This window comes from Pinus tabuliformis, chromosome 4_2 (assembly GCF_031772625.1).
Source record: "Pinus tabuliformis cultivar Carrire ecotype Pingquan chromosome 4_2, CPIR1, whole genome shotgun sequence".
Classification (NCBI taxonomy): Eukaryota; Viridiplantae; Streptophyta; class Pinopsida; order Pinales; family Pinaceae; genus Pinus; species Pinus tabuliformis.
In genome coordinates this window covers 439,737,377-439,881,555 of record NC_142304.1, presented here as the reverse complement: position 1 = coordinate 439,881,555, position 144,179 = coordinate 439,737,377, and the positions used below count along the sequence as shown (strand labels likewise).

At 39.3% G+C, this 144,179-nt stretch overlaps 1 protein-coding gene across 2 annotated transcripts; it reads right to left on the bottom strand.

The window, feature by feature from the left end:
• Positions 1-38,569: 38,569 nt before the first annotated feature.
• IREG3 (iron-regulated protein 3) lies at positions 38,570-110,140 on the bottom strand. 2 transcript variants are annotated; one of them, XM_089428830.1, is made up of 13 exons: positions 109,728-110,140; positions 43,357-43,543; positions 43,073-43,136; positions 42,760-42,884; positions 42,561-42,650; positions 42,234-42,425; positions 42,060-42,134; positions 41,860-41,961; positions 41,650-41,767; positions 41,403-41,549; positions 41,151-41,257; positions 40,901-41,014; positions 38,570-39,521 (listed from the first exon to the last, which is right to left on the bottom strand). In XM_089428830.1, the coding sequence occupies exons 1-13, from the start codon at positions 109,874-109,876 to the stop codon at positions 39,156-39,158; spliced, it is 1,836 nt and encodes a 611-aa protein (XP_089284956.1). In that variant the 5' UTR covers positions 109,877-110,140; the 3' UTR covers positions 38,570-39,155. The 2 variants fall into 2 exon arrangements, with proteins under 2 accessions (XP_089284956.1, XP_089284957.1); XM_089428831.1 differs by lacking the exon at positions 109,728-110,140 and having other exon boundaries at positions 42,760-42,894; positions 43,357-43,494.
• Between the last annotated feature and the right edge of the window lie 34,039 nt (positions 110,141-144,179).

The following is a 144,179-nucleotide window of genomic DNA, read 5'->3' as shown; positions in this document are numbered from 1 at the left end:
GGAATGAAAAGCTGAAATCAAACACATATGCCAAGTACCTAAAGATGACACCACCAAACCAGAACATATTGATGTCATCCTTTGACATCAGAGAAGGAAAAATGCAGGTGTCATTCCTACAGCCCACTGTATAGCAGCCCAAAACCTCAGCAGACTACAAGAAGACCAATTTTGAGGTCTTGGCCAAGGATGTTCATCCCATAGATCAGATCGAATTCCATAAACAGGCTAGAGAAATGATCTACTCCACCCTCACAGCAAAGGCCATGGCAACATTCAAACTGAAAGATTCATTGGACAATGTAACAGCCCAATACAAACTGGAAAATGCCTCCTCCAACGCCAAAGACACAGGATTAACTCCTTGGAGGACCTGGTTATTGAAATGGGCCATGACCCAAAGGGCATCAAGGCTGTTGAACATTTAATTAAGAAGAAGAATGAGGATATTTTAGCCCTCAACAAACAGCTCAAGTTTCCTCAGTTACAGCACCCACAAACAAAAGAAGTCCTGGAAAGCCAGACAAATCATTAAGAGATGATGGACATGGTGTTGCAACTCAATGATCAGTTGAAGGAGATGGAAAAGGAACTAGAAATCTTGATTCATCTCAAACAATCTAGTGTTGAAAGTGCTCCTCCAACTGTCATTCCAACAGTGACCACAGTTGTACCTTCCACTCTGGTAGCAGTATTAGCTCCCACTGGTCCAATGGCCACTGCATTGCCAGCATCAACTTCAACTACATTAGCAACAACATCAACAACAACAGGTACCATAGGTGAAGAAGAAAACAGGCTAGTCAAAGCAATGGAAGAAATCCATTCAGACAAATGAGATGAAAAAATTGAAAGAGAAAGTCAGCAGCCTTGAGACAGACTACAAACTTGCCCAGATTATGCATAAGGAAGAACAGCTAAAGGCTACAAGGATGAATGAAAGAATAAAACGCCTGGAAAAAGAACTGACCTTGACTAAGCCAATAGGAAAGGCTAAAGAGTAACTATGGGCCAATATCATTGACTTTGTCAATGATATTTTGCCATCTATCCAGGTCATTTTCGAGCAGATTTATTTGATTAAGCAGACAACAAAATCCATTGAAAGGGTGAAAACAGAACTTGGTGATATGCCAGAGGAAGCAGCAAGAATCATCCACTTCCTCAACTCCAAGAATAAATATGAATTTCAAGAGCTTGAGATACCTGATAGGATAGGTACAATTTTGGAAGTCAAGAGAGTCCTCACCAAGAGGAATTTAATGTTGAATCTAGAAGACAAGTGTCAGAACATGCAGCTAGCTGTTGACAGGTTCATGGCTAAGTTTGAACTATTGAAAGAAAAGGGATTACCTAATCCCTTAGTTATAAATGACAAGTTAATGACACAGACATATAACAACAAGAAGATCAGGGAAGTAGCCAAAGAACAGGTGATGACTGCATCTATGAAGGGCATGCTAACAGGCAAGGTCTTGTACCGAACTTTTGAAAACTTTTTTACCTCCAACATGAGGTAAAACACCTGTTTATTAATAAGCCCACTTTTTCCAAATACATAGAGGTGGATGAGATATACAGAAAAATGATCAATATCCAATTACCAGATTAAGAAAGATGGGAAAAACTGAATGATTTACTGTAGTAAGAACATTGCAAAATATAAATTATAAATTATAAATGTATAGTAAAAAGTGAAACAACAGGGTAAAAGGATATTGACAGGTCAGCAGGGTCAAAGTGTATCAAATGAAAGAGTATCAGGTCAAAGGTCAAAGTAAAATAGGGCATCCAGCGTGAAAGCCAAACATCCTAGCAGCATAAAGGACTAAAAATAAAAGTCTACAGCCAGCAGAACCAAAATAAAAAGGACAGCATGAAATAGTTCAATAGTTGTCTCTATCTTCTTGCAAGAAGATATTTCTTTTTTCCTAGATTAGTTCTGAATACAGTTTCAGATATTTTGTAATTCCTTTTGTATAAATACTTCAAAATTCGAAATATTAGAGGTGTGGATTATTTTACATTTGTAGAGTTATTGTGATCTTGAACCTAAGGGTGATTGTACTATTTCCAAGTCAACAAAATGGAGCAAGTAATAAAATCATTTCGCTACAGGATTCATGAGATGAGCCATTTGCAGTGAAGTACTTTCTTTGTGTGATTGTGTTACCTTTCTTTTGTGTTTTCATAATCTTAAATGTGTTCTAAAATCTAAATGAATTAACTGGAAATATCACTCAGAATTTGTTTAATTACACTCTATTTTGCACAGTTATTTATTTACATGTTTTCTTCTGATACCCGGATTTGAGAACCCTTAATTTCTCTCCCATCCTGGCTGACTTATTTCATTCCTTCCAAAGTCTGGTCTAGGGAACCCTTAATTGTGCCCTTGATCTAATTTGAAGCCATTCACCATTTACCCTCTAAGATCTGCAATAGCTCATCTATCTTGCCCTGTAGACCCTGTTTTTAGAACTGAATCCAGTCTTGTTTGTCAGACATCCAACTCCATAGCCCAATGGTAGAATCCAAACCTCTTTCCATTTAAGTAAAGTGATCCCATCACCAAATTTTCAAAACAAAATCCAAGTGCAAGCAATAACTAGCCTAAAATCATCTTAACTAAAACAAAGTTAAATCTTAAAGAGAGAGCTCTCTCTAAGCATCAGGAAGGCTAGGTCCTGATCTCCAAAAGTGGTTTGTGGTTACCTCTATTATTTCCTTCTTTTGCTAAATTTTCAAAGGAAATTTTGGACTGATAACAGCAAGCACTCTCTATTTATCCTCTACCCTCCACCTCTAAGCAAGCCACTTCTCTGAGCTACCATAGCTCAAAAAGATGTTATTCATACTACTACTTACTAGCTCTACTTTTTTTAGTATACCAAATAGGAAATTGAGGACATAGATAAAACAAGGAAATGGAAAGAATATCAACTCTCCAAGGAGAAACTAGAGGCTATATATAAAAACTAGATCTATGACCTTGGTTTCTCTCAAACAAGGGACATTAAAACTACTAAATTTTCTAAGCTATATTGGCCTAATAATTTGTTCATCCAAATAATTTAGGAGCATTGTTATGAAACCAGCTCACAAAAAGATAGAAAATATAGATCAACGACTTAGAAATCAGCCTCTTCGAGGGGGCAACCTCCTTTACATTACACAAATGAACAATTCTTTGATGATAAAAATGACAAGACTCCTTTCTATATATAGGAGTCTAAGGGGTCATAATATAATCAAAGCCGACATAACAATAATAATGTAAGGGCACAATAATAACAATAGTGGGCTTCTATGGGGCACATTAATAACAATATGAGGACTACATGGGCACAACAATATAATAAGGGGGTTGGACTAATAACAATAAGGGGTTACACTAGTATTATAGGGACCTAACATGCCCCTCTCCTTTAAAAAGTGTTGTCCTCAATGCTTGAGTAGTTTTGGATGCTTTTGTATAAATTTCTTGTCCTCCCATGTGGAATCTTCAGTGGGTAAGTTCTTCCACTTGATGAGATACTTTGAAATTAATCGATTTTGTAGCTCTTGGGTTCTTTTTTCTGTGACTGCTCCAGGTTCCAATATGATTTTTCTTTCCTAGTCAAGTTCTAGTAATATTGTTTGAATTGGGATCCTCTCATTATGTAAGGTCACCATTTCTTAAGTGCATGTATTCCTTCCAACATTTCCTTCTCATAAATTGCTTTGTGTAAATAATTTCCTTTGATTGGACGACTTTCGAAAGCAATGGGTCTTTCTTCTTGCGTTAAAACATCATCAATTCCATTTCCTGATGCATCATATTCCACAATAAAGGTTTTTGTGAAGTCTAGCATAGCTAAGACCGATGCTTGGCACATTGCATCTTTAAGATGTTCAAAGGCCTTCGTTGCTTCTGGAGTCCATGAAAATGCATATTTCTTCAATAATGTTGTTTTTAAAATGTCTTTAGTCTTCATTCTTATTTGATGATATCCTGAACGAAGATCCAACTTGGTGAAGTAAATTAATCCATGCAATTCATCCAATAATTCATCAATGACAGGAATGGAAAATTTATCTTTAATAGTGAGTTTGTTGAGCTCTCTCTAATCCAGACACATGCGCCATGACCCATCCTTCTTGTGCATCAATACTACTAGAGCAGAGAAATAACTTTGACTAGGTTGAATTGTACCAGCCTCTAGCATTTCTGCAACCATATGTTTAGTTTCACTCTTTTGGGCATAGGGATATCTGTAAGCCCTGATGTTTGGAGGAACACTTCCTGGAATCAAATGAATAGAATTATTATGATCACGAATAGGTGGGAGGCCTTTGGGAGTCTCAAATTCCTTGGAATGATTGTCCAATACTTTTTGGAGATCTAGAGAAATAGATGATTTCGATGTGGGAAGCTCTAGCGAACATAATTGTGCAATTACGCCTCATTTTTCTTTCTTTAAAAGATTTTCCATTCCGTTAGAGTTGGTTATCTTTCTCGGTTTCCATGTGATACCCCTTAATTCAACTTCCTTTCCTTTCAAGAAAATTTCATGAAAAAATCTTGAAAATTAAAAGCTATTGTACCCAAGGATTATAGCCATTGGACTCCTAGTACAACATCAGCACCACCCATTGGAATGGAAAGCATTAGGCTATTTAATACATATTCTCCCATGGATAGCTTGATATTATGGCACTTTCCAGAGAAATTTATGATTCCTTCACTTGCAACTATCACTTGACACTTTGGTGCTGGGTATAGCAAGCAATTCAATTCCTTGACTATCTTACCATGAATAAAATTATGGGTACTGCCCGAATCAATCAATACAATTACCTTTTTCTTCTTGATATGTCCTTCTGTATTGATGGTCTGAGGAGCGGTGATACTGGCCAATGCATTACAAGATATGGTCAGATTCATTTCTTCTTTCTCGATGTCATCTTTCACTTCTTGAACCTTATTCTTATTGATATGTCCTTCTATCTTGAGAGTTTGAGTGGTAATACTTGCCAATGCATTTCAAGATATGGTCGGATTCATTTCTTCTTTCTTTGGGGTTGGTTCCTGGTGTATATCCTCTTCTTTTTATGTTTCTTGATCCTTTTCTTCCTCCTCTTCATAATCTATGTAAAATAATTTCTTCTCAGCACACTTATGACCTTTAGTGTATTTGCTATCACAAATGTAACAAAGCCCTTTTTCTCTTTTTTCTTCCAATTGTTGTGGTGTAAACCTTGTAGATTGTGGAAGGCTAGGAGAAAAAACATTTCCATATTTATATTTGTCAGTGGTGGGATTCCTTGTTTCCATAATTCCGCTTTCAATTTTTCTTGCCAACCTAAATGCCTTCTCCAATGAATCAGGTTCCCAAAGACGAACCTCATGTTGAATGTTATCCTTTAAAGTCCCTATGAAGACATCAATCCTTTGCTTCTCTGGAATATCATTTACCCTTATATTCAATTTTTGAAATTCCTCAATGTGCTCTGCCATTGAATCCTTTTGTTTGATATTTATCAATTGGCTAGAGAGGGTGATTCTCTTTGTATCCTCATAATGTGCTATCATTTCCTCCATGAAAATTGACCACGTGACAAGTGGTTTACGAGAACAAAGCCATTCATACCATAAAAATTGATTCGGTTCTAAATATAAATATGCAATACGTACCTTTGTAGCAGTTGCACCTCACGTATATCAAAATATTTCTGCATCTGTAGTATCCAATTTACCAGATCCTTGTCATCAAACTTCCTCATATAGCCTTTTCTTGATTTTAGGAGCTCGATCTTGAAATGACTTTAAATTTGTAATTTCGGATCTTCCATTTCTAAAATTACGACCTGCAGTATCCCTCTATGTCCTCTTTCCAATGCCACCAATCTGATCAAAATTGGATTCTGCAAGAAACATTTATGCACAATCTCCCGAGATGACCTGATTATATACATTTTCAGAAGAGCGAACTTGTACAAACTGCCACATGTCACGGTTTCAACCTTCGAACCTGAACCTGATATACAGCAATTTACAAGTTGTCCGCTTTTTGTAACTTCTTACGAAACTTCAATCTGATGCTCAGAAGGAAAGTTATGACGATTTTCCCAAGGTCACCTGTTTGGAATGTAATTCAGGGGCCTACAGAAACCCTAAATTTCTTGGACCGTATCTCCGAAAATATAGCGAAGAAAAATCTGAATTTCAAGCTCGTGCTTCACCACGATTGCGGCACAAATGGGTTTTAATTTCAGAATCTAAAACTTCGTAGAAAACAAATTATAGCGAAAATGTCATGATAACTTGTTTGAGATGGAATTTTGGAGCTTGTAAAAATCCTAACTTCCTCAGATCATATCTCTGAACATATAGCGATACAATATCTGAAATGCAAACCCGAGGTTCATTGAGATCGCGACTCAAATTGGTTTTTTTTAGCTTCTGAAACGTCGCAGAAAAAAAGTTATAGCGAAAATGCCACAATGACCTGTTTGGAGCAGCGAAACCCTAGAATCCAAACTCTGATACCAAATGTTATGAAACCAGATCACAAAAAGATAGAGAAGATAGAACAACGACTTAGAAATTAGCCTCTTCGAGGGGGAAACCTCCTTTACATTACACAAATGAACAATTCTTGGATGATAAAAATGCCAAGACCTCCTTTCTATATATAGGAGTCTAAGGGATCATAATATAATCAAAGCCGACATAACAATAATAATGTAAGGGCACAATAATAACAATATTGGGCTTCTATGGGGCACAATAATAACAATATGCGGATTACATGGGCACAACGATATAATAAGGGGGTTGTACTAATAACAATAAGGGGTTACACTAGTAGTATAGGGACCTAATAAGCATGATGACCTTCATTCTTCCATCTAAGACAAGGTTCACTACTTGGAGAAAAAATTTAATCTATGTGTAAGGAATTTTTCCACACATAATCTTCTTAGGTTGCTCCAATCGAACCCCAGTGTCCCCTATACAACATTTCAAACCAAAATTCATATATGGAGCTTATCCATCCAATCCCACTCTAGTTAATGATGAACCTAAGCATCAAAAAAATAGGAAAGAAAAGCTAAAGCAATATTATGATCCTCATCCTTAGCCTCTTCAATCTCTACACTATTATTTCAGAGAAAAAGGCATCACCCCCCTACTCAAACTTTGTTAATTTGTTGTTTTCTCATAGATTCTAATAGAATAGATAGAAAATTATTTCAATTATTTTTCCTTATGAACCATGTTAATCTGAATGATAAAACATATGTTTTGATATGTTATTATTCCCATATGCCTAGTTTCCCTTGTTGAAAAATGTGCAACAAGAAATGATAAATTTAGAAAGTGCTAAAAATATATCTGCTAAAAATATCATGTCTAAAAATAGCAGTTTGGCTAATGAGCATGTTGGCCACCTTGGGTGAGAGGTGAAACTACTAAAAATATAAACTTCTAAAAATAGCATTTTTGGGTCCCTTCCAATTTTTAGCAGTCCCTGGTCTAACTATAGGAAGTAAAAATGAATTTGGTCTTACCAGCAGTTTAAAATATTAATTAATTAATCTCCATGAGTTAATTAGTTATGGAAAATTAAACTTGAAGTCTTTGTGAGATCATGCAATTATTTTCTCTCTTGATTTAGGAATTTATCCCTTCATTAAAGGAGATAAGGTGCAGTTCTATATTGAGAGGATCAGTTAACTTAGTTTAACTTAGTCAAGTCCAATTAGATTATTTACACAAGTTGTTAAAATAATGAGTGATAGTTTGTTGATGCTTGACTGCATGTGACAATTATTATTTTCAAATAACTGAGTATTCTCTCATGAATAACTGATGCATGGCAGTTCAGACAAAGACCCAGTTGAGATCAGATGAGGGACAGTATACTATCAGATGCTAGGATATTTCTAGTAAGTATTCCTTGCATGAGGAAGGAATCTATTTTCTTCTATGACTACGTAGTTGGACCTGAGGTGACAGCAGGTATGATTAGGCCAACTTACAGCCTATATATTGAGGCCTAGGTAGTCCATGATTTTCATCTTCTTATTACAGAGAGAGCAGGATAGCCATTGAGCTTATTCTTTTTGTATGTTTTTGAGGATCTCCACTTGATTGATAATATAGTGTTGGGGTTTTATGCTGGTGCTTTCCCCAGTGATATATTATGTGTTATGTGTGATTGATTCCTTCTTATCAGTTATATTTCTCATGGTTGATTAGCTTCCGCAAAGTTTCTGGTAGATGTAGATCTAGTATTATGCTTTAGTACATTGCATATATCAGTTTGATCTGCAGGTGAAATTTCTACGTGATATCAGTGAGCTAGCTAATTTGTAGAGAAAATTCTACATGGTATCGGAGCACAAGTGATCAAGGAAGAACAATATACAAGCAAGAGAAATTTGAAGTTTATTATTCGGGATATATATCTGTTATAGACATTTTTGGGCACTACAACCCCAAGCATAAAATGTCCATAAACCAAGGGCTCCTAAGTCCCTAAAAGTGTTGTTCCAACCCCTAAAGGAACAAGGTCAATTGATTACAGCTTCTCCCAGAAGTTCTCCATGAAAAACTACTCAGAACTGGTCAAAACAGGATCATTTCACCTGCTCCATAGGCAAAGTGCGTTGCATCTCACCTAAGTACACTCTATGGGTGCATTGCATTTCAAAAAGCCCTTCTATGGGGTGCAATGGGCGAGAAGAGACAAATGGCAGTGTCAATCCGCGAGGTGGAGAGGCATGGAATCTTCCAGAAACTTCTCCTGTGACACTTGCCTCTCTGAATTCGACCAAGGATGAGTAAGAGATCATCAATCTCCAAGTGGAAGCAAGAACTATTAGAGGAAAGACACTAATCAAATCACAAGCTGACTCATCTCCCTTACAGATATCTATATGGATCCCTCATCCCAGAGATCCAGGAGGCTGGAATTTGGCATCTTGTAAGGAATTGTTGTTGGTTTCTTGAGGTAACATCATAGTGTTGGGTGATCTAAGCTTTGCATGAGGTGAAGAAGGGCTTACTTGCTGAGAGGATGATGTTGGGTCAGAACAACTAGTTGTAACTCTCTTGGCTCTTTCTTGATTATCAATAAAGCTATTCAAGTTTTCTTCCATACTCTTGTGTAATCTATGTTTTGTGCATTTGTATGGTCAATTTATATCTGATCCTAGATTGTTTATGTTAATAGGTCCATGTTCTTGTATAGTGTTATGCTGCTTTGATTCTATAGGTACTCTTTGAAGCTGGGTATACAAGGAAGCGAGTAGTAAAGGACTTTCAGAAGAGAGAGGAATCGAGCAAGGAACCAAGCGCAAGACAGAGGTTGGTCTTCTTTATTCTTCTCTCATCTATCTTTCATAAAGGAAAAACAAAAGTAGTTTTAATTTGTTTGTTTCTAAGGTAGCTACCACACCTTAATGGGATTAGAAGTTTTGCATAGACACTTTTCCCTATAAGAAAATGGCGACTCCGCTGGGGAACGACTAGGTTGTTTGTTTATCTACATTTTTTTACTTTATAAACTTACAGACGGAGCCTGAAGTTGAGCTAGGTAGCTTTCGAACTGCATTCGCTATGCAAATGCAAAGTAGATAAATGCTGCTTCAGTCAATCTCCGGGTTTTGTTTATGAATTAAACAACTGATTTAAAAACTCTCTGATTGCCCTTGTGGTGGCTCTAGTAACCTCCTTAGATCTACCCCTGTTGTTGATTTACTGATTACCACTTGCTCGGCCAAAATCCTTGAACTGAACTGCAAACTATGACCCGGAACCCAAGCAAAGTCTCGTCCCTGGCCCAGCGCACTCTCTGTTCTGTGAATCTGAAATTCAGCGCACTTCCCGAGTGTAGTAGGTGCGCTGCATTTCAAATTCACTGTGTTACAGGTGCGCTGATCAGACTAGGCATTGTTCCTGAATGTTGGTTTCTGTTCACTCTTTTCAGATCTATTCAAGAATTTTGCTGCCTGTAGTCAGTATACCTCTGTTTGAAACCCCTTTCCTCGCTGTTATTCTGCCTCCATTGTGCAAAGAACTATAAATGTTTTTGTGTATTTGTTGAGTCATTTTCAGTTCTCCTTTGCAAAAAAGTAACGTAATTGTACTGTCGTTTCTTGATTTGAAAGTGTCGCAAGTGTCGTTTTCAGTCATAGAAGAGAGTCTGATTGCTCTTGATAGTCGATTACCCTGTTACTGTTGTATTTGATCTGAATTAGTAGTTTTTCTAGTGTCAAAAGCAAGTCTTCATTTCCAAATCGCAAAGTGTTATCATTGTCCTCATTTTTTATTTTGAAAAGGAACTTGTTAGTAATTGTCGCTTGAAAAGTAATTCAGATTTGCGCATTAGCTTTCTTTTTATCATTCACATATTAAGAAGGCTGAAAACAAATACAGGCATGTGCATTTGCATTTAGACTGTTTGATTGGCTTGATTTAGGACAGTGCATATAGTGTGTGCTCTTTGCTCTTTGTTGAAAGAATTATGTCTCTCTTTCCTTAGTAGCTAGGATTTTCATTGCACAAAGAAGATAAAAGACTGTTTATCATCTTAGATTGCATTTTAGGAATTGTACATCTACATCACGCGGTGAACCTGAAAGGCAAATTTCTTAAGCAAGATCAACTATAAAATAAATTTAATGAATCTAACAACGCTTTGGAACCTAACGCACAACATCTAGAAGTCTAGGCTAGAGACGTATTCCGGCGTCGAAAAGCCTAGTAACTGTTGTTCTCACTGTCGGTTGGGTGATTCCTCCACTTTGAGACGATAAGTGCCAGTATGGACTTGTGCTCCCACGTACCATCGAGTATATTTTGGGAGACCACAATAAGCTTAATCCTTTATCCTTAGGAAGCCGTGTCTGCCGCCCTATCGATCGCAATGCACTGAACACAGCATTCGGGAAGATTGACTGCCGTACCGTAAAAGTATTATGCAGTTTTTCGATTGGTTTGGTAATCCCTCTACCTAGATTTCTAGAGCAGTCCCTTTCGTTCCTTTTCATACTCCTTAACGGAAAAGGTCCATCTGAGCACTTGTCACTTCAGGCTCATTAAAAATCGAAGGCGACTAGAGTCATCTTTTGTTTTTTCTCGACTCTTTAAAATTGAAAAAACAAGTTGTGTCAAAGCGTCTAAAATTTATTTTAAACGGAATAATCATCACCTTTCCTACGTTGGTCTTGGGTTGAGAGAATGGAGTCCACCAACCAAGGAGTTCCCCTTGGAGGAAATCCTAGTCCCTTCTCCTCTTGGGGAGATGTTGGTGCACCCCACATGGCCACATTGTCACTTCCAGGATTGACGATTGGCTTGCCCGTATGGCTTTTCTCAACCTCCGTCGTTCAGAACACCGCGATTCCTGAACAATCAAGTCAGCAACTAGACAATTCCAGAGTTACCCCCCAACCCTCTACTTCGTCCAATTCTTCCTCTCCTCCTTCCTCTTCACTTGATAGGACTGATAAAGCCAAAAATAAAGTATCTGAGAAGAAGAAGGAAAAGAAGAAGAAAGAGAAGAAGAAGAAGGAGCCAAAGGCGAAAGGGGGCAACCAAACGTCGTCTAGCGAAAATCCACACACTGCACCGACCAGGCCTAAATCGCCATGTGTCATTTTCAAAGGAGACCACTATCATAGAGATTGTCCCTGCATCCCTCGGATCTTAAGGGACTGGTCTCCTCGTTTGCATAACCCGGTGTCGTCAACCTCTGATGATCATGTTGAAAACGCACCGTTGACTAGCGAAAGTGAAGCCCCTAGACAAAAAGGAAAGTGCAAATTTCCTTGTAAACTGTGTGAAGGTGATCATGCCGTCCACCGTTGTCCCTTCTTAGACGAGGCTAAAAGAGTTTTGGACGATCGTTTGGTTTCACCGTTACAACTTCCTCCTGGATATAAGAAACTCTTGTCGAGTCCGTCGCTAGTTGAAAATTCGGCTGACCCACCCAGGTGGTCGGCCGAAGCATATACCATTGAAGATAAACCTTCTGAACCCATACCAGATGAAAGTCAAAAGGTCGAGGTGGCAGTTGACCTGGTCTTGCCTTCAGAGGTTCCATCTTCAGATGATACAGTCACCGAAGAGAACAAGGATGACACCGTCCAAATTCTTTTCGTAAACACAGACTCCGATGAACATGGGGGCAATTTACCCATTCCTTTACTGCAGGAAGGAAGTTCATCAGAGTCGTACCCGACCGTCTATTCGGTCCCACCTCCAAGCAACCTAGTTGTTTCCTTTGACTGGAATCAGCTAGGCAGACCCCGTTTACCGGCTAGTGTACCATTCCGAATCATTGTTCAAATATATAGAATGGTTATGGCCAGTACCATCATAGATGAAGGGGCTTCTGTGAGTATCATTTCCTCAACTGCTTGGAAAGCACTTGGTTCGCCATCGCTTTTGCCTGAGATGAGAAATCTAACAGGCTTTGACAAGGGAACCAGTCGACCGTTAGGGATCCTTCCCAATGTGCCCATAACATTGAGATGGAAAACCGTTCAAATGAACGTAATGGTAGTCCAAGGACCCCTGGATTATAATCTACTCCTTGGACGAGAATATATTTATTGCATGGGAGCCATTGTCTTATCACTCTTTAGAGTAATGTGTTTTCCGCACGAAGGAAGAGTGGTCAAGCTCGTAGACCAGCTTTCATTTCCCGATTCACACATAGCAAATAGTCATATACCATCCCTGAATGGTCTTTTCACACAAGGAATGTCTCATCAATCCCCAGTCCATCCTCTTGATGAATGTGAGTGATTCGGACGACATGACTGAAACCCAGGGGGCATGCACCTTGGTCTGCTTCGGCAGGAAAACTTCAAGTATAGGGTAGGTTTCCGTGAGGGATATATGACTAGTCTGATACTCTCGTCTGTGATTGGAAAAGGGGGTTAGACTGGAATAATATTCCCTTGTCAAAGTTATGTGGGTGGAGGCGTCTGCGCCACTCGCCTTTGTCTATTTCGGTAGGCATCGCCGAAGAAGTGTTTTGTTTGAAGTCCAGATAAAACAATCTTTGGTAACCTGAAAGAGGTAAACCTTTCCTGATAAAACGAATGTCTTGTCGGTAGAATAGAAGGTGACCTTGAAACTCTATTTTATACCTGGGGGCATGCAAACCTTTTGGCATGCAAGCGAAGAGCGACCATTTATTTTTTAAATTTGTAGGTCCTCTAACCCTTTAAACTCGTAGGATTGGTCGTTTCCTAACTTGCATAAAGAAAGGATGTGGGGCAAAGATTTGAAAAATTGTCGTTTTTATATATGAGACATCCTTATTATACGACTAGATTAATCGAGCAGTTTTAACGCGGACTTCATGCTCGTTAAAAAATAAACATAAGCAATGAGCAAATGTTTCCCCCAGCGTTTAAGCTCAATAAAAAATGAACCAATTCCCGGTAAATAATCATCGTGAATGTAGTACTTCAGCCTTTAAAGCCTTGGTCGTGTTCCCATCATCACCTCCACTCTGTATTGGCCGATCATTCACCTCCATTTGATTGTTTACCCCTTTTCAGGAATAGCTGCGAAGAGTGATCCCGCTAGCCATCCTTGTAACACTGCCGTGATTGGAAAATTCCAAACCTTAACTAGAATCAGCTGCTACCCAATTTTATCACTCTTTCCTCAAAGACGAGTCTCCTTTAAGCTCTTTTCAACTGACTCGTAAAATATGAAAAGATTGTCAAGCCATTGGCCTCTCCAGCTCATTAAAAGGACCGGAAGTGCTATCCCTCCTTTATATTTTAATCTTTTTGGACCTAAGGGATTATTACACAAAAAGATCGAACGCTTGTTTTGTTCGGCTCGTTAAAAGTATCGAGAATTCATCCCTTCTGTATTGTTTTATAATTTTTCGGACTTAAGGGATTAGATGACGAAAAAGGATTTTTGGAGTTTCCTTTACATCCTTTTTCAGACTCTCTAAAAATGAAAAGGACCGAGTTATCTTTGTCATTAAACTCGTTAAAACCTAATAGCGACAAACTTGTCCATAGCAGACAAGAACGAGTTTCACTATCGCTAGGCTCGTTAAAACATAGCGATGGGTTTGCCCGAAGGGAAAATTATAGAACAAGCATATGTTATCCTCCTCAAGCTTGACAAAAATAAAGAGGTACTGGTCAGCAATGACTGGGGAAAAATTGGGAAGAAAACTTGAAGAAACTTTGTTGGTAGTAAGTCGCTCTTGAACATGACACTTTCACTCTGCATCCGAGTCGGGTTGGGTTGTTTCATTCACCGGTCACATCACCATGGTCACATCATGCCCTCCACATTTGGGGCTAATGCTACCAATCCATCATGTCAGTGTCGCCGATATGTTCAAGAGAAGTCACTCAGAGAATTCACCTATGTCTCACCCGCTGCAATACATTTAAGCTCCATTCTTTCCTGACCGCCACCCTGAACCTTATATCACCAGATCATTTTCGCCTCCGTTAAAATCATTTGCTCCATTCCGTGTCATTGATGTGGGATTAATTAAGGCCCTCCTATGACAGATCACTTCTTGTCGACATCAACTCATTATCCAAGAAGCCGATCTAGGGACACCCCTTTCAGTACTTTGAAGCTTGCATGCCTCAATGGCAAGTTTCTCACTTCCGGCGACAGGTTTACATCAATGGCCTTCGACCGAAAGATTTTGCGTGGTGTTCGATGCCAAGTCCTTTATTCACACCACGTGAATTGTACTGTAGTACCTTGAGGGTCATTATCATTATCGGTGATTCCTCTCGCGCCTGTTAACAGCTTACATATTTGGCTGGTAATCAGGCGATGTCTTTCCATGTTCGACTCCAGAACATCTCTCACATGGATCGACTTGTACTTTGAGTGAAGATAGAACGAGATTGAAGACCCCGGATCTAGTTTCATCCATCCGCGCTGCGATATTATTCAGGAAAATAAAGACATCAAATGTACATCATTGTTGCACAGATAATCATCCAATCAAAGGGATGATGGCTCTACCAGAATCATCAGTCTACACTCAGACGATTGTCTGTCCTATGTACATGAAAATGAATTTATAAAGCTGAGCATGGGAATGTCTGCCTCAGCTAGATCATGAAAAATATTATGAAGATAATGTATTGTATTGTATCTTATTACAGGTCTCCTCCTAGCTTGAAAGAACTTCGGATCCTCATGATAAAGCATTTCACCCGACATCAAAAAAGATTAACGACCTCATGCTTTAGGGGGCAATTGTTATAGACATTTTTGGGCACTGCAACCCCAAGCATAAAATGTCCATAAACCAAGGGCTCCTAAGTCCCTAAAAGTGTTGTTCCAACCCATAAAGGAACAAGGTCAACTGATTACAGCTTCTCCCAGAAGTTCTCAATGAAAAACTACTCAGAACTGGTCAAAACAGGATCATTTCACCTGCTCCATAGGCAAAGTGTGTTGCATCTCACCTAAGTACACTGTGTGGGTGCGTTGCATTTCAAAAAGCCCTTCTATGGGGTGCGATGGGCGAGAAGAGACAAATGGCAGTGTCAATCCACGAGGTGGAGAGGCATGGAATCTTCCAGAAACTTATCCTGTGACACTTGCCTCTCTGAATTCGACCAAGGATGAGTAAGAGATCATCAATCTCCAAGTGGAAGCAAGAAATATCAGAGTGAAGACATTAATCAAATCACAAGCTGACTCATCTCCCTTACAGATATCTATATATGGATCCCTCATCCCAGAGATCCAGGAGGCTGGAATTTGGCATCTTGTAAGGAATTGATGTTGGTTTCTTGAGGCAACATCATAGTGTTGGGTGATCTAAGCTTTGCATGAGGTGAAGAAGGGCTTACTTGCTGAGAGGACGATGTTGGGTCAGAACAACTGGTTGTAACTCTCTTGGCTCTTTCTTGATTATCAATAAATCTATTCAAGTTTTCCTCCATACTCTTGTGTAATCTATGTTTTGTGCATTTGTATGGTCAATTTATATCTGATCCTAGATTGTTTATGTCAATAGATCCATGTTCTCGTATAGTGTTATGCTGCTTTGATTCTACAGGTACTCTGTGAAGCTGGGTATACAAGGAATCGAGTAGCAAAGGACTATCAGAAGAGAGAGGAATCGAGCAAGGAACCAAGCGCAAGATAGAGGTTGGTCTCCTTTATTCTTCTCTCATCTATCTTTCATAAAGGAAAAATGAAAGTAGTTTTACTTTGTTTGTTTCTAAGGTAGCTACCACACCTTAGTGGGATTAGCAGTTCTACTTAGACACTTTTCCCTGTAACAATATCTCAAGTTCTTATCATCTATTTCACCAATGGCGTTCTATGGTTTGAGGCTTGAGTATGCTCTTGATCGCAGCTCAAACTACATAGCTTGGAAGGATCGCATGGAGGCAGTATTGGAAGATAATGGCCTTAAGGACTTCATTGATCAAGAAGTCCAGAAGCCTATTGATGCTATTCAACTGGCGGAATGGAAGAAGTGTGTGGCTAGAGCTAGGAGAATCCTCTTGGAGGGAGTTCGAGATCACATTGTCTCGAGCCTCCATGGAAAGGAGACTCTGTTTGCAATGTGGAAAACATTGAAAGATTTATATCAGAATAGCAGTGATCAAAGGAAGTTGGCACTGAAGGACAAACTTCTAAAGATCAAGTGTGAAAAGGATGAGATGATCTCTATATATCTGACCAAGCTCATCACATGCAGGGATGAGCTTGCAAGTGTAGGGGTCGTGACAGCTGATGATGATATGGTGATTCTAGCACTCCCTGGCCTTCCTAAGAGCTAGCATAACTACCAAGACTCGGTTAATGGAAGGGAGAAACTGCCAGATTGGGAACGACTATGGTCGGATTTGATGCAGGAGGAGATCAGACGGAGAACCAGAGATCGTTCTTCATCCATGGAGGATGAGGAGAACTGTGCCTTAGCGAGTAAGGCAAAGAAGGGGAAGGAGAAGGTTTCTCTTTCTGAATCCAGTTCTTCCAATGGTGGGAAGAAGGTTGACAAATCGAAAGTGCGATGCTTTCGTTGTCATGAGGTGGGCCATTATGCTGCAAATTGTCCATAGAGGAAATCCAAGAAGGGATCCGGGGAAGGATCTGAAGGTGAGGTACTTGCTTCACAGTTTGAGTTGGATTTCACACTCTTTGCATGCATGGTTTCATCCATGGTGGGAAGTGGTTGGTTTCTTGACAGTGGAGATTCTTTCCACATGACTGGTGACAAGAGTTTGTTCAGTACTTTGGAGGAGAAAGATCTCCAGATACTCATAGCAATGGGTAATGATGAAAATTATAGTGTCTCAGGTGTAAGCACGGTTATGTTTCAGAGGGAGCATGGAGCTTGCCTTACCTTGACCGATGTCAAGTATGTACCAGGACTGAAGAGAAACTTGGTGTCCATCGCAATGTTGGAAGACAAAGGCTATGATGTAGTCTTCAATAAGGGAAAGGTTTTCCTTAGAAACATCATCACTAGACAGGTGAAGCAGATTGGTTCACGGGTCAAGAACCTATATGCTCTTGAGGTTCAAGATGCATTCAAAGCCTTGAGCAACAAGGAAACTGATGGAGACTTGGTGGTTGAGAGGGATGGTATGTTACCTCTCAACATGCAGTGCCAAAAGAAGTCTCAGACGATTGTGGAGGAGCCACGATTAGTGCAGCAGCTTCAGGAGGTTGTGGAGCAACCACAACAGGGGAAGCTGAGTGGAGATCGAGTAGAGACACCTACTCATGCAAAGACCTCCAGTAGGGGGAAACTTCGAGCCAGGTGGGCAGAGGGATCACATGCAGCCATACCTCCAGGTAGGAGGTGTGGCGATATAGAGTGATCGTCCTAAGGAGGAGGGGCAGGATCCTTGAGATACCCAACCTCTTGGATGAGACCTTGCTACGGGAGCCCTGATGTGGAGTAGCAGGAACTGACTGATTAGGTAGAGACAGATGCGGATGGAGCGACAGAGAGAGCTACAATGCAGGGAATCCCAGGACAGCGCTAAGAATGCAGGTTGCAGCAATGCGAGAGGCACAAGTGTGTTGAACAGTGCAAGGTAGCACAAAGAAGGGTGCAACGGTGCAAGATTCATGGAGATGTTGCAGTAGCGCAGAGGTCAGCGAGGGAGCACTTGTCAGCAGCAGGTAGAGCTTCAGCATCAGAGTATGTTTCTAGCCCAACAAAGAGGCCAATTGGGAGTGTTTTTGTTCCGAGAGTTTTAGGAGCAATCGGACCAGGTAGATGTGTTGCATGCAGAACATTCCAGAGGTACAGGATCAGGTTCGAGATGAAGCCTTTCTTGTTGAGAGGGAGTGTTGAAAATTTTGCAACAAGAAATGATAAATTTAGAAAGTGCTAAAAATAGATCTGCTAAAAATAGCATGTCTAAAATAGCAGTTTGGCCAATGAGCATTTTGGCCACCTTGGGTGAGAGGTGAAACTACTAAAAATAGCATTTCTGGGTCCCTTCCACTTTTTAGTAGTCCCTGGTCTAACTATAGGAAGTAAAAACGAATTTGATCTTACCAGCAGTTTAAAATATTAATTAATTAATCTCCATGAGTTAATTAGTTATGGAAAATTAAACTTGAAGTCTTTGTGAGATCATGCAATTATTTTCTCTCTTGATTTAGGAATTTATCCCTTGATTAAAGGAGATAAGGTTCAGTTCTATATTGGGAGGATCAGTTGACTTAGTTTAACTTAGTCAAGTCCAATTAGATTATTTTAACAAGTTGTTAAAATAATGAGTGATAGTTTGTTGATGCTTTACTGCATGTGACAACTATTATTTTCAGATAACTGATTATTCTCTCATGAATAAGTGATGCATGGCAGTTTCCCGGATGTGGGTGTCGTCGTTGGAAATAGGGCAGTGCCACATGCAGAGCACGGGAGGCCACGTGAATATGAAGGGGCCTTTAATGCCCCAAGCCGTCGATACACCGGCACAGAGAATGTCTCAAGGCATCCTTAATGGAGCCGCTGGAGGGGATGGCGCGCCTGCGGATTGCATTCAATGCAGGTCATTTCAACAGTTTTGGGAATGAGCATAAGAATGAATGTTGGCTGGTGTTGGGGGCAGTATGCGTGGAGAGGAATCCATTGCGAGCTCAGAATTCATGTCGTGAGGTGGTGGTGGAGAGCTGGGGGGAGGCTAGCTTCATACCAGCGCCTCTCAGCCTGTGTTTATACTCTTTTGAGCACTGTTTGGTTGCATTTTGGGAGCGGCAGGCTGTGGGAAGGTTCAGCACAAGCTTTAGGCCCTCTTGTGAACAGCACGAGGAAGGGGGAGTTATCATGGTTCGCGAGCGAATGCCTTGCAGGAGAGGTCCTGGGCGTGGAGAACCCTCCCGCCCCCCTGCAGCGGACATTCATCACCATTGTTGCTGTTGTTATTGCTACCGAAGAATGGGAGCCAACCCAATTCCAGCAAGCCAAGTCATGGAAGTGGGCAGCTCTGCTGAGGGAGAGCCAATGCTCCCAGCATTTGGCTCGGTTATCTTCACACTGGGTAGCTCCAGGGAGAATGCAGGAATCAATGCACATATCTCTGTGCTTTTCACCAAAATTCCAGAGGAACACGAGGAGGAGTCATCACTGGTTATGGCGGAGGACAATTCAGGGCGCGGCAAAGGGAAGCTCCCAATGGGGGAAACGTCTAAAGCAGCGGACAACGCTGAGAGTGGCAAAGGAAAGTTCCCAATCGGGGAGTCTTCTACGGCGGTGGGCACTTACGGTAGAGATCAGCCTCAGCCCCTCTCCCAATTTCGTAGCCCTGTGCAGCCTTCCACCTCGCAGAATCCCATGGCTAGGGGGGAAGGCGTGGCAGAAGGAGAGGGCTGGCGCAGAATTGAGGAAGAGGAGCCAGAAGACTAGCTCCCATCGTCACTTTCGTGCTTCGGCTTTCTTTTTTCAGGTTGGGTCTTCTCAAGTCGCATCCTGGTTTCTGGTCTGTGTCAATTTCTTGTTATATGTCATGGTTTGTGTTCTGTATGTAGCTAAGACCCGCTTGCGGACACCACAGTCGCAGTGGGCGCGAAGTCGTCTGGTTGGTACTGGGTTTATGGCGTTAAACGTTTCCTGTCGGCTCAGAGTTTTGCTTTCAAGTTTTACAGTTTGGTCCGTCCACAAGTCCTTTTTGAGGAACCCCTGCGTGGGCTGTCATGTTGCTACTCTGGAATCTCTCAGTCATGTTGTCAAGTTTTTTGATCTTTATGCAAGAATCGCCCTGCGAGGCAATCACATGAGTCAGTCTCTGCCGCCCATGGAGCCATTCATGGCTCTGGGCAGCCAGCTTCTTTGGATGTAAAGTTTCACTGTATATATCAATATAATAGTAGTTAGTATTGCCGAGAAAAAAAAAAAAAAAAAAGTGATGCATGGCAGTTCATACAAAGACCCAGTTGAGATCAAATGAGGGACAGTGTACTATCAGATGCTAGGATATTTCTAGTAAGTATTCCTTGCATGAGGAAGGAATATATTTTCTTCTATGACTACGTAGTTGGACCTGAGGTGACAGCAGGTATGATTAGGCCAACTTACAGCCTATATATTGAGGCCTAGGTAGTCCGTGATTTTCATCTTCTGATTACAGAGAGAGCAGGATAGCTATTGAGCTGATTATTTTTTTATGTTGTTGAGGATCTCCACTTGATTGATAATACAGTGTTGGGGTTTTATGCTGGTGCTTTCCCCAGTGATACATTCTATGTAATGTGTGATTGATTCCTTCTTATCAGTTCTATGTGTTCATGCTTGATGTTACTCATGGTTGATTAGCTTCCGCAAAGTTTATGGTAGATGTAGATCTAGTATTATGCTTTAGTACATTGCATATATCAGTTTGATCTGCAGGTGAAATTTCTACATGATATCAGTGAGCTAGCTAATTTGTAGAGAAAATTCTACATCCTTAATGTCAAACTACAGGTGCTATTGAATGTACATTGTTGTACCATATTAAAAATAAAGTTAGCTACCTTTCCAAAAGAAAAAATAAGAAGTATATTATATCACATAATGAATATAACTAACTTTTTTTCCATGTAGCCAATCATTGCACCCTCTAGTTCATAACCAAGGGTAAGATATTCCTCAAGGTCGTTCAACAACAAGGCTTGAAGCCATTACAACAATGTACTCGATATGACATCAACATGTCACTTGTGGGAATTGAACTTCGGTGGGGAGGATAAAAATCATTCCTCCCAACCACCCAAGATAAATACAATAGATAATGAATATAAGTAACTTATATGGTATGTCAAATGAGTTTAGCTTTAGTGGTTGGGATAAATATTGTTTTCCCCCCACCCGATTTCAATTCATGCATGTGACATGTTGAGTTCATAATGGGTATTCCTTGTAATGTCTAATGTCTTTGAGCCTTCTTGTCTGAGCAGTATCATGTCAGTTGGGTTTATCTCAGGTGGGTGGAAGAAATTATTGTCATCCTCCCCCCTAGGTTCAATTCCCACAAGTGACATGTTGAGCTCATAATGAGTATATTGTTGTAATGGCTTTGATCATGTTGACTGTAACATGTATAATAATCACAAATGTAATATTATTATGTAATTAACTTAAAATAATAAAGAATATAATAATATTATAACTAACTCTTAGACCCTTTTTATAAGAAAGAAAGAAAGAAAAAAAGAAAAAAAAAAAAATATATATATATATATATATATATCAGTTATGGCCAAAGGAGTTCAATCCAATGAAAAGTGAGGACTTTTCACCATTAGGGAAGGTTCAATTCTCTTGAGGGTTTCTTATCCTAAAATCCATGGGAACGCCTTGAGGTAGTAGTCAAACGTGCAGTTGTAGCCATAGATTATATTATTGGTCTTGTAACAAGTGTAAACATAAACGGATCAAAGACTACCCTCATGTCCTTTCAAATAAAAGTCAAATCATGCTAGCGTGATTGGATTTTGAGGGCTTCATTTTGTTCTAGCATGATTAGATTTTGAGAGTTTCATTTTGTGCTAGTGCAATTGGATTTAGAGGGTTTTATTTTGTAAGGTGGACAACGTTTTTGAGGAATCCATTTTTTAAGGTGGCCAAGGTTTTCAAAGTTTTTCATTTTGTAAGGAAGCCAAGTTTCAAAATTCACGGTAGTCGAGAGGAGAGACCAAAAAAAATCCAACCATGTTAAGGGTTAGTGTGGCTCACGCCAAGTGCGATCCCTAGATGGATTTGATGTCCTGTATGCCCCTGAGTTATGGTTTTTTAGACCTCAAGATAATTTTGCAAGTCACAAACATGCTAGTAAAGAAAACATAGATAGATAGATAGATATAGAAAACTAATATTTCTAATTAATTAATACACGCACACACACATAAGCTAATATTATAATAATGTTATATCATTTGTTATTTGAATATGAAAATATACAACTTCAATCAAAATAATGCTTAAGAGCACATGTTTCCTCTGAAGATGTCACAGGTTCAAATCTAGAGTAGGGTAGATTATGTATGCCTTCATAGACTTTAGTGCTCAAATTGTTGCATAGTGGTGGGTCCCTTGTCCCACAAACAAAGAGGTCTCATACACCAATTTGGTGTTTAGCTTAGTCGTGACCTTAAAATCATATTATTATTATTATACTATATAACAATGAATATAACTAATATATATAATATAATGTAATAAATATATATAGACAAATCATATCAAAATAAAAATTCTAAATTTTATATATAAAACAACCAACTAATGTTATATTATAAAACAATTAAGTAATATTATATATTATATCAATTATTGTGTGTGAATATATTATATAACAATGGTCCACGAGGTCTTCGATAGACGGTGATCGGGTGCTCTGTTAAGACACTCGTTGATGTGAAGTTATTGGTTCGATTCCCCGCCCATATTGGGGTGATATATTGGACATGATGAAGATGTAGTCCTATCAAGCTTACAAAAAAAATATTATATAACAATGAATATAATTTGTATATTACGAATAACGACAAATATGATAATACTATAATAATATATATTATATAATAATAAAAATTATAATATCAATTGGGTATAGTTTGGGTGATTGATGTTAAAAATGTATCTAGTGTCGGTCTTCATAATGTAATGTAATATCTAGCATCAAAAATATTTATTGTATTGATTATTATTATTATTTTATTTTGGTCAAAGCATGTTCTTCATGCTTATAGAATCAAAAAGAAATTATTTTGAGTCAAAAGAAATGTATTTGAATCAAGTCCCATTTGGAATTTTGTAATGTATGTATATATATATATATATATATATATATATATATATATATATATATATATATATATATATATATATATTGAGTCAAAGTCCACCAAAATTGTCAAGTTGACCCTCCTTGAGAACTAGTCGGTTTGGGCCTTCTAAAGCCACCCATTAGACCTCCTGGAAAGATATATATAGAGGACAATTCAATCACTTTGGAGAATAATCAATCATCATCTTACATACCTTCTACACCTAATTAATGGAGAAAAGGACGAAGAAGAAGGAGAAGAACTGATTTTTTTGTGACTATTGCAGACCTGAAATTTCAGGAAAGTGATCGTTTGACTTATGTTGACTTTGCATGTGGAGGTGACTTGGAGGAGGGTTGGATTTTGGAAATTTGATGGAAGTTCCGGTCTTGGTCTTGGTCTTGGTCTTGGATATCTCATTTTGATCTAATTCTATAAGAGAAGAATTGTTGTTGGGTTTTTCCCCCTTGTGGGGTTTTTCCCTGGCTTAGAACCTAATTTCTAGTGTCTCTTGTCTTTTGTGCATTATGATTTTGAATGGTAATTTCTTAATGAATAAGAAAGGACAAACAAAAGAAAAACACTAAATAACTTCACAAGTATTTATCATGTTAATAAATTCCCCCTTGCATTGGAACTTCAACATGGTATCAAAGCTAAGGAAGATTGAAGAAGAAAGATAGCTCTCTCTCTCTCACTGAAGACTACTCCATCTTGAGACACCTATAGCAGTAATCTAAGAAGTTTGATTTGAATTTTGTAGCATCTATCCAAACTTTGTTCTAAGGTACAAATATGAATATGTGGCTTATACACTAAATGAAGACAATGTTCTGAGATCTGTAGCATATGTCCAAGAGATCTGAAAAAACAAATTCTTTTAAGGCTGAAGTTAAGTATACTTTAGAAAACACTATGTTTTGGGAAATGCATATCTGTGAAAAATGCACACTACTGGAAGGATATGGACTATGAGGCATGCGAGTTCTAAGAGGACAATTAACTCTGAGAAAAAAAAGCTTTCTGAAGCATCCAAACTTACTATGGTAACATCCATACTTACCTATAAGGTATCCAAGTGGACTATGATGAATTAAGAGCTACATAAGACATACTATAGACATGAATTATTAGTACAGAATCAAGGCATCTATGATGACACCAATACTTTTCCTAGATCTAAATTATCTAAGACCTTCAAAATTTTCTGAAGTTTAAAGAATTTTGTCTCATTATCTATGTGGCAAGCACTTTAAGGCACTAAAAAAAAACAACAATTATATGTACAGTAGATTCCAAGAACGCTAAGAGTAGTGAAGTGTTTACAAGAATAAAATCAAGTATCTGACCCTGTGACAACTCTAAACCTTCTATGGTGGCAATATGAACCACCTATGGCACTGTGACATGCAAATTGTTTGATGCATTGTGAAAACCAGACCAACTGAAGGTTGAGACTCCTCAAGGCTCAATGCAAATATCGATAAAGTGAATACATTGTTCTATAACTGCAAGGATGCAAGTGTTTAAGGTGGCCACAAGGACTGAGGTAATGCTAGCCATAATAAATTATGAACTAAATCGAATACTTCAAAATTATAAGAGCTTATACAATAGAATTGTGTTTAATATGGGCAAGGATCAAGCATCAAGCCTCGAGCCTATAATATTACAAAAATGTTGTTGATAAAATATAAAGACAAAAATATATGAAATATGAAGGAGGAATAAGACAATGAAATTTGAAGCAATATCTATGGAAGCGTGATACAGTGCAAGTTCGAGATAATACTTTCTTCCATGGCACTAATTCATGAAGATTACACTATACATGAGAGAAGAACACAATACATATTAAATGGTGACCAAGTCCATAAAGGCAATAGACTCTACATCAAGCCTTATCCATCCAAATATATGGAAAAGAAACTACATTGACCATGACAAAAGAATCAGAGTTCTATGGAAATCCATGCAAAGCCCTAAAGAACAGAGTTTATATGTAAAGGAATCTATATGCAAGTTTGTGATGAACTCATCATCTCAGTGACATGTGCGAAGGACTAAAGTTTATGGAAATACTATAGTATATATACATACAAATTATGTGAACCAAATCAATCGACATTACCACCCGATCAAAGAAATATCTATGGATAGTATCCTAGTTTGATGATAAAAAGGTCTAAATGTGCCTTTGTTGAAGGAAGTATGCCAACCAAATAAAAAGGGTCACACCTCTAAAAAGGTAAGTTTGGAATACGTACGTATAAAATTCTGATCATTTCAAAGTTTTCTTGCTATATTGCATAAAATGTTAAAGTCTTATAGGTCATGGTGATGAACTTTTGAAAGATAGTAAAATGGTTCTGCATAAGTATATTAGAGATCATGACTTAACTGATATGTTAGCATTTGAAGTCCTTCCTTGCGTACAAAAACTAGGTTTTTGAATTCAAAGAATGCAATGAATTCCACCTCACATATAGAGAGCTTGCTAATAACATTTCTAGAGTTTGTAGCTAACCCATTAGTATGCTTGTAGAATTTGAAATTCTTGAATGATGGGCCTTCAAGACTTTGGAATTGAAGTGTCTATGGTTTCAAATCCCTAGAAAAGGTTTGAAAACCCTAGGAACAAAAACCCTAACTAATTGTTTCCGTTGTAAAAAGAAAAATCTAGCTCTTGAGAATGACAAGAATGATATCATGATGAAGTAAGGACAAGGTTGATGAAAAGGTCCAACATTAAGAGGGAGTTGAATCTCCTCTACGAGATATGTATTCTACACCTCCTTCTTTAGTTATTATTGTTGTTATTTTTTCTATGCACTTTGCCTTTTGTTCCTTCATAGTCTTGTAATAAAGGTTGCATGTCAAGGCAAGATCTATCTAAGCTTGATTAATAGATGGAAGATTTATAAGAACGTAGCAAAGCACAAAGACAAGAAGAAAGTAGTTTGAAGTGTGCACCAAAGAAGACAATTAGATGGCAGTGTGAAAAACAAGGCTTAATAAAAGAAGTTCACCTACCTTAGCTAAAAATAGGAAGCTCTGATTGGTTCGATTTAGGAACAAATTAATTAGGTTGATAGTACTGATGATGATAAAGATATTAATGATGATTGGGTGATGATATGATTTCTTGGAAGAGAGTGAAGAAAAATTATGTTGCAATATGAAGAAAGAAGATATGAAGGCTTGTTTAATCAGCTATGAAGAAGTTTGGATCCATAAATTGTTTGATGAACTACTTGATGACATTTTGGATTCATGAATATTGTCAAAAAAAATAGGAAGGCTGAAGTGCTTTATGATTCGAGAGTATGATGAAGATAGGATATGAGAAGCTATAACAGATCTCCACAAAAGAACAGGTAGTTGATGCATTAATGATTATTCCTAAGAAAACGTTTGGCTTGTGGATGTCTCCTCCCTGGTTGAGAGGGAGCAAGGATCTCATCCCTAGTTGAGAGGGAGTGAGGTTGGACACCGTATTCTCCATGTGTCGTGTACTATGGTCAGGACTAATAGTCATGAACCTCATAAAGGCTCTGGTAGGGAGAATGGTGGATTGGATAAGAATTTGGGATTGATATTCTTCGAGGATTTGTACTTTGACCAAAACTAATTGTCGTAAGTCAAGTACATAAATCAAAGATAAGAATAGTCATGAGGACCGATATTTCCTAGCATCAAATATTGTGACAATGGATTAGGAAATAGTCCTATGAGGACATACCTAGTGAACACCAGGGTGGGGTATGTGCTTGAGAGGTGGTGGTGTCCAAATTTATGCCTCCTGGCATTTTTCTCTGATATAATGAAGAGATAGATCTTATTAGTCAAGGCCTTGATATTTTGACAATGTTGGCTATGATGATGTAAATCATCATTGATGCTTATCGATCTAGATCCTTTCTTATTTGAATATTTCAACTTGAGAATATCTTATTGTGTCATTATGAATACCTCTCTAGTTAAGAGGGAATGTTGAAAATTTAGCTAGTGTCATTCTTCACCATGTAATGTAATTTCATCATCAAAAATATTTATTATATTCATTATTATTCTTTTATTTTGGTCAAAGCATGTTCCTCATGCTTATAGAGTCAAAAATAAATTATTATGAGTCAAAAAAAATGTATTTGAGTCGTGTCCCCTTTGGAATTTTGTAAAGAAAATGAAAAATAAAATTATATATTGAGTCAAAGTCCACAAAAATTGTCAAGTCAGCCCTCCTTGGGAACAAGTTGGCCTAGGCCTCCTAGAGCCACTCATCCGACCTCTTGCACAGATATATATAGAGGACAGTTTGATGACTTTGGAGGACAATTGATCATATACCTTCTACACTTAATTAGTGGCGAAAATGACAAAGAAGAAGGAGATTGTGCAAGATGAAGGAGGAGAAGAACAGAATTTTTTGAAGAACCGGATTTTTTATGACTATTGCAGGCCCGAAATTTCAGGAAAGTGACAATTTGACTTATGTTGAATTTGCATGTGGAGTTGACTAGTGTTAAAATTTCTTAGGGATATATTGTTCTTTTCTTTCATAATTGCATTTCATTATTTCCATATTAAATTCACCCCGCAACATCATAGCATTATTTAGATTTACACCATTATTCAGCAACATATGCCACTATATATAAAGAACAATATCATCATCAATGCAGCGGAACATAAAGGAACAATAGAAGAAAAGAATTCACACATAGAGACACCAAGATTGGTCAAAGATGAGGGCAAAACCCACTATGTGGAAAACCATTTCAAATTCTTCTTTTCATTAGATTGCCATTGAATGATTCAGAAAAAAGAGAGTACAATGATCCATATCTTCAACCATAAAATAATCCAGCAAAAATCAACTAAACAATATCCATGAGATGAACCCAACCATGCCAATAATCAAAGCCTCGATTCAAGAGCTTGTAATCAACTGTCATTGTGTGCAGTCAACTGCCGAACGGTTAATGTGCGAAAACTTTTGCCAACAAAAAAAATCAATCTTTAGATTGCAGTCGCATGGAGGAAGAGACATGCATGTGACTGAGAGCTTTCAGTTGCTACCTTGAGCTTGAAAGCATGTGACTACGGTCAAAATTTTCCTTTGACAAGCCTGTGATTGTGACCTAAAACCCTAGAAATACGCGTGATCTTCACACCTTATAACTCTCAGACTTGTGCCAAACAATCTCCGTGAACTTGCCTAAGACTTATGCGAACCAAACCAAAGAAAAGAATAGAAGAATGTCTCGTGATGATGTCGAAATGAGGTTGAGGTGAACTGTATTTATAGCCTTCCAAGGGTGTCCAATTTTCTTTAGGGCCGACCTGATCAAATATGCACATGTGGGATTTTAATTCAAAAACACACTTTCCCTTATCCAAATTGAGTGCTTCAATAGTCAAAATTAGTCCTCTCGAGAAGAGGAATCTAGTCACTGAGCTGCCAAATTAACAACTAGGAGGGTTTGACTTTGGAATTTTGATGGAAGTTCTAGTCTTGGTATTGGTCTTGGTCTAATTCTATAAGAGAATGATTGTTGTTATATTTTCCCCTTGTGGAGTTTTTCCCTCGCTTGGACCCTAATTTTTGGTGTCTCTTGTCTTGTGTGCATTATGATCTCTATTTTCTTGTTTTGAATGGTAATTACTTGATGAATAAGAAAGGAAAAACAAAAGAAGAACACTAAATAACTTCACAAGTCATTATCATGTTAAGAAATCCCCCCTTGCATTAGAATTTCAACAGAGGAATAATTATTGTCCTTTCCACTTGTGTTCAATTTCCACAAATGATATGTTGAGCTCTTAACAACTATATCATTGTAATGGCTTCAAGTCTTATTGTCAATTGACCTTGTAATAATAACTTTATACTAACGCAACTTACATAGCAACTATTAATAATGAGATTAGATTAACCTTCACTAGATAATACATTTAACTTAATATCACATGACATATTTAGTGTTTTTCTTTCCTTGACTCTCAATTAGCATTAGGGTTTCGAACCCTTTATAATCTTCTTAAAAGTACACATGGGCCCCACATGAGTGAGTAATGGGGTTGAGTTGGTATCCACTTAGTACCATGGTAGTCAACAAGGTAGGTCAACTTGCAGGCGGCATAACTTTCGATTGAGTTGATTTTCTCACCATTGGAAATATTTTGATGCATATAACAACATTGAGTTAGGAGTTAAGAGCATAAAATTTTGAGTCCAAAAAGTGTCGTTTTATGCCTCAAAATGGCTCTAGAGAGTGTTGGACACCAAATCACCAAATTGAGAATTGCCCGTAAGATAGGACTTGCAAGCCAATTCCTCCAAATTTCCACCTAGAAGCATTGAAAAATCATGTAATGATCCATTTCATATCATATATATTAAATGTCATTTTTTAAAACCAAATGTAAACACTTTCCCCTTCTTTTTTTTAGGCAATAATTAAAGTTATAACTTATGTTGTAGCTTTCCCTCTGAGTTATTTTTTGTCCATAGATAATATTTTTTTAAACTATTGGAAGTCCTTGTAATGATGGGATAGAAGTTTTGGTTCACTCATAAGGCCTTAAGTATATTATTGTTGGCCCTAAAAGGTAATTGATTAGAGGGAGGTGGTTTTTTAATACCATCTATCCAACTAATGTTTATATCCATTCAACAACAAGTACATTGAATTTGTTCATTATAACATTGGTCAAGTGGCTCTTTTATTATTATGTGTTGTTTTGCGTTTCTAGGTACTTTCATATTTGCTATGTCTCTTTTAGGTGGTTTTTTTATTTGATGTGTTTTTCTCTAAATTTGTTTAAGTGTGCCTTGTGCCACAACCATTCCACTATGAATTACTTTCATAGTGTCCAAAATTTTGAGTCCAGAAAGTGTCATTTTGTGCCTTAAAATAGCTCTAGAAAGTGTTGGACCCCAAATCACCAAATTGGGCATTGCCCCTTACAATGGGACTTTCAAGTCAATTCCTCCAAATTTTCCACCTAGAAGTAATGAAAAATCATGTAATGATCCATTCCATATCATATATATTAAATGTTATTTTTTAAACCAAATGTAAATACTTTCCCCTTCTATTTTTTGAGACGATAATTAAAGCTATAGCTTAAGTTGTAGCTTTCACAATACAAAACGTCTCTTGTCCATAAATAATATATATATTTTTAGCTATTGAAAATCTCTTTGATGATGGGATAGAGGTTTTGGTTCACTCATAAGGCCTTAAGGATATTATTGTTGGGCCCTAAAAGATCACTGATCAAAGGGAGGTGGTTTCTTCACACCATCTATCCAACTGATGTTTATAATTGTTCAACAACAAGTACGTTGAATTTGTTCATTACAACATTCATCAAGTGGCTCTTTTATTATTATTATGTGTTTTTTTTCCCTTCTAGGTACTTTCAGATTTGACATGTTTCTTTTAGGTGGTTTTTTTATTCCATTTATTTCTCTCTAAATTTGTTCAATTGTGCCTTGTGCCACAACCATTCCTTTATGAATTACTTTCATCTATTTATTTTTCTATATGAATCAATTCAATTCTATCATTTGTAGTAGTCATCATGTCATCAATGAGTTCTTTTTCCTTTATTTCTATTTTGGGATTTGATATGTTTATTTTGCTCCATAAATATTTTAAATCTTTTCTCATAGCATCCATTATTGTTTTGGAATGTTTTTCAACATCTTCCACCCAATGGATATTACCACCCTGAACTACAATTCATATATTCCTCCTACAAATGCTCACGATAAAATTGTTAAAATGTATATGTTGTTTAAATAACCTAGCTATATCTAGATGTCCATATCATGATATTTTCTAAAGTCTACTTTACTTGTGGAATTTGTTTACTTCATTCTTTATCAAAAAAAAAAAAATTCTTCTTAGCAATTTTATTTGGCATTCTCATTTCAACACATTCTCACATACTTTTACACCTCCTAAATCAAATGTTAGTCCTATTATTAAGCATTTTACATAAACTATCAGTGTCTATTATATTAGGATATTGGTTTTAATATTGGTTTGATTAGGTCAAAAAAATCATAGTTTCATGGAATTCTTTGAATTTTGTATCCCATATATTTACCACTTATTACTTAAATACCTCAAGTCCCATATTATTTGGATTATTAATTTGGGCCATGTTTTAGGGGGTCTCTTCTTGTATTTTATTTTGTTGAGAAACTATATTTTTGCCTTGTCAAAGTATTTTTAATTTATAAACTTACTAAAAATAGAATGCATAGTTATCTTGTTAATCGGAAGTATATTTGAACCATTGCACAATAAGTGATTCTACCCATGTTTAAGGGGAGAGAATAACAACCCAAGGAATTATGTAAACAAAGTTCATTTTCTGAATATGACATGAACAAGATCATCCATAAATTAAATATCCAAAATAATTTGGACAACATAAAAGAATTAAGATAGAATAAAATATGCAAGATGATGATTTACAAAAATAATTGGCCTTGATATTTATAAGCCTCAAGGTGATCTTTAACACAAGGAATCTTTATCTAATACACCTAATAATCAGTACCCTAAGTTCTCTAGTTTATGTGTGTATGTGCATGTGTGTGCAAATAATATTTATTTTTATATATGTAACAGTGTTTTCCCCTTTAGAAATATTTTGCCTTCAAAGCGTATTAATGGAAATGCTTTATCATTTATTTTGACTTATAATGGATTCTTATAATTATCTAATCTTTGAAGCTAAGATGGTTGATGATAAAAGATAACATGATCTTCTAAGTGTTGAGAAAATTGTCGAATTGTGAAAAGGTCTAACTACGATGAAATTTTATATGAAACTATGTATTTATGGAGTTCTTGTAAAGGACCTATTGTATCACGATTCCCAATATTACTTCTAGTTTGAGACAAAAATTGTATTGAAATTAATATTATTTGGTGTATGGTTTGAACATAATCTTTGTTCAAAGCAAGGTTGACAAACAGAGCAATTGAAGTATTGACATTTGTGATTTGGATGTAATAAGGTATCCTTAAAGCATGATTTCTACTTATCATACTAGTATTGTTTTTCTCATTCACATTTGGTATTACTTCTTCTTTGAGTCTCATGTTGATGATTGAATATTTATTAGCAACAATATCTACATTTTTTAATGTTTGTACTTCAACATTTTGAAAATGTCCTTATTTCAACCAAATTTGTCTCTTTTTAAGTTGTACTTTTAACTAGCTTTGTATTGATTTCTTTTTACACAACTTGGATTTTTATATCTAACAGCTTCTCTAGTTTCATAGGTTTAATCGTTGTTTCTGATTTATCGAATTCATTTTTAATATTTTGATTCTTTAAGTTTTCATCTTTTAACTTAATTGTTCAAGAAAATTTTGGTTAGGGCTCTTTAATCTGAAACTTGCTGTGTCTTTTTCTAATAATTCCTTCTCAAGATCTTGATTCCACTGTTCTAACTTCTGATTATCATGTTCTAACCTCTGATTGCACTACATCTTATGCTTTGACTTGTAATTTGTGCAAGCAATTTTTTACTATAATTTTTTAGGTGAGAAAATTCTTCTTCTTTCCTAGTAAGTTTTCATTGAATTATTCCCAAGATCTTCAATTCAAGAAATTTGATCGTTGATATTTTGCTAATTCATCCTCTAATTTTTTAATTTACAAGGCAAGTCTCTACATATTTTCATCGTCGCAATATTTATTTGTAGTAAATACTCCAATAATTTGAATAAATGATATTTAAAAAATATATTCAAATAGTTTTATACAAATAAAACATTTAGTCTATAATATTAAATTGCAAATAAAATTCATAATGTAATTTTTTTAATAAAATTCAATCATTGTTAAAAGCTAGTGCACACTAAAACAATAATTGTGTACAATGACTTTATTTCACATTTATAAACTTCTTTTATATACTTTTGACTCTTCACTTAATACTTTCATACTTTATTTAAATCCTACCCTTTTTCCTTTTTAACTTGAATTAGACAATAACTCTCGCTTATCTCGCATTATTTTGGTATTTATATTACTCTCACTGGATATCTAAGGATTATTGATCAATTTTTCATTTCACATTTATAAACTTCTTTTATATACTTTTGACTCTTCACTTAATACTTTCATACTTTATTTAAATCCTACCATTTTTCCTTTTTAACTTGAATTAGACAATAACTCTCACTTATCTCAGATTATTTTGGTATTTATATTACTCTCACTAGATATCTAAGGATTATTGATCAATTCTTCATTTCATAATTCAATTTTAAATAGAAGTCTTTTATTACTTTATAACAAAAATATTATAGTTGATTGTACTAACAAAAAAATTAGACTTTGTTTGGTGTTTATCAAACCAAATAATTGGAAACTTTGGGATTTGACAACTGATTTGATTATCATTTTGTTTGAGTGCTTAATTAGATATTGTCATTTTGTTTGAGTGCTTAATTAGATATTCAGTTATGTGTGCCCTTTAGTATCATGGACAATCGCATGGGTAAATATGGCAGCTACAGACCCATGACGTGTAAACCAGATGGTTTGTGCGGGGTTTAGTCTTTATTAGGGCATGGGTTCAAATCTCATAAGGAGCAGTTGACAGTGGGAACCACCTGTGGGATAAAAATTGCTCCATTCGCACAATCCCGGTGACAGCATCCCACATGTAGGTAGATCATTCTTCCATCCAACATTAAGGCTAATGTCAGCATAGCAAAGCCTAGCTTGAAAATATATACAAACGTATGGCAGTGATATCACTTTGAATAACCGCAAGATCCTCAACGACTTCCTATGAATCTACGTGATCCAATGAAACATTGTTGGTGACAAATGGTAGGGAGCTAAACCAACAATGTCTTCAACATCTATTGAACAATTCCCCTTGCATTAGATGGCACCTCAAACAAATGATTTATCCACAGCTGAGCTTCAATGGCTGTGTTTCTCTTTTCTTGGTATTCAAGAAATCAATTGTTTCGTGATTTTGGCAACAATGAATCTTTGTTTCCCGTTAGCAACCGATATATTTGACAATGCCACCAACTCCATACCGATGATTGTTTTCATGGGGACTGTAATCAAATGTAATAGTAATGAGCAATGGACAATGGCCTGCTAATTGAAAATTTTGAATATTTTCTACAAAAACTTGTATTTGGCACCTCCTATAAGTCAACCCTAGGTTATCTTTATGACATTAATTTCATCGATGATGAAACCAGAATTGGGTGTCTGGTAACTTTAAACTTTTATTTTCCTTTTTCAATTTGCAGCAGAGTAGTCTTTCTTCACTGGAATTCTGAACCATAAATGACCAAGGGTTGGGTTTTTATTTTATTTCTTCTTTTTTATGGTCAAAGACCTAGCAATTTAGAGAAACTCTGAAAAAAATGGTGTGGTTACAACTCAGGTTAGACAGTCAAAAGCCAGATTAGAAAAGTAACTATAATACATGTATAACATGAACAGCTTGGTTCATAAGCTGAATATCCAAAATAAATAAGACAAAATAAAAAAAATATCCATACAGATTAAAATATTATATTGAATAAAATATGAGAAATGATGAATGAAGGTCTCAGCGAGCTTTAACATAAAACCAGATCTTTATCTGGTACACCTTTTAATAATTAATATTCTAAGTTTTCTAGTTTAGGTATATATATTTATGAATAATATTTTTTTTAAAACATAGCAGGGAATTGCAAGAATAACATGAATAGCTGAATGTTTGTCAGATTGATAGGTGGAATTATGGAAAGAAAAGTTAGTAAAAGGATAAAGGGTGAGAGCAAAAAAATGCTAGAAGTCAAACAAGTTTTCATCCAGAGCACTATGCTATAGACCACTACATCACACTTAAACATACAATAGAAACAACCTGAGACAACAAAGGAAACAATTTATGGTGTTTCACCGATTTCAAGAAATCCTTTGACATCATCCTAAGAAAGAAACCATGAGAGGGGTTGATAGAAGGAGTAAAACAAGGCTTCCCTCTCTCCCAATTAAAACACTGGATAAACACAAAAGGTGGGAGAGGAGGGGGTATTGGGGGGCTGAATATAGCAGGAAATATAACCAAGGTCTCTCTTTACAAAAGAAAGGTGATACTCATGGCCAAAGCAATGCGCACCCAACAAGCACACCTTAGAGCTTTAAGAGACCTTTTTGCGTGGAGGTTGGGATGTGCATGAACACAAGAAAAACCAATCTAATAAGGTTGTCATTCAAAAAGAAAAGGAAAAAATGGCCCCAAATTAATTTCAGTGGAGAACCACTCAACGTAACTCAAGACAACGAATACTTAGGGTTGGATTTTAACAAGCAAAGAATAGATTCTAGGGGCGGAAATCCCTCTTTCGATTACAAAATAGATGCTGGTCAACTGAGGTATGGGATGGAAAATGTCACATTCCCTCTTCCAAACCCTCATTACACCAGTGTTCTCGTATAGCTGCAAAGTTTGGAGCCCAAGTGTCCCCAGAAGCAGCTTCTTAGAATTGGAGACCCTTGGAAGATTGATTTATATAGGTGGAAATTCAAAGGGATGAACAAGGAGAGGTTTCTAGCCAAAATCGTCAAATGGTTGTTAAGAAGACAGAAGAATATTGTGGAGCCTTTAGTGTAGAATATGACAAAAGCACAACAGATTTAAAAAAAACACTCAAAAACTATATGTTGGAATGCCACAGCAAGGGGAAATTGAAAACAATGTTGCACGAAGCGGAAGCGAAGCGGAAGCGTTTTTTGGAAGCGGGGACGCCGAAACGTCATTTTCCAAAAATCTAGAAAGCGAAGCGTCCGCAGAAGCGTCTGCTATATATATATATATATATATTTGCATTTATACTCAAAACAAACATCCCAAATACCAAATTAATTGTAGAAGACATGAAAACATGCATATTTTTGCATAAATCAAGATAGATATAACATCCATTGTACATTAATGATCTAGAATCTAGATTCTTCTCCTCTTGTCTAGCCTTTGCCTCTACCTCGATTGTCTAGGGATATTAGTCAACATTGCCCAATTTTGATCAAACTACCTAATTCAAGACTTAAAATATGGTAGAAAAAGCTTAACATGTTTGATCGATGATTTTGACTTGATTGAAAGGTAATTTTTTGCTAAGGGCGTGCCGCGTGACAAAGGAGTTCAACAATTAACACCACCAACACTAGGGTACATATAGGGCTTGGTGCTCTTGATTAAATGCTAATCGCATACCTTCATACTTTATATACTCTAATGAAATGCCACAATCCCATTGATCCTGAATTCCTGAAAACTGTTAAGTCTGCTGAATTTTGAATAGGATATGAAATTCTATTTTCTCCATATGAAGTCCAATGAGGCCGTAACCACTCTCAAACATCCTGAGTCATTTCATGGTAATGTTAAAAATTTAAGTAAAAGGATGAAAATGAAAATAAAGGAGAATGTCACTTTTACTTTAAGAATTTAACATTACCATGAGGGAGCATCTGCTATATTTATATTTTTTTTGCCTTCATTCGTCACCCTAACCCAAGGTCGACCCACCCCCAACAAGCAAACTCACCTAAAATTAAAAAAAAAATTGAAAAAAAAACGATTTTCTAAACGCTTTTCCGGAAGCTTTTCTGGAAGCGTACAGGAAGCGTACGCTTCCTCCTCCGAAACGCCACGCTTCCGACACCCGAAGCGCCGTACGAAGCGCGCTTCGGCGCTTCCGTACAGCGCTTCCAAATTTCCAGGAAGCAGCTAAAAAAGCCGAAGATTCAGAAGCGTCGCTTCCGGCCAAGCTTCCTAGGCGCTTCCGTACAGGACGCGGTTCGGGGCTTGGAACCGTGGGGGGGGGCACTTCGTGCAACACTGATTGAAAACACACACTAATAGAAAAAACAGTACTACATAGAAAAATTCAATGAGCAGGCATAAATGAAAATTGAAGACTATCTGAAACTAAACACATCATGACGTGAAAAAAATATAATGACTTAATGAAGAACTAAAACATATAATGACCTAGTGAAGAACTAGATCCCACAGGTATGGGGTGTGAAATAGGGAGATAAGAGTAACCCCAATCCATTGTGGGAGGACAGATTGTGCAGATAGGTGGGAACAGTGAAGTTGAAACAAAATAATGCTTTCTTCATTCCACCACATACTTGCACACCGGAGAAAGGACCAGAGGCATATCAAGCACTCGAAAGTTGCATTCCAAGAGAACCAAGTGGGGGTCACTGTAAGGCTGGTCAAGGCACCAGGCAAGAAAGAGTTATTAAAGAAGAGTTTAACGGGGCAATCAACACCTACAACTGATTGATTGATTTTATGATATTTGTATTGTAACTAGGCACTAGCCATCATTGTTTCCTTCTTGTTTTTCCCGTTGTCTTCTCTCATTTTAGGAAACCTTCTTGTTTTTCCCCTTGCCTTCTGTCATTTTAGGCAACCGTTTTCCGTGTTGTCTTCTGTCATTTTAGGAAACCATTGGTTATTACATATTTGCATTTATTTTTGGATTCCTTTATTGTTTTTTAATACTTAAGTTTCAACTCAATACTAGTTTTGACAGAATTTGTGTCCCATACAACCTACGAGCTCGTGGACAACAAAAATCTAGTCTGTCTATATATCGTTGTAATTTATTTTTCTTAGAACATTCTGAATAGTTAAACCCATTTTGTGACTATCATGCCCTTCCAAGCAAAAAATTTATGCAAAGCGTTTGCAACAGAACCTGCCTTCTCACTAATGCATTGACTCCATGTAAATTTTAGCGTGCAGCCTTCTGTGAGTAAACCTACGTAGCCTGAGTTTGACAATGCTCCCTCAATGTGCCTCTTTTGTGACGATGAAGTCACATAATAGAAATTTATCACGCTCCCCATACAGACACTCCAGATGTATGATTTAGTTGCAATAAAATTTATACATCATGAATTTTGCTTGCATCGATATTTATTTTTGGCTGGTTTGGGCTGTAACATTTGTTACATGTGTTGGCCATTCTTGCAGTTGTAATCAAGTGATGCAGTTACAATGTTAATATTCTGACAGACTTCGTAGCGAATGATTTTACTGTGATTATACAGTGGCAGTTTCAGCAAAATACCAGACAACAGCAGAAATAGCATTCTAAATCAATTAAGATAAACTTACTAAATAACAAACCACATGATTCTCTGTCCAAGGATGAAATCACGGAAATATGGATGTGGAACTAGTCGTAAGGGAACAAAAAGAGATCTTATGCATTAGGTAGTTAATTCCTTCGTGGATCCCTTGATTTTTGTTGATAGATTTACACCAGGTAATCGTTTCTTCAGAAATTTATCGCATCTGGGTGTGGGCCGCTTTTTTGCAGATGCATACTCTTGACAAAAGCATGGCCTTAACAACCCATAAGTCGTAAAATGAAGATGATGAAAATTCCCGTTCCCTATTAGGTGCTACTGCTAACAAGCAAAGCACAATTAATATCTCAAGCATCATTTCATTCTGAGAATTTTTCAATTGTATACACAGTCACCGGAGACATGAAAAGTACAGCCATACGTTCAAAAGATGTGAACGTTAATTTATGAATTGCATTTACGGGTTCTCCTCCTTTCTTGAATAGCACGTCGCCACAAGGAAAACTCTACGTGAGCAATATCTGCAATGCTGTTCTGTCTGACCATGTTGACCAAAACAAGCGGGCCTTACCTTCGTAGATTAGTTGTGAGTCTGTTGACAAAAAGGGGCAATACCTGAGTATAACAGATGAATAAACTTGGCGAAATTCTTGAGATGCAAAAAAATTTAGAGGTTCTTCTACATCATAGGAGAAGAGGATTTGGAAGCAATATCCGCGGTGACTGATTGCTCATTGCTGGATAAAGGGGAATTGTAACGTTGATGAAATGAGAGCAATTGCAGGGACTCGTTGGTGGGGTTTGACATCCAGCGGCAGTAAATCCAGGCAGCCCCAGCTACGGCAACCATAGAAAGCAGTGCTAGAAAGCCAAAATGTGAAACATCCTCTGCAATAATTGCCACCCCTAACATCACGAGTTCTGCTAAACTTGTCATTGAAATTTCTGTCGTCCCTATAAGGTTTGCTTGCGAAGGTGGTACTGCGGTCTGAAGTATCTGTCCACCCACTATGTCATAAGACATGTGACCTAATCTCGATAGCACCTGCACACAGGAAACAACACAGCTATGTAAGTCTAACCGGAAAGGTCATTCACTGTAGATTATATCCCTTTCATATACACGCATATTATCATAAGCCCTATATTAGAAACAGCCAAACTGCATACAAAGTAAGAAAAAATCTAGAAACAGTCCCTCCCCATAATCAGCCACCCGAAATCCAACAACCCTAATTTGTACATGATCGTACATAGCATGAGAATGAAAACAAAACATTGATTTATCATTCAGCCTGACAATCTCTCCACCTAGGGCCAATCTTTAGAAGGACTACAGAGTGCTTCTAAGCTTAAGATTCATTGACCGGAAGGAAATGGTGAAAGGTCTCTCTAGCAAGCACACCACTAACAAGAGCTGGCCTCAGGTGACCTGTACAGTGTGGCAGGGAAAAAAAATTAACATATTTTCTAGGGTTTTAAGTTTGTCGGGCAATTCTGACTTCACATTGGCCATGATACCATGGCATTTTTTGCAGGACTGTCTATCCGAGGGAAATCTTATTCGACTATCCCTGGTTGTATAGACACTCTACATGAGCCACAAGATTTAGCTCCCTTCACAATCAGTTGAGCCATCTTCCCAAGTTATGTTGCTGACAGGGAGGCCATAGGTCACAGGTTCAAATCCAATCAAGTCACTTGGGGTTACCAGCTGCTATTGTAGCTGGTGATTAAGCCACTCTCCGTCCAGATATTACAGGGTAGGGGGCAGGATCCCGTAAGGTTTTCCTTGGATTAAAAAATAGACACTGCACATAAATCTTGGCTTCATATTGACCAGTGTGGTTCCATAGTATTTTTTGCAGGCCTGTTCATAGGAGGGTGTTTTATTTGACTATCCCTGGTTGTATAAACTTCTACATGGATTTTGTAGGATGTTCTTTGGTTCATAGGATGGCGTTTTATTTGACTATCCCTGGTTGTATAAACTTCTACATGGATTTTGTAGGATGTTCTTTGGTTCATAGGATGGCGTTTTGTTTGACTATCCCTGGTTGTATAAAGTTATAAACTTCTATAAAGATTTTGTAGGATGTTCTTTGGTTCACAGGCCACTTTTACCTTTGGAAAGTTGGATGTAATGAAACCATTTATGGTTCTAAGAAAGAATTTCGTAGTTGACTCTCACAGACTCTTCAATGACTTAGCGACTCAAGTTTACATTAAGCTCCAGTTGCTTAGGATGTATATCCTAGGCTATGATTCTAGAGCTCAAATGGAGATTCTTGCCTTCTTGCTGGGATAGGAAAGGTAAGCACCATATCACTTGATTCTTCTTGATCATGCACTTTGTATTATTTCCATGCAATATAATACTCATTATCTTGAAAAATTAATCTAGAAACTGTGGAAACTGCTTACTACTAAAAAGAGAAAGAAGATAAGTGACTTCTGATGTGCTATAGAACCACTCCAATACACAGCAACTGCAATACCAAGTACTAAAGCTTGGAATATTAATCCGGCTGCTCCTGCCTACAGGCAGACAATAACACAACCAATGGTTAACAAATAACCATGGATCACAAAATATAACCATCGCCTATAAAATCTCTGAACAAAAGATCTAACTTTGAACAGGAGAGAAACAACTGGCTGCAACTAAACTAACTTTTAGAAGGCCCAGCTTCTCCACCAATTTGGCTGACATGAATGTAGCTGCAACACCCATGAATGCACACATGCCACTGAATGCACCAATAATTGATGGATTAAGACCTGCCAAAAACCACAAAGGACCAGAAATTTTAAAACAGCCTGTTTACATATGGTGGCTCAAACAAGGAAGCTACCATAGAACAAACAAGGCCACAATATAACAGAAATGCAATCAATTGAAACAACAAAGGGAATCAGGTTCTACCACGGTGTGTCAAGTAAGATGTCATAAGACCTCCAGGAGAGAGAACAACATTGAAATAAAGAAATACAAAGGCAAGGCTGACAGGAAGCACCGGCTGTGTTTTATATTGAACCCATCCACACCTAATGGCATCCAGCCCCCTTTCAACTGCATGTAAAAAATTGTTTTTAAAATGCTTTTTCCGTCTCTTTGTATCACAAAATATTAAATTACTGGAAGTTTTGATAATATCTGGTGACCAAATTACCTAAATTTTCAGAGATCCATCGCTCAGAAGCATTACTTGACTCATTACTTATGCCATGGTGCCTTGGACGTTCTAAAACACCTTTTGAAAGCTTATTAGTAACATGCACCAAAAGTATCTGTATACAAAATAAACGGTAATGTTAAAAATGCTTCTTCAAAAGTCATCTTAAAAGAGAATATAAAACAGACAGTGGACAAAAGGAAAGACCAGAATGGGAAGTGTGCACATCATCAATGCAGCTGCTAGCTTCAAAGATGTCACAGGACCAAATTTTGCCAATAAAAGACCAAAAATTGAAGATCCTGCAATCTGCTCTTGCCATTCAGAGAGGATTTGAATTAGAGGGATTATAAATGTACGTAAAACTATCAATAATAGTAGCATTCATTTTCTCCAGGAGTGATCACCTCACACAGAAAATCAACCCTGCTGAGCATGGCATTAGCATTGGCCAGAGCAATTGGGCGATTTGTTCCAGCTAGCTGCAGAGAACAAAATAAAGTCCATGAATGGAGCAGATAGAAATGAGAAAGGGTGAAAGTCACACACATGTTTTAACAATTAAAAAAATTGCTTCCTACCAATATGACCCAGTCACGTTCAAATGCAACCCCAGATGCCAAGCCAGTAAGCCTCTCAACTGCCCCTGCCAATACTAATACAACAAACCAAGGTTGTGACAGTAATGAAGTTGTGGAAGCAGCTGCTGCAGCAGGAGTGCTTACATTATGGGCATAAATAATCATTCCAGCTGATATTAACTGGGCAGCTGTCTGAGACACAGACAAAAGTTCAATTTAGAGCTAACTGTTAGTCATCAAAATCCAGATAACAAAAACCAAATTAAATCAATGACCATAACAGATATTAGCTAAATGACACATTGACATGAAAAACAATCTAGCTACCTGTACAGCGCTCAAAGAATTAAATGCAAGCACCCTTGGAAAAGAATCCATCAGTGAACCAACCAAGGGACCTCCAGCAAATATTCCAATCTGCAAAATCAAGCATGCCACAAGGGTCAAATGTTAAGCCTATTGTAACAGATAATATCGTAATTAAGAAGCTAGCCAATACATTTCCTCGGTGGTAAATAAAAGTTACCTTTGCAACAAAACTCACAACGGCAACTGGCAATAGACTTGGGTGCAGAAGTGCAACAGTTGCAGGCCATGCAAAATTCCAAATTTGCTCCACCAAGTTTCCAGCCCAAAAACTGGCATATAGAGCTGAGAACAGCTACATGAATATCAGACAGAATGCTGGAAGCTTTTATCTCAATACTCTTTCTGACTCGCCAAAAGGCGAGCAAAGTTACTGCTCTCAAAAAAATATTATCAGCAGAAATAATTGGTCCAAAAGACCGACAATATTCCAATCATCAACATTTTTAAATAAACTGACCCAGTGTACTCACCATATAGGCCTGCAGGATGTGCAGGAGTTGCTGCCATTGCATCTTGTTCTTCCTCTGATTGCACCTGGAAAAAAACCCAAAACTGCTGAGCATCCCCTGAACTTGTAAAAGGGTTCAACATCCTAAGTTCAAAATATCTTGTTTTTCAGCTAAAAAAAGGCTTCCACAGAAAATTTCATATTCTCTAGAAGCAAGCTTAAATAAGCTAATCCTAAATCAAGTTGTCTGTAAGAATGAAACGCAGAAAGTGCTGTAATTGCAGGCAAGCCTTTTACAGTTCATACCGGCAAAGCTGTTAATGTGCTATCAAGAAATATGTTTTTAGCCCAACCCGTCTCTGATGGCAAAACTGGTACTGGGCAACTAGAAGCAATAGAAGGCCCATCTTTAGACAGCTTATCTTTTGCAACCGTCGGGTTGAATTCAATGTCAATGTCTTTAGGAAAGCATCTGGAAACACTGTATGAAATTCTATAAAAACAACAAAATGAATGTCAACAGATCTAGCATGATAAAAAGGTGAAAAATCAACCAAATCACCAATAAGCATAGTTATGTTTTCTAAATGCTCAGCTACTCAGATAAAATAAATCAATCTGCACTTGATATCAAGTTTGAATTTTCATTAACAATGCCAATTTAGTGGTCAATCAGTCTCCAGCAAAGGACAGATGTCAGGAAACTATTCAAGTTGAGAATGACATCCAGCCCCAAGGGCCTAGGTTTCTACTTTCAATTTTTCTCTTCTCATAATCTCTTCTTTCATTTTCCAATAATAAATGTAAAGTTCTAGGTTTTGTTTGCAGATTTCTTTAATATTTCCTTTAGTTGTCCTTTAATGCAAACAAGATGTCCTTCAGTAGTCCTTTCTAAGTATTTTGGCTCCAACGACATTTCACCAATGCGTACATGTAAGTCTTAAACTTTTCATACCACTCATGATTAGACAAACCATCCTGCCTAATGTCTATAATGGTAGTCCATCAACAAGGAAAAAGTAGTAGAGAAACTATTGTGCTTAATCCCTATAATGGTAGTTCAACATCATATCAACCAGGCAAAACACACTACCATAGCTCCACAAAAACCTTATCACCATGTAGATCAAATATTAATGCATTGTCCGAAAAGGGCTACTTAAATATGCCGAAAACATTTATGTTTCATTGCAGTTTGTAATGTTGCATATCACCAGCCTAGATCTATCTTAACTACAGATCTACCAAGCACCGAGAGGGATCAAATCTCTTGATATGCAAACCCTATTTAGAGTAAAAAGAGATTTGATCCCTCTCGGCACTTGGTGGATCCGTAATTAAGATAGATCTAGGCTGGTTTAATTTCCCCTTTAAATAGGCTATATTCCACATGAATACCATGGACCAATACCATGGGTTCTCAGGAGTCAATACCATGGCTCAATACCATGGGCCATTTTATATTTTTATTATTATTTTATTTTTAAAAGGTTATTTTTATTTTGTTATTTCTATTTTTTTTTTTTTTTTTACTGAGTTAAAATGTTTACATTACATTAATCTTCTGATTTAACTTCTTCTTTTTTTTAATTTTATTTTTTTATTTTTTTTATCTAATTTGACATAGTCAAAATGTTAAACATTACGTTACAACATCTCTACCGTACTAGGATCGTGTTTAATATTAGGACGGGAGAATGGCGATGGTGACGGCTAGGGTTAGCGCAAGCAGGGCTCGTTCTGCAGCCGCATCGGCCCCCAAGCCAGGATCAGAAACTGGAAGCGGTCCAGGGTATGGATCAACAGCAATCATTGCTGAGAAGCCGTCTGCGCCCTCAGAAAAACGGTTAACCTTGTCTCAGATATGCCCAGTTCAGTGCGGCCGCGTACCTGCAGGGTTTTCGATCACATGGAAACTAAAGATATCGGATCGGGAGCGAAATACAAGACTCCAACAGGACTGTGAGGCGAGGGCTTCAACAGAAACACACCGTTCTGCGTGGATCCGCGAGGAGGGAGCTCACTGGCGAGAAATCAAAGGCCCAAACTGTCGTCGGGCTGTATGGCGTTTAGGGGTCAGGGCTCGTCAAACCCAGATCAGATGGGAAAACGGCAGGAGGGGACTGCATGTTGCAGATCCGCGCTTCCCTTCATCGCATGGACCCAACCTTGATAATTTTGGCTTGGATCTACACGATCTAGCCTTTATCCGAGCACAGATTGACCCCAGGCAGCAGATCGAAGGCACAAATCATAGATCGAGCGTTTTGTTGACAGATCTAGACAGGCACAAGGAAAAACGAATCAAAACAGAGCCAGATCTGGAACTTTGCCTTCAGCCAGAGCAGGTAACAAATTCTTGTTTTCAGATTTTGATTAACCCCCCTCAGGGGAAAACTCGCCTAGTTTGGGTTCATGCAGGAGACACCCCTTTGCAGTTGAAACAAAAAATATGGGCTGAACTGGGTTACCCAGTCCAGATCCAACATCTGGTCAGTGGTAGGCGGTCCCTCCAGGAGGGTAGATCGTTGGAAAGTTATGAGATTGGGCCAGGATCAACCATTACGTTAAACTTCAGATTGAGAGGAGGGGCTATGCCTCAGGGACAGACAAGCTCCTCAGGGGCAGATAAGGGGAAAAAAACAGCAGCCCAGCACCAACCCAAGGGAGGGTTATCCTACAAAAACATCTTGCAGGGCAGCAGGAATTCAGGGCCCGCCCCAGACCAAGGTGGACACATACCCAGGCCATACATAGTAGACCAGTCAGAGCAAACTCCAGCTTTAAACTTAGATTCGTCAGGGATCGATGACTTCGTAAAGTCCTATGAAACACAAGCATTAATTTGCCGTTTCAACAGTTTCTGGCCTAAACCCATGGATTTATTCCACTGGATCTTCACCAGCTGGACCATGGAATGTGATATTCACCTCTGCTCAAAGGGTTTCTTCATAGTAAGATTTACATCCAAGGAAGTCAGAGATACAGTCATCAGTGCTGGGCCATGGTTCTGGGGAACATCGGGGCTGTTTATGACCCCATGGTTTCCAGATTTTGATCCAAATAAAACGACTATAACCAAAATGCCAGTGTGGGTTAGACTATACAATCTTCCACTGCACTTTTGGAATGAACGGGTGTTGGAAGGCATTGGGAACAGCATAGGAAAATACATCAAAACAGATCTAGAAAGGATCGATGAAAGGATTTACACTTTCGCACGTATCTGTGTGGACGTAGATTTAAGTAAAGAGGTGCCGGACAATATAAGGCTGATCTACAAACAACAGAACTGGTTACAGGTACTAGACTATGAAAACACCGCTTTCAGATGTAGGCTCTGTAGGCAGACAGGACACTTACAAAGATCATGTCCAGAAGTTAAGAATAAAAAGAAGCAGAAAGGGAAGCAGAAAAAAGGATGGCAATATACACACTCAGATTCAGAGGACGAAGAATCAGAAGCAGCAGAGGAAGAGACCCCAGCAGAAAAGACCGAGGTACCTCAGGAAATGGAGAATCAGAAGGAAAGCCCATCAGACAACAAGGCAGAGAAGTCGAGCATGGATTTGAGCACGGGAGGCATCAAACGGCACCACCACTCAGATACTTCAGATTCAGACAAAGAAACTGGCCCACAGATTGCAGAAACACAATTAGTCATTGCTTCGATCGAGCCCACTCCAGGAGAGTGGCGTAAGGTCGAAAAGAAAAAGGGGAGAAAAACTTGAAGCGTGAGTTCTACTCACTGCCGGAATTCAGGTTTTTGCCCCTTTTCTTTCTCTTTCCTTCTTTTCTTTCTTCTTATTCTTTGTGCACGTTAGTCCTCTAACGATGCGTGGGGTGCGAAAGCACTCGAGCCCTTGTGGCAGCTTACGGAATGCTTCATTGCATCTGCTAGTGTAACTTTTCATTATCTTTTTTAATAAAAAGTTACCGTTTTTTTCCTTGAAAAAAAACATCTCTACCGTACTAGGTTGGAGAGCGCCTCTCGGCACAATAATATCATGCTTCCATCATGGCATTGTTCTTTTACATTACAATAAGGTAAGTGTTTTAAGGAGTTGTTTATAGGTCATTTGTTGATGTGGGATGTACCCCAATCAGATTTAACACTTATGCCTTCATAAACATAACTATATATAACAAATCATAGGATAAAACACAATATTAATAATAATCTAATTTTAAGGTTATGGCCTAGCAAAACGACAACTTGATCTATAAGCCCCCCTTCTTTGTGGGACAAAAGACTCCATGCGGCAACTTGATGTTGATTTTTGTAGCATCGGTTGTGCTCTAGGCTTGAGATTTTGCAGAGAGACTAAGACACATGCATTCTCCAATACCCAGAAATCGTTTGGCAAAATTCCACCTAGAGATGATTTAATTAAAATAATTAACTTTTTTTTAAATGGTTCCCTAAGTCTAAACTTAGGAAATTTGGTTAGCTAAAAGGTATTAATTAAATCTGGTGTGAATGTTCTAGAAGAAGACAAGGATCAACTCCCAGTTAATCTTAGCCTTTGATTATGTTTTAATCTTGGTCATTGGTGCTCCAACGAGAGATTATAAGGAGCTTGATGGGCACTTGGAGAATATATTGAGCAAGAGAGATCAAGAGATCGAATTTCCCAAGAGTAGCAGCGTTGAGTTGTCGGAGAGAGATCAAGTGATCTTCTTGCAATGAGGGGTAGGGATAGTAGTCTGGAGGAGAGTTTTCCAAATCCAGAGAGTGCAAGGCAGAGGAGGCATAGAGAGGTTCAGGAAGGCAACATAGTGCCACACAGAGGCAACGCAGAGCTTCATAGGGAGTTCGAAATTCAGCTAGGAGAGTCAAGATCTAGTGCCAGAAGTCGAGGTGTGAGACCGGAGGGCCAAAGGGTCAAATTTCCAGACAGCAGGAGATCAGAGGAGGAGGTGACGCAGAGCACAGAGATTGTGACGCAGAGGCAACGTGGGGCTAGCTAGCCTTCTAGAGCCTGATCAATGTCGGATATCCAGAAACAGTGTGAGATTTTTCTCACTAACTCTTTGCCAATTTATTCTCTATATCAGATTGCCAGTTTGGGCATCTAACGATTTGTACTCAAAAACTACTGCATAATAATAAAACCCTCAGTTGTTGCACCAGTTTTCCCAAGTTGGGTTTTTTCGGGGACATTGTCCAAAAACAACTATGTAAATGTGTGTGTTTATTTCTCTCTAATGCAGTATTTAGTTTCTGCGGTATTTACTTTGTGTAGGCTGTAGTGTATGTATTTCGATATTTGTTGTAGAAAACTGCAAGTAATTTGTTTAAAAGAATTTAACAAATAGGATAAATATCATCAGTTTGTTGCAATAGGAATCAGGTCACCGATATTTCACATGGTATCACAGCACAGATCGTAAGGAGAAGAGCTCAAAGCAAAAGGAAGGAGGATTTTTGAATCGTTGCAGAGGCAACAATTTGAAACCCCAGAGGCAGCGCACTCCTTGGGCCAAGGAGGTCAAAGTTTTGAGGAAAGATTGATTTCTCTAAGTGAGTCAACGAAGAAATTCGATTTCCAGATCGAAACTTTCCAGAGGCAGAAGGGCGCAGTGTATTTTCCTTGCAGAGCAGATCTTCAGCTGGGACACAGATATTTTGCAGCAATTGTTGGCAGAATAGCATCAGAAGGAGAGAAGAGCACAGGCTGAGGGAATTCCTTCCTCAGAAGACTTCTAGGCAAGAAGTTTGAATTTTCTTAATGGAGCAGCAATATCTATGTGCGGGATTTCTCACTCCAAAAGGGAGTGCGAATAGTTGGGCAGTAGTTGCATAGAAGAGAAGAGGAAGCAGTTCGAAATTTTCAGGAGAGATGGCATCAACTAGGTTGAGAGATCAAGATCGGTTGGACGGAGCCTCCAACTATGTGATCTGGAAGGCTAGGATCTCCTGCCTTCTAGATGAGCATGATCTCAAAACTTATGTCGATAGTGTGGTAGTTGTACCCGCCGATGCAAATCCGCTCAAGAAGTACAAGGCTGAGATGGCGAGAGCTAAGAGGATCATTCTCGACGGAGTTTGAGATCATGTGGTATCCCATATAGTTGGCAAGGATACTGCCCGGCAGATGTGGGAAGCATTAGCTACATTGTACGAAGGATCTTCTAAGCAACGGAAGATGTACTTAGAGAAGTTGAGATGCACGAGGATGCAGAAAGGGGAGCGTGTAGACTCCTTCCTTACGAGGTTTCAGGATTTCCGAGACCAGCTGGCTTCAGTAGGGTCAGTGCCCTGTGAAAATGTCTGAATCTACACATCAGAAATCCTACTGCAATCACTGGTTTATCATCTCCTACTTGTTTTTACATTCAACAAATTATTTAATTATGTAAACAGCGATGAAAAACACTATTGCAGAATACACATACATACAGATCATGAACTGAAAATAGAACGAGACAAATACACAAGGGACACCGTTATTTTTGGACAAAAGTCCCCGAAAAAACCCAATGTGGGAAAACCGGTGCAGCATATAGAGGGTTTGTATTATTAAGCAAGCAGAATCTGAGTACAACAGGTTGTCTCTCACACGACCAACCTTTCAGAGAAATATCGATAGCAAGAAATACATATGAGGGTTTACCTTGTTCTCCAAGTCAAAACTGATCCATTGAATGGCCGACTCTGGCAAGCACTGTGAAAACCCCAACACAATCTGCTCCATGTGGACCATCGTCTTGCCTCTGGGAGACTATGTCACTTCTCTGTTGGATCGATTTTCTCACAGGAGCTTCGACTTCAGCCCTCCCAGCTCAGAACATCGAACTCCTAGCGAAATCTCGAACTCCCGACGATTATCTCGCACTGCCATTGCAAGAACCCTCTTGGCCTGCGTCAGCGCTACGTGAGCCCCTTCCTGGGCTACATAGGCCTCTGCGCTGCCTCTCTGATGCTATTGTTGCCTCTGCCTAGTACTCATTGGCTCGGAACTCCTTTCCGATCCAACTCTCTGCTACTACCCCTTTCACTGCAACAAATCACTTCTTTGATTTTCTCAGCAAACCTCGCCCCAAAAAAATCGAACTACCTGGTCTCTTAAGTGTATCTCCAACTGACCCTAAAGCCTCCTCTTATACTTTTCCTGTTGATGAATCAACGACCGAGATAAAGTCCTTAATCAACGGCTAAGATTAAAATAGACTTGATCCTCGCCTCTTAGAAGCTTCTCACCCATATTTTTATTAATACCCATTAATATTTTTATTTCCTAAGTTTAGACTTAGGAACCCATTAAAAATATTAATGATTTTAATAACTCCTCATCCGAGTGGAATTTCTCCAAACGATTTATGGGTTTTGGAGATCTCATGTGTTCTAGCCCCTCCACAAAATTTCGGAGCTAGAGCACATCCGATGCTACCCAACATCAACACGCCCCAACCCTTAGAGTTTGTACGATTAGCGCTAAATAGTGTTTCTAAAGATTGACAAGTTTTTGTCTAGCGCATCCTGGACAGAGAAAAACTACCAGATTGGGAACGTGTGTGGGCTGATCTGCAGCAGGAGGAAATGAGGTGTGATTTGATGAAGGCCACCACCTATGGCAGTAGCAACAGTGGGATGAAGCAGATGAAGGAAGAGGAGGACGTGACCCTTGCATCAAAGGGGCAGCAGGAGCAGCGCAGAAGAAAGGACATTTCGAAGATCAAGTGCTTCAGGTGTGGTGAGCTGGGCCACTATAGCACTCAATATCCTCTCAGAAAGAAGGACAAGGAGGAGAAGCAAGATCAGCAGGCTGCATCTACAGAGATTGATAGGATGTCCTCCAAACTAGAGGAAGAGTTTGCCATGATTATCAAGATGCCTCTAGGGGTGAGGTGGGACGATCAAGGAATTGTAGCCCGGAGCGCTACAGGATTGGAAAGATCCTTGAGGAGTCCACCTCTTGGATCAAGACCTTGCTCCGGAAGCCCATAGTCAACAGTAGCAGGATGGACCAATGGCAATTGGTGCAGTCAGGTGCCAAAGTGACAGATGCAATAGCTAGTAGTGGTCTGAGACTGAGAAGCACAAAGCACAGTTGGCAGCAATGCAATTGGTACAGAGAAGAGTTAGCAGCAGCGCAGAGGCTTCAGTGACAGCGTAGAGGCTAGCAACAATCAGAACTTGGATGACGGATGCATCATACTAACCACAATTGGTTCAGTGTTTTGGATGTTTTTCTATTGCAGATGTTGCAGTTGCAGCAGTAGCAGATAGGATGGGTTGCAATGTTGGTAGCAGTTCAGTAGGGCCAGCAACAGCATAGATGCAACTCATATCAGAGTTGCACAGTGGTTGGTGGGCAGCAACGGCTAGACATCAGCAGTGCAGCAAGAGATGGTGCAGATACAGAGTGATGCTTCAGTAGGTTGCAACACTAGAGTACATTCCTCGCTAAAAGGGAGTGTTGATTTTTGTAGCATCGGTTGTGCTCTAGCCTTGAGATTTTGCAGAGAGGTTAAGACACATAAATTCTCCAATACCTAGAAATCGTTTGGGAAAATTCCACCTAGAGATGATTTAATTAAAATAATTAACTTTTTTTTAAATGGTTCCTTAGGTCTAAACTTAAGAAATCTGGTTAATTAAAGGGTATTAATTAAATCTGGTGTGAATCTTCTAGAAGAAGACAAGGATCAACTCTCAGTTAGTCTTAGCCTTTGATTATGTTTTATCTTGGTCGTTGGTGCTCCAACGAGAGATTATAAGAAGGAGCTTGATGGGCACTTGGAGAATATATCGAGCAAGAGAAATTAAGAGATCAAATTTCTCAAGAGTAGCAGCGTTGAGTTGTCAGAGAGAGATCAAATGATCTTCTTACAGTGAGGAGGAGTGATAGTAGTCCGAAGGAGAGTTTTCCAAATCTGCAGAGTGCAAGGTACGGAAGGCATAGAGAGGTTCAAAGAGGCAGCATATCTCCACACAGAGACAACGCAGAGCTTCAGAGGGAGTTCGAAATTCAGCTGGGAGAGTCGAGATCTAGTGCCAGAAGCCACGGTGTAAGACCCAAGGGCCAGAGGGTCGAATTTCTAGACAGCGGGAGATTAGAGGAGGAGGTGACACAAAGCCCAGAGATTGTGACGCAAATTTGCGTACGTTGACACAAAGGCTGTACAGAGGCAACGTGGGGCTAGCCTTCCAGAGCCTGATCAATGTCGAATCTCCAAAAACAGTGTGAGATTTTTCTCACTAACTCTTTGCCATTTTATTCTCTGTATCAGATTGCCAGTTTGGGCATCTAACGATTTGTACTCAAAAACTACTACATAATAATAAAACCCTCAACTGCTGCACCGGTTTTCCCAAGTTGGGTTTTTCCGGGGACATTGTCCAAAAACAATTGTGTAAATGTGTGTGTGTTTATTTCTCTCCAATGCAATATTTAGTTTCCACAGTATTTATTTTGTGTAGGCTGCAGTGTATATATTTTCGATATTTGTTGTAGAAAACTGCAAGTAATTTGTTTAAAGGAATTTAACAAATAGGAGAAATATCATCAGTTTGCTACCGATTTTTCACACTTGACTGCTTAAGTCTCATACCCTAATCCTCTCTAGATTCCAACCTATGACCTCCAAGAAAACACATGTTCTTAAACAATAGGCCCACTCAAGTTGTAGTAAAATTTACCACTTTCTTTTCTTTTCTTGGAAAAAATCATAAGCTTGTATTCAGTATGAAAAGAAAGCTACATTTAGAAGAGTTGTTTATCTCCCTAGTGTTCAACTCCAACAAAAATATTAAAATGATACTTCATAATCATATTATCTACTAAACAAAGCCCATGGACGTAAAACAGCCCTTCCATATAGTCTTCCTAAATCAAAAAACACAAAAAGGTAACCTGCAAGGATCTAAGCATGTTAATTTTAGGCAACAATGGTATGTTCTATGCTTTAGAGCAATTTTACTTCAATTTCTTTATTGGCCCAATATCAATATCCAGTTTGGAAATCACATCAACATGATAGTAAAATGCAGATAGAACATAAACATAAACAATAGAAGACAAGCCAAGACAAGAGGATACAAGATGTGGCACCAACCAGGGACAAACCCCAATGTGGGGAAACCCTTGATCAATTCTTCTTATAGTCTTCAATAGTTCAGCAAAGAGAGATAGTACAATTTACAAATCTGATAATTTATAACAACAGCCAAAGAGCCCTAACCAGAAAAGTCAATGTTGGTCAATAGGGCAGATTTATTCCTCAAATCAGCTCGGCCAAACCCAGTAAAAATTGGTCAACAAAAGTCAACCTACAATCAACCCTAACCACAGTCAATGCTGGTCAAATAGTCTCGAATTTTGTGCCCAGAGCTGCGGCCTGCCCAAACAAAAATTCCTCGTATAAAACCGCAGTCAAAGATGGTCAACGCAGTCAAAACAGCCTCCTGAAGTTTTTGGTCAAATCTGGTCAACACAGGGACAGCAAAAAAAAAGCCTTCCCTTCGCATGTGTGGAGAGAGAGAAGCCCAGAAATCCGTACCCAATCATGTGAGGAGAGAGATGTGTGAAGATGAAGTGTCTCCAAATGAGGATGAGGCATCATGAATTTATAGCAAACATTAAGGATGAATAGATGTGACTGTTGGGGTTCTGAGCCTACATAAGTTTGTTGGCCGACCTTGACAATTTGTCCATAATCAAAATAAATTCATAACTTCATTTGTACATGTCAGAATCGAATGATCTCTAAATCAATCCTACACCTCTCTCAAAGAGGAATCCAAGAAAAAGATCAGTTTTCATAAATAAGATGACCCATGTGGAGTTTGGCCCTAGTTGCCAACTTTAACACTCGCTCTCAACTAGGGAGAACTCCACCTGCTAATTCATCTACCAATCTACACTATCTCTGCCATCAATGCACTACTCTACTCTGTTGAACTATGAAGAAGAAGTGATCGAGACTGTATCATACCATTCTCTACTGACCCGAAGTCAGTCCCAATCAAAAGAGTGTCTCATACCACTCTTACTGACCCAAAGTCAGTCCAATCAAAAGAGTGTCTCATACCACTCTTACTGACCCGAAGTCAATTCCCATTGATCCCAGATCAATATTGGTCATCCAGATCAATATCGATCAATTCTCATTGATCTGAAGTCAGTTCTGATGCGTCCATCGGTAGTACTATGGTCCCTATCCTCATTTCCCTACTCATTGGCCAGAGAGAGGTACTTCCCATGAGTCCCAGATTGCATGGGTAAGATGTCTCAACAGGAGAAGGATGAACCACTCATCCTGCCTACATGTCGCCAAGGGGTATCACAGGGGAAGGTTGAACCACTCACCTTGTACACAGGGAACCACTAGGGGAAGGCTGAACCACTCAAACTATGGTTGCTCATTGCTCCAAGAAGTACCCCAAGCCTCCCGGAGCATCCAGAGCTCAATGTCCATCTCATATACGACCCTCATAAGAGGGTCTCTCCACGACTCCAAGTTGTTCTCGTAAGGCCAAGAATTTGACCTTCCCTAGGGGCTTTGTCAGAATATCAACAACCTGCTCATTAGTCCCAATGTGATGGAGCCTTATTGCTCCTCATTATACCATGTCTCGGATAAAGTGGTACCTGATATCTATATGCTTGGAGCAGTGTTGCGGGGGAGCGCCCCCCCCCCCCTCGCTCCCGCTCCCGATCCGCGCTCCGGGCGGGAGCGACTCGGGAGCGGGTCGGGAGCGCGCTCCCGAAATCGCTCCCGAAAAGGGAGCGATTTCGGGAGCGCGCTCCCTAAAAAAAATTTCGCTCCCTGCCTTTTCGGGAGCGTTTTCGGGAGCGTTTTGCCTTTTTTGCATTTTTTTTTTTTGTAGTAATGTTCGAAATGCAATTTTTTTTGAAAGAAACAAATAGTTTTTGAGTGGGGCAACTTAATGATCAAGTCTAGGTCCTAGTATTGATATGCTATTCATGGTAATGTTAAATTCTTAAAGTAAAAGTGACATTTTCTTTAATTTTCATTTTCATCCTTTTACTTAAATTTTTAACATTACCATGAAATGACTCAGGATGTTTGAGAGTGGTTTCGTCCTCATTGGATTTCATATGGAGAAAGTAGAATTTTAGATTTCATTCAAAATCCAGCAAACTTATCAGTTTTTCAGGATTTCAAGATTGGGGGATTGCAATGTTTCCATTGAATTTTGTCATGTATTAGGGTATGGAACTCATATTTAATCAAGAGTACCAATCCCTCTATGTACCTTGATGTTAGTGACATTGGTTGTCGAACTCCTCTATCATGACCCTTCTAAAAATGTACGCATCACTCAAACAAAATCTTGACTTGACATGCTATGCTTTTTCTATCTTATGTTAATGCTTAGAGGGTGATATTAATGACAAAGATCCCTATACAGATACAAAGGTAATGACAAAGATACCTCTGGATATTAATGCTTGGAGGGTGATATTAATGACAAAGATCCTGATTTTGCAACAAGACTAAAAAATTAGACATTTCTCGTGGTGGCAAGAGGCCCAAGCATAAGAAATAGATAATAGATTTACTTCTCTTTTCTAGTTTCTAGTAGCTTTTATAACTATTGACTCTTTCATATTTATTATGATATTTTTTTAAACAATATATGACAATTTAAGTTTGAAGTTGGCAATTATAACTCATTAGTAATGAATTATGAATATGATGCTTCATGAAAGTTGAAAGTTGTTTCATTTCATTTCATTTTATAACATTTCATTTCATGTTAGATATTATTTGTTGTAATGGTTACACTTAGCTTACAAGTACAACTTTGGTGATCAATGATGATAAATGTTATATATTGAATTTTGAAAGCTTGAAACTTTAAGATTGATGAATCATGAGACTCAATATGTTGTATGTTACTATGTTACTAACTTGCGGACGTGGTTGATGAAGATTATAACTTCTAGATGATTGTTGTTATATGGTTCAATCTATGCTTTTTTATGTTTTTTATATCTAATTCATCATTCTACATGTTTTTGTTGACATATATGTATCAAAAATTAAAAAATATAAAAAATATATATATTTTTAAAAAATCGCTCCGGGATTCGCTCCCAAACCGGGAGCTTCTGAAAATGGTCGCTCCCGCTCCCGCTTCCGCTCCCGCTCCCGCTCCCAAGTAACATTGGCTTGGAGCGATCATGAAACACAGGATTCTCTGATAATCAGATCCTACTCTGGTTTTCGCAGAAGACCATGGTGGTATCCACCACATGTCCAAACAGCTCACTGAAGAGCTTCCTAAACCAGACAGCTTCACAGGAGGCCATACTAGCAGCGATGTATTCGGCCTCGGCGGTGCTCAAGGCAACTGATTTCTACTTCTTTCTCGTCTAGGATATCGAAGCAGAACCCAAAGAAAAACAGCATCCAGAAGTGCTCTTGCAATCCACCACACTGCCAGCCCAATCAGCATTAGAGTAACCATGCAACCTCACATTTTCAGCAGTGTATCTCAGTCCATGAGTGATAGTGCCCTGAAGATATCTCAGAAGATTCTTGGCGGCAATCCAATGTATATGATGAGGCTCAACCATGTATTGGCTCAATGTATTAACTGCAAAGCATATGTCCGAACGGGAGTTCACCAAGAACATCAATGCTCCTATGAGTTGACGATACTCAGAAGCATTTCCCAATTCAAGTACAGCAGCACTACCACATAACTTCTTAAAGTTAAGTTCCACCGGAGTAGTCATAGGCTTGCAGTCCACCATCCCAAATCTTTCCAATATCTTCACAACATATTTTCTTTGAGAGAGGAAAATTTCGCCTGGCTTTTACCAGACCTCCAACCCTAGGAAATAGTGCATCGGTCCTAGGCCCTTCATCTCAAATTCAGAAGCCAACTCCCTCTTACATTTGTGAATGAGAGGGTCTGCACCTGTCAAAAATAGGTCGTCCACATAAAGTACCAGAATGAGAGGTTTATCATTTTCAACCTTAAAGTAAAGGTTCGGATCAGCTTCACTTCTAGTGAATCCTAGCTTCATCAGATAGCTATCGATTCTCGCATACCAAGCCTGGGGTGCTTGCTTCAACCCATAGATAGCTTTCTTCAACCTGCATGCATGACATTCCCAATCATGAACCTCAAACCCCTCGGGTTGTTCCACATAGACTTCCTCTTTGATTGAACCATGCAAGAAGGCAGTCTTGACATCCATCTAATGTAGGTTCCATCCTTGCGAGGTAGCAAGGGCTATGATCGAGCGAATGGTGGTGTATTGGTCAACAGGTGTAAATATCTCATCGTAATCTACACCTTCCTTTTGAGAGAAGCCTCTAGCAACAAAGCAAGCCTTGAACTTTTATGCACTTCCATCAGCTCCATGCTTGATTTTGTAGAGCCACTTAGAAGTGACAACCGATTTGTCTTGGGGTCTAGGGACCACATCCCAGACATCATTCTTCATAATTGACTCGTATTCTTCATTCATAGCATCCTTCCATACTTGTTGCTTCACAGCTTCTTCGAATGATGAAGGCTCATTTTGAATGATAGTGCTCATGGCAGTCAAATATACTTTCTTGCTTTCACGGAAAGTCCCCCTTGGTGCAATGTGCCTCTCAGCATCTTCAAGAGTTTCCCTAAGCCATGAGGGTCTCCTTTTGGAGGAGGGCTCACGAGGAGGAGGATCCATAGGTTCATCAACATTAGGCATCGTTTCGTCCTCTTTTTCATCCTGATTTTCGGTGTCAGCTTCTTTGTCCTTCCTTAGGATAGGAAGGTTGTTGATCTTCCTGAGGGCCATATCTTCGTCGAAGGTGGCATCATGACTTATCTCAAATTCCTTTTGGCCAGCCACATAAATTCTATATCCCTTAGAATTTTCACTATAGCCCACAAAGATTCCCTTCTTCCCAGATGCACCCAATTTGCTTCTTTTCTCTTTTGGCACATGAAAATATATGGGGCTTCCAAAAATTCTAAAATGAGAGACATTGGGTTTCTTACCAATGAACATTTCTTCGGGAGCCTTGGAGTCCAGTGCTTGATGAGGGCATTAGTTTTGAACATACATGGCAGTATTTGCAACTTCACCCCATAGAAACTTCGAAAGGCCTTAATCATGAAGCATGGCACGGACAGCTTCTACAATAGAGCGATTCTTCCTTTCAGCCACCCCATCCTGCTCAGGAGTGTATGGCATTGTAGTCTCCCTCTTAATGCCAGCGTCTCTGCTTCCTTCGGCACATCCCGGACATACACCTTCATACTCTACTTTGAATTCGGGCATACCTGTCACCATCTGTCGCATCGAGTAGGGCCTTATAAAGAATATGGGCGAACCTTCCGTGCCATAGTTCCGATTGTAGAGATGTGCCGCAAGACATGGCTCCCAATGGACTTCCTCCAACTTGATACAAAGTGTCAACCCTGAACCCAAGAGTAAAAGCATCTTTAAAATATATTTTCCAAACACGTACCTTTCCATCGATAAAAGCCACCTTGAATCCTTTATCTTCCATTGTTGAAATGGACACCAGGTTCTTCTTGAGATCGGGTACATATAGTACTTCTTGCAAATGAATAGTGTTACCTTGATTCAATTGAAGGGTAACATTCCCTACTCCCTTCACGGGATAGGTGGCATCGTCTCCAAGGATAATCTCCAATTTTGTCTCCTTTTCTATCAGATTAGATAGGGCTTCCTTGTATCTGGTGCAGTGCCTTGAGGCACCACTATCAATCAACCAATTTCCCAAAGTGTCTGAAGGAGAGGCAGTGGAGAGGGTCGATATAAGATTTATTGTTAACAACATTGGATTCTTCATACCTAGAGTTCCTTGATTTCTTGGAGGGTCGACCATTTCCTTGATGTCCCGCATTCCTTTTTCCTTTGCCATTGGACCTGCCATCCCTTTGATCGTTGTTGTAGAAGTTGCCCCTGGAAATGTTATGATGGTCATCATCTCGAGGTGTATCCCTTCTATTAGGACACTCCCTTAGTGGCCAAACTTATTGCAAACAAAGCATCTTCCATTCCTTCCATTTTTGAATCTCGGTCTTCCTTGACTTTGCTTCTTTGAACCTGCATTGTTTTTCCTATTGGCATGAGCGGAGAATGCAGTGGGGTTGCTTCTATTAGAAGGCATTTCTTGCGCCAACATTCTTGTTTCTTCTTGAATGCATCTCGACATCAATTTTTCAAACCCTAGAATTCGACCATTGTTGAATATAGTGGTTCTAAATACATACCACTCAGGTGGGAATCCTCCAAGGGTGGTGAGAGTATGTTCCTTGTGAGGAATGACTTCTCCAATCGAGAGTAGATCATTCTTAATCTCAGTAATCCTCAAGAAATAGGATTGAATGTCCTCGTCCTTTCCCTTCTTAATATCCATGAATTTATTCTTGAGAAAGAGAATTTGATTAGCATTACTAACCTTGAACATGCCGACCAACCTGTCGTAGATCTCCTTGGAGGTCTTCAATTCGGAGATATAGGCTACCAGATGCTTGTCAATGGAATCCCTGATAATCTTCTTCACTTTGATTTCATCCTTACTGTACTTGGTCTTCGCAGCAGCTGGTGCATTTGAAGGAGGTTCAGGGATTTTACCCTACACATAATCCATCACTTCTTTTTCTTCCAAGGTCAAATCAAGAGACATCTTCCATCCATGACAGTCAGATTTATCATGGAGTTTGTCTTCAACCGGGAAGTAGGATGAGGAACCCATTGAGTCTTTTGTCCTTGTCCAACTGTCTTTGGTGATCGCTCTTTCACTCTTGCTTGGGCTTTGTCTTCACCTTAGCTCTAATAACATGTTAATTTTAGGCAACAATGGTATGTTCTATGCTATAGAGCAATTTTACTTCAATTTCTTTATTAGCCCAATATCAATACCTAGTTTATCACATCAACATGATAGTAAAACGCAGATAAAACATAAACATAAACAATAGAAGACAAGCCAAGAAAAGAAGACACAAGATGTGGCACCAGCGAGGGACAAACCCCGATATGGGGAAACCCTTGATCAATTCTTCTTATAGACTTCAATAGTTCAACAAAGAAAGAGTACAATTTACAAATCTGATAATTTATAACAGCAGCAAAAGAGCCCTAACCAGAAAAGTCAATGCTAGTCAACAGGGCATACTTCTTCCTTAAATCAGCGCGGTCAAACCCAGCCAACTTTGGCCTCTAATAGCAAGTCTAATCAGCCCAAACAGTCCGAAAAATTCCAGTCAAAACTGGTCAACAAAAGTCAACCTGCGATCAGCCCTAACCACAGTCAACACTGGTCAAACAGAAGTCAAACAGCCTCGAAATTCGTGCCCAGAACTGCAGCCTGCCCAAACAGAAATTCCTCATATAAAACCGCAGTCAAAGATGGTCAACGCAGTCAAAAGACTCAAAACAGCTTCCTGAAGTTTTCGGTCAAATCTGATCAACGCAGGGACAGCAAAAAAACAGCCTTTCTTTCGCACGTGGAGAGAGAGAAGCCTAGAAATTCGTACCCAATCATGTGAGGAGAGAGAGGTGTGAAGATGAATTGTCTCCAAATGAGGATGAGGCATCATGAATTTATAGCAAACGTTGAGGATGAATAGAAGTGATTGTTGGGCTTCTGAGCCTACATAAGTTTGTTGGCCGACCTTGACAATTTGTCCAAAATCAAAATAAATTCATAACTTCATTTGTACATGTGAGAATCGGATGATCTCTAGATCAATCCTACACCTCTCGGAGAGAGGAATCCAAGAAAATGATCAGCAGTCATAAATAAGATGACCCATGTGGAGTTTGGCCCTAGTTGCCAATTTTAACAAAGCAGAACTGAAAAGAGCGCAAGAAGAATGTAGAAAACAGTGTCCAGAAATCTCAAAGAAACTAATAGAGATATCCCAGCTTCCTTTTCATTAATCTCCCATGTACCCTCCTACAGCTCTAGTGCTTTTTTGGATTCCAGATTTGCTTCCATGTTGAGTTCTTGGTAAATATGTGAATATGTGACTGGAAAAGAATTCCAGTGATTTGACTTGGTCAACCAGGGGTTTCAAGATAAGATTTTTCATTCCAAAGTATCATTTTCCCAAATCTAAGACCAACTGTGAGTCTCCCATCACCTGGATATGAGAGATGCCTCATACCTTCACCAAATCTGAAAAGAATTACCAATGCCTTTCACTCTACCATACTATTTGTGCATTCCCTAAACCTGCTCAGAAGGAGATTTTATGTACAACTTAGAGACAGATTACTCCAGCTCCACAGATGCCAGGCCTGTCATAACATGCTCCATTGAAAAAAGTCCATGGTTGTGACTTATCTACCTCCAAGGCTCCTATGCTTCTTGGTTTCTCTAGTTCTGGCACTTTCGCCCATCTATATACATGGGTAACCCTGGGATAAAATTTCCCCCTTATGATGCAGCTAGCCGGCCAGCTGCCCCTACCATGATCAACAGATAACCAGCCTCGAGTGCCTCTCGCCCATTCTCCAGTCAGTGCATTCATTGGTCTGGCTTACTCGCTCAATGGATCACAGGTTGAAATTGAATTATAGACCATTGTTGGCTATTACTTGTTCTGTTATTTTACCTTGGTGGTTCTCATTCGTCCCTAGTCCAATGTGACCTTCGTTAGGGTCTTTCTTTCACTGTCTAGGAGGAGCACAAATAGGAGGCTTTGATGATGGTACTGTTCAATGTTGTTCATACTTAACAGTTGTCATCATTTCCCTCATTTTCTTATCCCATATTTTGATTGGTTATTGTCAGTCACTCATATTGGTTCCTTATTGGCCTTGTCCTATGAGAAGGGTTTGGAAATACCCAAGGTTGATGCAATTGTAAGAAAAGAAAAATCATAAGCCAAATGTTAAAATGCAAAAAAGAATGGAAAGGAATGCAAAGCAATTAAAATCCAATTATCGATTGAGCTCTACCCCTTCTTATATAGCCACTCATCTCTGAGGGTATTCATGCATATCACACCTATCAAAGTAAAAGGAACTCTATGACATGATAAATTGCCCATCATTAAAGGGGGATTTATATCATAATTATTACATAATAAATCAATGAAATTTATTAAACCATAGAAAGAAAGAAAAGGAAAATATGGGGGCTTGGAAAAACAAAGGCGAGGGAAGCCAACTCAAGGACCAAAGCACTTCCTCTACAAAGGCACTTATGGACAATTGTTTTGCATAAGCTAGTATAAGACTATGACACCTTTCATGAAGTACACACCAAGTCATAACACCTATCATTCGCACCTATTATTTGGAAGTGTCGACCTAGCAATTGTTCCTCCCCTTAGGGTTGGAAGCATTTAATAAGGTCACCTGATAACCCTCCCATACCTAAGTATGGTAACCTATACACAGTCATAAGCTATTAAAACATTTAAAGATGATACTTGCATGAAGTATTATAATGGCTTTGTGTTAATTTTAGGTATGTTCTATGCTTAGAGCAATTTACTTCAATTTTCTTAATAACTCAACATCAATATCCATATTAGCAATCACATTAGCATGATAGTAAAATGCAGATAGAACATAAACATAAACAGTAGAAGACAAGTCAAGACAAGAGGACACAAGATGTGGCACCAACCAGGGACAAACCCTAATGTGGGGAAACCCTTAATCAATTCTTCTTAGATTCTTCAATAGTTCAGCAGAGAGAGAGATAGTACAAATATACAAATCTGAGATTTTATGACAGCAGCAGTAAGTCCATCATTCTGCTAATGATAACTGATCTAAGATGCAGCCCTAACAACATTCAATAAGAGTGTTGTAGCATATCCATTTTGGTAGATCATCAATCTAGTAGTCCTCCATATGACACTACTGCAACATTCCTCTGATTGCATGCTCCTGCAATTTTGACTAAGGCACAAAGGGCAGCCCTAAGTAGCCCTTGCTATGGTGTTATGGCCTGTGGCCTAGCACATAGCAACTCTTGTAGCAAATGTCCTCAAAACATCATCAACCAAATGCTCAAAGCATCTCTTAAAAGTGTTGTAGACTTCTTGTTGCACTGCTGCAATTCTAGGACTAGTTAGGGCACCAATCACAGTCCCTAACAGCTCATCAAACTAGCCCAGAATCGCTTTCCCTTGTTGCAGATGTCCTCCAATAAGATGTTGCCCTCCATGTTGCTCCTTTAGAGCAGATTCAAGCCCAACGTAAGAACTGTCCACCCTCTAGCAAGTCTGATCCGGATTTAAACAGGAATGCAACAAATTGCAGATATAACCATAAATACAAAGATGCAGTAGAAACAACACTTCATTTCATTAATATCAAATACTGAATTATGCTTACAAACAGAATGGAAATAACACTAGCTCAGGCGATGGTAGCTTATCTATGAAAAGAGATGTGGCGGTTACATGCCTCTGAACTATGTTACAATGAGGCTCAAAGGCCTATTTATTATTGAGAAACAATGGAAAGCCCTAAACATCCAAAAACCTAACCCTAGAAGATGAAGTGCCAAACTATGGGCCCCGTTTGGGTAAATTGGTACATCAACTTCACGGGGTCGTAACTTTGGCATACGATATCCATTTGACATGAACAATACCTCGTTAGAAAGATCTATCCTAGGGCTACAACTTTTGAATTCCCAATTTTCCCAAAAAACGTCGTTTAGGGCCTCAAAACGGCTCCGGAAATCTAGGACCCAAAAAACTGCCAAAAATAGTAAATTGTGCTATAAATAAGGAAACTGAAAAACTGAAAGAAACAATGGTGCGGGTCCAAGTGGAATAGGCAGGTGGCCCCCAATATCTACCTGGATAATTCCTCCCCTCTTAGGAAGCAATGGTCCCCATTACGTTGAGTTCCTCCATGAGATGAGGAAACTTCTACTGAACTTGGTCCCTGGTGAGCCACTTGCCCTGGTGAAGGAGTTGACCTGCTTTGACAACTTGATATAGTTGGATCTTTTGTTGTCGGGTGTTCTTGATCTATATGTCCATGATCTGATCAGTTGTGGCTTGTTCCATTCAATCTGGATTTAACTCTGTAGGTGTGAGTTGTTATGCAATGTCTGATGTGTCCAACAATGGTGGGAAGTCTGGACGAAGGAGGTCCACATTGAACACTGGGTGCAGGCCAAGAAATGGGGGAATGCTGAGCTCAAATGCATTGTCTCCCATAGCCTTGGTAATGGTGCAAGGACCATATTGGAGTGGTCTGAGTTTCCGATAAGCTTCAGTAACGCGTTCCTTCTACAAATGCAACCAGACTTTGTTGTCCACTTGCAACTTGTGTGGCACCTGATGTTGATCATGTCGCTGCTTATACTTGGCATTTGATTTCTCCAGAATGTTGTGGACCTGCTGGCAGATATGTTGGATGTGCTCAATGAAGTTGTTTGCCTTATCGGCTTCAAACTGGACATGAACCAAATCTGCCTAAGTAGTTGCAAATGGCATGGCCACATCAATGGGACATAGTGGCTGGAATCCCAAGCCCACCTGAAAAGCGTTGTGCCCAATCGAGTTGTGGAGAGCCCGGTTAGAGCTATGCTGGACATAGGGGAGGCTCTCATCCCATGTGCGTGGATGCTTTGAGTTGTACATGCGCAGAATGTGTACAATCATCCTGTTGACAACCTCTGTCTTGCCATTAGTTTGGGGATGGAAAGTCGTGGACTTAGTGAGCTTGGTGTCCAACATCGACTAGAGACTGGACCAAAATGTACTGAGGAACCTGCTGTCCCAATCTGAGATGATAGCTTGTGGGATCCCAAAGTGTACCCACACTTGTTCAAAGAAGAGTTTAGCAATGGCTTCTGTTGTGATATTCTTCTTGCAGGTCGCTATAATGGCCATCTTCGAGAATCTGCCGACGACCACAAAAACACAGTCATTGCCATGCTTAGTAGAAGGAAAGCCCGACATGTAATCCATGGAGATGGATTCCCAAGGTCGACTAGGGGTAGGCAGCGGAGTACAGAGGCCTTGCTTCTTGATGGTCGGTTTGGCAATGGCGCAGGCAGTGCTAATGTATTTCCTAACATCCTGTCGAAGATTCAACTAATAGAAATATTTTTGTAGTACTGCCACCGTTTTCTCGACCCCAAAATGCCCAACGGCCCGATTGTAGTGCGCTTCCCAAATCATCTTGGCACGCTCGCTTGAAGGAACACAAAGGTGTCCTAGGTGGCATAACAGGGCATCCTGGAGGTGAAAATATGGAACTTGCTGACCCTCCAAGAGCGTCTGGTATGTGTGGCCGAATTCTGGGTCGCTTTTGTAGAGAAGTAGCCAATCAGAAGTCTCGTTCCCACAAGAGTTGAGCACGATGGTTAATGCCATGATCAGTGGTTAGCTGAGGCAGTCTACAACATTATTGGTGTTGCCCTTCTTATACTTGATATTCAAATGGAATTGTTGCAGGTATGTGGACCACTTCTGATGGCGATCATTCTGCAACTTCCCTTATGTCTGTATGAACTGTAGGGGTCGGTGGTCTGTGTGGATGATGGTTTCCTTCCCCAAAATGTAACGCTTCCATTGTCGGCAGGCCTGCACAATGGAATACATCTCTTTGTCATAAGTGGGATATTTCTGGATTGTGTCTTAAAGTGTCTCACTGCGATATGTCACTGGATGCCCCTATTGAGTAAGGACTACCCGAATAGCATAGTCAGAGGCATCTCTCTTGATCTCAAATGGCTATTGCAAGTCTGGTAACATGAGCACTAGTGCAGAGCAGAGGCAATGTTTCAACTCTGCGAATGCCTTCTGTTGAGATTCAGACCAAAATAATTTTTCTTTCACTCCTCCCTTGGTGACTTGACTCAAGGGCCACATGATATGAGAGAATCCCAACACGAACCTACGATAAAAATTAGCAAGACCCAGAAAACTGCGGAGTTCTGTCAAAGTGGTTGGGGCTGGCCAATCCCGAATGACTTGGATCTTGGCTGGATCCACATGCACCCCCCATTCATCAATAATGTATTCCAGATACTGAACCTGGGTCATGCCAAAAGTGCATTTCTCCAAATTGGCACACAACTTGTGTTGTCGCAGTGTTTGGAGAACCTGTCGGATGTGGTGGAGGTGCTCTTCCCAACTCTGGCTGAAGATCAGGATGTCATCCAAGTATACCACTAAAAATGAGTTGGTGAATGGTCGCAAGATGTCATCCATCAGCCTCATGAAGGTTGCAGGAGCATTCGTCAACCCAAAAGGCATAACCAACCATTCGAAAAGGCCCTCCTTGGCTTTGAAGGCAATCTTCCACACATCAAAGGGTTCGATTGGTACCTGGTGATATCCGGACTTCAAGTCGATCTTGCTGAAATATTTTGCCCCCTTGAGTTGGTCCAAAAAACCATCAATCCGTGGGAACGAGTACCTATTCTGGACAATGATCTTGTTCAGCGCCCAATAGTCAATACAGAGTCTCCAAGTCCCATCCTTCTTTTATACCAACACGATCGGGCTCCCGCAGGGCAATGAACTCAGCTGGATGTGACTTTTCTGCAGCAGCTCCTGAATCTGCCTCTTGATTTCATCGTTCTCTAGAATGGAGCACCGATAGATTGGTCCAGTGTTACTTGGGAGCGGGAGCGGGAGCGGGAGCGGGAGCGGGGAGCGGGAGCGGAAGCAGGAGCGGGGAGCGGGAGCGGAAGCGGGAGCGGGAGCGACCATTTTCAGAAGCTCCCGGTTTGGGAGCGAATCCCGGAGCGATTTTTTAAAAATATATATATTTTTTATATTTTTTAATTTTTGATACATATATGTCAACAAAAACATGTAGAATGATGAAATAGACATAAAAAACATAAAAAAACATAAATTGATCATTGAACCATATCACATCAATCATCTAGAAATTATAATCGTCATCAACCTTAGTAAAATAATAAATTAAAATAACATTCAATTCAATAACATTTATCATCATTGATCACCAAAGTAACAAGTTGTACTTGTAAGCCAAGTTTAACCATTACAAGAAGTAATATCGAAGATATTTCTAAGTCCTAACTTGTAACTGTTAACATGATATGAAATGTTAAAAATTTATAAAATGAAACATGAATAATGAGATGAAATGAAACAACTTTAGTCTTTCACAAAGCATCATATTCATAATTCACAATCATTACCAATGAGTTATAATTGCCAAGGCCCAACTTCAAACTTCAAATTTTCATTGTCACAGTGATATAATGTTTACAAAAAATATCATAATGTCATAATGATATGAAAGAGTCAAGAGTCAAGAGTCAAGGACTCAAAACTCAACACTGAACAGTTATGAAAACTAAAGTGACAAGTCTAATAGAAACTAAAAAAGACAAGTAAACTGTAAATCTACAAGTGGCCCTTGCCACGAGAGTCTCCAGGAGTATAAGTAGGTCTTGGCGGTCTTCTAGGAGTCTCCCGCCCAGACCGACGACCAGAACTAGAGCCTCCACGCGAGGGTGTCGATGGAGGTGGCGACAGCAATGGAACAAGACTCGGGCCCCGAGAACTGCTACTGGATGGTGGAGGTGGAGGTGGCATGGCTGCTGCAGCTGCTTCAGCTTCATCCCGTACAAGCTCATCTTCTAGTTCTTCCATATGTACAATGCCATCCTCTAAATTGTCGTCCTCAGGGTGATTGTCCCAAATTTTATATGTGGGATCTTCATTAGCCCGATCACAGTAATGGCTCAACAACCTCAAATTGTAGTGCACATAAACCAAGCTTTCTGCTCGGTTTTCGTTGAGCCTGTTTCTTTTCACATTATGTATATAACTGTAGGTGCTCCAACACCTCTCTGCAGAAGAAGAATTTACAACCTGTGCAAGAACTTTCAATGCCAATTTTCGCAAAAGTCCGTCGCCGCCATATGTTTCCCACCATGTGAGAGAATCAAATTTATCTTTGTCGTCCATTGCATGGAAGTTACCATACAAACCACTGCCAGTGAAGTATCTGCCTATTTCAAGGCGCACAGCTGCACATTCCTCCCTGTCAGGCACCAACTTTTCTAATGCATCCAGATATCCTTTAGTTACCTCTCGATCTAAATGGGGTTTGGTCCTAACACCACCCCCTGCTGCAGGTTTGCCCAACCAAGAATCTGAGTAGTATTTTGGCGTAAGGATATACGCCAAGCAATGTAGTGGAAGGTTAAGCTTTTTCCACCGTTCACACACACAATCGTGAATCAGATTGTACAAGTCGGGATCTCTGTTATTAACAATGTCTTTTATTTCCCCCAACATGGTATCCATTTGCTCATACACCTCGCCAATCACTGGTTTGTCTGTATCTGCAAACCGAATCATGTTATAAATTGGCTTGGTGAAATCCAATACCTGTCTCACAGCTGTCCAAAACTGCCCATCAAGAGCGGCCTCCTCCACCGTTTCAAAACCTGCAATGTCAGCTACATTTGTAGCCCTTTCCTTTAACACCTGCCAATTTGGACTTGATACCATGCTAGCTAAACCCTCTCTTACCTTCAAAAGGCGCCTGAAGGTGAGGTAATAGCTACCAAATCTAGTCCTCGCAATCTTCAGCAACTCCAATCTCGAGTGACTGCGGAAAAGGCCATGGGTATTGCTATGATTTGTAATAAATTTTATCATTTTTTTTCCTCTCTTGTACAAATCCCCAATCCATTGGTATTGTTCATTTTTGTTTTTGACAATATCATGCAACAGAAGGTTCAATGTGTGAACCAAACATCCAGACCAAAATATGTTCGGGTATCTATCCTCAATAATTGCTCCCGCTGCCTTACAATTAGGAGCATTATCAGTGATGACTTGGATGACATTGTATGGGCCAATACGCTCAATTGTTTCAAGCAATGCTTCTGCAATGTTGATAGCGGTCTTGAACTTGTCTGAGTAATCATGTGCAGCTAGAAAAATGGGACCACTTCGGGACACAGCAAGAACACTTATCAATGGCTTGCCTTTTACATTTGTCCATCCATCAGATACAATGGACACCCCATTGTCAGTCCAAGAACTTGTCATTTTATTCAAAGAATGTGATATTTTTGCTTTTTCATGATCAAGGCCAACTGTTCTTGCCTTGTCATACCCAGGGCTCTTGTATCCTTTAGGGGCATCATTTATGGCAGAAACCATTTCGTGCCAATAAGGTGAGCGTAGAACATTGAATGGTATCCCATTTGCATAGAGGAACCTGTAAATTTTTGAATCCACATCATTCCTACACCCCTCATCAAGGAAATCTGATATGGTTCTACGGCGTAAAGATGATGACCCTGAGCCTCCATGTCCATATCCACTGCCTTGGGAGGATGCTGAAGGAGTTCTTTGTGAGCTTGGTTCAAAGAAACCCCTTGATCTTTTTGCTTTGTATTGGGCGTCCTCCTCTTCCTTTATGTATTTGGCTCTATCAACTGTTGACACCGCGTCGCAAGTTCTGATTCCTATTTGTTTCTCTCCATCCCATGCCCTTTTCCCGCAAAGGTGTCTTCTCAAACGGGTGTATGAGCCTGTGAAATCACTGTTGCAATGGGGGCAATGAAATTTAGTGGTTCCACCCCCTCTCCCTGTTTCAGGCCTCTGAACATATTTCCACAATGGAGTTTGGTCTTGTTTAGTTTTTTGACCCTCATGTTCACCCTCCACATCCTCCTCACTGGGGTTTTCACCTATTTGACTTCCTCCGGCTTCTTCATCCACCTCTTCAGTTTCAGGCCCCCTCCGTTTCCTACTCTCCACCACCATAATAACCAGAAAGGGGACCAGGAAGAGGAAAATGCCAATAAAAATGCTCAGGTCCATCGTGTTTGATGTTTGTAGGGTTTGAGTCTTGAATCTGCAAATTAATTTAGTTTATTGGGATTAATTCATTTAATTTATTAATTTAATTTAAATTAATGATCTTTAAACTCAAACAGGTAAATGAAACTAACCAAATTAACTACCTAACCAGCTAAACTAACTAAATGATTAAGTTACTTACCTCTGCAAGCTTGCTCCTCGCTCCTTGGCACTTGCTCCTCGCTCCTCAGCTCTGGCTCCTTGCTCCTCAGCTCTTGCTCCTTGCTCCTTTGCTCTCAAACTCAACCTCAATCTCATTGAAATGATTTTGTTTTGGCCCATTGGGGTTATAAATCCAAAAAAATTAGTTTAATTTTTTGTTTTTTTCGGGTCCGCGGAATTTTTTTCCGCCGAATCGCTCCCGGAAATTTAAAATTCGCTCCCGGAGCGTTTTTTAATGCCCGGGAGCGATCAGGGAGCGATCGCTCCCCGATCGCTCCCGGGCATTAAAAAGCGCTCCGGGAGCGCGGGAGCGATCGCTCCCTGAAGCGCTCCCTCACAGACCAGGGAGCGCAAATTTTTTTACGGGAGCGCGCTCCCGAAAATCGCTCCCGTCCGGGAGCGATTTGGGGAGCGCGCTCCCGACCCGCTCCCGAGCCGCTCCCGCCCGGAGCGCGCTTCGGGAGCGGGTTCGTAGGGGGGGGGGCCACTCCCCCGCATCACTGGATCATTGGTCCATTGGGCAACGGCGCACCTGGGGTCAGATCGATGGAGTGCTTGACCTGACAGTGCAGAGGCACCCCTGCGGAGGAGGTCAAGATGTCCTCATACTCTTCCACGACCTTGTCCATCTGTTGTTGTCGTGCGGAGGGGCCTTGTCTAGAGGTCATGGCCACCGTCTTCTTCTTTCCCTGAGGGTGTATCATCAGGAAAAACAAATTTCCCAGTTTTGGAAATGAACTTACTGCATTGTTTTGCAGTAACCAAAGAGATGGCGGTAGACGGTGCTACCTCCGATATCTTGTACAACTTATTTCCCAAAGTAACAATTTCAACGCAAAGCCTTGACTCATACACAGCGTGTCGCTTCCACAAGTATGGTTGGCCTAACAATACATCACAAACATCAAGGGGAGCAACGTCACACAATACCTCATCCGTGAAGGGCTTGATGCTGAATGGGAGGCCGCATTGTTGGCTCACGCAAAGATCTTGTTCTTGGTGAAGCCACCCGATGGTGTACGGTTGTGGGTGTGATGTGGTCGATAAGCCCAGCTGCTTCACGACCTCTGCCGAAATGAGGTTATTTTGGCTCCCGCTGTCGACAATGAACTGTAGCGGGGAGCCCTTTACCCACATCTGGGAGTGGAAAAGGCGCTCCTCCTCCTCTGGATCTTCAGGTTCCTCCTTCTGGACCTTCATGGTGGCAATGGTGGCATTAGGCTCCGCATCGATAATCTGCTTCCCTTTGTCATTCCCCTTGTCAGGTTCTGACTCAGAGTCGAAACATGCATCTGATTTCGATGCCTTCAGCTGGGCCACTGGTGACTACTTGGTCTGACACTCACTTGTGTTGTGAGTGGAGCTCTTATGGAACTCACACCACTTTCTTGTGTCCTTATTCGGCTTCACGGTGTTTTTCTTTGCTTGCGGCTTTAGCAGGTTGTCCTGGGCCGCCCCGCCTTGGCTTTGTCCTTTGTTTTGCGGTTTGGGGGCACCTTTCCCCTGCTTCGAATTCGCAGATCCAAAGTCTCACTTCTTCTGTTTAAACTTTTACTCAATCTTGACGGCATATCGGTACGTCATGCCGAGCGAGGATATGTCCAGGAACTCCATCTCGTCTTGGATGAACCTGTGTAGGCAATCACAGTACTTGAGTAACAAATGTTTCTCAGAATCCTTGATACCCAACTTCGTGAGGAGGGTATGAAAAACATTAGTAAACTCTGGCACATCTTGGTCCCTTCCTTGCCGCAGTGTTGTCCACTTTATGTATTTATCCTCATAGCTCCCGACAAGGTAGTATTGTTCCTTGATGGCATCCCGGAACGAATTCCAAGTGGGTGCGGCTTAAAAAAGTGAGGTCGTACTTTCATCCTTTTGCTCATAGTAGGTTTTCCACCAGTCCTTGACATGGGGGCGCTTTGAAAAGAGCAAAAGTAATCTTTTCTCGACTGGAAAAATCATGAACAGAAAAATATCCTTCTAGCATATTTAACCATTTATCTACGACGTCTGCATCTATTTGGCCCTCAAATATGGGAATGTCAAAGTTTACTTGTACCTTAAAAGGAGTGGAGCCTCTAGAGTGGCTGCTGGATGTGGATGCGCCATTGGTGGGCAACTGTTGAAGGATCTGGGCAAAGTTATCCATCATCACGTTCCTTTGTTTCTCGAGGGCCTCCTCGAGCAATATTTTGATAGGATCTCCTACCCCCTCGTCTTTCTTTTCTTCCCCCATGGGCGACCGTCAAGGTTTGCGAGGCTGATCTTGCAAAGGTTCAACCAGATCGAGCCCTAACTCCTTATATCCTAACCTCATTGGGGACATGCAAAGAAAAACAAAGAAAGAGCAGACTGCTTTGATACCACTGATCCGGATTTAAACAGGAATGCAACAAATTGCAGATATAACCATAAATACAAAGATGCAGTAGAAACAACATTTCATTTCATTAATATCAAATATTGAATTATGCTTACAAACAAAATGGAAATAAGACTAGCTCGGGCGATGGTAGCTTATCTCTGAGAAGAGATGTGGCGGTTACATGCCTCTAAACTGTGTTACAATGAGGCTCAAAGGCCTATTTATTATTGAGAAACAATGGAAAGCCCTAAACATCCAAAAACCTAACCCTAGGAGATGAAGCACCAAACTATGGGCCTCGTTTGGGTAAAATTGGTACATCAACTTCCCGTAGTCGTAATTTTGGTATACGATCTCTGTTTGACGCACACAATACCTCGTTAGAAAGATCTATTAGAGGACTACAACTTTTGAATTCTTAGTTTTCCCAGAAAACGTCGTTTAGGGCCTCAAAATGGCTCTGGAAGCCCAGGACCCGAAAAACTGCCAAAAATAGTAAATTGTGCTATAAATAAGGAAACTGAAAACTGAAAGAAACAATGGTGGGGGTCCAAGTGGAATAGGCGGGTGGCCAATATCCACCTGGATCAAAGTCCTCCTAACCTTGACCTCCAAGATCAGGGCCTCGGCCTTCCAATCAGCAACTCGGACCCTTGAAACATTTCTCAAATGACCTTGCTAATTAAGCCTTTGATCCAAGTGGATGTTGGTGGCCACCCGCCTATCCCACTTGGACCCCCACAACTGTCTCTTTCAGTTTTTCAGTTTCCTTAATTGTAGCACAATTTACTATTTTTGGCAGTTTTTCGGGTCCTGAACTTCCAAAGCTGTTTTGAGGCCCTAAACAACGTGTTTTAGGAAAATGGGGGCCAACATGGGTCGTTGACAAATGTTGGCCATTCGAAAGTTGTAGTCCTCGGATAGATCTTTCTAACGAGGTATTGTGCGCATCAAACGGAGATCATATGCCAAAGTTACGACCTCGAGAAGTTGATGTGCCAATTTACCCAAACAGGGCCCATAGTTTGGCGCTTCATCTCCTACGGTTAGGTTTTTGGATGTCCATTGTTTCTCAACAATAAATAGGCCTTCGAACCTCATTGTAACACAGTTCAGAGGCATGTAACCGCCATATCTCTTCTCAGAGAGAATCTACCATCACCCGAGCTAGTCTTATTTCCATTATGTTTGTAAGCATAATTCAGTATTTGATATTAATGAAATGAAGTGTTGTTTCTGCTGCATCTTTGTATTTACGGTTATATCTGCAATTTGTTGTGTTCCTGTTTAAATCTGGATTAGTGGTATCAGAGCGGTCTGCTCTTTCTCTGTTTTTCTTTGCATGTCCCCAACGAGGTCGGGATATAAGGAGTTAGGGCTCGATCTGGTTGAACCTTTGCAAGATCAACCTCGCAAACCTTGACAGCCGCCCATGGGGGAAGAAAAGAAAGACGAGAGGGCAGGAGATCCTATCAAAATATTGCTTGAGGAGGCCCTCGAGAAACAAAGGAACGCGATGATGGATAACTTTGCCCAGATCCTTCAACGGTTGCGCACAGTCAACTCATCCATATCCAGCAGCTACGCCACACCCTTTTAAGGTACAAGTTAACTTTGAAATCCCCATATTCGAAGGTCAGATAGATGCAGATGTCGTAGATAAAAGGTTAAACCTACTAGAAGGGCATTTTTCTATTCATGATTTTTCCTGCTGGGAAAAGATTACTTTTGCTCTTCTCAAAGTCGCCCCCCATGTCAACGACTGGTGGGAAACCTACTGTGAGCAGAAAGATGAAAGCACGACCTCACTTTTTTCAGCCACACCCACTTGGAATTCGTTCCAGAATGCCATCAAGGAGCAGTACTACCCTGTCGAGAGCTATGAGGATAAATACATAAAGTGGACAATGTTGTGACAGGGAAGGGACAAAGATGTGTCGGAGTTTACCAATGTTTTTCATACCCTTCGCACGAAGTTGGGTATCAAGGATTCTGAGAAACATTTGGTACTCAAGTACCACGGTTGCCTACACAAGTACATCCAGGATGAGATGGATTTCCTGGACATCTCCTCGCTCGGCACAACATACCAATATGCCGTCAAAATCAAGCAGAAGTTTAAAAAGAAGAAGCGAGACTTTGGATCTGCGAATTTGAAGCAAGGGAAAGGTGCCCCAAAATTGCAGAACCAAGGACAAAGCCAAGACGGTGTGACCGAAGACAACCCGTCAAAGCCACAAGAAAAGAACAACACCACGAAGTCAAAGAAGGACACAGGAAAGTGGTGTGAGATCCATAAGAGCCCCACTCATAACACAAGTGAGTGTCGGGCCAAGTAGTCGTTGGTGGCCAAGTTGAAGGCTTCAAAATCAGATGCATGTTCCGACCCTGAGTCAAAACCCAACAAGAGGAATGACAAAGGGAAGCAGATCATTGATACGGAGCCCAGCGCCATTATTGCCACCGCCAAGATCCAGAAGAATGAACCTGAAGATCCAGAGGAGGGGGAGCATTTTTTCCACTCACAAATGTGGGTGAAGGGTTCATCGCTATTATTCATTGTCGACAGTGGCAGCCAAAAGAACCTAATTTCGGCAGAGGTCGTGAAGCGGTTGGGCTTACTAACCATAACACACCCGCAGCCGTACAACACAGGGTGGCTTCACCAAAGACGAGATCTCTGAGTCCGCCTCTTGACGTTTGTGATGTATTATTAGGACAACCATACTTGTGGAAGCAATATGTTGTATATGAGTCGAGACCTCGCTCTGTTATTATTTCTTTGGGTAATACATTATACAGGATATCGGAGGTAGCCCCACCTACCACCAACTCTTTGATCTCTGCTAAGAAATGCATTAAGATCATCTCCCAAACTAAGAAATTCATTTTCTTTATGGTTCACTCTCAAAGTAAGGGGAAGATCGTAGCCACATCCATGGCCCCCGGGAAGGGTTCCTCCATGCAGCAGAAGCAGGTGGATACGGTCATGAAAGAATACAAGAACATCTTCTCCTCACCCATAGGGTACCGTTGCACTGTCAGGTCAAGCATTCGTTCGATCTGACTCCTGGAGCACCTCTACCCAACGGGCCGATATATCATTACTCCATTCTAGAAAATGCCAAGTACAAGCAGCGACATGATCAACATCGGGTGCCACACAAGTTTCAAGTGGGCGACAAAGTCTAGTTGCATCTGCAGAAAGAACGCCTTACAAGAGCCCATCGGAAGCTCAGACCACTCTGATATGGTCCTTACACCATTACCAAGGCTATGGGAAACAATGCTTTGGAGCACAACATTCCCCCATTCCTTGGCTTGCACCGAGTGTTCAATGTGGACCGCCCTCGACCATGCTTCCCACCATTACTGGACACATCAAAGATTGCAGAATAGCTCACCAGGGACCAAGTTTAGCAGAAGTTTCCCCATCTCATGGAGGCACTCAATGCAATGGGGACCATTGCTTCCTAAGGGGGGAGGAATGATCTAGGTGGATGTTGGTGGCCACCCGCCTATCCCACTTGGACCCCCACATCTGTTTTTTTCAGTTTTTCAGTTTCCTTAATTGTAGCACAATTTACTATTTTTGACAGTTTTTTTGGTCCTGAACTTCTGAAGCCGTTTTGAGGTCCTAAACGACGTTTTTTGGGAAAACGGGTGCCAACATCGATCAACGTTGACCGATGTTGGCCATCCAAAAGTTGTAGTCCTCGGATAGATCTTTCTAACGAGGTATTGTGCGCGTCAAACGGAGATCGTATGCCAAAGTTACAACCCCAGGAAGTTGATGTACCAATTTACCCAAATAGGGCCCATAGTTTGGCACTTCATCTCCTAGGGTTAGGTTTTTGGATGTTTTGGGTTTTCCATTATTTCTAACAATAAATAGGCCTTCGAGCCTCATTGTAACACAGTTTAGAGGCATATAGACGCCACATCTCTTCTCAGAGATAAGCTACCATCGCCCGAGCTAGTCTTATTTCCACTCTATTTGTAAGCATATTTCAGTATTTGATATTAATGAAATGAAGTGTTATTTCTACTGCATCTTTGTACTTATGGTTATATCTGTAATTTTTTGCGTTCCTATTTAAATCCAGATCAGCTTTTCCTTGTTGCAGCAAGGGCTTCCTGCTGTTGTAGCTAACCCTTCAATTGACTATAGTTTCAAGCCTCTATATCACTGCGGATTTAGGGCTTTCTTAACAGTGAATAGGGCTTCTTTATGGCAGAGTTTATGGCTTTTGTAGGCAGCATATAGGTCCTCCCTTGACTGCACCCTAGTCTCTTTCAGCATTGGGGATTAGGGCACCTTCAAGACTGCTATTAGGGCCTCTTCCTTACTGCTAGTTAGGCCTCCTTAGACTGCGGCTAGGGCACCCTTATATTTGTGGCTTTATCTCTTCCTTACTGCGGCTAGGGTAAGGCTAGATCTCCCTCCCTTTAGGGTTGCGGCTAGGGCATCTTATTACAGCGGCTAGGTCTCCACTAAGACCACGTATAAGTCTTCTCTACTAGACTTCTCCTTCCACCAAAACCCAAACGAGTGGAGAGAGAGATCACAAGAGATGAGTGTTTGAAATGACTTGAAGACCTCTTCTATTTATAATAAAACATTGAGGATAAGTTGGGGTAATTTGGTTGCTAGCCGACCTTGACAAATTGTCAAGTAACACAAATAAATTCATATCTCCATGAATACATGTCGAAATCGGATGATCTTTAGATCAATCCTACACCTCTCCATGAGAGGAATCCAAGCTGCCATAAATAAGATGACCCACATGGAGTTTGGCCCTAGTTGCCAATTTTAACACTCCCTCTCAACTAGGGAGAACTCCATCTGCTAATCCATCTGTCAGTCTGTACTATCTCTACCATCAATGCAATGCCCTGTATTGCTCTGCTGAACTATGAAGAAGAAGTGATTGAAAATGTATCATACCATTCTCTACTGACCCAAAGTCAGTCCCATATAAAGAGAGTGTCTCATACCACTCTTACTGGTCCGAAATCAGTTCCAAATAAAGAGTGTCTCATACCACTCTTACTGATCCGAAATCAATTCCAAATAAAGACATTGTCTCATACCACTCTTACTGACCCGAAATCAATTCCAACTGATCCCAGATCAATATCATCCTAGCATAGGGAGTACGGTAGTACACGATGCGTCCATTGGTAGTATTATGGTCCCTATCCTCATTTCCCTGCTCATTGGCCAGATAAGAGGTACTTCCCATGAGTCCCAAACTGCATGGGTAGGATGTCTCAGCAGGAGAAGGATGAACCACTCATCCTGCCTACATGTCGCCATGGGGTATCCCAAGGGAAGGCTGAACCACTCACCCTGTACACAACAAATCACTAGGGGAAGGCTAAACCACTCACCCTATGATTGTGTCTCAGCAGGAGAAGGATGAACCACTCATCCTGCCTACATAGCAGACCACTAGGGGAAGGTTGAACCACTCACCCTATGGTTGCTCATCGCTCCAAGAAGTACCCCAAGCCCCCCGGAGCTCCCAGAGCTCAATATCCATATCATACAGGACCCTCAGGAGAGGGTCTCTCCACGACTCCTAGTCGTTCTCGGAAAGTCAAGAATTTGACCTTTCCCAGGGGCTTAATGGCAGAAGTGTCCTCAGACACGTAATTTTATTAATCAGAAAAAAACAATTACATAATTGATTTTGCAAGAGTTTACACCCAAACAACCAAACACTCTTGCAATGAGCTATTTATAAGCTCCATGTCCTAACTACCTCTAATTATGGATCACTTATTAAATAACAAGTGTCCATTTACAATAAATGCTATTCAAACCAATTAGCTAACTAATCTCCTATAATAGAGCCTAAGATACGACACATTTGGAGAGTCATATCTAGTTACAACAATATGCTAATTCTAAAAGTCTCCATTAAATAATTAAACATTCTAGAATAATAATTATTAATTTAGTATCTTAAATTAATAATTATTTTATTCTAATTTTATAACCTATGATAAAAATTGTATTTTTGGATCATCTAACATTCCCCCCTATGATCCAAAGATACATTACAACGGATACCAAGTTCATCCCTGAACTTAGTAAATTTTATTCTGCCAAGCGGTTTTGTGAAAATGTCAGAGATCTGATCTTCGGAAGGACAATAAACTGGTTTGAGGACATCTTTGGCAATGAGAGACCTGATATGATGATACTTGGTGTCCACATGCTTTGTCTTTGAATGAAAAACTGGGTTCTTGGCAAGTTTGATCGTTGACTGGCTGTCAATGAACAATGATGTAGCTTCTCCCTGAGAAATGCCCAAGTCCTGCAAAATTCGGCGCAACCAAACAATTTCACATGCTGCTTCCCATGCTGAAATGTACTCTGCTTCTGCTAAAGAAGTGGCCACTGTACCCATGTTCATTAAATAACCTAATGTTGATGCTCGATCATCAATACTCCCAGCAAAGTCGGCATCAGAATATCCACCAAGTACAAAATTTTTAGTCTTTGTGTAAAGAAGACCAAAATCTTTTGTTCCTTGGATATATCGAAGAACTCTTTTGGTTGCATTCCAGTGGTTGTCTCGTGGTTCCTGCATAAAACGAGAAAGAATACTGACTGCATAAGATAGATCAGGACGAGTATTTGTCAAATAAATCAAGCTGCCAATCAACGGTCTGTAAGTTGTACCGTCCACCTTTTCCCCCACTTCAAATTTTGAAAGTTTCAAGTTTGGCTCCATGGGGGTGAGAACGGACTTGCAATCTTGCATGCCAAATCACTGAAGAACCTCTGCAGCATACTTACTCTGAGAAATGAAAATATGATGTGGACGTTGGAAGACTTCAACTCCAAGATAGTAGTGAAGTAATCCCAAATCTATCATCTTAAAACCTGCATGTAACTCCTTTTTGACCTGTGCAATATGATCATCATGATTGCCAGTGATGATCAAATCATCGACATACATAACAAGAATTACCAGATATTTGCCCTGTTGGCGCACATACAAAGTATCATCAGATTCACTGCGATGAAAACCAACTTTCTTAAGGTAATCATCCATCTTTGCATACCAGGCTCGGGGAGCTTGTTTTAATCCATATAAAGCCTTGATCAATTTGCAGACTTTATGTTCTTGTCCTTCAACTTCAAAACCTGGTGGTTGGGTCATATACACTTCCTCCTGTAAATCCCCGTTGAGAAAAGCACTTTTCACATCCATTTGATGAACTTTCCATCCTTTTTGAGCGGCCAATGCAAGTGTTAATCGGATGGTGTTCCATTTAGCTGTTGGAGCAAAAGTTTCTTCGTAATCAATGCCTTCCTGCTGCGCAAAACCCTTTGCGACAAGTCGTGCTTTATACTTATCAAGTTCACCCTTCTGATTATACTTAATTCTGTAAACCCATTTGCATCCTATGGGTTTAACATTTGCTGGACAATCAACAAGTTTCCAAGTGTTGTTATCAATTACTGCTTGATATTCTTCAACCATAGCCTGTTGCCATTCTTTATGTTTTACTGCCTCTTTGTATGTGGAAGGTTCAGTAAATTCATTTGCGATCAAGGCAAAATTGCCTTCACTTCTATGTGCCCTTCTGGTGCCAGTTTTATTCTGTTCATCAGGCTTTACATCTTTCAAAAGTTGAACTGCCCATTTCGGAAGTTGGTGCTCACTTGTTTGCGCTTTTGTAAAGTCCCCATCATTGTAAAGAGGATTAATATAAACTGATGTTCGTCGTTCAGGTGAAGAATGTGGAGACTCACTGTCTGAAGAACTGCTGCTGCTTGGAGATGCGGATGAACTGCTAGAAGACCCAGATGATGTTGTTGATGTAGATGGACTGGATGACTCATCTTCAGAGGAAGGAAAATCAAGTTCATACCAATTTGGTGAAGTTGGTTGACTTTGCATTTTTCCATTTCTTTTACTTCCCTTAGTTTCTAATTTGTGAAGAAGATTTTCAATTTCTTCAGCACTCTTACTCTCTGTTTCATCAAAAATGACATCCCTGCTCACAATGAATTTTCCATTGGTCAAAAGACGATACCCTTTCTTCTCATCAGAATAGCCAATCATTGTGCATTTTAAACTTCTTGAGTCCAGCTTAGTTCGTTTTTCTTTCGGAACTAAGGCATAACACACTGACCCAAAAACTCTAAGATTTTTAACTCGAGGTTTGAAACCAAACCAAGCTTCATAAGGTGTGATTCCGTCTAAAGAAGCAGTTGGAGATCTGTTTCTTAAGTAGACAGCTGTATGTATTGCTTCCGCCCAATATGTTGGACTTAACCTCTTGAAGGTTAACATGGATCTCGCCATTCCTAACAAAGTGCGGTTCATTCTTTCGACTACTCCATTTTGTTGTGGAGTGTAAACATTAGTAAGATGTCGTCTTATGCCATTTTCACTGCAATAATTTTTGAATTCATTTGAAGTGAATTCTCCCCCATTATCCGTCCTGAGAGTACCTATCTTTTCTTTGACTTCATTTTCAACAAGTTGGCGAAAAATTTTAAACTTATCAAATGCTTCTGACTTGTTCTTCAAGAAGTAAACCCAAGTCATTCTGCTGAAATCATCAATGAATAGTAAGAAATATTTGCAACCACCAAATGAAGTTTGTAGTGGACCACAAACATCACTGTGAACTAGTTGTAGCCGCCTGTTTGCACGCCATGAACTTGTTGGAAAACTTTCTCGATTTTGTTTGCCATAAATGCAAGCTTCACATTTTGCATTTTCCTTTTTGAATGTGGGAAGTCCTTTAACCATTCCTTGTTTCTGCAATTGAGAAAGACTCTCAAAATTCAAATGTCCATATCTTACATGCCATAGTCTGATAGGTGAAATACTGGTAGTCACTGCCCCTGCAAAATCAGAATGCCTTGGAATAACTGTCCCTTTCATCCCTAACAGTTTTCCATCTTCATAACCTGTCATGACCGTTTTCAAGTTCTGTTTCACTGAATTAATCTTCACTAAACCATCTTCCATAATTACCTGATGTCCTGCTTGTCGAATCGTGACTAAAGAGAGCAAATTTTTTCTTGAAACTAGGTACATACCATACATTGGAAATCAATTTTTCTCCAATGTCAGGGAGAAAAACTTTCACCACTCCTTTTCCATAAGGAGTATGTTTTGTATCATCAGCAAGAAAAATTGAATTAAGTTGGCATTCTTGAAAATTCCAGAAAAAATCACGTCGACAAGTCATGTGCTGAGTTGCCCCGGAATCCAAGATCTAGGCATCTTCATAGTCACTTCTAAGATGAGATGAAATTTGTGATGCTGGTGAGGAAGTAAAAACATATTCTGAGCTATCTTCATCTTGATCATTTGCAAATTGTGTTGAATGCTGCTGAAACTTGGGAATTTTATTAAGTGAAGTTCGACAATCTTCAGCATAATGGCCAACTTTGTTACATCTTCGACACACAATTTGACTTAAGTCTCTTCCTTGTCCTGAAGATTGTCCTCGGCCTCTGCTTTGACCTCTATTTGGAGATTGTCCTCTACCTTGACTATTATATCCTTGTCCTTGAAAATTGCCTCTTCCTTGGTTGTTTCCTCTACCTTGAAAATTATTTCTTCCTCCTCTGTTAAAATTGTTGCCTCTGCTTGGGCTTCGACCTCGATTATGTGTTGCTTGATTCTGATTCCATCTGCCTCTTCCTCAAGAACTATCTGCTGATGACTTACTTGTGCTGGCTTCTGTGAGAAAAACATCTTCACCAACTTTCTTCTTCTTCCCAAAAGTTTTATCATGTTGACTTAACATTTCACAAAGTTCATCAAACTTTAGTTTTTCTAATTTCCCAGTTACTTGTAAAGTTTCTAAAAAATGCGTATAGGAAGAAGGAAGCCCAGCAATTACAATTGTGACCATAAAGCTATCATCAATTGCGGGAAAACCAGCATTAATAATTTCCTGCTTAATATTCTTAAGTCTGGAGAGATATTCAAGAATATCACCATCTTCAGTTAATTTTTGTTGCAACAATTTTAACTGAAGATCAACCTTCTTTGATTCTGGTTGAGTATCAAAGAGGTCTTTAAAAGTTTTCAAGGCAGTCCATGCATCTGTGGCATTCTCTATATGTACATACATTTCATCATTCACAGACGATTTAATAAGAGCTAAGGCTTTAGCATTCTTGGGACTGGCTGAGGCTGCAGTGGATGATGCATAGCTGCGTGTCCATTGCTCTCGCTTCTTCGGCACCTGAATACCAGCACATTCATTGCATTTTGGAGTTCTTGCAGTGGTTCTCTTGTTGTCTCACAATACTCGAACTTCGAACCAGAATGAAAAGAATCTTTGGCTACAGTAGCAGATTCCTTTTGTTTGAGGGCATGGAAAGCAACTTCAAAGTAGATGGCAGTCAGACACCATTTGTATGAAATCCCGTCAACTAAACAACCTCAATATATCTACTTGTAAAAGCGCAAGCACACACCAATTTTGACTACTTCGATGTGTAGAAATGATGGAGGAACCGCAAAAAGATTTATGCGGTACGTCAAGCAGCCAATCTCTACATGGAAGCCGTGCTATGGGTTCACTTTTCCAGTCTCAAGGCAGTGCACAACAGACATTTGGGCAATATCCCCACCCAGTTGGTTACATGGAGCAGAGAGGAAATACCCAACAGCAGATGGGACATAAGACAAGTGCTGCAAATGAATGGTCTGGGCAAAGCCACAGGAAAATAGGGGGCCAAGGAAGATCTCAGATGTCAGGTGAAAAAAGCTTCACAACTTCAAAGACAAAGCAGGTTTATGGTGTGAAGCCATCGTCATCTCCAAGTAATGTGGGTAATGTTGTGACACTGCTGTAAGCTGATCTATTTACCAACATTTTGCAGAAGCTGGATTGGTTCAAAAACAAATTAACGAGTGAAAGCAGTTGTTGTAATATGTGATTTTTTAAAGTTTATAGAGAGCAGCTGCGACAAATTACAGGATTCAATTTCTTGATCTTGCGGGCTCTTTAGATCTCGGTGATCTGCTGTGCGTAATTCTTTGGGAAGAAAATCGATACGGTGCTGGTAAAATGCAGTCTGATGTGCGTAATTCTTTGGTCGCGCAGGCCAAGTTAAGATTCAAGAAATACAAAAAGAATATTCAGTTCTATCAGAGGATACCAAAAGGGCAATGAATGATGCAGGCGTATACGATTCGGTGGACCAATCCTTGATTAACACATCAACAGGATCCGCCCGGAAATTAAATTTCCTCAGTATTTATGTAGAGAAGGCACCAGCGAGTATACACAGAACAGGCCATCCAATATGGCACTAAAATAATAGAAATTCAACACAATGATTTTGATAATAATTCAAAAAAAATTGATTTTCGAATTTTAAAATCTAAAATCAATAAAATTTCTTCTCTTCTCTTTTGAACAAAATTTTGACAACTTTCATACCAATTATCTGCTGACCAACTGAATGGAGTTTTCCAGGACTTTGTTGAGTTGGAATCTTCCCTTCACATCCACTGCAACATTACTGAAGCTCCGATACCACATTAATGGCAGAAGTGTCCTCAGACACGTAATTTTATTAATCAGAAAAAAACAATTACATAATTGATTTTGCAAGAGTTTACACCCGAACAACCAAACACTCTTGCAATGAGCTATTTATAAGCTCCATGTCCTAACTACCTCTAATTACGGATCACTTATTAAATAACAAGTGTCCATTTACAATAAATGCTATTCAAACCAATTAGCTAACTAATCTCCTATAATAGAGCCTAAGATACGACACATTTGGAGAGTCATATCTAGTTACAACAATATGCTAATTCTAAAAGTCTCCATTAAATAATTATACATTCTAGAATAATAATTATTAATTTAATATCTTAAATTAATAATTATTTTATTCTAATTTTATAACCTATGATAAAAATTGTATTTTTGGATCATCTAACAGGGCTTCATATGAAAATCGGCGACCTGCACATCAATCCCAATGTGATGGAGCCTTCTTGCTCCTTCTTGTACCATATCCCAGATAAAGTGGTACCTGATGTCTATATGCTTGGAGTCATCATAGAACACGAGATTCCTCAACAATCAAATCCCACTCTGGTTGTCACAGAAGATCACGGTGATATCCAGTACGTCTCCAAACAGCTCACTGAAGAGCTTCTCCAACGAGACAGCTACACACGAGGCCATACTCGCAGCTATGTATTCGGCCTTAGCGGTGCTCAAAGAAACCGACTTCTGCTTCCTGCTCATCCAGGATATCGAAGCAGAACCCAAAGAGAAACAGCACCCAGAAGTGCTCTTGAGATCCACCATATTGCCTGCCCAATCAGTGTCAGAATAACCAAGCAGCCTCATAGCTCCAGCAGTGAATCTCAGTCCATGAGTGATTGTGCCTCGAAGATATCTCAGAAGATTCTTGGGACCAATCCAATATGAGTGATGAGACTCAGCCTTATGTTGGCTCAAGATACTAATTGCAAAATGTATATCCGGACGGGAGTTCACCAAGAACATCAATGCTACTATGAGTTGACGAAACTCAGAGGCATTTCCCAATTCAAGTCCAGCAGCACTACCGCATAACTTCTTCAAGTTAAGCTCCATCGAGGTAGTCACAAGCTTGCAGTCCACCATTCCAAATTTGAAATCCAACTCCCTCTTACGTTTGCAAATGAGAGGGCTTGTACCTGTCAGAAAGAGGTAGTCCACATAAAGTACCAGTATGAGAGATCTATCATCCACAACCTTAAAGCAATGGTTTGGATCGGCTTCACTCCTAGTGAATCTCAGCTTCATCAGATAGCTATCAATCCTCTCATTCCAAGCCCGAGGTGCTTGCTTCAAGCCATAGAGAGCTTTCTTCAACCTGCATACATGAGATTCCTGATCATGAATCTCAAACCCCTTGGGTTGTTCCACATCCGTGGTCTTGCTATTACATGAGGGGAATGGTCCCCTTGTAAGATTTCCTTCGATACATCTTGGAAATGTACCTTCATGCTCTACTTTGAATTCAGGCATCCCTATCACCATCTCTCTCATATCGGGTAGGACTTTACAATGAAGATGGGCAGACCTCCAGTGCCATTGAAGAGATGTGTCGCACGACATGGTCCCCAATGGACTTCCAGCACTTGATACAAAGTGCCAACCCTGAACCCAAGAGTAAAAGCATCTTTACAATTCCTTTTCCAAACACGTACCTTTCCATCGATGAATGCCACCTTGTAACCTTTGTCTCCCATTGCCGAAATGGATACTAGGTTCTTCTTGAGATTAGGTACATAAAGAAGTTCTTGTAAATGAATCGTGTTACCCTGATCCAATTGAAGGGTAACATTCCCTACACCCTTTACGGGATACGTAGCATCATCTCCAAGAATAATCTCCAAGTTTGTCTCCTTCTCTATCAAATTAGAGAGAGCTTCCTTGAATCCAGTGAAGTGCCTTGAAGCACCACTATCAATAAGCCAATTTCCCAAAGTGTCCGGAGGAGAGGTAGTGGAGAGGGTCGATCTAAGATAATACTCATTTTGCTTATCAGAAACTACATTTAATTCGTCATACCTGGAGTTCCTTACTTTCTTGGAAGGTCAACCATTTCCTTGATGTCCTGCATTCCTTTTTCCTTTGCCATTGTACCGGTCATTCCTTCGATCATTGTTATTGAAGTTGCCCCTGGAATGATCATCATCATGCGATGTGTCCCTTATATTCGGACACTCCCTTGCATAGTGGCCAAACTTATTGCAAGCAAAGCATCTGCCTTTCCTTCCACCCTTAGATCCGGGCTTTCCATTGAAATGACCTTTAGACCCTGCATTATTTCTCCTTTTGGCATGAGCGGAGAAAGCAGTAGGGTTGCCTCTATTAGAAGGCATTTCTTGCTCCACCATCCCGATTTCTTCTTGAATGCATCTCGACATCAATCCTTCAAGCCCTAGAATTCGATCATTATTGAGAGTAGTGGTTCTAAATATATACCACTCAGGTGGGAGTCCTCCAAGGGTAGTGATAGTAAGTTCCCTATCAAATATGATTTCTCCAATCAATAGAAGATCATTCTTCATCTCAGTAATCCTTATGAAGTAGGATTGAATATCCTCGTCTTTGCCCTTCTTAATATCCTTCAGCTTGTTTTTGAGGAACAAAAATTGATTTGCATCACTAACCTTGAACATGCTTACCAATCTATCGTAGATTTCCTTGGAGGTGTTTAGATCGAAGAAATGCTTGTCAATGGAATCTCTGATAATCTTCTTCGCTTTGACTTCACCCTTGGTGTACTTTTTCTTTGTAGCAGCTGGTGCATTGGATGGAGGCTCAGGGATTTCACCCTTCACATAATCCAGCACTTCTTGTTCTTCCAGTGTCAAATCAAGAGACATCTTTCATCCGTGATAGTCAAACTTTTCACGGAGCTTGTCTTCAGCCAGGAAGTGGGATGAGGAACCCATTGAGCATTTTGTCCTTTCCAACTGTCTTCGGTGATTGCTCTTTCACTCTTGCTTGGGCTTTGTGTTCACCTCAGCTTCGATACCATGTTAATTTTAGGTATGTTCTATGCTTAGAGCAATTTACTTCAATTTTCTTAATAGCTCAACATCAATATCCATATTAGCAATCACATTAACATGATAGTAAAATGCAAATAGAACATAAACATACACAGAAGAAGACAAGTCAAGACAAGAGAACATAAGATGTGGCACCAGCCAATGACAAACCCCAATGTGGGGAAACCCTTGATCAAATCTTCTTATATTCTTCAATAGTTTAGAAGAGAGAGAGAGATAGTACAAATATACAAATCTGAGATTTTATGACAGTGGCAGTAAGTCCATCATTTTGCTAATGATGACTGATCTAAGATGCAGCCCTGACAACATTCAATAAGAGTGTTGTAGCATATCCCTTTTGGTAGATCATCAATCTAGTAGTCCTCCATATAACATTGCTGCAACATTCCTCTGATTGCCTGCTCCTGCAATTTTGGCTAAGGCACAAAGGGCAGCCCTAAGTAGCCCTTGCTATGGTGATATGGCTTGTGGCCTAGCACATAGCAACTCCTGTAGCAAATGTCAGCAAAACATCATCAACCGAATGCTCAAAGCATCTCTTAAAAGTATTGTAGACTTCTTGCTGCACTGCTACAATTTTGGGACTGGTTAGGGCACCAATCACAGTCCCTAACAACTCATCAAACTGGCCCAGAATTGCTTTCCCTTGTTGTGGATGTCCTCCAATAAGATGTTGCCCTCCATGCTGCTCCTTTATAGCAGATTCAAGCCCAACATAAGGACTGTCCACCCTCCAACAAGTCCTCCTAACCTCGGTCTCCAAGATCATGGCCTCGTCCTTCCAATCAGCAACTCAGATCCTTAAAACAGTCCTCAAATGACCTTGTTGATTAGGCATTTCCTTGTTGTGGCAAGGGCTTCCTCTTGATGTAGCTAACCCTTCATTTGATTGTAGTTTCATGCCTCTATATCACTGCAGATTTAGGGCTTTCTTAATAGTGAATAGGGCTTCTTTATGAGGCCTTTAGGGCTTCTGTAGGCAGTATATGGGTCCTCCCTTGACTGCGTCCTAGTCTCTTTCAAGATTGCGGATTAGGGCACCTTCAAGACCGTTATTAGGGCCTCTTCCTTGCTGCTAGTTAGGCCTCCTTAGACTGCGGCTAGGGAACCCTTAAATCTGTAGCTTTATCTCTTCCTTATTATGGCTAGGGCACCCTTAAATCTGTAGCTTTATCTCTTCCTTATTGCGGCTAGGGTAAGGCTAGATCTCACTCCCTTTAGGATTGTGGCTAGGGTAAGGCTAGATCTCGCTCCCTTTAGGACTGCGACTAGGGTAAGGCTAGATCTCGCTCCCTTTAGGACTGCGGCTAGGGCTTCTTATTATAGCAGCGAGATCTCCATTAAGACAGCGTATAGGTCTTCTCTACTAGACTTCTCCTTCCACCAAAACCCAGACGAGTGGAGAGAGAAATCACAAGAGATGAGTGTTTGAAATGACTTGAAGACCTCTTTTATTTATAATAAAACGTTGAGGATAAGTTGGGGTAATTTGGTTGCTGACCAACCTTGACAAATTGTCAAGCAACACAAATAAATTCATATCTCCATGAATACATGTTGGAATCAGATGATCTTTAGATCAATCCTACACCTCTCGATGAGAGGAATTCAATAGAAATATCAACTGCCATAAATAAGATGACCCACATGGAGTTTGACCCTAGTTGCCAGTTTTAACACTTTGACATTGAATATGATTGACCTTGATGCTCTTATGGTTTGTGTACCCGTGATGTTAATCTCACTTGATTATTTGAGTACATGTTAGATGATTCTTCTAAGTATAGCTAGGATCCCTTACAAGATGATATGATGTTTCTCCATATTTTCATAGATGATGTCCAACCACTTTGATGATGACATGTTGCACTTTGACAGAGGACATTAGGCACCTTTGAGGGACGTTAACCTTGAGGTTAACTTCACATAGTTGATGAGACCCTCCCTCACCCTCAGGACCTTGGACATTAATGATATGGGCTTGGACCTTGCTTAGAGATCAGGCGTGCTCAAGAGATGCCAAAATGTCCCCAAGTTGGCATTGTACCTTCTTGATGGACTTTGTTCTTCTCTTGATGATGATTGGGGATGATGATGACTTGGGACCCCTTTGGAGGGCATATTACACCTTCTACCTTAGTTGACATCATGCCCTAGCATGATGATCTCATCCCTTATAATGCATTTGATGATGATGTGGCATTTCTAGAGGATGACATTGGTCTTGAGAGGTTTTTCTTTGGTGATGAGGCACCATTTTGATGAGGATATTTGACTTTTGGGATGAGTCAAACCCCTTAGGTCATCCCTTGCACCTTTTCATGGAAAGACATGCCTTTTTGGAGATGATGTGGCCCTCAGAGACTTTTATACTCACACATGTGGGTTAATCAAGATTTATTTTTATGTTAATACATTATTTTGGCTACTTTAGGGGTTAGCATGATGACCTATCCACCTTTTATCATGGATAATTTTTTTTAGGGACTCTTAGAGCTAATTAGAGCTAAATCGACTTGGTTACCCTAGTATAAATAGGAAATTTGATTTGTCTCTTAGATCATTGTCACACTTGGATCATAACTTCTCTTGATTAGTGATTCTTCTCTTTTTTGAGCTATGGAGGCCTAGTTTGTTAAATTTCCATGAAACTATGCAACTAAGATGAATAACTAAAAACTATTTTACTTTCACCAAGATACAGAGTTTCTTAACAATTCATAAGCAGCAGAATAAAAACACCAAAGATATAAACACACATAGATAAAAACATGTCACACCAATATTGACACACTTATATTCTCAGGAAACCCAACAAGGAAAACCTGCTTGCTTGATATGGCTATTTTATTTATTGTTTTTTAGCACTAGGATCTATTACAAAGCAATTTGTCTCCCTTGAGAAAGTGTTATGCACCTCACACAAATCTCAGCTTGATACATTGATCTTGGCCTTCCTTGATCACTACTTGATCTTGATTCCTTCACACAATTCTTCCTTTGCTGCTTCCTTGACTTGCTCTGCAAAACCTGCTCACTTTTGCGCACTAGAAGCCTCCTCAATCCTTGTGCACCAGACCTCTTATTTTCTAGTGCACTAGGCCCCTATTTCTATGCACACTTCAGCTCCTATTCTTTAGTGAAATTCTCCTATTTCCTTCTGCACTTTGCAGCCCTATTTCTAACGACCCCAGCTCCTCACAACCTACACACAACCAATTCTCCTAAATTCTAGCACACTTGTGGCTCCTATTTTCTGGGACACAATTCCTGCGCTCCACAATCAAGGCTCCCTCACAACTCGTGAGCTTTGTCTTGTCACAAACCTTTGTGCACAAAACAATTGAATAATCCTTGTGTCTTCATCCTTCCTTTATAGGCCCAAATCGAACATGCAAGGAGGCCCAGTTCCAAATTTAGAACTCGAGTTCTGATTGCGAGTTAACTGAGAGTGTTACTTGCTCTCCTTCCAAACATCACTGGAGTTGTCAACTCGTTCTCTCTCCAATCAACATTAGAGATCTAACTCGCTCTTCCTTCAATCAAGACTGAAGACTAACTCGTTTTTAACTGAACTATAATTGCCACCTTGTTTTGTAGTGAAACTAATGAAGACTCCACTTAACTAAAGCTCCAACTCTACGCATGCTAACTTGATGATTATTTCAGTAAACTGGGAATAACTCATCCTAAATGTAGTTCAACTCATGAGAACAATTTGACGTCTTCATTGGCTAAAGCACAAGCCAGAAGACCTTGCTCGCTACATTTTCAACATAATTGAGCAACTTTCTTGGGTGGATTTGTGATGTGATGCGATATCTTTTTATGGATACTTATGGGGGATCTTGGATGTTGCATGGTGAAGTAATTTAGTTAATGTGCTTTATCTTGGTATTATGCTCCATGGGATTAATGGTCTTGTCCTAAGTTTATTTGGTATTTGCTTCATTGTCCCTTGTTGAGCTAAACCCTTCTTTCAAATATTTGAGGAATAGAGATAGGTTTTTCTTTCCCTCAATCATCTGAAAATTTGAGAACCTAAATCTCAAACCCTAGGGTACGTTAGTTTATTTGCCTAGTGTGTTTGGATTTAGAATCACTCCAAAGGAACCCTAGAATTGCTTGCATCCTAGAATCCTAATGCCTTAGATTAAGGCACTAGTCTATCTCACTCATGTCATTCTTTTATAATATAAAAATTGTTTTGCTTTTTATATTATGGCAACTTAAGGTTAAATTACAACAATATCCATTTGGCTCACCTTTCTTTAGAATATATATGAGTTGAAGGGGAATACCAAGGGGTGCGACCCTTGGCGTTCCACCATTCATCACAATCATTAACGCCACGCCAACCCATCACAAAACATGATTCGTCTCACAACTCATCTCACACAACTATTCCATCTGTTGACTTGTTCTACCGATTAGATGTGCCTGCCCTCCGCCACGCCATTCGTCTCACCCAACAAGTCATGCACACCCACACGCTAACCCTCGTCTTCGGTGTGTGTGCGCGTGCTTTGTCGCGCCCAACATGACAAATCATATCAACACACGCCATCTCAATGTAGGAGTGCACACCCTCTGCCACCCCCAATCATCTCAAGTTAATGACATGTTAATGCATTCCCTAGGGTTAGACATTGTTTATAAATGCATTAAAGAAGAAAAAATAAAGATTTCCATGCATTTTTCAGCCACTTTCAATGGTCAACGTCAAGGTTTTATTTGTTATTATATGCCTTATTAACCATCAAAATTTGTTGTAACTTTGTCCTCAGTTTACTCTAAAAGCCTTTATTTCTCATAGATTAATCACTATTTCCATAGCTAAATGTGGTGTTGTTATAAACTATTTTTTGTTGCAATTTGCTAGCCTAAAACCAGTTTTAGCATGCTTGAGTATTTTCTTGATTTGATGTGTTCGGAAAACCTATTTGATACTCTTCAGGTCAACCATAGACTTTAGATTGACCTCTAGCTCCCTTCAATCAAATTTTGGAATTTACTCCGTCCACCTCAAACCCTAATTTGCTATAACTTCATTTGGTCGATTCACATTCTAGGATCCTTAGGAGGCACTTAGCTTAAGTTTCTTGGGTTAATTATAGGATACATAAGGGCACTTAGTATAAGATTATTGGGTTACTTGACCATTATTCCCTACTAGGGAAGTCTCCCTCCTGTTGGATTGTGTCCTTCACTAAAGAGAGGGGAGTAGTTGTGGAGGTGATAATGGTGACACTCTTGTGTGTTGCACATTGTCTAGGTCACATAGTGAAGTTTTGTACAAGATGCTAGATTTTATTGTAACAAGCACCATCTTGATTCCTTCAAATAAAAAAATCCTTTTGTTGTTGCACTAAATAGACCATAACACTATTAAAGGAATAGCTCTAAATTGTCTAAGTATTTTTTCATCATACCATTTCTTCATGCTTTCCATGAGTGTGCCCTCCTTCCAACTGTCGTTACTTATATTAATACATGGATCCCCAAACCTACTTTGTGTATTCACAATGAACCAAAAAGTAATCAATATCTTCCCCATCTTTTGTATGCAAGCTACAGATGCCTTGGCTTTGTCTTGCTCTTTTCTAAAGAGCACCCCAGGTTAGAGTTTTATTTGCTAGTGACAGTCACATAAAGATATGGATTTCAATGGCACTTTCATTTCCAAGTTTTGCTCCACCATCATACTTATTCCTCATTCCCTTCCTCAAACATGTCTTATATCCTAATTTTGTAGTGAACTTGCCAATTATTGGGTAATTGGACCATACCAAAAAGTCCTCTTCAAATGTTATTTGGATATGACCCAGTGACAGTCTCTTAGTAAAGCCTTTACACCACTGGACCAACATTCCTACAATACCTAAAACCTCTACATTCTTCCATCCTTGTTGCCATATTTGTTGACATAGTTGACATAGGATCTACTATGTCAACTAGTATAGAGATCTCAATACTGTTTGATCTATATAGCATGTCACAGGGAAAAGGATATTATTTTATGCATCCTATCAATGTATTGAGTCTTGGTCTTACCCTTGTTCCATCTCCAATACTCCTAGCAAACCAATTACCTATAAGAGGTACGAGCACTTTCCATGTTATTGAGGCATTTACAAAAGACTTTATTGGAGTCATAATCCTCTCTTCAAAAGTTATTCATTCCAAGTGTTTTTCCAAAATAACGTTGTGTCGAATGTCTTCACCATTAAGTACGCTCCAAAGATTGTTTGCAGTTGAAGCCTTCCTAAAGTAATGTATATTTTTTACATCTTGTTACCCTCTTTCAATAAGGGTACCCCAAAACTAATGCTTATGTCATAGACTTCCTTGGAGCATTGGAGACCTAGTCAACATGATGACATTCTACACATGGAGAGTTGGTTGGTTGCCTGGAGAAGGAGCATTGGGCATCTTGGAGGAGGGCATTGAGCCCTAGATGGCATGGGGACACTTGGTTGCTTGCATGGAGGCTTGTACTTGACCTAAGGATGCTTGGGTTGAGGAGTGATCATGTAGGTGTGGTGGATCTGCTTAGGAGGTAGCACTTAAGCTTTGGAGGCCTCCAGAGAGGAGCGGTGGGTCTTTCATGAGAATAATTCAAACATTTGCTTGTTGGACATGCAAACCTTGGAGCTTAACATGTGTCGCCTAGAGTTGGAGCACTTCATATGTGAGCATATCTCGTGTGGAGTTGAATTGCTTATAGTGGACTAGGTCCACTTTGTATTGTTGGCCTCCCTCACCGTTCATATAAATAAAGGGAGGAGAGAGTCTTTCTATCACAGTCATTGTTCTTCACTCATGTGATACGAAATTGTGTTTGAGATGTGAGAACTAGGGTAAATCAATCTCTTTATAATCTTCTTAATTTGTATTTGCTCTAATTGTCTTAACTACTAGCACTTTTTGAGGAAATTCGAGTGAAGTCTAGGGTTAGGGTTTTTCCCCAAGGAAACAAAGAAGACTAGGATTTGGAATAAACCCTAAGGAGCAAAAGAAGCAATTTATCTTGTAGCTCTTGTAATAGAAGACGACTAGGGTTTCATCACATTTGGGAAACCTTGGTGCTACTCGGTGTGCTTGTTGTGCAAAAGATAGAGGGAGACGATTTTGTACACTTGTAGGATGCAAGTGAATATGCCTGTGCCAACAAAAACTTCTAAACATATATGCTAACTTTTAGTCTTTTTGAGGATCTTTGCTGGAGTGACTAGCTTTGGTTGGGAGAGATTCCTAGCTAGGAGTTCGAGGTTAAGGTTTTCTTATGGTTTCCCTAACTAGGGTTTGGAGAGTTATATGTACTATCTTTTATTGAACTATTGGCATATACATGTACTTTCTATATATGTATATATGAGGTATTCCAGCTGTCCAACTTTTGTATAGTTGCATATTTGAGTCTTCATTATTGAGAGATTATAACACGAGTTATGTGTGCTAATTTGACATAACATTGTGTTGAATTTGTTAAGTGATTTGATACATAACTAAAAGATAAAGGGGCAGATCTACTCTATTATAACTTATAAGTAATTTCCGATTTGTTGTAATATGTTCTTATGGTTTCCTTAGCTAGGGTTTGGAGAGTTATTTGTACTATCTTTTATTGAACTATTGGCATGTACATGTACTTCATTTTCTATGTATGTATATATTAAGTGTTCCAGCTCTTCAAATTTTGTGTAGTTGCATAGAATTTCAGCCTATGTTATTTTCATGATTGAGTAGATTCTAGCACCAATTATGCATGCTAATTTGACATAATATTAAGTTGAATTTGCCACGTGATTTAACACATACCTAAAAGATAAAGAGGCAGATAAAAAAATTCTGATCTGTTAGCTTGGAAAATGTACCCTACAGAGCTGAAAGTTTGTGGCATTTGAAGTACACTTAATTGGTATTTATTTTCTTGGGTTGTCTCGTAAATTGGTTTGGAGTGAAGTCAAGTATTTACGTTATAAATTAATATTTCAGATTCAGCCCTAAGGCTAAGAGTTAACAGGAAATAAATCCATGAAATTTCTGAATTTGCATAATTACTTGGAAATTTCCATATTGGATCAAAGCATTTCAAATATTTCTTCAGCAGGGTGACCTGACACATTTTGTTTTGACCTACAAGCTCAGATTGGCATCTATGAAAACATCAGCCAACTAAAGTTATATGACCCAGTATATTTGCAATAGGAGTCTGTTGCTAGCATTGAAGCAAAATGTGCTTGGAACAAGTTTGTTGAAAATTTGAAATCCTACAAACAAGAAGTGGTGTCTGGGCACATGTTATTTGTTATGATTCAAGAGAAATATTTGCAAACATAACTTATAATTGATGTGAAGGATTTACTCGAGTTGGCCAAATTATATAGGAGGGTTGTAGCACAATTTTATCAAAAAGCACCTTAATCAGTTGAGTAAATTATGTGAACAATAAAGTAGTTACCTAGTTCTGATTAATTTATTTGGCCTAACACCCCTACATCATAACCAATGACCCTGCCCAATGTATCCTGACCCTTGAATAAACTCCCCGGCATCCCAAGGAATATAAATTGCATCTTATTGTCTCCGTGCCTCTTATATTTTTACTAAAACATCAGTGCAATGCTCCCACAATGAGCTCTTGAGATCCTATTTGGGAACTATTTATGCCTCTTTTATTTTTTACTAAAACAACAGGGCAATGATCACACAATGAGGTCCTGAGATCTTATTTGGGAACTATTCATGCCTCTTTTTTTTTACCAAAACAACAATGAAATGATCCCACAATGAGGTCTTGAGATCCTATTTGGGAACTATTAATAGCTTGTCTTCAACAAGTTGCCAACAAAACACAACCTCCCAATTAAGCAAAAGAAACAAAAAAAAAAGGAAAAGCGCCCCACCCAAATATGAATAATGCTTCTCACTCATAAATATAACAGACCTCCCACGCCACTAAAAATGTGGGCACCTAACAAATAATGCGGACCTCCCAAAGCCACTATGAGAATGTGGGTACCTAATAAGTAACGTGGACATCTTAAGCCACTGTCAGAACATGGGTTTGAGCCCTAGGCTTCTTCAGCGCAAAATCAAAAGCTTCTTCCTACTAAATACTAACTTCCCACTACTGAAACATCCTTCCCACTATGAAAAAATGGAAGATTTCTGAACCTCCACCCTCCTAAACCTACAAAACTTTTTGAACCTGGTCACCTGGAAACTTTTTGAACGTTCATTAATTCAATCATGAAAATCCCTTAGTTATGACAGCCTTCAGCATGATATAATACAAAGGGTTACTTTTCTGGGGAAACTAAAGATAAGATAAGATAAGATAATTATATTTATGTCCAACTAATGACCAAAAAGTAGGTCAAAGGGACTGTTGAGTACAATGATGTCCATACAAAGCAGGAGAACCAAACAGTCTCCTAAAAAAGATACAATGCATGAAGTAAATCAACATCTAGCCCTAGTGGAGAAGATCCAGGAGCTAATAGGTCTGAGGATCAGACCCATCTCTCCTAACATCTGAGGTTGAATGAAGAACACTGAAGAAACTCAACAAAGTCGGCTAGCCTGATGAAGAGCTGGTGGAAAATGCAGACTGCCCACTAAATCATTGTCTAGGGGGGTTCGCGCACTGCTAAGGTCGGAGGACCAAATCCGTCTCCCAGGAATGGATCTAAGACTGATCTACTGCTGAGATCTCGTGTGGCGGTGTGATGTCCCGCAGCTCCTCACTGATCTAGAGCCTAGATATGTATTGGTATCAATCGGTCTCGTGGTGCCCCTGTCTGAAGGTAGTACCCTAAAAAATATCGTGATCCTCTATGTGGGGTTTGGTCTGATGGGAGGTTGAAGAATATGCACTTGGAACTTGAGAGCCTCCTGCATATATAGGGCCAAACATCTCTGATCAGGATACCCGAAAAAGTCGGTGAGGGTCCGAGAATCTCTGAACAAGCAATGAAACCTTCCTCTAATCTCGTAGTAGACAGGGCATCCAAGAATGAAATGCACCTCGGTCTCCACTTCCTGTAAATAACATACCTAGCAGATTTTGTCTAGTCTATCCACCTGATGGTCTGTCTCTACCCAAAGTCTATGAAAACCTACTCTAAACTGGCCTAGAGGAATGCGAAGAGCATGCATCCAGTGGTGGAATGTATACTGGGGTCGAACAATGACCCTGTCTCTCAACTCCAAGAAGTGCTCAACATAGAAGGCCATCTTTGGGCGCAACCCTCTTGGAGGATTAGGACAAACTACCTATAGATGTCCTCCCTGATGATCTTGTTTAGCTCTTGTCTAGTAGGTGAAAGGTGACAAGGAGCATCTAAGGAATATCGGAAAGGAGGGAGACAATCCAACTAAATTCCCACTGACTCTAAGAGATCTGAAACTCCTATAAACCAACATTTGGCTCGGCCTGAGTAGAACAGGCAATAGTCTCAGAAGAGCAATATACCAAGTAAGGATATCAGTCCCTACTCTTTATCGAGTCTGCAAAGCCTTGGACACAATGCAAGAATGAAACCAATCTAAAGACCGTCTCAAGCCGAAAGGGATGAGCTCCAAACTCGGCAAGGATGATGTGCTGCGGTACTATCAATTTGCATCTAATGATGCGGCGAAGAAGAAAAATCTAGACTCTCTCAATTGAATCCCAATCTTACTCAAGTAAAGACTGTCCCCAAATCTCTGAGCCATATAGAACAGTGGGACGGATCAAGGTGTCCATGAGGCTCATCTTGGACAAGATGTCCTGGAAGTGATGTCGAAAGCACTGTCTCTCAAGAAGGGTTAAGGATCCATATCCTTTATTGATATGAGGCTGAAGCGATGGTCGCAAACTGAAGCGAAGACCTGAGAATTGCACCCCAAGTAAGCATACGTGTTGGTGATCTCAATTTCCTCCCCTCTGAATAGGAAATGAAGGTCTGAGGTTTTCTTCACCCCATTGACGATCATAACCTTGGTTTTACCCAGGTTGACCGTCAACTATCAATGATCACAAAACATAGCTAAGGCATCTATCTGCCTTTGTAATCCTTCTAGAGATGAAGAGAGGAGGGCCATGTCGTCAGCAAAGAGTAGAATAGATATCAGACCCTGGTGAAGAAAGCAACCATCAGTGTTCTGGATATGCTCGTGTAGAAATGCCTCCAATTCATCAAAATAGATCCCAAACAAGGTAGCGGACAATGGACAACCATGTTTAACCCCAATAGTGCTTCGGATGAAATCAAACATCCCATGAGCCGCGTGAAGACGACCAAGAACGAACTCATATAGGCGCATAATAGCATCAATAGTGTTGCAGAGATGCTGATATCTCTGAGCCTCTGGAGCAAGGACTCCCTCGGAACAGAGTCAAAAGCTTTCCAAAAATATACGAAACAACAGTAGACTTTTGAAGAGCGATTTCGTGCCTCCTCAATCACGGCGTAAAGGGTGAAGATGTGGTCAATGGTCTGATGAGCCGGTCGAAAGCCTGCATGTCCCCTAGCTCTGAGTTGTCTCTCCTCAAGGTCACTAGAGAGCTTCCTATGTAGAACAGTAGCATACAACTTCGAGAACGTGTGGCCCACCATGATCGTTCCGTAGTTATTGGGATTTGAGCTAGAACCTTATTTGTGGATCAAATGGATGATGTGGTGTGACCATGTTGGTGGAAAACCTTCACGGACTACATGGTTGAAGAGACCAATCAAGTAGCTAACCAAAGCACAGAAACCGTGCTTAAAGAACTTTGCTTGGTAGCCTTCCTCATCAGCTGCTTTGTTGTTGTTCATCACCCAAATGGCCTCTCTAACATCTCTGTATGAGAATAGGTAACAAGAAGAGAGTGGGGATGTAAGATGAATTAGGGCCTGCTCGGGAATATCATAAAGGTTGGAAGTGTGAGAGAACATGGATGTAGGGTCGAGGTCAGGTGGAAGAGGGAAGCGTTGGGGAAGGTTGGTACGCCAGAATTGTTCAGGGGGGTGGACAAGGAGAGAAGAAAGTTCCCATCTTCTATGAGAGACAGAGAGTCATTTCTTGCAACAAAGGAGACGACGATAAGAAGCTTTGAGGTCGAAGTAGAAGGGTTGAGAGTGGGTGAAGGCATATCGAAGTTCCCGATGTAGAGTCTTCCATTCGTCATCGTACCACTTGTTCATGGAGCAAGATCCAACTTCAGGGGAGATGGAAGTGGAACGAATGGAGTGGGGGAAGGACTTGAGTGTTGCTTCCCAAATGGCAGATGAAAGACAGGTGTATTTAGTGGAAGCAAAATCAAGCAAAGAGAAATGAATCTTCGATGGGAGCATCTTGCGAAGGGTAGAGAAGAAGATGTCAGGGTCTCCTTTGTCAAATCGGAAGGTAGTTCGAGGTGGGCCCCAAGGGGAGGGATAGGGTGGAAGAGTAGGGTCAAACCAGAGAGAGAAGGAAAGTAGTGCATGATCAGCAAGGGAGATGGGGGAGACCGAGAAATGGTGAATAAAAGGTAGCAATTTATGGCTAGCGAGGACATAATCAACTACACTCGCACCCCCGCCATATCGCCAGCATGTGAAAAAGCAAGAGTCTAGGAAACAAGGGAGACCTTTTAGAATCAACAACTCATGGGATTCCCCCAACTGCAATAGATGCTTACCATAAACTGTAGTGGGCCCCAAAGCATCATCTGACATCCAGTGAAGCCCTACTGAATCTGGATCTATCCCCTGGGTACAAAACACATCCTATGATAGGTCATGGAGAGGGATATGGAGATCTCTAGTATAAGCATTGAATTCACCTAGGAGGATGACTTCCCCAACAGCAGAGTACTAGGTGATGTTAATGTACAAGTCTATAAAGGGGTCCCCATTTGAGCCATTATGGATGGAAAATGGTGAAGAGGTTGGGGAAAAGTAATAAACTGTAATGTAGATGTCCCTCGGAGTAGAGACTCCGACGCTAATCTGAATCCACATAAACCTGGTAAACTCATCTTCGGCTACGAAAGATACCATGTTCTGGAGTGAGTCACTAGCAAAACAAGCAACTCCACCTGATCCTCTAACCACTCCTGAGCTTCTCATCTCCTACCTACAAATTGGGATCCAATGGTAACCTACAATATCTGGGAGGGGTCAAACAGGGCTCACATGAGTATCGGTTGTTGGAAATAATACTAAGAGGGGGGGTGAATCAGTATTAGCAAATCAATAACTTTTTCATTTCCATAATCAGATTCATATACACTACTTCAGTTAAGGGAACTCGCGTGTACACGCAACTGTGTTTAATGCAACTAGCGTATATCCAGCAAACTTATGATTCAGTAAATTCATCATATGTTGATCTTTAATCAGTGCATCAGAACTTCATTAACCATATAAACAATAACCAAGTGTAGTAAAAACAAAACAGATCATCACACATAAGAAACACACATGAACGCCATGATTTAAGGTGGAAACCCAATGTGGGTGAAAACCACCTGCTACTGTCGTCTCTGTCTTCTTTTAATATTAACAAAAATCGTTTACAACATTGTACTGACACAGACTCATACCAGTACGCAGGCATCTACCTGCAGAAGGCTACAACCTTCTCTCGTTCTCCAACTTCTACTGGAAGGGAGCTACAACCCCCTAGATCTTGTACTAGCCGATATATTTACTAGTACGTAGGTGCCAGCCTACAGAAGGCTACGACCTTCTCTCTTCCTCCAGGGACCGCGTTTCATAAATTTTCAGACTTGATACTCCTGGAACACAACATCATAATCTGAAGGCCACGTTTCATCCAATTTTCATACTGGACCCATCAACAACATTGAAGCTCAAAATCAATCACCACTGCAATATATCCATCAACTATATCTGCATCAACCCATTACTAAAACTCAATCTAAATCAACCAAACTCGATCAATCATGAACAACCTCTGAACCTCTGACACAACTGAATCAATCATACTTTAACCAATCAACTGCAACAGATAGATCACTTGATAAATCACTCTAACCAGTACACAGATCTGAGTTACATTATCATTCAGAATCAGTTGTAATCTTAAAACCATGCTTCAGATTGTATACGCTATTTGGCAAAAGCCAACCTACATGTATACACAGCTTCCCTGAAGCCAACCAACGTGTATATCTGCAAACACCTTGCTGCACTTCCAGACTTCAGACATAATCACACATAGAGGATGAAACATGTGTTAGTGATCAGATCTAGTCCATTCATTATCAGATCCTCATTAGATTTCATCCATCAATACTGAAGGTATTCACAATCAACCAATCTGAATATGCAGAATACTGTTACCAGAAACAGTCACCAGAACACAATGCAAAACCCAGAATACTGTAACATTAAACAAAACCCTTATAGATCATACTTCAGAAGATATAGGCTACATCCATAAGCCAAACCAGCGTGTATACACCCTTTTACCAAGGGACACCAGCGTACAGATCTGCAAATTCCATTTTGTGATGTATACGCTACTTCTGTATGCTGAATCAGCGTGTATACGTTGTTTTACCAAGGCCAACCTGCGTATAGATCTGGAAATGCTAGCTTAAAGCATCACAACTATTTCAGACTTCATTCATACCCAGATCATCACATTTACATAATAAAAACATGCATCAATATTCAGATCTAGAATGTTCAAGATCAAACGACATAATGATAATACATATAAGTCTTCATGCTCCCAATCCATCAACTTTCATCATCCATAAAGGTGCATCCTTAGTTTAGATCAAGCAAAGCATCACAAACCCATAACCTGCATACTTGATCTCATACTTCATCAGATATTCAATACTTACTTTCCATGGCCTAATGACCTTCTCCTCCTTATATAGTTTTAGGCCTTTCTCGATACCATGGACCAAAACCACTTAGGACCAAATACCTCGGACCAAATATCTTGGGTCAGATACCTTGGACTAAAGAAATAACTTGGACCCAAAAACTTGTTTTCCCAAGACATACGCACTTTTCCTTCTTTGAAAGTGCATGTGTACGTATACGCTCCTTTTGTTCAATGAACCTGCATGTATACGCAGTTTGGTCAAGGTGAACCTGCGTATACCTTTCTTTCTTCATTCTGTGTAGCCTAAACTGTAATTCAATATTGTTACCCTGCAGTACTTTGATCTTCATCTGAGTGATTTGCCATCAAGGACAACCCCTGTATCATAATGCCAACAATCTCCCCCTTTGGACTTGATGGCAATGTTAACTTGTTGCATTGTGAACTATCATCTTATTCAGTTGCCATTGTACATTACTTCTGAACTGATTCCTTTGAACTGCCCTACATCACATCTGTCTGTCACATCTGATATCTCTTCTGTAGATTCATCTAGTTATCACATACAAGTGAGTTGTTCTACTACAAGTGGGTTGCCATCAAGTACAACACATACATCATAATGCCAACAATCTCCCCCTTTGACATCAAGGGCAAAGGGTCATGCTCCCCCTAAGTGCATGCTGAATTCTCTGATAGAGCTCCCCCTTTGTTCATGCTGAGATGTACTGTATCATCCATGCTCCCCCTGAGCATATGCAGAGTTTGTAAATATTTTCAAGAAAGATAACATGACTCTTATAACTCAACTATGTGAGTTTGACCTTCCTATCACCAATGACTCATACATACATTCATTCTCCCAACCAAGTGGGGATATACTAAACTTCACTCATTCACCCAACCAAGTGGGGATATACCAATTTTTTATACATAACTAAAATATTACATCATCCTTCCCATGCATAGTGGGGGTACAAATTACATCATATGATCAAAAGGGACTCATCAAAATACTATAACAGACAAAGACAAATTATTACATCATGAGTCTTGATATGACCTTTACATTGAATGATATACATGACATTTATAACACAGACCAAATATCTAAACAAGACCATGATAGTCATCAGCGACTATCATACACCATATATGATCTGCTCCATAAGCATCTGTCAACAACATCCAGACCAGCAACCTGTATATATCCATGTCAGTGTAAATATCATCAACCTGTGACAAAGATAGATATCAACTCATGCTCTTGATCTCATCAAGATCAACTTGCTTTGTTTCCTTCCATGAATAAACTCAATATATGTCATATCTCCAAGCAGTAACAAAACCATTCACATCATATCATATGTGAAAACACCATAGTCTTCACATGATCTTTCCAAAGGACCTTTAATATATAAACCATGTATCATTACTAGGGAACATCCCACATCTGATAAGCATCAACCATTACAATCTGTGAGTATCAACCTATCATCATAAGGTAAGAACTCATCATCATTATGTGACTAAGTAAGTCATGTCTTCAAATATCCATGTCTTCAAACAACTATGTCTTCATGAGACCTGTAATAACACCATTCTCTTGGCCAACCAACAATATCTGCAACTTAAGTAATCATCCATGTATCCAACATAGCAATATGTATAATTTAGCCATATAAGCATCATCATCATTGATTAGGTACCAAAGACTTCTAAACATAATGCCAACAATGCTTTATTAAAAGCATAGCATGTTCTCCCCCTGAACCTGTTCCACCTGTTCACTGTCAGATCTGATCATTGCATATATTAGTAAGAATTATCAAGGCATCATCATCAATCAGATATGCATAAAGTTATCAACAACTTGTGAGGATCAAAAACACTTCTAAATAACATCCACAGACTGTATACATCTATCCTCAGAAAAGATAACTGACAATTGTCTGAACCATATCAAATCAATTTTTTAAGTCTGTCCCACTACATTTTTCTCAAACCTACATATACGCGACTGTGCAGCTTCGAACTCGTGTATATACGCGACTTGTCTTCATGAAACTTCCGTATGAGATTTAAACCATTGAAGTTTCATACTTTCGACTTCTCCAGAATCTGTCATGTCTGTACACTGTGCCATGCCACATTTTTCTGACTGTACTTCCTTCTTCTTCCATATCTTCAAGTGTGATGATGTTTTCTCCTTTTGGTATGGTGCCTGATATTTTCTCCTACATTTCTTTGCTATATGTCCAAGCTTGTTACATGCATAACATCTTACATGTTTCATATTTCTTCTATAGCAGTCAATGGCTTTGTGACCAAACATATTGCAAGCACAACAATATCCCTTAAAGTACCTGGAACGTGATGATCTTTCTATGTAACGGTCTTGAACCATTCTACTTCTGCATCTGGTTGCAACATGTCCAAAATTATGACATACATAACATTCAACATTATTCATTTGAGGAAATAACCAACTATCACTTCCATAGTTAGGAGTAAAAGATTGTCTTTGAAGAATTTCTTTCCTTGGTTGTTGATGGGATTGACCTCTCATCTCCTTGTTGAGCATTTTAGATTTTGCATTAGAGTTCCTTGTCTTACTTTGTGAACTAGATTCACCTTCAACAGATTCATGAAAACCAAGACCAGTTTTGATAGCAGGAGACCTTTGACTACTAAAAATATCATCCAAGATCTTAGTACTATCTTGAAATCACAAGAGCCTATCCTTTTCTTCTAATTTATCTTTTAGAATATTTACCTCAACTTGATGTTGCTCTTCCTTTTGAAGATACTGCTTCTTCATGATTCCTTCAGCTTTTCTTCCTTCTTCCAACTGATGTCTTAATTTAAGAACTTTGTTTTCTTGTTTTTCAAGAGCTTGGAGTAGTTTTTTATTTTGCTTATTTGATTCTTCAAGATCTTCTTTTAGTGAGAGGATCTTAGCTTCAAGACTTTCATAGTAACTGGATCTATCTCTGAGTTTCTTGATTGTTGTGCTCCTTTCATTTACTTCATTTCTTAATGTTGGCACTTCATCCTGTAGCCTTTGACATTGATCTTCCTTTTCCTTGAATTGCTTCCTTACCTTGTTTCCTTCTTCTAGTTGAGCTTTTAGTTTGGTAGCTTCTTCTTTGAAGGCACATTCCCTTTTGTCCAAAAGATCTTGTTGATCTCTAATTTTGTTTTTAAATTCTGCCTCTATTTGATATCTTTCTTCCTCACCCATAAGAGCAAATTCAGTTGTTTCACTATCACTTTCATCATCTTCAAATGGACGGAGAAATGTATCACTAGAGGATAACAAATTCATCCCTGATAGTTTGTTTGCTTGTTCAACTTCTAGTGATTCTGAATCTGAAGAGTTACTTCCACATATTCCCCAATTGATTCTCCCATTGTCATAGTTCCTTTGAGATGTCTTCTTCTTCTGAGGCGCTTTCTTCTTTAGCTTCTTTCCCATTGTTCTACAGATCTTTCAAGCGATCAAGCTTCAACCAACAGACTTGCTCTAATACCAATTGTTGGAAATAATACTGAGAGGGGGGGGTGAATCAGTATTAACAAATCAATAACTTTTTCATTTCCATAATCAGATTCATATACGCTATTTCAGTTAAGGGAACTCGCGTGTACACGCAACTGTGTTTAATGCAACTAGCATATATCCAGCAATCTTATGATTCAGTTAATTCATCATATGTTGATCTTTAATCAGTGCATCAAAACTTCATTAACCATATAAACAGTAACCAGGTGCAGTAAAAACAGAACAGATCATCACACATGAACACCATGATTTAAGGTGGAAACCCAATGTGGGTGAAAACCACCTGCTGCTGTCGTCTCTGTCTTCTTTTAATATTAAGAAAAATTGTTTACAACATTGTACCAGCGCATACTCATATCAGTACGCAGGCATCTACCTGCAGAAGGCTACAACCTTCTCTCATTCTCCAGCTTCTACTGGAAGGGAGCTAAAACCCCCTAAATCTTGTACTAGCCGATATATTTACTAGTACGTAGGCGCCGACCTACAGAAGGTTACGACCTTCTCTCCTCCTCCAGGGACCGCAATTCATAAATTTTCAGACTAGATACTCCTGGAACACAACATCATAATCTGAAGGCCACGTTTCATCCAATTTTCATACTGGACCCATCAACAACATTGAAGCTCAAAATCAATCACCACTGCAATATATCCATCAACTATATCTACATCAACCCATTACTGAAACTCAATCTAAATCAATCAAACTCAATCAATCACGAACAACCTCTAAATCTCTGACACAACTGAATCAATCATACTTTAACCAATTAACTACAACAAATAGATCACTTGATAAATCACTCTAACCAGTACACAGTTCTAAGTTACATTATCATTCAGAATCAGTTGTAATCTTAAAACCATGCATCAGATTATATACGCTATTTGGCAGAAGCCAACCTGCGTGTATACACAACTTCCCTGAAGCCAACCAACGTGTATATTTGCAAACAACTTGCTGCACTTCCAAACTTAAGACATAATCACACATAGAGGATGAAACATGTGTTAGTGATTAGATCTAATCCATTCATTATCAGATCTTCATTAGATTTCATCCATCAATACTGAAGCTAATCACAATCAACCAACCTGAATATGTAGAACACTGTTACCAAAAACAGTGACCAGAACACAATGCAGAACCCAGAATACTGTAACATTAAACAGAACCCTTATAGATCATACTTCAGAAGATATACGCTACATCCATAAGCCAAACCAACGTGTATACGCCCTTTTACCAAGGGACACCAATGTACAGATCTGCAAATTCCATTATATGATGTATACGCTACTTCTGTATGCTGAATCAACGTGTATACGTTGTTTTACCAAGGCCAACCTGCGTATAGATCTGGAAATGCTAGCTTAACGCATCACAACTATTTCATACTTCATTCATACCCAAATCATCACATTTACATAATAAAAACATGCGTTAGTATTCAGATCTAGAATGTTCAAGATCAAACCACATAATGATAATACATATAAGTCTTCATGCTCCCGATCCATCAACTTTCATCAGCCATAAAGGTGCATCCTTAGTTTAGATCAAGCAAAGCATCACAAACCCATAACCTGCATACTTGATCTCATACTTCATCAGATATTCAATATTTGCTTTCCATGGCCTAATGATCTTCTCCTCCTTATATAGTTTTAGGTCTTTCTCAATACCATGAACCAAAACCACTTAGGACCAATACCACGGACCAAATACCTTGGGTCAGATATCTTGGACCAAAGAAATACCTTGGACCCAAAAACTTGTTTTCCCAAAATATATGTGCTTTTCCTTCTGTGAAAGTGTGTGTGTACATATATGCTCCTTTTGTTCAATGAACCTGCATGTATACGCGGGTTGGTCAAGGTGAACCTGCGTATACCTTTCTTTCTTCATTCTGTGTAACCTAAACTGTAATTCAATACTGTTAACCTGTAGTACTTTGATCTTCATTTGAGTGAGTTGCCATCAAGGACAACACCAGTATCATAATGCCAACAATCTCCCCCTTTGGACTTGATGGCAATGTTAACTTGTTGCCCTGTGAACTGTCATCTTATTGAGTTGCCATTGTACATTACTTCTGAATTGATTCCTTTGAACTGCCCTGCATCACATCTGTCTATCACATCTGATATCTCTTCTGTAGATTCATCTAGTTACCACATACAAGTGAGTTGTTCTACTACAAGTGGGTTGCCATCATGTAAACACATACATCATAACGCCAACATCGATCACGAAGAGGATGTCCACTAATTTGAGAATGTCATACAAGAGTCTCAGTAATGACCAGAAAGATCCATTGCCATTCCAACAACAGATAGAAATGCCTGTACCCTGTTGCCTCCCCAAGCGGGCCCATCATTTGGAACCTCCAGTTCGGGGTTCCTACCAAGGTGGGAAGGAGTCCCAAATGACTAACCAGAGATTCCTGATAACTGCCAATTTCCCTGCTTATCGTGCTGCCAAAACCTGTTCTCTGGATTGTTTAAGTACCACAACATGTGCTCGAGTGAGGTCCTCGTCCAAGAAAATCCTGTTGGGAAGAGAATACAACTTTCGCTTAGCCTTGAGGGTGCAAAGTCAATCAGATGCAGTCTGGAGCCTGAGGAAGAGAGTGGAGTCGTAGCCCAGCCAAGCTCTGTCCATAGTTATATCGGGGAGGCTAAGAGTGTCCCAAAGGAACCTAACACCCACTTCCATAGGATCCGAAGAGGGGTGGGGTAAGGGGAGACCTCTCACCTTGAGATTCAATTCTCTTGCCCGTCTGTTGCGTTCTTCCATATGTTTTGCTTGCAATACCTCCTCAACTGTGCAAGAGGGGTAGGAGTTTTATCCTTCACTCGAACCACCTGTACCCAAGAATTGATGTGTGTCTCAGTTTCTTGTTTGAAGGTGGCTTGTTGGGATCAGATTTCTTCCTGCTTGCTTTTAAGGTCAAGAATTTCTGCATGCAATGCACCATTTGGAGGATGGAGAATTTCCTGCTCTTTGGTTTCATGTAACATCTTCTTAAGGGATAAATTATCCCCCTCCACCTCTGAAACTCTGGCAGAGAGGGTGTGTATTTTTGAACGGAGCTGCTTGTTTTCAGTTTCAAGAAATTCCATTTTCCGCAGCATTTGTTTTATCTGGGTTGTCCAGAATGAGAAATCCGACTCCATGGCTATATCGATCGGGCTGACTACCACTTGCTCTCACTGGTCTTCAACAGCTGATAATTCAGCAAGGCTAAACATGTCATCTTGGCACAACTCGTCTTGTTGCATGGATCCAATCCCTGGATTTGAAACCCATTCTTTTGTCTCTGTCTTTTCCTCAGTGGTAAAATTCATCAAAGGATTTAGAGAAGACCCGTCTACCATCATTTTGCTGTCAAAGTGACTGTCAAATTTAATGGGCAGATTCCATCAAACACTTGACGTGCATCCTCCACATACCACAAATACCCGATCAATTATGTATTTAGATTTGTATTCTGTATCACAACGCAAACGACTAGAAGCAGACCATATCATCTGCCACAAAATAAAATCTATGCAATTCAGACATGCGCAGCTGCTATGTTAATGTTCCCAACCTAGGCATTTGTCTCATAAAGCGCATCACAAAATGGCACATCTGCTATGTGACTGTTCCAAGCGTCACACGGTCACGTTTCCCTATTTCTGGCCTCCGTGGCCAAAGTTATCCTGAGTGCCCTCCAACCAAGTCTTTACTATTTGCGAGTAGAGAAACGAGAACGCGTGATGAAGTCAAATATCAGAGGGACGAATTAAATGCCGAAAGAGATACCTGCCCGTAGCATGGTATTCCTTTTATGCCATGTAATGTGAGAATTGTGCGTGTTCGACCAATGATTCTTTGGCATTGACGCAGTACAGAAAAGAGTGAGGCGTTTGTTCTTGCTCACAAGTGCCAATCAATGAAAATACTTGGTGGATGGTTGCTCTATTTCAGGCACACCATTAAAATCCCATGTAAGGGATATAAAATGCAAGAAAGGAAACAAACAAAGGGTAAAAGAGATTTCTATCTGTTACTAATGTCTATCTGTTACAGACTCTCTCCAAAGCTGGATTGACTCTGGACTCCTGGGCGCTCCTCACCGAATATTTTCATAACTCGTACTATAAAAGACTTTGACCTATTGGAGTAGGTAGAATTAACAATAAAACTCTTACTTCACAGTCAGCTTATGTCAACAGAAACAAATTATGTCAGAGACACAGAAGGGCAACTTGTTTCAACAACCAATGCAAATGCCAGACTGTGACTGAGAAAACGAGGTATAGTAAATTCAACTGATTTGATGAGCGCTAAAGGAGATGAGATACCTTGTAACAGAAATAGATAAATTTGATGGCCGGTTCATCCAAAACCTGAAGAAAACATCGTGAGATAATTGAGGCGGCCTGTTCTGGGTTTGGAAGTTGGGGACTCGCAGAGACGTTCTGTTGCCCAGAAGGCCTGGACGCAACGCCATGGAAGATTCAAAAATAACGACGATGGAATCTCCTCCTGTCTTGCATACTTGATTTCAAATCCTATTATCATTAGGGTCTGAAAAACCGCGCAATTTGTAGAGGTTTGGCAGGCAACAAGCTTCCATTCCTGCTCGTATTAAATATACCTTATCATGTATACGAAAGGAGACGAGGATTAAAAATGTTCACATGTTTTCCCTGCGCGCACGAACACATGGCTACACATACCTAGATAAATTTGGGTAGCATGTCAATATGGTTGTGGTATAATTGTGGGTAAATTTTTCTTCATCGCAATTACCTTATATATAATTTTTAACATAATTTATTTAAAATTTTTAGAAATTATATTTTTTTTAAATTAATATTTACAATTCCTTTATAAATGATTATAATGTTATTTGGAATTATGGGATATAAAATTGGGTGTGGTATAATAGTGGGTAAATTTTGCTTCATCGTAATTACCTTATATTTAATTTTTAGCATAACTTATTTAAAATTTTCAGAAATTATATGTTTTAAAAAATTAATATTCCTAATTCGTTTATAAATGATTATAATGTTATTAGGAATTATGGGATATAAAATTGGGTGTAAGAATTTAAAAGTTTAGGGTGCAGATTTTCATAATGAGGTTTTTTTTTTTTTTTTTCAGAGAGAAAAACATCATGATATTATATTAAGGGAATATAATGAGCAGATACATATAAAACCATATCGAGCTGGCCGACAGATACATGGTCAAAAAGAGACCGGACTAATGCTGATGAGATCAGTACCAATACATTCCAAGTGAGCAACATAGATTCACATGAGACCAAAATCAGTCTAACAAAAAGGAGAGGTCCATAAAAAGATCCAACATATAGCACAGAAACGGCGATAGAAGACCAGCAGAATCAAGCAGGATCGAGCATAGCAGAAATATGGACCAGAGTGGAGGAAATAGGAGCCTTGGACTCCTGAAAGATGCGAGCATTCCTCCATTTCCACAGGAGCCAGCACGTAATGATGAATAACGTTCTCCATGCTGGCCGTTGGTCTGACCACCATCTGAAACCATCCTGAACAGAAGAGAAAACCTGGTAAGGAAAACCATATGATAAGGAGAGATCATACCAGATTTGGGACGATGCCGGACATTGAAAGAACATATGGACATTTGTTTCGGACGCCTGACAGCACATGGAGCATCTTCCGGGGCCCATCCATCCCTTCCTTTGAAGAACCTCCCATGTGAGGTTCCTGTTAGAGAAAACCAGCCACGAAAATAAAATTGCCTTAAGCTGACAGGTAGATTTCCAGAGTTTGAAAGGAAAGGAGGGGCCTGGAAGCGGCGGAAGAAAGGATGAGGCAGCTGCGTATAAATCTTTGACACGTACAGGCTGATTGGAGAACCCCATCGACCAAACTAATTCGTCTTTTAAACCTGTTTGAGTAATACCTTTCCCTGCAAAACAATTAACAGCAGCGGTCCATGTAGGCCGGAGAGAAAGGGGCAGTCCAAGGTCATCTCCGTCCCTCCAGATTGGCGAAGAAGACGACCAGGAATGGATCAATTTATTCCAAGTGAAGATCCCCTTAGTGTGTAGGAATGATATGAGATCGGGAGTGAGCATGGATTCCAGTCCATAAGTAGTTGAATCAATACCAAGAAGGATGCCAGAGCCGGAAAAAATGCGCCATTTTAAGAAAGACAGAAAGAGAGCCTGAACCTTTCTGAGGCTGAGCCAAATGGCGGAACCCCTCTTTGAGCCGAGGGATTTCCTCCTATACCAATGTGCGATCGACCTTCCTTTCAGATATTTCTGTTTGATGATGGAGCTCCAAATGCCATCTCCGAAGATGCCTCTGTGCAGAGATTTACATAGGAGGGCCATGCCAAAAGACCTCATATGTAGTAGGCCCCAACCGCCATCCCTCTTCGGTCTTGAGATGGAGTCCATCTTGACCAAATGGATCTTTGATTGGTGGGATTTTCCGCCCCAAAGAAAATTAGCAGACAGAGAAACGATTTTGCTAATTATGGAAGCCGGTAGGAAATAGAGATGAGCCCAATAGACAGCAAGATGAGATAGGACCGATTGGACCAGGATGAGTCTACCTCCCAGAGAAAGGAACCGCATCTCCCATCTTGAGATTTTGTTATAGAAACGATCAATCAACCATAACCAGTCCTGTTTGCGGTTCCCTTTTGGTTTGAGGAGGAAACCCAAATATTTAAAGCCCTCCATTATAGATGCCAGATTAATACCAAATAACGCGGCAATCCATTGAGCTAACTCCTGATTAGTGCCATTGTGATACAACATGGATTTGATCTTGTTGATGACCAGTCCTGTTGCTGATTGAAACTTAAGAAAGATCTCATTGAGACAGAGCCAGCTAGATTTGTGAAGCATGGCACAGATAAGAATGTCATCAACAAAAAGGTTATGAGAAAGAAAAATATTCTTACAGATCTTGATCGGAAGACAGCGCTGGTCAGCTACAGCTTTGTTGATCTGTGTGCTAAGAGAATTCATGACAAGAATAAAGAGTAGGGGAGAGAGAGGACAGCCCTGACGCAGCCCTCTCTCCGCCTGAAAAAAGGATGATGGGATACCATTGATGATAACTGAATATGAAACATTTTCGACACATGCCATCACCCAATTGATTCCCTGCATCCTCAGTCCAATTTTTGCAAGGAGAATTCTGAGGAACCCCCAATCAACACAGTCGTAAGCCTTTTCCAGATCTATCTTTAGAATAGCGGCATCAGTGTTTTTGGATAAGACTGAAAATAAGCACTCCTGTGTCGAGGCAACTGCATCAAGAATATTCCTATCAGATAAAAAAGCATGCTGGTCCTTGGAGATGAAGGCGTTGAGAACAGGTTTCATTCTCTCAGCAATGATTTTTGATATGATTTTGAAAAGGATGTTACATAATGCAATGGGCCTGTAGTCTGCAAATGATTCCGATCTTTCCTTTTTGGGTATTAGAGCTATGAAAGTGGCAGTGAGAGCGCTGTTTATGTTCCCTGATATACGAGTGGCATCCACCATCCCCAACAAATCATCTTTAAACATATCATAAAAGTGCGAGAAGAACTCGATCGACCAGCCATCTGGTCCAGGACATTTGTCCTTTTTGAACTTCTTGATAGCTCCATGAAGTTCCTCTTCCGAGATGGGCTTGAAAAATTCTGTATTGGCATCATCATCAAACATGACAGGCACTTGGTCAACCACCCAGAAGACATCGTTTATATCATTCATCCGCCGCTGGTATTGATTCTGAAAATACCTTGAGGCTTCCATCGATATATCATGCTGAGAATATAAGAAACCCCCGTTGCCATCTTCGATCCTCCAAATAGAATTTTTGCATCTCCTTGCATTTGCAAAATGGTGGAAAAACTTTGTATTTCGGTCACCCTCCTTGAGCCAGATCGCTCTGCTTTTGAGTCTCCAGGATGACTCCTCCTTTTGCAATAACTCTTGTTTCCTTTTCTCCAATAATCTGAAAAGATTTTTTGTTCAAAAGGCAGGCTGTCAAAATTAGCTGCATCAGAGAGACTACATAAATCCTTTTTAATGGCCTGAAGGTCCTGTTTATCCTTCTTCTTCTGTCTAATTGACCAATCCTTAGCCACCTCCCTTAAAGATTGGATCTTTTCACGAAAAGAGGAGAAGGAGAACGCCTCAGACTGCTTTAATTCCTCCCATTTCTTTGTTATGACCTCATTAAAGGATTCATCAGTCAAGTAGATCCTGTTAAATTTAAAGGAATAGCCCAGCCTATATTGAGATTCCTGCCAATCTAGAAAAATGGGACGGTGGTCCGATGTATGGTCATGACCAGTCCTAGCAACTGGCATACCCCATTCAGCAATGATACTGGCATTTATGATAAAACGATCGAGTCTCTTGGCAATAAAAGCTGGACCAGATCTGCTGTTATCCCATGTTGGAGACATTTTACGAGGAATGACATCAACCAGATTCCTGTACAGAAATTCCGTGCGGAGTCTATCAGCAATAGAGTCATTCTTTCTGCAGTTGCCCCAGCATTCGTCGGAATTCAGAGTGGCATTTAGATCACCCGCGATCAGCAGTGATTCGATGTCTAAAATCTCGGAAGCAAACAACAAATTCCAAAAGGAGGATCTATTCCTATAGGGCGCATAAATGTTCAATATGTTTAGAATCTTTGGATGTCCCCTGACATATGCTGAGATTAAAATGCCCGCTTGTGGAGACCGTAACGCAGCCCGAAACAGAGGAGCCATGACAAGGAGCCCACAAAGCCAAACCACAGCAAAACTGGCAATGAGAAAGGAAGAAAGACTGGAAATGCAGTTCAGCTATCCTACCTCTAGCCCGGGCGGCCAGAGAGGAAAGAAACGGAAACAGGCCACCAGAAACAGAATGTGATATAAAGATGTTGCAGAGAGAGTTAGAAACTAGGATGTAGAGACCAGGTGTCTCCCTGCATGGCTGAGCGCCTGTGTGCTAATCCCATGAAACGTGTCCGGCATGTGAAAGAACGTGGCCATGCAGCTGAAGTTGACCGGTGACCATTTCTGGTTGGAGGATGGCAGGAGCTGTGAAAAAGACTTGAGCTTATTGGATCTTCGTGTAATGTGGAGGTCACCTACTGGTTGGCTATGGCGTTTTGCATGGCATCCCCCATCCCGACGCGCTCCGAAACTAAATTTTTGAGGAAATTTTCGAATTTTTTGTGTGAAGTTTTTACTTAAAACATGAAGCAAAAAATGAATTCAAAATGTTTAATGTTTTGGACACTCCATTTATTGTCATGAATACATGAAACTAATTTAAAATAATATCAAAAAAATGTTAGAATTTCAATTTATAGAATAAATTTTTATAATGAAAGAACATGTATTAATTGTATAAAATTTAAAATTATAAGAAAAAATAACTTAAAAAATAAATAAATATTATTAGGTTTTCAATTTATAAAATAAAGTTTTATAGCCATTAAAATTATATAGATGTTGTATAAAATAAATAAAACAAGGCAAAATTGAAAATTGTTATGGTTTGAATTAAAAATAATAATAATAATAAAAAAAAAAAAAATGTTAGGGCTTGAATTTATAGAATAGAGTTTTATAGTCGTTAAAAAATATATGTGTTTTGTAAAATGAATAAAACAATGTAGAATTGGAAGATGTTGGGATTTGAATATATCTGTACCATGCTCTTGTTTTTTTTTTTTTTTTCTCTATGGCTCAAGCTTCTCTGTTTTGTAAGTATTGCCCCATTTTGCTTATTATCATCTTTCCAAAATACACATGGCTACATTCTGCATGGTTAAGGTTCTTCCTACATATGCAGGTTATTTCTACATTTCGAGTTGTTTGTTCTAGTTCTATACTCACTGATTATGTAATTTGGATTACATCAATATAATAGAATATCGCTTTTTTTCTTACTGAACAAAAAAACTTCAAATGATATTCAAAAAAATGTTAGGCTTTGAATTTATAGAATAAAGTTGTATAGTTTTCAAAGAATATATATGAATTGTATAAAATAGATAAAACAATGTAGAGCTGAAAAATGTTAGAGTTTGAACTTAAAGGAAAAAGTAACTTAAAATGATATTTAAAAAAATGTTAGGGTTTGAATTTATAAAATAAAGTTTTATAGTCATTAAGAAATATATTTTCATTATATAAGACGAAGAAAACAATGCAAAATTGAAAAATGTTAGGGTTTAAATTTATAGAATAGGGTTTTATAGTCATTAAAGAACATATGTTTCTTGTATAAAATGAATAAAAGAATGCAAAATGGAAGAAACGTTAGGGTTTGAATTTATAAGGGGAAAATGACATAAATGATATCAAAAAATGTTAGGTTTGAATTTATAGAATAAAGTTTTATAGCTATTAGAAAATAATGCAAAATGGAAAATGAGAATTTAAAATTTAAAAAAACATTGGTATTCAAAACAATATTAAGATTTGAATTTATAGAAAAACTTTTATAGAACATACATCTATTGTATGAAATAAATAAATTAGAGTAGATTCATACATCTATTGTATGAAATAAATAAACTAGAGTAGATTCATACATCTATTGTATAAAATAAATAAACTAGAGTAGATTCATCTTAAACATATAACATGAACTCAGAGAGATCAAATTTAGAGTGCATAAAAAAAATGTGTAATTTTTTATTGTTTAAATTGTATTCTTGAATGCTATATATTTTTAAGTATATGTCAATATTCTTTTTTTTTTAATTATAGCCAACATTGCTTTCTATTTAAATAATATTTTATTTTTATTTCAAGAGAAAAAAAATGTGTAATATTTCATTGTTTAAATTGTATTCTTGAATGCTATATACTTTTAAATATATGCCAATATTCTTTTTTCTTTTTTATTATAGTTGACATCACTTTCTATTTAGTGAATATTTTATTTTTATTTTAAGAGGTACATGAGTGGATTCCAAATTGAACAAGGACATACTTACACATCGGATGTAAAATATGTTGTGTAAAACAAATATAATGAATAAAACAATAATGAAGTTATGTGACAATTGTGTGAGAAATAAAAATAATGATAAATTAAAATATATATATATATATATATATATATAAAATAAAAATAATAAAACAAGTTAATAATATTAAAATATATATATATAAAAAATTCTAGGATAAACTTAAAGCATTATTTATCAATAAAAAAATAATAATATAAAATCCAAAAAAAAATAATAAATAATATATATATGAAATGAAATGTCACTGGTAGAGAAAAATAGGAGTTAACAAAAGCATTATGTAAAAATAATAAAATAAAAATAGTAATACAAGTTAATAAAGGAAATTAAGAAATCTAAAGACATTAAAATTTGTTAGATCTGAGACTTTTGTGATCCATATTGTAGATGAAAGTCTTTCGGATTAATCACATCATTAGGATTGGGTCGATGTTTCGAACCAGCTAATGTGGTTTATCCTCAGGACAAGGTGAAAAAAAATCATATTATCTTTGAGAATAAATAGCAGGGATGCATCATAGCCCAGCCTCCGCCATTGGAAATCTAGTCGTTGAAAACTAACCGTTGAGAACTAGCAGTTGGAGATTAGGTAAAATGAGATTCAAAAAATGGAATTATTTGATATTCTAATTTTAGTTATAAATTATTTAATATTCTAATTTTATTTATGAATTATTAATATTTTAGTTCTAATTTTAGTTATAGATTATTTAATATTCTAATTTTAGTTATGAATTATTAATATTTTAGTTCTGGTAAACTAGTAATAATAGTAATAAGTTAAAATATCAAATAATTCCATTTTTTGAATCTGGTTTTACCTAATCTCCAAAGGCTAGTTTTCCAATGGCTGACCCTGGGCTATGATGCATCCCTGCTATTTATTCTCAAAGATTGTATGATATTTTTTCACCTTGTCGTGAGGATGAACCACATTAGTTGGTTTGAAACGTCCAATCCTAATGATGTGATTAATCCGAAAGACTTTCATCTAGATTAAAATTTCTAAAATGAACCTTAAACACCATTTATGAATATAAAAAAATGATGATACGTGAGTTAAATATTTATTAAAAAAAAAAAAACTCTTACAAATAAGAAGACAAGGGAAATGTAACAAGTAGAGAAAATTAAAGGTTAATATCTAAATAAGAAGAAGAAAAAATATGCCAAACAAAAAATAAAGAGGGGAGAAATTTAATGGCTCAGAATTAGCTAAACATATAGGCATCCCCTTGATTGAAATTATTGGGGCAGGGCTTCCCAATGATGTCGAAGGAGTGATGGGATGCTTATGCAAGAATTTTAGTTTGGTAAGGTGTTTAGAGATATGAGAATGTTTTGCTATAACATATTTGGAAATGTGGTTGTTGAAAGTGTTTAGTGTGTGTATGTGTGTGTGTGTGTGTGAGAGAGAGAGAGAGCTTCCAAGATCTGTTAATTTAGCTAATGTATAATTTGACATGGGATCAAGGAGTTTGGTAAACACTTGGACTAAGCATAGGGTCAAATTTATGTTTGGGTTATAAATAAATGTTTAAGAGTTTTATAAGGTTTAAAAAGAGTTTTGGTATTCCTGCATCAGCACCCCATCACTCCTCTTGCATCATACATGAAGTGATAAAAATCAAAAAACATCCCCAATAATTTTAATCAAAAGGATGATGTTGACCCGCCAACATGTGAGGGGATCTCCCCGGTAAGAAGTCCCAACTAGACCGCAGACCGTTTGGTGTAGGAGTCCCAGCAGTGGGTTGTATGGTATCGCCTTGACAGCGGTTGTGCGCAGAGGTAAGTAAGATGTCCTTGTTGGTAGCAAGGGTGTGACATGCGTAGCAAGCCAAAGAAGGTACATGAATGGTTCTAACACACGAAAGGTGGAATGAGTGCACCCCTTGGAAACATGTGTAAACACGTAGCTTGGAAGGGAACACACAAGCAAATATTCATCACAAACTGGAAGGAATGTGAACCAACAATCCAAAGTGATGGTTAAACCAACAACACATTTCAGTAAGATTCATACATACATATACAGAAAGAGTCTATACATACATGTGTAAGAAAACAGATACATATATCATTAGAGTAACCAATTTAACTGAAATACAATAAAAACATATGCATGAAACGTGATGGCTCTGATATATTAAGAAGTGAAAGTTCCAATCATACAGTACAACCATGACCAACCACTAGTCCCGATAATGGAACATTACAATCACTACCGCCTACTCCTCCAAAGAAATGTACTAGCTCTGCAATGTGGAGAATTTAAGGCTCGTTACAATACTCTCCAAGCTTTCTCCAAGATACTCCTATTGGAATATTGGCTGACCAAAAGCCTCTACAATGAGTTATGAGGTACTATAAATAGCAAAGGGTGGGGTGACCCTTGACATTCCCCTTTGTGATTGTTCACGTACCTTCATGACTCTTCGACTACTCTATGACTGTTACATTCAACTATCGACACTTAGACTTCCACTTTACAAGATGTTACATCCAATCTACACATGTACCCATGTGAGACAAAATAGGCTTGAGCAAGCCATGCAAGACATTACTAAGACTCAGACAGTTGTGGGAAGACCAACTCTTTGACATCCTTGCGATGATCGATGGTGGCGAACTGATGCCAATCTTGGTTGTCCGTGATGGTGTCCGTGTGTTCAATGGTGACATCCTGCTGAAAGCGAACTCTTGCCTTCGTTACATCCGGATACACTAATATGGCTCCTCTTTCCAACTCGTCTAATAACATGTGCATCATCGTCTTGAGTGCAATTGTACCAGCAACATATTGATGCATAATGTTTGTGTTGATCTCCAAGTGTGTGTTGGTGACCATGCGCATCAACTTGTCGAAATACATGTTTAGCTCTAGTCGGACTTGCTTCTTGTCTTCGCCTCGGTGAGTGTGCCAATAGGTGGGATTGCATGTGTGCGCATAGTGACATCCATGCTGCTGAACACCCTTGCATGTGATCAACGGTATTGCTCACCTTGTCTGCTCCGTGCCAGCTACTAGGCCGAATCTATAACCTGTATGGGCGCAGCTTCATCAGTCTGTGGATGTTGCGCCTCCTGCTGTACTTGTTCCTGCTGCAACTCTGTCTCTCGTCTGTGCAGCTCCTGTTCTTCCTTTAGTTGTTGCTTCAACACCTGCAACTCCTTCTCTATTTCTCTCTCTACCTTCACGTGATCCTCTTGCCACTCCATCGCCTCATAGCCTCAGTTTCCAAAGTTGCTTTCATCACGAGTGGATCTGCTTGAACTTGCAACTTTGCTCCGCTTTTACTCTGTCAACAACCTTCCTCTTGCATTTGTCGCATGCAGGTCTGCTACCTTCTGTTGTTGCTGATGGTGTTGCTTGTTATGATTTCGCTGCTATTTCATCTTGATATCCTTAGCTATGAACAACGTGATGTCTTCATAGATATGCAAGTTCATAGACACTCGATCAATTGCATCCCCAGTTATGCTCTCAATGGTGTCTTTGGCTCTACTCTCCTAGAATCCATTATAACTATGCTACTAAGAGGCAAACGAACACCTATGATACCTGGAGACATAGTAACACTGATGGCAAGCAATCTGTCAGTTGAAAACCAAAACAAACTAGAGGACTAACATGCAACATACCTGTGTGACTGTCTGTGAAGATTGTGCAATTTTCACTGAGAGGCTGGGAGACTGACTGCCAAAACTGCGCAAGGCATAGTCTAGGCTGTCGGGAGGCTGACTAACTACTGGAACTGCACAATGCACAGTCCAGCCTGGCCTGCTGAGGATTGAAACTACGTAGTGCGCAATTTCAATTAGCAGTGACATGCAAACCAGCAAACTTCATTCGCAATTTTTGGGCCCAGGGAGTCACTGCCTCCCAGAATTGCGCAATGCAAGCTTGGAGGGCAGTGCTAGGCCATACTTGTGGAATTTCTGGAGGGAAGGCAGAACCTTCACTTCCATAAACGCGCAATGCTAGTCGGGCAAGACACGGTCTGGGCCAAGGCAGCCCAGACCCGCTGATGGGCAACTGAAACCATGAGAAGTCTAAATACATGGTGATACTAAGTGTAAACAAGAGTGAATGATCATGCATGCAACCAATAAGTGCAGGATTCAGAAATCGGGAAAGCATGCATGTGTGTGAAGTGAGTTGTCGCAACGACGACCACTGGTGCAAAAGCAGTGTCATGCATGCGACAACAGTGAGATGCAAACGAAAATTGAAACGGTGCTTCTACGAGCTAACATACATTAAAATGACAGCAAGTGCTCATTGAAATCAAGCAAACAACACTCACACAAAGCAAAACACAAAAAGAAACAGAAATGCAGTGCAAGACATGAAAAGCAAACTTACCCTGAAACAACTAAGCTGAAAGTGTCGAAGACTCCTGGATGCGATGTGGGATGTCAAAGCTGCAAGATCAATGTGAGGAATGAGCTCTGCAGCGTCCAGTTCATAATTTTTGATAAGATCGAGGTTATGACGCACATGCCACAAATCTAGGAAAAAGCAACATTTGGCAAGAGGTTTCTAAAATGATCTTTGCATGTAACCTCCAACTGCTAAAAATAGATCCCTCAGATCTAGGGATGCCTTTTGCATGTTGATTAATTGTTATTTCGGGAAAAGAAACCCATGCATGCAAATCAAGTTTGTTGGGTCCCAGAGGGAACCAGTCAACCTGAAGGCACATGCAACAGCCTGCAAGACTAAGAGAGAGATTTGCGCAATTGCTCAGTTGAGTTGGGCTGGCTGTCCTAGAGGGATTGCACAATTTCTGGGTTGAGTTGTACTGTTGAGCCAAATTGCGTTGTTTTCTCAAGGAAGCATGTCTGACTGCATTGCGCAATTTCTGAGCCCAGCACGCTGCCCAACAGATTTGCTCAATTTCTGGAGGGAAGGTTGGTTCCCCTCTAGAATTGTGCAATTTTCTGGAGGAGTGTCTCAGCCAGAAAATGGTCTAAGTCTGAAATGTCGGCTTGCGGGAGGGAGACAAACAAGCTGACATGCACAGTGCAGCAAGCCACTGAAACTCTGTTGAAGCCTATGTACTTGACAGTGCAAGACATGCTGCTAAGGATGGTTGGCAGGGAGGCTCCAAAACGAAGCTAAGGCAAAATTTTGGAGGGTGGTTGTAGTCGCTACAGCATATGGTTATAAGCTTAGCTAATAATTTTAATCAAAATGATGGTTATAAGCTTAGCTAATTTAGAATACCCACCATTCATGAACTAAATCTCTCCCACCATTCATGAACTAAATCTCTAATTCAGAATACCCACCATTCATGATGGTTATAAGCTTAGCTAATTCAGAATACCCAAGTTATTGATCTCTGTGTTTATTAACTTTTTATGTTTCATTCTTCTTCATATTTTTGAGGCTTTCTTCTTTAATTTAATATTTGGCTCTTGCAATATTAATGATTTTTAATCATTTTCCTAAGATACGATATTTCAAGTTATTTTTAGAAATATTATGTAGTCTTGTTTTTATTACTTCTATGAAATCCTTTCTTTATTTTGATTATTTTCTTAATTTGCATACATATTTTTTTTCTCACACAATAGTTGTTCATTAATTTTTTTCATTTTTTTCCTTTTTACACAATGGGTACCTAATTTAGTTCCTTAGAGGCTATCAAACTTTATTTTATAAATTAAAGTCCAAAATTCTAAGCTTTATTTGTCCTTGATGATGGGTGGAGTGCTCGCTCGAAACATTGGATGTTTAAAACTCTTAAAAATAGTTTATCTCCAGAAATCTTAGACAACGCGATGAATATATAAAATTTAAGTGAATTTCTCATACTTTTAAACCTTGAGAAACTATAAAATGGCATGTTTCATAGTTGGTTTAGGTTAAATTCTTAGTATGACTCTCTTACGAATATCTAAAATGATGTGTCATGAGATTTCAATCCTTTTAGTTTGCTTGTTATGATTTAATTATGAAATAAATATATAGAACATAAAGGACTAGAGTGGGAGTGAGTATGGAGATATGATGAGAAGATTACAAGGAGGTGACATATCTTTTGAGGAGAACACATTACAAAAGCATGGGAAAAAAGGTCATGGAGAGATTCTTTCAAATTTTAGAGATCATTATTGTTGCCCTAACCTTGTGTCTTGAAGAATCTAAGCTTTTCCCTAGGTACCATCCTTAGAAGAAGGAGAATGTCTAGGGATTCTCCCTTAAATATGTTTCCTGGAAAGAAAAAGAAAGAATATAAATTTTATGGACATTAAATATTCATTTACAAACACTCATTGATGCTTTTATGTTGATGTGGTGCACTAGTGTGGTTTCAAGCTTCTAGTGAGTGGGTGTGCCAATATTAATATGGCATACCTTAGATTTTTAAAATAATAACAAATTGTCATTTTTGTAAAATACACCCATAGTATCGCATTAGGAAAACATAGTACGTTGATGGAAATGTAGAGTCTTGTATGTTCTCCATGACACTCCAATGTCTCCCCTCTTGTTGCCACAACTACTTATATATATGTGCACCATTAACATCAATATATGCACCTTATAGCAACATTAATAGTGCACTTGTATATTGCATGTTTATTGATCCCATTTTTTAGGGAAAACTAGTTTCTAGTTTTTGTACAATCCATTAAAATATTAATAATGCATCATTATAGTGAGTCACTATAACTTGCATCAATACAATGCATGGGATCTATTACAACATTGAAGTTCCCATTAAAATTAATTTTTTTACAATAGTGAAACCTATCACGCTACAAACCAAAGGAATTTAAAAAAAAAGGTTGATAAAAAGAAAAAGGATAAAGTAAAAATGTTGAAGTAACTGTTGAAAATAGCAACAAGAAATGCTAAATATAGAAGTGCTAAAAATAGCATTGTTAAAAATAGCATTTCGGGATACATTCCAATTTTAGTTAGTCCTTGAACTAAAATTGAGAATTAAAATTCGAATTTGATCTTAGCAGCTGTTTGAAAAATAATTAATTAATTCATCTTGAGTTAATTAGTTGGATAAAATCAAACATGAAGTCTATGTGAAGTCATGCAACAGCTTTCCCTTTGATTGAGGAAGTTATCCCTCAATTAAAGTGATCAGCATGAGTTGTACTTTGAGTTGTAATTAGTTAGCTTAGTTATGAATTAAGTCCAGTTAGATTAGTTCCAATAGTTTGTTGAACTGATTGTGAGTTCAATTAGTTAATGCATGCATGCATGTAGCTACTGCACTTCAGATAACTGAATATTTTCTCATAAATAACTCATGCATGTCAGTTCAATCAGAGACCCAGTTGAGATCAGATGATGGGACAGTGTAATATCAGTTGCAAGAATATTCCATTGAGGATATCTCTTGCATGCAGAAGGAATTCATTCCTTGGAGATTGCGTAGTTATTTTTGAGTTTGGTGAGTTGTGTGAGAGGTCAATTCACACATGTGGCAGCCAGAGGACCCAAGAGAAATTGCGCAAGGAAATAGGAGGTTTGGAGGACTGAAGGAAGGCATATGTTGTGTCTATTCAATATATGAACAACATTGAGGGATTGTACTGAGAGTTGGATAGCTCGTGAGCTAAAGCTTTGTGTAATCCAGAGATATTTCCACTTGTATGATAACACAGATAGCAGGGTTTTTAGCTGAGGCTTTCCCCAGCGTATTCTTCTGCGTTCATGTGTGATTGATTTCTTATTCTCTGTTATATGTGTTCTATTTGATCTTGCTCAAAATCAATTAAGCTTCCGCAAGTTTTTTTTGTAGAAGTAGATCAAGTATTTTGCTTTAGTATATTGCATTATCAGGCGATATACAGTGGGAAATTCTACATGGTATTAGAGCAAAGGTGATCAAAGCGGAGAACAGTATACAAATAAGGGAGAAGTTCGAAGTTTGAAGTTCCTGATTATAGAAATCGAATTCTTATAACATCCCAAATTTCACCAATGGCGTTCAACGATTTGAGACTCGAGTATGCCCTTGATGGCAGCTCAAATTATATAGCTTGGAAGGATCGCATGCAAGTCGTATTAGAGGACAACGGTTTGAAGGACTTCTTTGATCAAGAATTCCCCAAGCCAATAGCTGCTAATGCCCAAGAATTAGCAGAATGGAAGAAATGTGTGGCTAGAGCAAGGAGGATTCTTCTAGAGGGAGTTCGAGACCACATAGTCTCGAGTCTCCATGGGAAGGAGACACCATTTTCAATGTGGAAAACATTGAAGGATATATATCAGAACAGTAGCGATCAGAGGAAGCTGGCACTGAAAGACAAGCTTCGGAAAATCAAGTGTGAAAAGGGCGACACGATCTCTACATATCTAAACAAGCTCACCACCTGTAGGGATGAGCTTGGAAGTGTAGGGATCATGACAACCGATGATGACATGGTGAGTCTTGCTCTCCTCAGTCTTCCTAAGAGCTGGCATAGCTACCAAGACTCAGTAAATGGAAGAGAGAAACTGCCAGATTGGGAACGACTTTGGTCAGATCTGATGCAGGAGGAGATAAGGAGAAGCACCAGAGATGGATCTTCATCAAAGCAAGATGATGAAGAAAATCTAGCCTTAGCGAGTAAGGCGAGGAAAGGGAAAGGGAAAGCGTCCCATTCCAAATCGAGTTCTTCCCATGGTGGGAAGAAGATTGACAAATCGAAAGTGAGATGCTTTCATTGTCATGAGGTGGGCCATTATGTTATGAATTGTCCACAGAAGAAATCCAAGAAGGGATCCTCGAAGGGATCAGATGATGAGGCACTGGCCTCACATTTCACCCTCATTGCATGCATGGTTTCATCGATGGTGGGGTGTGTTTGGTACTTGGACAGTGGAGCTTCATTCCATAAGACAAGCGACAAGAGTCTTTTCAGTACCTTAAAGGAGAAGGACTTCCAGATGCGTATCGAGATGGGCGATGATGGAAAGTACCGTGTTTCAGGTGAAGCTACGGTTGCGTTTCAAAGGGAGCATGGAGCTCCTCTCACCCTAACTGATGTAAAGTATGTGCCTGGTCTAAAGAAGAACCTTGTGTCCGTCGCTATGTTGGAAGACAAAGACTATGATGTAGTCTTTAGTAAAGGAAATGAATTCTTGAGGCATATCAGCACTGGACAAACCAAGAGGATTAGGATTCGAGTAAAGAATCTCTACAAGCTAGAGGTAGAAGACTATGCTGCATTGAGTTCCAAAGCAGAGTTGGTGCAGAGCCAAGATATTGGCGAGCTATGGCATAGAAGATTGGGCCACTTGCACCATGGGGCCTTGAAGATCATGCAGCAGATGTCTACTAGACTTCCCAAGGGAAAACTGAAGCAATGGATACATGCAAAGGTTGTACCATAGGTAAGTATGCAAAATCTTCCTTTCAGGATCGAGACAGTAGAGCTGGAGCAATCCTGGAGCGAGTTCATACAGATGTGTGTGGACCATTCTCTACAGCCTCCACCGCTAAACAAAGGTACTATGTTATTTTTATTGATGATTTTTCTCGTAGATGTTGGATCTACTTCATGCAGAAGAAGGATCAAACCTTCTCAAGGTTTTGTGAGTTGAAAGCCTTGGCAAAGAAAGAATTTGGAAAGAAAATAACGGCCTTGCGAATCTACAATGGTGGAGAGTATGTCTCCCAACAGTTTAAGGACTTTTGTTGAGCAGAAGGAATTAAACGGGAGTTGACGACACCCCATAACCCATAGCAGAATGGGGTGACCGAAAGGAAGAACAGATCGATTGTAGGAGCAGCTCGGGCGATGCTACATGACCAAAGCCTACCACTTCATTTGTGGGCTGAGGCATGCAATACAACAATATACTTGCAGAATAGAAGCCCACATAATATATTGGGGATGAAGACACCAATGGAGGCCTTCTCCGAGAAGAGACCAGATGTGAGTCACTTCAGGATCTTCAAATCATCGGTTTATTGCCATGTGACCAAAGATGCCCGAAAGAAGCTAGATCCAACAACTGAGTTGAGGATACTTGTGGGGTACACTGATACACCCCACAACTATCGGGTGTTCTTGCTTACCAGTCAAAGGACAGTGGTACGCAGAGATCTGAATTTCGACGAGCAGAAGGCCATGCGAGTGTCCCTTGAGAGGGAGCTCAAGTTGCATGCAGAGGAGGAACTTTTAGTTCCTAAGGAGGAGGAGCCTCATACTGATGCAGAGCAGCCGCATGCAAAGGATTTGGGAGTGGAGACATCCACTCATGCAGAGTCTTCCAGAGATGGGCAGAAACGCTCAAGGGAAGCTGACATATTGGTGATGGATGCGAGAGAGAATGTGGGACAACCATCCTCTCAGTGCGGACAGAGGAGATCACCCGAGTGGTACACTAGTTACATGGCCCTGGTTGGGGAGTGTGTAGAGATCGAACCTTATTCCTTTGAGGAAGCAGTGCAACAGCCAGTCTGGGTTGATGCTATGGTGGAGAAGTATGACTCCATCGTTCAAAACAATGTTTTGGATGTTGTCCCAAGACCAGAGGACAAATCAGTAGTGAGTTCCCGATGGCTTTACAAGGTAAAGCAAGCAGTTGATGGCTGTGTGGAGAAACATAACGCAAGGTTTGTTGCCCATGGTTTCTCACAAGTCGAGGGGATCAACTATGATGAGACTTTTTCTCCTGTAGCAAGGTACTCATCTATCAGATTGATGTTGGCACTATCAGCTCAGATGGGTTGGAAGATCCATCAGATGGATGTGAAGACTGTGTTCCTCAATGGAAAGATTGAGGAAGAGGTGTACATTGAGCAGGCACAAGGATTTGAGACCTTCTATCGTGAGTCGCATGTGTGCCGACTCAAGAGAGCTTTGTACGGGCTGAAGCAAGCACCTCGTGCTTGGTACACCATGATCGATAGTTATTTCACTGGGTTGGGCTTCACAAAGAGTGAAGCAGATGCAACCTTTACCACATCATGGTAGAAGGTAAGCCATTGATCATTGTTCTTTATGTTGATGATCTGATATTGACAGGTGATGATCAGTTGATCAAGTCTTGCAAGGAGGACCTTGCAAGAGAGTTCGAGATGAAAGACATGGGTCTTATGCACTACTTTCTAGGCACGGAAGTGTGGCAGAAGGATGGGGAAGTGTTTGTGTCTCAAGGCAAGTATGCCAATGAGATACTTAGGCGATTCCACATGGAGAAGTACAAGCCCATGCAGACTTCTCTAGCTGGTAACTGGAGGAAGGAGGATGCTACTTCAGGTGAGGTAGTAGGTTCTACTGTTTATCGGCAGCTTGTGGGTTCAGTATTTAGTGAACACACGACCAGATTTGTGCTTTGCAGTGAACCAGCTGAGTCAAGCTATGGTTCAGCCTACCAAGTTGTTTTGGAAGGCAGCGAAGCATGTGCTGAGATACCTCAGAGGCACATCTCAGTATGGATTATGGTACAGACGGACAAAGGGAGCGAAGCTTCAGGGCTTCACAGATGCAGATTGGGCAGGGAGTCCATCAGACCGGAAGAGCACTTCAGGGGGAATTTTCAACCTTGGTTCAGCTGCAGTTTCTTGGTACAGCAGGAAACATAGGTCAGTTGCACTTAGCTCAGCAGATGTTGAATACATGGCTGACAGTCAGGCAGCATGTGAGACCATTTGGATGCGGAAAATTCTAGTTGGATTGTTTGGTTAGAGGACGGATCCAACTGTGATCTATTGCGATAATCAGAGTTGTATTGATGAGCCCCAAAAATGTACAATTATTTGGGCTCATTCAACCTCCTAATTTGGCTTAGTCCACCATTCTCATTTGTTTATTGCATGTTTTTGATTATTTTTATGTTAATAGAGTGAATTTGGTTAGTCATTATGCCAACAAGTCTAATGGGTGCTTTGTGTAGCCTTGTTGGTCAACTTGGAGACAAAATTGAAGGTCTTAATGAGCACTTGGCAGCCAAATTCGTGGGAGAACAAGCTAGAGGATTTGCAGGAAGGTGTCCCCCTCATTTATGGACCCTTACCTCGAATTCTCCACCATCAGCTCGGAGTTCAAAGGCCACCAAATCAATGAGCTCAAGGGCAGCCAAGCAAGTCAAGTTGGACTGCTGTTAACTACAAGTCTTGGGCAGCCAAGTCCCTAACTTTTAGGAGGACTGTTGGGTCCTCAAATTGTATAAATAAGAAGGCTTGGGGCCTCATTTTGGTTAGCTAGTTGGTAGTCATTTTTGGTAGCTAGTAGTTAGTCATTTCGTAGCAGCTAGTTAGTCAATTTGGTTTTCGCTCTTTGTAAGCCAGTTTTGGCATGACATTAGACTTTTGATTATGAATAAAAGCAAGCAGTTTTGGATCAGATTTTGAGTTTTTAAAGGAGCCTAAAGCTCTCGGGGTTGGGCCCAACCTGAGAGCTCAGGCCTCCTTCCTTTGTATCAATATTGTTCCTTTCGCATTTCGTTTCCATTTCCCTTTACATGCATTCGAGTATAGCTGATGATTTAGATTTCCTGTAGTGGTTAAACAGTTGCTGATTTGGATTTCTTGTAGAAGTCAAACAGATTGGTTTTATCAGTTAGAATTGTTGTAGTTGTTTGGAAGTAGGCTGAGGCATTACTTAGATCCATTCATGCACTTTTATATTTAGCATTACTTCTTCATTCCACTGCCATGCATGAGTTTCCTTCACAATTTATATTGCTGTTCATTGATTTTATGTCACAAGTAGCTCAGGTTGAAGCATTCTCATTTTGGTGACACTCATAAACAATTTGTTTCATCTACACTGCTCCATACCACTCCATTACCTTCCTCCTCTTGTCAACCACACCTAAAGCCACTCAGCCACCCTCTGTTCAGCTCATTCAACTTCCAGCTCTTCTATTACTCACATAGCCCCATCTACTTAACCTTTCATAGATACCATCCTTCCATTCACCAACCCACTCCATGTACTCTTTCCCCATCTGACTTCTCTGTCTCTGAGCCATCACCAGTCCCATCTCCACCTCACCTATCCTCCCATACCACTCCATCACTTCACCATCACTCAAAACCCTCACGGCCAAACATCCTGTAGAAATTCCTTAGTTTCCTGTAGAAACCCCTGCAGACTTCCTGTAGAAGCCCATAAACATGGTTCCTTGACGGCCAAACTTTGTGAGACTCTCTGGAAGGGTGTTAGGGACCCCTTAGATCCTCTATGAACCTCCCCAACCTTTCCCAATCATTTCTCCTCCTTGATCCACCTCTGTGCAGCCAAACCCTAATAAGAACAAAGTCACAATCAATCCAACCATTAAAGCAAAAACATAAAAACAACATCCTTCTCCATGAAAGTAGTTTGAGTTCATGCATTTCACATAACTAGAGGTAATGGCATCATTCTTAGACATCTGCACTCTCACTATTGCATCATAGAAGTTAAACTAGTCAGATTAGGGTTTCCTAGGGTTTCCATGCTTTGGTTTGCTTTTAGTTCATTTTTGCCAAATAGATTAGTTTTCTTTGAGCTAGCTTTCGTCCATCATTTAGCAAGCTTCTTCTGAGAGCCTATAGAAGTTGGCTTGAGCCCTAGCGGACTTGTGCCAGCTGACCAAGTGACAGCTGCGACAAGAGCTAGTACTTGTGCATACAGCACGCCGCTTCCAAGTTTGTACGAACTACCGGGTTGATAAAATTAAGAGACAGGAAGCCCCAGGAGTTGTAGCATTATTGCTACAATACTGGAGCTCACCATGTATCAAACTCTTTGAGAATCCAGTATTCATGACAGGTCCAAGCACATCGATATCCAGTATCATCATCTTCGAGACTGTGTGGTGAAGAGGATCATGTTGTTGCTGTATGTTTCGACCAAGGAGCAGGATGCAGATATTTTGACTAAGGCATTGTCAAAATGCAAATTCAAGTTCCACAGAGACAGGATTGGGGTGACAGATAATCCCTTGTTGAGAGGGAGTGTTGAAAATAGCAACAAGAAATGCTAAATATAGAAGTGATAAAAATAACATTGCTATAAATAGCATTTCGGGATACATTCCAAATTTAGTTAGTCCCTGAACTAAAATTGAGAATTAAAATTTGAATTTGATCTTAGCAGCTGTTTGAAAAATAATTAATTAATTCATCTTGAGTTAATTAGTTGGAGAAAATCAAACATGAAGTCTATGTCAAGTCATGCAACAGTTTTCCCTTTAATTGAGGAAGTTATCCCTTAATTAAAGTGATCAGGATGAGTTGTACTTTGAGTTGTAATTAGCTAGCTCAGTTAACTGAGTTAAGTCCAATTAGATTAGTTCCAGCAATTTGTGGAACTGATTGTGAGTGCAATTAGTCAATGCATGCATGCATGTAACTACTGCACTTCAGATAACTGAATATTCTCTCATAAATAACTCATGCATGTCAGTTCAGTGAGAGACCCAGTTGAGATTAGATGATGGGACAGTGTACTATCAATTGCAAGAATATTCCATTGAGGATATCTCTTGCATGCAGAAGGAATTCATTCCTTGGATATTGCGCAGTTACTTCTGAGTTTGGTGAGTTGTGAGAGAGGTCAATTCACACAAGTGGCAGCCAGAGGACCCAGGAGAAACAACGCAAGGAAATAGGAGGCTTGGAGGACTGAAGGAAGGCATATGTTGTGTCTATTCAGTGTATGAGCAGCATCGAGGGATCGCACTGAGAGTTGGATAGCTTGTGAGCTAAAGCTTTGTGTAATATGGAGATATTTCCACTTGTATGATAATATAGATAGCGGGGTTTTTAGCTGAGGCTTTCCCTAGAGTATTCTTTTGTGTTCATGTGTGATTGATTTCTTATTCTCTGTTATATGTGTTCTATTTGATCTTGCTCAAAATTGATTAAGCTTCTGTAAGTTTGTTTGTAGAAGTAGATCAAGTATTTTGCTTTGGTATATTGCATTATTAGGTGATCTACAATGGGAAATTCTACAGTAACACAAGTAGAGAGTTACCTAGGGTGATGATCCAGGTGGATATTACTTGCCACCCGCCTATTCCAATTGGACCCACTTCATTGTTTCTATCAGTTTCCTATTTTTCAACAAAATTTCTTAGGGAAACATGAAAACATTGGTCTTTGACGAACACTTATATTCAAATCTTTTTTTCCTTGAATATACCTTTCTAATGGGCTATCGTGTGCACCAAACAGAGATAGTATGCCAAAGTTACGACCTCGGGAAGTTGATGTTCCAATTAACCCCATCGGGGCCATACCTTTTGGCGCTTCATCTCCTAGGGTTAGGTTTTTGGATGTTTAGGGTTTCTCATTGTTTCTTTCTAATAAAAATACCTCCAATCCTCATTATAACATAATTCAAAAGGCATGTAGTCGTCACATCTCTTCTTAGAGATAAGTTATCATTGCCCGAGCTAGTTTGCTTTCATTTTGCATATAATCAACTTTCAACATTTGATATTTATTAATTGAAGCTCACTTTCATTATATATTTGTGTTTCTTTTCATTCCTTCATAGATCTAAATCAATGGTATTAAAGTGGTCTACTCTTTCTTTTCTGTCCTGTGCATGTCCCCAACAAGGTCGGGGTATAGGGAGTTGGGACTCGAACTGCTTAAATCCTTGCAAGATTGTCCTCGCTGAACCCGACAACCTCCCATGGCAAAAGAAAAGAAAGACAAGGGAGCAAGAGATCCTATCAAATTGTCCCTCAAGCGACATAGGAACAAGATTATGGATAATTTTTCCCAGATCCTCCGACGAATACCAATGGACGAAGCATATTCATCAAGCAGTCACTTCGAAGGTGTCGCCCCCTTTTGAAGTACAAGTTAATTTTTACATTCCTGTATTTGAAGGCTAGATAGACGCAAATCCTCTAAATATATGGTTAAATTTATTGGAAGAATATTTTTTGGTCCATGATTTTTCCCATAGAGAAAAAATTACTTTGCACTCCTTAAGGTTGCCCCACATGTCAAGGATTGGAGGGAAACTTACTGTTAACAAAGGGTAGGGCACGAATCCTCACCATTTTTACACCCTCTTGGGACTCTTTTTGAGATGTTGGCGAGGAATAGTATTACCCTATCAGGAGTTACGAAGACAAATACATAAAATGGACCACACTACAACAAGAAGGGGTCCAAGAAGTGCTAGAGTTCACAGATATATTTCACACCCTATGCATGATGTTGGTATCAAGGACTATGAGCGACATCTAGTGCTCAAGTACCATGTTTTTCTGCACAAATACATCCAGGTAAAATGGAGTTCCTGGACATCTGTTCGCTTGGTGTAATATACCAACATGTTATCAAGATCGAGCAAAAAAATAAGTAGAAGATGCGAGACCTTGGATCTACGAACCTAAAGCAGGGCAAAGGGCACCCCCAAACCACAAAACAAAGGACAAATCTAAGGTGGAATGACCGAGGATAACCCGTTGAAGTCACAAGCAAAGAATAGTAATGGGAAGATGAAGAAAGACATGGGAAAGTGGTGTGAGTTCCACAAGACCCCCGCTCACAACATAAGTGAGTGATGCACAAAGCAGTCACTGGTGGCTGAGTTGAAAGCTTAAGAGTCAGAGGAATGTTCTGACTCTGAACCAAAACCCAACAAGGGGAAATAAATCATTGATTTAGAGCCAAGCACCATTGTTTCCACCACCAAGGTTAAGAAAAGCGAGCCCAAAGATCTGGAGGAGGGTGAGCATCTCTTTCACTCACATTTGTGGGTGAAAGGTGCACCACTGTAGTTCAATATAGATAGTGGGAGTCAAAATAACCTCATCTTAGCAAAGGTCGTTAAGTGGTTGGGCTTTCCAACAACATCACACTCGCAACCATACACCGTTTAGTGGCTCCACCAAGGCCAATATCTACACATTAGCCATCAATACCTCCTACCTCACAACTTCAAGCCTTTCACATATGAGGTATTGTGTGATGTTGCTCCCCTTGATGTTTGTGATGTTTTATTAGGCCAACCATACTTGTGGAAGTGTCATGATGTGTATGAGTCCATATCTCGCACTGTTATTATTGCTTTGCGCAGAAAACTATATAGGATTATTGAATTAAGGCTTCGGTGATCCATATCAAGTTTTTTAGACAAGTTTTCGGTGATAATCACATCAAAATTCACTTGTCGATGCTTTTCGAACCAACAAGTGTGGTTCATCGTCAGGACAAGATGAAGAATTAGATCATGGTAGCAAGTTAAATAGAGAGACCGAGCAATAATAATAATAATAATACTAGCTTAGAATTGGATAATATTGTTAATGTAAATAATAATAATAATAATAATAATAATGGAAAATATGATATTGTTAATAATAATAATATTATTATTATTATTAAAAATAATAATAATAATAAAGAAAAATATTATACTAATATTAACAACATTAATAATAATAATAATAAAAGCAATAGTGGTGGTGGTAATAATAATAATAATAATAATAATCCTTCTCATAAAATAAGGTAGTCAATCTTTCTAGTTTTTCCTTTCCCCCTTCTGTCTTTAGTCTTCTTGAAAAGGGGTTAAATTTTGCCCTTGCTCCTAGAAAAATCATTGTGGAAGATATTATGTGTGACGTTGAGTTTGGGATTAGGGGCTTACCTGATAATATTAAGGACACAATTAGGCAAGACTATGTTGTCGTCCTTAGGAAAGCAAAGCCCCCTAGGAACAACATTAGCAAGGATGAATTTAATGCCCTAAAATCCTTGAACTAGAATAAGGACATCGTTGTTCTTAAAGCCGATAAAGGTGGGGCTATTGTGATCCTTGACAAGATGGATTATCGCAGGAAGATGTTGGATCACTAGTGTAATAGCGGAAATTATAAAAAGCTTAATAAGGATCCCCTGAAAAGGATCTCCAAAACATTCTCTATGGCTATAAAGTCCAGTAGCATTGTAGGTACCTTTTGCCACAAACTTATTGAGAGTAACCCAATCACTCCAAGGGTCTATGGGCTTCCAAAGACCCACAAAGATGGGGTCCCCCTGAGACCCATTGTCAACACCATAGGAGGGCCTACCTACCTCCTAGCCAAATATCTAGCCTTGAAGCTTAAACCTGTTGTTGGACACATTGATTCATTCGTCAAAGACTCTTCTTTGCTTGTCAATGAGTTAAAGGGATTAAAGTTTGATCATGGGGACAATCTCGATAGTTTTGATTTAGTGTCCCTTTACACTAACATCCCTATTAAGGATTCTATTGAGGTCATCAATCACTTCACTAATCCCGATACCGCTAGATTATTAGAGATTTGTCTTACTTCTACTTTTTTCTGCTTTGAAGGGGAATTCTATGAGCAGACTTGCGCAGTTGCAATGGGCTCCCCCCTGTCCCCAGTTGTTGCTAATATTTTTATGGAAGACTTTGAATCCAAGGCTTTGGCCTCAACCCGTTTCCAGCCTAAGCTATGGAAAAGGTTTGTAGATGACACTTGTGTCATCTAGCCTCATGGCCAAGAAAAGTTAGATCAATTTTTCTAGCATCTCAACAATCAATCTACCTCCATAAAGTTCACTATGGAGCAAGAAGTTGAGGGGTTCCTGCCTTTTCTTGATGTTCTCATTTCGAAGAAGGATGATGGTTCTTTCTCTGACCAAGTGTTTCAAAAGAAAACTCACACTAAGCAATATCTTCATGCCAAGTCTCATCATTTCCCGGCTCAAAAGTTTGGTGTTCTCAACACGCTAGCTACTCGTGCGCTGAGAATCTCTAATGAAAACCACCTTTATAAAGAGAAAGCCCATCTCCTTAATGTTTTTGTTAATAATGGATATAGTAGGCACCAAGGCCTTAAAGCTTTCCTCAAAGTTGGCAGAGGTCCCAAGGTTAAGAAAGACCCTAAAGATCGAATCTCAGGGGTGCATCTCCCTTTCATCCAGGGTACCAGTGACAAGATTATGCGAATCCTAAGGAAGCATTATGTTCCCTCGACCTTTAGACTCCTTAACACCATTCATAGTTCCGTAAGATCTGTAAAAGACCTTGTTGACCCCAAGGATATGGAAGGTGTTTATGTTATTCCATGCTCTTGTGGGACCCCCTATGTTGGTGAAACTCAACGCTCTATTAATCAGAGGATTCATGAGCACGATATCAAGCATGGGAGGACCCGGTCTTCAGCTTTAGTAGAACACACGGAGAAGACTAAGCATCATATATACATTGAGGAGGTCGAGGTCATTGCTAAGATTGCTCCTTTTCATCACTGGAAGTTTAGGGAGGCCGAGTAATCTTAACAGGGATGACGGATGGAAAATCAACAGTTGTTGGATCTTAGCCCTTTCCTTTTAGAACCGCCCCTGCCCTCCCCCCTCCTTATGTTTCCTTTCTTTTTGTTGTTTCCTTTCCGGTTTTGATTTCATTCCCTCGACTGTTGAATTGTTTGAATTTCCTGTGTTCCATTTTCTATTTATTTGTTATTTTTTGTTGTTTATATTTATATTAATATTATTATTATTATGATTTATTTGTAACTCTAATTTACCTCATAATATTCCTATAGTAGTATTAATATAAGTCTATATATATTTTGATACGAAGAGAATAATTTCCCTTAATAATTATGTATTAGGTTTATGTATATAGAATTTAACCAATAAATATTTTCAAGTTAATTTTATTTAATTAAACATAGTATTTATAATAAGTAAGTTTACATGTTAATTATAAACATATATATATATATATATATATATATATATATATATATTAACTAATATATATTTTTAAGTTTTATTTAGTTTTTAAACATGGTATTTATAATAAACAAGTTTACATATAAACATATTTAAAAGATTTATATATATATATATATATATTTAACTAACATATATTTTTAATTTTCAATTATTTTTATTTAATTAAACATGGTACTTATGATAAATAACTTTACATATAAACATAGTTAAAAGTTTTTTAGTTAATTATAAACATATATTTTTAGTTATTCATATATTTAAATTAATAAATAAATAAATATATCATAAACAAATTAACTAATTAATTAATTGATTAATAAAAAAATTTCCTAACTCTTGGTCTAGTCAAATGTAGTTGTTTCTTTTGGTCAAAAGTAGTCGTTCTTTCTAGCTGTTTGAATGGTCGATCTCTCTATTTAACTTGCTACCATGATGTGATTCTTCATCTTGTCCTGACGATGGATCACACTTGCTGGTTCGAAACACGTCAACAAAAGTATTTTGATGTGATTATTGTCGCAAACCTGTCTAAAAAACTATATAGGATACTGAAGGTAGCCCCACCTACCTCCATTTCTTTCATCTCTACTAAACAATGCAATAACATAATCTCCTAGACTAAAAAAATTATTTCTTCCTTATTCACTTTCAAAGTAAGGGGAAGATCATGGCCTTTAGAAAGGGCTTTGTCGTGTAGCAAAAGTAAGTAGATAAGGTCATGGAAGAGTATAGGGACATCTTATTCTCACCCACGGGGGTACCTTTACATTGTCAGGTCAAGCACTCGATTGATCTGACCCCTGGTGCTTTTCTACCTAATGGGCCAATCTATCACCACTCTCTTTTGGAAAACAAAGAAATCAAATGGTAGATCCAAGAGTTGATACAAAAAGGCACATGTGACCAAGTTCATCTCCTCGTGGGAGCTCAATTGTACTCATGCAGAAGAAAGATAGAACATGGAGACTCAACATTGATTATCGGTCACTGAACAAAATCATAGTCAGGAATAGGTATTTGATCCCACAAATTGATGACCTTCTTGACTAGCTCAAGGGACTAAGTACTTCAACAAGATCAATTTGAATTTTGGCTATCACTAAGTTCCAATAAAACCCACGGATATATGAAACCCCACCTTCAAGTCTAAGGAGGGTCTCTTTGAGTGGTTGTTCATGCTCTACAGGTTGAAAAATGCCCCGAAAATTTTTATGAAGCTGGTGGATGACATCTTGTGACCTTTCAATAACTCGTTCATGGTTTATATATGGATGATATCCTCATATTCAGTAAGAGTTGGGCATAGAACTTGCAACATATTCGATAGGTCCTTCAAACCCAAAAGCAACACAAGCTATGTGCTAACCTGGAGAAATTCTCCTTTGGCATGGACTAGGTCCAATATATGGGCTACATAATTGATGAGCAAGGCATGCATGTGGATTTAACTAAAATCCAAGTCATTTGGGGTGGCCCAGCCCCCATGACTCTAACAAAGATTCCCAACTTCTTGGGCCTTACTAATTTCTATCAGAGATTCATGTTGGGGTTTTCTCATATCACTTGGCCCTTGAGTAAAGTTACTATGTGTGGAGAAAAAATATTTTTTTTCAAGCCCAAGTCACAACAAAAGGCATTCATTGAACTGAAACACCACATTTTCTCTACACCATTCCTCACCTTGCCAGACTTGCAACAATCATTTGAGATTGAGACATATTCCTCTGAGTATGCTATTGGTGCAGTCCTCACTCAACAAGGGCATTCAATGACCTATCACTGTGAAACACTCTTTGATATTGTTCAAAGGTAGCCCATATATGATAAGGAAATGTATTTTATCATGGTGACCTACCGACAATGGAAACATTATATTCTAGGGAAGGATTTTATGTAGGCACAAAGGAAGTTGCAAAATGGTCGCCATAAAAAATGGTCCACATACCTGCAATAACTTCATTTGAACATCAAATCTAAGAAAGGTAGCACCAATCACATCGTATACTACCTAAGTTAGCCCCCGATTGTGTCACTGAGCAAAATTCTCAACTCTTCTAGGCACAAGACCTCTGGATGGCTACAACAATATCAAAATGACTCATAATTCACCACCATCTACAGGATGTTGATGGATGGAAAGCCACTTCAATACTTCCACCTTCAGTATGAACTATTATATTATCTAGGACATCTTTGTGTTCCTTCAAGTGAGTGTGCCAAGTTGATTTAGGAAGCATATTACTGTTGGGTTACAAGATACTTTAATGTGGATAAGACAGCGGTAGTACTACAAAAGTATTTTTTTTTTTGCCAAAAATCCGAAAGGATGTTGGCAAATATATCAGATATTGCATTGTTTGTGCCATCATTGAGCCAACCATTAAGAAGCAAGATTTGTACACTTCGTTGCCTACTCCTAGTCGACCTTGGGAATCCATCTCCATGGACTATATGTCTGGCCTTCCTTCTACCAAGTTTGGTAATGATTATATTTGCTGTCATTGATAAATTTTCTATGATGGCCATATTAGATACTTGCAAGAAGAGTATCACAGAAGAATCCACTACCAAGCTCTTCTTCAAATGAGTATAGGTACATTTTGGGATAAAGCAAACCATTATATCAAATCAGGATAGTAGATTCCTAAGCGCATTCTGATCAAGCCTCTGGTCATTGTTGGATGCCAAGCTCACAAAGTCGACTACATTCCATCCTCTTATTAATGTCCAGACAAAGGTTGTCAACAGGATGATAGTGCACATATTACGTATGTACAACTCTAAGCATACACAACATGGGATGAGAGTCTCCCCTATGTGCAACACTACTACAACGAAGCTCTCTATAGTTCAACTGGCCACAACCTCTTTCAGGTGGGCCTGTGATTTCAACCATTATGTCCCATTGATGTTACAATGCCTATTGCAACTACACAAATAGAATTTGCACATGTTCAATTCGAAGTTGATAAGGCCACCAAGTTTATGGAACACATTTGCTAGTAGTTTCATAATATCCTCGATAAAGTGAATATTAAGTATAAAAAACGTCATGATTAGCATTGGCTTCCACATTAGTTTCAAGTGGGCGATAAGGTTTGGTTGCGTTTAGAGAAGGAATGCCTTGTCGGAGCCCATCAAAAGCTTCAAGCACTCCAATACAAGCCTTACACTAATTCCAAGGTTGTGGGTGACAATTCTTTCAAGATAAGTATCCCCCCATTCCTTTGCATGTATCCATATTTAAATGTGGACCACCTTCAACCATACATTCCACCATTGTTGGACACATCAAACATTGTTGACCAACTAACACCAACATAACTCAACCCAGATTACATTGAACATAGCACAATTGATCGGATCATGGGCACACAAATTAATAATACTCTCCATTAGAGGATTCAACTATATCAGGTTTTCAAAGTTGGCCAACTCCTGCACCAAGGAAAGTGGCTCACTAGGGACCAAGTTTAGTAGAAGTTTCCTCACCTCATGGAGGCACTCAATGTTGAAAATAGCAATAAGAAATGCTAAAAATAGCATTGTTATATATAGCATTTCAGGATATATTCCAATTTTAATTTGTCCTTGATTAAAATTCGAATTTAGTCTCACCAGCTGTTTGAAAAATAATTAATTAATTCATCTTGAGTTAATTAGTTGGAGAAAGTCAAACATGAAGTCTTTGTGAGGACATGCAATAGTGATCCCTTTGATTGAGGAAGTTATCCCTTAATTAAGGAGATAAGGATGAGTTGTATTTGAGTTGTATTTAGTTAGCTCAGTTAACTGAGTTAGGTCTAGTTAAATTAGTTCCAAACAGTTGGAGGAACTAATTGTGAGTTCAGTCAGTTAATGCATGCATGCATGCAACTAGTGTTCTCCAGATAACTGAATATTCTCTCATAAATAACTCATGCATGTCAGTTCAGACAAAGATCCAGTTGAGATTAAAGACAGGGACATTGTACTATCAGTTGGAGGAATTTTCCTATAAAGGAAACTCATCCATGCAGAAGGAATAAGGTTCCTTGAGGATTGCGCAGTTTTACAGGGTGTGAGATCAGTGTGAGTGATCAGTGTTACACTTGGTAACAATAGGATCACCCAGGAGAAACTACGCAAGGAAATAGGAGGCTTGGAGGGCAGAGGAGAAGGTTTGTGAGAAGCCTTGTTTGCCTGTGAGCATCCAGGAGGATTGTACTGAGAGCTGGCTAGCTGTGAGAGCTAAAGCTTTGTGTAATCTTGATGTATTTCCACCTTGTATGATAATACAAATAGTGGGGTTTTTAGCTGAGGCTTTCCCCTGAGTATTTTTTGTGCTTCATGTGCATTGATTCTTCTTCTTATGGTTATATGTGTTCAACTCTGATTCAGCTATATCTTTAAGCTTCCGCAAAGCAAGTTTGATAGTAGAAGTAGATTACAATATTTTGCTTTGGTATATTTCATTATCGAATTAATCTATAGTCAGATTTTCTACATAGATCTGAGAGGTAGATTTGTAGAGAATTTACAAGAAATTCTACATGGTATCAGAGCCAAGTTTATCGGAGTTGTGAATAGTATACAAAGAAGAAGAAGAAGAAAAAAACAAAAAAAACAAAAACAAATAAATAAATAAATAAAATAAAATAAAATTGTGCCGCGAGATTGCAGAGCAGATCTGAAAATTTTTGTGCAAAATTTTCAGAAACAAATAGCAGATCTGGATTCCTTGCAAAAAAATACCCAAATTCAAAAAAAATTTGCTGAATCGGAGTTCGGATGAGGGAGATATCGTTGATTTAAAATCAACTCTTTTTCTAGAAAATTTCATGACAGCAGGAAAGATGAAACAGATTGGTGTGCTAGCGAAAAACTTGTATGCACTTGAGGTACAAGATGCATGCAAAGCCTTGAGGAGCAAGGCAAATGTTAGAGACTTGGTGGTTGTGAGGGAGAGTAAATTACCTCTGAGCATGCAGCCCCAAAAGAAGTCTCAGAAAATTGTGGAGGAGCCACAATTGGAGACGCTGAGAGGAGACCGAGCAGAGGCATCCACTCATGCAGAGACCTCCAGTAGGGGGACATTTTTAGCCAACTGGGCAGAGGGATCACATGCAGTCGTACCTCCAGGTGTGAGGTGGGGCGATGTGAAGTGATAGTCTCAAGAAGGCTGAAATTGGGCAAGGTCCATTGAGAGGTTTTATCTCATGGATCGTACCTTGCTACGGGAGCCCAAAGTACATAGTAGCGGGACGAATCAGTGGGATTGATGTAGTCAAAGTTCAAAGTGATAGAGGCTAGAGCAGTCAGATACTGAAGAGCACAGAGAAGGATTGACAACAGTGCAGAAAGGAAGAGTCAGCAGAAGCGCAGAGTTTTCAGTTGACAAAGGCAATAACAGTTAGAGACTTTGATGACAGACGTATCATACTGATTCAGGTTGGATGTTTTTTTTGTTTCTAAAGTTGTTGGAGCAACAACACTAAAGAGAAGTGTTGCATGCAGAACATGCCAAAGGTTTAATATCGGGATCGAGTTGAGTTCCTTTCTTGTTGAGAGGGAGTGTTGAAAATAGCAACAAGAAATGATAAAAATAGAAATGCTAAAAATAACATTGCTATAGATAGCATTTCAGGATATATTCCAATTTTAATCTGTCCTTGAATTAAAATTCGAATTTAGTTTCACCAGCTGTTTGAAAAATAATTAATTAATTCATCTTGAGTTAATTAGTTGGAGAAATTCAAACATGAAGTCTTTGTGAAGACATGCAACAATTATCCCTTTGATTGAGGAAGTTATCCCTTAATTAAGGAGATAAAGATGAGTTGTATTTGAGTTGTAATTAGTTAGCTCAGTTAACTTAGTTAAGTCCAGTTAAATTAGTTCCAAACAGTTGGAGGAACTAATTGTGAGTTTAGTCAGTTAATGCATGCATGCATGCAACTAGAGTTCTACAGATAACTGAATATTCTCTCATAAATAACTCATGCATGTCAGTTCATACAAAGACCCAGTTGAGATTAAAGACAAGGACATTGTACTATCAGCTGGAGGAATTTTCCTATAAAGGAAACTCATCCATGCAGGAGGAATAAGGTTCCTTGAGGATTGCACAGTTTTACAGGGTGTGAGATCAGTATGAGTGATCAGTGTTACACTTGGTAACAATAGTATCACCCAGGAGAAACTACGCAAGGAAATAGGAGGCTTGGAGGGCAGAGGAGAAGGTTTGTGAGAAGCCTTGTTTGCCTGTGAGCATCCAGGATGATTGTATTGAGAGCTGGCTAGCTGTGAGAGCTAAAGCTTTGTGTAATCTTGATGTGTTTCCACCTTGTATGATAATACAGATAGTGGGGTTTTTAGCTGAGGCTTTCCCTTGAGTATTTTCTATGTTTCATGTGCATTGATTCTTCTTCTTATGGTTATATGTGTTCAACTCTGATTCAGCTAGATCTTTAAGCTTCCGCAAAGCAAGTTTGATAGTAGAAGTAGATTATATTATTTTGCTTTGGTATATTGCATTATCGAGTTAATCTATAGTCAGATTTTCTACATAGATCTCAGAGGTAGATTTGTAGAGAATTTGCAGGAAATTCTACACTCAACGCAGTGGGGACCATTGCTTCATAAGGTGGGAGGACTTATCCAGGTGAATATTTGTGGCCACCTACCTATTCCATTTGGACCCTCAACATTGTCTTCTATTAGTTTCATATTTTTCAGCACAATTTCTTATTTCAACAATATTCTATTTTTGGCAGTTTTCAGGTCATGAATTTATGGAGCCGTTTTGAGGCCCTAAACGGTGTTTTTTTAGGGAGACTAGCAAACATTAGTTTTTAACTAATGTTTGCAATCAAAATTTGTTTTCCTCGAATAGACCTTTCTAACAGGCTATCGTGCACGCCAAACAAAGATCATATGCCAAAGTTACGACCTCGAGAAGTTGACGTTCCAACTAACCCCATCGGGGCCCATACCTTTTGGCGCTTCATCTCCTAGGGTTAGGTTTTTGGATGTTTAGGGTTTCTCATTGTTTCTTAATAATAAAAAGGCCTCTGAGCCTCATTGTAACATAATTCAGAAGGCATGTAGTCGTCACATCTCTTCTAAGAGATAAACTACCATCGCTTGAGTTAGTTTGTTTTCATTCTACGTGTAATTAGCTTTCAACATTTGCTATTTATTAATTAAAGTTTAGTCTCACTATATCTATATGTTTCTTTTTGTTCCTTCATAGATCTGGATCGGTTGGTGTTCAATTTTGGAGTTCCATAGCACCAAATGTAAAAAAAATGAAAATAATGGCTTTGAGGGAGAGAATGAATGTGCATGAAAGAGGGACGAACAACAACCAATAACTATGTAATAGGGATAACTCTCATTGAGAAGGTGCGTTAGTGCTAGAAATGATAATCATTAATAATGAGTGAAAATAGTATGAATCAAATACTCAAAATAACATAAAAACCAAAGTACACACCATGTACACCAATGTTAATGTGGAGCACAACTCCATGATAGATAAGAGATATGAGTTACATAATGTCTCCTCAAGTAATAGGAGAAACTCCTCTAAGTACCCCATTAAACTCAGTCATCCAAATCACACGTCCACCATAATGATTACATGATCTCTATATACACCTATTCACACATTGCACATGTCGCCCCCTAATTATTATGTAGACCCTATCACAATACATCTACACATTATATATGCTTGTAACCCCACATATGCCCCTCCTTGATGTCATATCATATACCTTTAACCCCATGTATGCCCCCCTTAGAGTCATATTATGGTACTCCAAAAGCTTTGTCCTCGAAGCTTTGCAATTAAGGGTGTTACATGTAATGACATTGTAAAATAGGATTTCCTTATTCATACTTTCATCTTTTCGTTGATGATGATACATCTATCCAAAATAAATTCTATTTAGTTTCAACCTTTGATGGTTGGTTGTTGCATAATTTTGTTTCCTTTGACTCTATGTATTATTATTATGACTTCTCCATTTTGTAGCAGTTATTGGTCTTTAATAATATCCTATTAATGGTTTTGTGATGCCTTTTTGTGTGA

Bases quoted from the DNA above. Each gene is read 5' to 3' on its own strand.
- IREG3 (XM_089428830.1), bottom strand. From the start codon at position 109,876: ATGGCGTTGCGTCCAGGCCTTCTGGGCAACAGAACGTCTCTGCGAGTC. The intron at 43,544-109,727 runs GTATCTCATCTC...TTGTTTTTATAG, and splicing joins TTATCTATTTCTGTTACAAG to AATTTCATACAGTGTTTCCA. The intron at 41,258-41,402 runs GTAGAACCTGAT...GGTTTTTGGCAG, and splicing joins ATCTTACTTGACACACCGTG to GTCTTAATCCATCAATTATT.